Raw genomic sequence first — 144,179 nt, forward strand, 5'->3', positions numbered from 1 at the left:
CTGGACCATCATCATTTAAATACAGTGTAAATTCACTATTGTTGATCCTGGACCATCATCATTTAAATACAGTGTAAATTCACTATTGTTGATCCTGGACCATCTTTATCATTTAAATACAGTGTAAATTCACTGTTGTTGATCCTATACCATCATCATCATTTAAATACAGTGTAAATTCACTATTTTTGATCCTGGACCATCATCATTTAAATACAGTGTAAATTCACTATTGTTGATCCTGGACCATCATCATTTAAATACAGTGTAAATTCACTATTGTTGATTCTGGACCATCATCATTTAAATACAGTGTAAATTCAATAATGTTGATCCTGGACCATCATTTAAATACAGTGTAAATTCACTATTGTTGATCCTGGACCATCATAATTTAAATACAGTGTAAATTCACTATTGTTGATCCTGGACCATCATCATTTAAATACAGTGTAAATTCACTATTGTTGATCCTGGACCATCATAATTTAAATACAGTGTAAATTCACTATTGTTGATCCTGGACCATCATCATTTAAATACAGTGTAAATTCACTATTGTTGATCCTGGACCATCACCATCTTTTAAATTCAGTGTAAATGCACTATTGTTGATCCTGGACCATCATCAGCATATAAATACAGTGTAAATTCACTAATGTTGATCCTGGACCATCTTCATCATTTAAATACAGTGTAAATTCACTAATGTTGATCCTGGACCATCTTCATCATTTAAATACAGTGTAAATTCAGTATTGTTGATCCTGGACCATCATCATTTAAATACAGTGTAAATTCACTAATGTTGAGCCTGGACCATCTTCATTATTTAAATACAGTGTAAATTCAATAATGTTGATCCTGGACCATCTTCATTATTTAAATACAGTGTAAATTCACTAATGTTGAGCCTGGACCATCTTCATTATTTAAATACAGTGTAAATTCAATAATGTTGATCCTGGACCATCTTCATTATTTAAATACAGTGTACATTCACTATTGTTGATCCTGGACCATCATCATTTAAATACAGTGTAAATTCAGTATTGTTGATCCTGGACCATCATCATCTTTTAAATACAGTGTAAATTAACTATTGTTGATCCTGGACCATCATCATCATTTAAATACAGTGTAAATTCACTATTGTTGATCCTGGACCATCATCATCATTTAAATACAGTGTAAATTCAATAATGTTGATCCTGTACCATCATCATTTAAATACAGTGTAAATTCACTAATGTTGATCCTGGACCATCTTCTTCTATTAAATACAGTGTAAAATCAATAATGTTGATCCTGGACCATCTTCATCATTTAAATACAGTGTAAATTTAGTATTGTTAATCCTGGACCATCATCAGCATTTAAATAGTGTTAATTAACTATTTTTGATCCTGGACCATCATCATCATTTAAATACAGTGTAAATTCACTATTGTTGATCCTGGACCATCATTTAAATACAGTGTAAATTCAATAATGTTGATCCTGGACCATCTTCATCATTTAATTACAGTGTAAAATCAATAATGTTGATCCTGGACCATCATCATTTAAATACAGTGTAAATTCACTAATGTTGATCCTGGACCATCATCATCATTTAAATACAGTGTAAATTCACTATTGTTGATCCTGGACCATCATCATTTAAATATAGTGTAAATTCACTAATGTTGATCCTGGACCATCATCATCATTTAAATACAATGTAAATTCACTATTGTTGATCCTGGACCATCATCATTTAAATATAGTGTAAATTCAATAATGTTGATCCTGGACCATCATCATTTAAATACAGTGTAAATTCACTATTGTTGATTCTGGACCATCATCATTTAAATACAGTGTAAATTCACTAATGTTGATCCTGGACCATCTTCATCATTTAAATACAGTGTAAAATAATTAATGTTGATCCTGGACCATCATCATTTAAATACAGTGTAAATTCACTATTGTTGATTCTGGACCATCATCATTTAAATACAGTGTAAATTCACTAATGTTGATCCTGGACCATCTTCTTCATTTAAATACAGTGTAAAATCAATAATGTTGATCCTGGACCATCATCATTTAAAAACAGTGTAAATTCACTAATGTTGATCCTGGACCATCTTCATCATTTAAATACAGTGTAAATTCAATAATGTTGATCCTGGACCATCATCATTTAAATACAGTGTAAATTCATTAATGTTGATCCTGGACCATCATCATCATTTAAATACAGTGTAAATTCACTATTGTTGATCCTGGACCATCATCATCATTTAAATACAGTGTAAATTCACTATTGTTGATCCTGGACCATCATCATCATTTAAATACAGTGTAAATTCACTAATGTTGATCCTGGACCATCATCATCATTTAAATACAGTGTAAATTCAATAATGTTGATCCTGGACCATCATCATTTAAATACAGTGTAAATTCACTATTGTTGATCCTGGACCATCATCATTTAAATACAGTGTAAACTCAATAACGTTGATCCTGGACCATCATCATTTAAATACATTGTAAATTCAATAATGTTGATCCTGGACCATCATTTAAATACAGTGTAAATTCACTATTGTTGATCCTGGACCATCATCATTTAAATACAGTGTAAATTCACTGATGTTGATCCTGGACCATCATCATCATTTAAATACAGTGTAAAATCAATAATGTTGATCCTGGACCATCATCATTTAAATACAGTGTAAATTCAATAATGTTGATCCTGGACCATCATCATTTAAATACAGTGTAAATTCACTAATGTTGATCCTGGACCATCTTCTTCATTTAAATACAGTGTAAATTCAATAATGTTGATCCTGGACCATCTTCTTCATTTAAATACAGTGTAAATTCACTAATGTTGATCCTGGACCATCTTCTTCATTTAAATACAGTGTAAATTCAATAATGTTGATCCTGGACCATCATCATTTAAATACAGTGTAAATTCACTAATGTTGATCCTGAACCATCATCATTATTTAAATACAGTGTAAATTCACTATTGTTGATTCTGGACCATCATCATTTAAATACAGTGTAAATTCACTAATGTTGATCCTGGACCATCTTCTTCATTTAAATACAGTGTAAAATCAATAATGTTGATCCTGGACCATCATCATTTAAAAACAGTGTAAATTCACTAATGTTGATCCTGGACCATCATCATCATTTAAATACAGTGTAAATTCACTATTGTTGATCCTGGACCATCATCATCATTTAAATACAGTGTAAATTCACTATTGTTGATCCTGGACCATCATCATCATTTAAATACAGTGTAAATTCACTAATGTTGATCCTGGACCATCATCATCATTTAAATACAGTGTAAATTCAATAATGTTGATCCTGGACCATCAACATTTAAATACAGTGTAAATTCACTATTGTTGATCCTGGACCATCATCATTTAAATACAGTGTAAACTCAATAACGTTGATCCTGGACCATCATCATTTAAATACATTGTAAATTCAATAATGTTGATCCTGGACCATCATTTTAATACAGTGTAAATTCACTAATGTTGATCCTGGACCATCATCATCATTTAAATACAGTGTAAAATCAATAATGTTGATCCTGGACCATCATCATTTAAATACAGTGTAAATTCAATAATGTTGATCCTGGACCATCATCATTTAAATACAGTGTAAATTCACTAATGTTGATCCTGGATCATCTTCTTCATTTAAATACAGTGTAAATTCAATAATGTTGATCCTGGACCATCATCATTTAAATACAGTGTAAATTCACTAATGTTGATCCTGAACCATCATCATTATTTAAATACAGTGTAAATTCACTATTGTTGATCCTGGACCATCATCATTTAAATACAGTGTAAATTTACTAATGTTGATCCTGGACCATCTTCATCATTTAATTACAGTGTAAATTCAATAATGTTGATCCTCGACCATCTTCATCATTTAAATACAGTGTAAATTCACTATTGTTGATCCTGGACCATCATCATTTAAATACAGTGTAAATTCACTATTGTTGATCCTGGACCATCATCATTTAAATACAGTGTAAATTCACTATTGTTGATCCTGGACCATCATCAGCATTTAAATAGTGTTAAGTCACTATTTTTGATCCTGGACCATCATCATCATTTAAATACAGTGTAAATTCACTATTGTTGATCCTGGACCATCATCATTTAAATACAGTGTAAATTCAGTATTGTTGATCCTGGACCATCATCATCTTTTAAATACAGTGTAAATTAACTATTGTTGATCCTGGACCATCATCATTTAAATACAGTGTAAATTCACTATTGTTGATCCTGGACCATCATCATTTAAATACAGTGTAAATTCACTATTGTTGATCCTGGACCATCTTCATCATTTAAATACAGTGTAAATTCACTGTTGTTGATCCTATACCATCATCATAATTTAAATACAGTGTAAATTCACTATTGTTGATCCTGGACCATCATCATTTAAATACAGTGCAAATTCACTATTGTTGATCCTGGACCATCATCATTTAAATACAGTGTAAATTCACTATTGTTGATCCTGGACCATCATCATTTAAATACAGTGTAAATTCAATAATGTTGATCCTGGACCATCATTTAAATACAGTGTAAATTCACTATTGTTGATTCTGGACCATCATAATTTAAATACAGTGTAAATTCACTATTGTTGATCCTGGACCATCATCATTTAAATACAGTGTAAATTCACTATTGTTGATCCTGGACCATCATCATCTTTTAAATTCAGTGTAAATGCACTATTGTTGATCCTGGACCATCATCAGCATTTAAATACAGTGTAAATTCACTAATGTTGATCCTGGACCATCTTCATCATTTAAATACAGTGTAAATTCACTAATGTTGATCCTGGACCATCTTCATCATTTAAATACAGTGTAAATTCAGTATTGTTGATCCTGGACCATCATCATTTAAATACAGTGTAAATTCACTAATGTTGAGCCTGGACCATCTTCATTATTTAAATACAGTGTAAATTCAATAATGTTGATCCTGGACCATCTTCATTATTTAAATACAGTGTAAATTCACTATTGTTGATCCTGGACCATCATCATTTAAATACAGTGTAAATTCAGTATTGTTGATCCTGGACCATCATCATCTTTTAAATACAGTGTAAATTAACTATTGTTGATCCTGGACCATCATCATCATTTAAATACAGTGTAAATTCACTATTGTTGATCCTGGACCATCATCATTTAAATACAGTGTAAATTCACTATTGTTGATCCTGGACCATCATCATCATTTAAATACAGTGTAAATTCAATAATGTTAATCCTGGACCATCATAATTTAAATACAGTGTAAATTCACTATTGTTGATCCTGGACCATCATCATTTAAATACAGTGTAAATTCACTAATGTTGATCCTGGACCATCTTCATCATTTAAATACAGTGTAAATTCACTAATGTTGATCCTGGACCATCTTCATCATTTAAATACAGAGTAAATTTAGTATTGTTGATCCTGGACCATCATCATTTAAATACAGTGTAAATGCACTATTGTTGATCCTGGACCATCATCAGCATTTAAATACAGTGTAAATTCACTAATGTTGATCCTGGACCATCTTCATCATTTAAATACAGTGTAAATTCACTAATGTTGATCCTGGACCATCTTCATCATTTAAATACAGTGTAAATTCACTATTGTTGATCCTGGACCATCATCATTTAAATACAGTGTAAATTCAGTATTGTTGATCCTGGACCATCATCATCTTTTAAATACAGTGTAAATTAACTATTGTTGATCCTGGACCATCATCATCATTTAAATACAGTGTAAATTCACTATTGTTGATCCTGGACCATCATCATTTAAATACAGTGTAAATTCACTATTGTTGATCCTGGACCATCATCATCATTTAAATACAGTGTAAATTCAATAATGTTGATCCTGGACCATCATAATTTAAATACAGTGTAAATTCACTATTGTTGATCCTGGACCATCATCATTTAAATACAGTGTAAATTTACTAATGTTGATCCTGGACCATCTTCATCATTTAAATACAGTGTAAATTCACTAATGTTGATCCTGGACCATCTTCATCATTTAAATACAGTGTAAATTCACTATTGTTGATTCTGGACCATCATCATTTAAATACAGTGTAAATTCACTAATGTTGATCCTGGACCATCTTCTTCATTTAAATACAGTGTAAAATAATTAATGTTGATCCTGGACCATCTTCATCATTTAAATACAGTGTAAATTCACTATTGTTGATTCTGGACCATCATCATTTAAATACAGTGTAAATTCACTAATGTTGATCCTGGACCATCTTCTTCATTTAAATACAGTGTAAAATCAATAATGTTGATCCTGGACCATCATCATTTAAAAACAGTGTAAATTCACTAATGTTGATCCTGGACCATCTTCATCATTTAAATACAGTGTAAATTCAATAATGTTGATCCTGGACCATCATCATTTAAATACAGTGTAAATTCACTATTGTTGATCCTGGACCATCATCATCATTTAAATACAGTGTAAATTCACTATTGTTGATCCTGGACCATCATCATCATTTAAATACAGTGTAAATTCACTATTGTTGATCCTGGACCATCATCATTTAAATACAGTGTAAATTCACTATTGTTGATCCTGGACCATCATCATCATTTAAATACAGTGTAAATTCAATAATGTTGATCCTGGACCATCATAATTTAAATACAGTGTAAATTCACTATTGTTGATCCTGGACCATCATCATTTAAATACAGTGTAAATTCACTAATGTTGATCCTGGACCATCTTCATCATTTAAATACAGTGTAAATTCACTATTGTTGATCCTGGACCATCATCATTTAAATACAGTGTAAATTCAGTATTGTTGATCCTGGACCATCATCATCTTTTAAATACAGTGTAAATTAACTATTGTTGATCCTGGACCATCATCATCATTTAAATACAGTGTAAATTCACTATTGTTGATCCTGGACCATCATCATTTAAATACAGTGTAAATTCACTATTGTTGATCCTGGACCATCATCATCATTTAAATACAGTGTAAATTCACTAATGTTGATCCTGAACCATCATTTAAATACTGTGTAAATTCACTATTGTTGATCCTGGACCATCATAATTTAAATACAGTGTAAATTCACTATTGTTGATCCTGGACCATCATCATTTAAATACAGTGTAAATTCACTAATGTTGATCCTGGACCATCATCAGCATTTAAATAGTGTTAATTCACTATTTTTGATCCTGGACCATCATCATCTTTTAAATTCAGTGTAAATGCACTATTGTTGATCCTGGACCATCTTCATCATTTAAATACAGTGTAAATTCACTAATGTTGATCCTGGACCATCATCATTTAAATAAAGTGTAAATTCACTATTGTTGATTCTGGACCATCATCATTTAAATACAGTGTAAATTCACTAATGTTGATCCTGGACCATCTTCATCATTTAAATACAGTGTAAATTCAATAATGTTGATCCTGGACCATCATAATTTAAATACAGTGTAAATTCACTATTGTTGATCCTGGACCATCATCATTTAAATACAGTGTAAATTCACTAATGTTGATCCTGGACCATCTTCATCATTTAAATACAGTGTAAATTCACTAATGTTGATCCTGGTCCATCTTCATCATTTAAATACAGAGTAAATTTAGTATTGTTGATCCTGGACCATCATCAGCATTTAAATACAGTGTAAATTCACTAATGTTGATCCTGGACCATCATCATTTAAATACAGTGTAAATTCACTATTGTTGATCCTGGACCATCATCATCATTTAAATACAGTGTAAATTCACTAATGTTGATCCTGAACCATCATTTAAATACTGTGTAAATTCACTATTGTTGATCCTGGACCATCATAATTTAAATACAGTGTAAATTCACTATTGTTGATCCTGGACCATCATTATTTAAATACAGTGTAAATTCACTAATGTTGATCCTGGACCATCTTCATCATTTAAATACAGTGTAAATTCAATAATGTTGATCCTGGACCATCTTCATCATTTAAATACAGTGTAAATTCAGTATTGTTGATCCTGGACCATCATCATTTAAATACAGTGTAAATGCACTATTGTTGATCCTGGACCATCATCAGCATTTAAATACAGTGTAAATTCACTAATGTTGATCCTGGACCATCTTCATCATTTAAATACAGTGTAAATTCACTATTGTTGATCCTGGACCATCATCATTTAAATACAGTGTAAATTCAGTATTGTTGATCCTGGACCATCATCATCTTTTAAATACAGTGTAAATTAACTATTGTTGATCCTGGACCATCATCATCATTTAAATACAGTGTAAATTCACTATTGTTGATCCTGGACCATCATCATTTAAATACAGTGTAAATTCACTATTGTTGATCCTGGACCATCATCATCATTTAAATACAGTGTAAATTCACTAATGTTGATCCTGAACCATCATTTAAATACTGTGTAAATTCACTATTGTTGATCCTGGACCATCATAATTTAAATACAGTGTAAATTTACTATTGTTGATCCTGGACCATCATCATTTAAATACAGTGTAAATTCACTAATGTTGATCCTGGACCATCATCAGCATTTAAATAGTGTTAATTCACTATTTTTGATCCTGGACCATCATCATCTTTTAAATTCAGTGTAAATGCACTATTGTTGATCCTGGACCATCTTCATCATTTAAATACAGTGTAAATTCACTAATGTTGATCCTGGACCATCATCATTTAAATAAAGTGTAAATTCACTATTGTTGATTCTGGACCATCATCATTTAAATACAGTGTAAATTCACTAATGTTGATCCTGGACCATCTTCATCATTTAAATACAGTGTAAATTCACTAATGTTGATCCTGGACCATCTTCATCATTTAAATACAGAGTAAATTTAGTATTGTTGATCCTGGACCATCATCAGCATTTAAATACAGTGTAAATTCACTAATGTTGATCCTGGACCATCTTCATCATTTAAATACAGTGTAAATTCACTAATGTTGATCCTGGACCATCTTCATCATTTAAATACAGTGTAAATTCACTATTGTTGATCCTGGACCATCATCATTTAAATACAGTGTAAATTCAGTATTGTTGATCCTGGACCATCATCATCTTTTAAATACAGTGTAAATTAACTATTGTTGATCCTGGACCATCATCATCATTTAAATACAGTGTAAATTCACTATTGTTGATCCTGGACCATCATCATTTAAATACAGTGTAAATTCACTATTGTTGATCCTGGACCATCATCATCATTTAAATACAGTGTAAATTCACTAATGTTGATCCTGAACCATCATTTAAATACTGTGTAAATTCACTATTGTTGATCCTGGACCATCATAATTTAAATACAGTGTAAATTCACTATTGTTGATCCTGGACCATCATCATTTAAATACAGTGTAAATTCACTTATGTTGATCCTGGACCATCATCAGCATTTAAATAGTGTTAATTCACTATTTTTGATCCTGGACCATCATCATCTTTGAAATTCAGTGTAAATGCACTATTGTTGATCCTGGACATTCTTCATCATTTAAATACAGTGTAAATTCACTAATGTTGATCCTGGACCATCATCATTTAAATAAAGTGTAAATTCACTATTGTTGATTCTGGACCATCATCATTTAAATACAGTGTAAATTCACTATTGTTGATCCTGGACCATCATCATCATTTAAATACAGTGTAAATTCAATAATGTTGATCCTGTACCATCATCATTTAAATACAGTGTAAATTCACTAATGTTGATCCTGGACCATCTTCTTCTATTAAAAACAGTGTAAAATCAATAATGTTGATCCTGGACCATCTTCATCATTTAAATACAGTGTAAATTTAGTATTGTTAATCCTGGACCATCATCAGCATTTAAATAGTGTTAATTAACTATTTTTGATCCTGGACCATCATCATCATTTAAATACAGTGTAAATTCACTATTGTTGATCCTGGACCATCATTTAAATACAGTGTAAATTCAATAATGTTGATCCTGGACCATCTTCATCATTTAATTACAGTGTAAAATCAATAATGTTGATCCTGGACCATCATCATTTAAATACAGTGTAAATTCACTAATGTTGATCCTGGACCATCATCATCATTTAAATACAGTGTAAATTCACTATTGTTGATCCTGGACCATCATCATTTAAATATAGTGTAAATTCACTAATGTTGATCCTGGACCATCATCATCATTTAAATACAATGTAAATTCACTATTGTTGATCCTGGACCATCATCATTTAAATACAGTGTAAATTCACTATTGTTGATTCTGGACCATCATCATTTAAATACAGTGTAAATTCACTAATGTTGATCCTGGACCATCTTCATCATTTAAATACAGTGTAAAATAATTAATGTTGATCCTTGACCATCATCATTTAAATACAGTGTAAATTCACTATTGTTGATTCTGGACCATCATCATTTAAATACAGTGTAAAATCAATAATGTTGATCCTGGACCATCATCATTTAAAAACAGTGTAAATTCACTAATGTTGATCCTGGACCATCTTCATCATTTAAATACAGTGTAAATTCAATAATGTTGATCCTGGACCATCATCATTTAAATACAGTGTAAATTCATTAATGTTGATCCTGGACCATCATCATTTAAATACAGTGTAAATTTACTAATGTTGATCCTGGACCATCTTCATCATTTAAATACAGTGTAAATTCACTATTGTTGATCCTGGACCATCATCATCATTTAAATACAGTGTAAATTCACTATTGTTGATCCTGGACCATCATCATCATTTAAATACAGTGTAAATTCACTAATGTTGATCCTGGACCATCATCATCATTTAAATACAGTGTAAATTCAATAATGTTGATCCTGGACCATCATCATTTAAATACAGTGTAAATTCACTATTGTTGATCCTGGACCATCATCATTTAAATACAGTGTAAATTCACTATTGTTGATCCTGGACCATCATCATTTAAATACAGTGTAAATTCACTAATGTTGATCCTGGACCTTCATCATCATTTAAATACAGTGTAAAATCAATAATGTTGATCCTGGACCATCATCATTTAAATACAGTGTAAATTCACTAATGTTGATCCTGGACCATCTTCATCATTTAAATAGTGTTAATTCAATAATGTTGATCCTGGACCATCATCATTTAAATACAGTGTAAATTCACTAATGTTGATCCTGGACCATCTTCTTCATTTAAATACAGTGTAAATTCAATAATGTTGATCCTGGACCATCATCATTTAAATACAGTGTAAATTCACTAATGTTGATCCTGAACCATCATCATTATTTAAATACAGTGTAAATTCACTATTGTTGATCCTGGACCATCATCAGCATTTTAATAGTGTTAATTCACTATTGTTGATCCTGGAAAATCATCATCATTTAAATACAGTGTAAATTTACTAATGTTGATCCTGGACCATCTTCATCATTTAATTACAGTGTAAATTCAATAATGTTGATCCTCGACCATCTTCATCATTTAAATACAGTGTAAATTCACTATTGTTGATCCTGGACCATCATCATTTAAATACAGTGTAAATTCACTATTGTTGATCCTGGACCATCATCATTTAAATACAGTGTAAATTCACTATTGTTGATCCTGGACCATCATCAGCATTTAAATAGTGTTAAGTCACTATTTTTGATCCTGGACCATCATCATCATTTAAATACAGTGTAAATTCACTATTGTTGATCCTGGACCATCATCATTTAAATACAGTGTAAATTCAGTATTGTTGATCCTGGACCATCATCATCTTTTAAATACAGTGTAAATTAACTATTGTTGATCCTGGACCATCATCATTTAAATACAGTGTAAATTCACTATTGTTGATCCTGGACCATCATCATCATTTAAATACAGTGTAAATTCAATAATGTTGATCCTGTACCATCATCATTTAAATACAGTGTAAATTCACTAATGTTGATCCTGGACCATCTTCTTCTATTAAAAACAGTGTAAAATCAATAATGTTGATCCTGGACCATCTTCATCATTTAAATACAGTGTAAATTTAGTATTGTTAATCCTGGACCATCATCAGCATTTAAATAGTGTTAATTAACTATTTTTGATCCTGGACCATCATCATCATTTAAATACAGTGTAAATTCACTATTGTTGATCCTGGACCATCATTTAAATACAGTGTAAATTCAATAATGTTGATCCTGGACCATCTTCATCATTTAATTACAGTGTAAAATCAATAATGTTGATCCTGGACCATCATCATTTAAATACAGTGTAAATTCACTAATGTTGATCCTGGACCATCATCATCATTTAAATACAGTGTAAATTCACTATTGTTGATCCTGGACCATCATCATTTAAATATAGTGTAAATTCACTAATGTTGATCCTGGACCATCATCATCATTTAAATACAATGTAAATTCACTATTGTTGATCCTGGACCATCATCATTTAAATATAGTGTAAATTCAATAATGTTGATCCTGGACCATCATCATTTAAATACAGTGTAAATTCACTATTGTTGATTCTGGACCATCATCATTTAAATACAGTGTAAATTCACTAATGTTGATCCTGGACCATCTTCATCATTTAAATACAGTGTAAAATAATTAATGTTGATCCTTGACCATCATCATTTAAATACAGTGTAAATTCACTATTGTTGATTCTGGACCATCATCATTTAAATACAGTGTAAATTCACTAATGTTGATCCTGGACCATCTTCTTCATTTAAATACAGTGTAAAATCAATAATGTTGATCCTGGACCATCATCATTTAAAAACAGTGTAAATTCACTAATGTTGATCCTGGACCATCTTCATCATTTAAATACAGTGTAAATTCAATAATGTTGATCCTGGACCATCATCATTTAAATACAGTGTAAATTCATTAATGTTGATCCTGGACCATCATCATCATTTAAATACAGTGTAAATTCAATAATGTTGATCCTGGACCATCATCATTTAAATACAGTGTAAATTTACTAATGTTGATCCTGGACCATCTTCATCATTTAAATACAGTGTAAATTCACTATTGTTGATCCTGGACCATCATCATCATTTAAATACAGTGTAAATTCACTATTGTTGATCCTGGACCATCATCATCATTTAAATACAGTGTAAATTCACTAATGTTGATCCTGGACCATCATCATCATTTAAATACAGTGTAAATTCAATAATGTTGATCCTGGACCATCATCATTTAAATACAGTGTAAATTTACTATTGTTGATCCTGGACCATCATCATTTAAATACAGTGTAAATTCACTATTGTTGATCCTGGACCATCATCATTTAAATACAGTGTAAATTCACTAATGTTGATCCTGGACCATCATCATCATTTAAATACAGTGTAAAATCAATAATGTTGATCCTGGACCATCATCATTTAAATACAGTGTAAATTCACTAATGTTGATCCTGGACCATCTTCATCATTTAAATAGTGTTAATTCAATAATGTTGATCCTGGACCATCATCATTTAAATACAGTGTAAATTCACTAATGTTGATCCTGGACCATCATCATCATTTAAATACAGTGTAAATTCAATAATGTTGATCCTGGACCATCATCATTTAAATACAGTGTAAATTCACTAATGTTGATCCTGAACCATCATCATTATTTAAATACAGTGTAAATTCACTATTGTTGATCCTGGACCATCATCAGCATTTTAATAGTGTTAATTCACTATTGTTGATCCTGGAAAATCATCATCATTTAAATACAGTGTAAATTTACTAATGTTGATCCTGGACCATCTTCATCATTTAATTACAGTGTAAATTCAATAATGTTGATCCTCGACCATCTTCATCATTTAAATACAGTGTAAATTCACTATTGTTGATCCTGGACCATCATCATTTAAATACAGTGTAAATTCACTATTGTTGATCCTGGACCATCATCATTTAAATACAGTGTAAATTCACTATTGTTGATCCTGGACCATCATCAGCATTTAAATAGTGTTAAGTCACTATTTTTGATCCTGGACCATCATCATCATTTAAATACAGTGTAAATTCACTATTGTTGATCCTGGACCATCATCATTTAAATACAGTGTAAATTCAGTATTGTTGATCCTGGACCATCATCATCTTTTAAATACAGTGTAAATTAACTATTGTTGATCCTGGACCATCATCATTTAAATACAGTGTAAATTCACTATTGTTGATCCTGGACCATCATCATCATTTAAATACAGTGTAAATTCAATAATGTTGATCCTGTACCATCATCATTTAAATACAGTGTAAATTCACTAATGTTGATCCTGGACCATCTTCTTCTATTAAAAACAGTGTAAAATCAATAATGTTGATCCTGGACCATCTTCATCATTTAAATACAGTGTAAATTTAGTATTGTTAATCCTGGACCATCATCAGCATTTAAATAGTGTTAATTAACTATTTTTGATCCTGGACCATCATCATCATTTAAATACAGTGTAAATTCACTATTGTTGATCCTGGACCATCATTTAAATACAGTGTAAATTCAATAATGTTGATCCTGGACCATCTTCATCATTTAATTACAGTGTAAAATCAATAATGTTGATCCTGGACCATCATCATTTAAATACAGTGTAAATTCACTAATGTTGATCCTGGACCATCATCATCATTTAAATACAGTGTAAATTCACTATTGTTGATCCTGGACCATCATCATTTAAATATAGTGTAAATTCACTAATGTTGATCCTGGACCATCATCATCATTTAAATACAATGTAAATTCACTATTGTTGATCCTGGACCATCATCATTTAAATATAGTGTAAATTCAATAATGTTGATCCTGGACCATCATCATTTAAATACAGTGTAAATTCACTATTGTTGATTCTGGACCATCATCATTTAAATACAGTGTAAATTCACTAATGTTGATCCTGGACCATCTTCATCATTTAAATACAGTGTAAAATAATTAATGTTGATCCTTGACCATCATCATTTAAATACAGTGTAAATTCACTATTGTTGATTCTGGACCATCATCATCTTTTAAATTCAGTGTAAATGCACTATTGTTGATCCTGGACCATCTTCATCATTTAAATACAGTGTAAATTCACTGTTGTTGATCCTATACCATCATCATCATTTAAATACAGTGTAAATTCACTATTGTTGATCCTGGACCATCATCATTTAAATACAGTGTAAATTCACTATTGTTGATCCTGGACCATCATCATTTAAATACAGTGTAAATTTACTATTGTTGATCCTGGACCATCATCATTTAAATACAGTGTAAATTCAATAATGTTGATCCTGGACCATCATTTAAATACAGTGTAAATTCACTATTGTTGATCCTGGACCATCATAATTTAAATACAGTGTAAATTCACTAATGTTGATCCTGGACCATCATAATTTAAATACAGTGTAAATTCACTATTGTTGATCCTGGACCATCATCATTTAAATACAGTGTAAATTCACTATTGTTGATCGTGGACCATCATCATCTTTTAAATTCAGTGTAAATGCACTATTGTTGATCCTGGACCATCATCAGCATTTAAATACAGTGTAAATTCACTAATGTTGATCCTGGACCATCTTCATCATTTAAATACAGTGTAAATTCACTAATGTTGATCCTGGACCATCTTCATCATTTAAATACAGTGTAAATTCAGTATTGTTGATCCTGGACCATCATCATTTAAATACAGTGTAAATTCACTAATGTTGAGCCTGGACCATCTTCATTATTTAAATACAGTGTAAATTCAATAATGTTGATCCTGGACCATCTTCATTATTTAAATACAGTGTAAATTCACTATTGTTGATCCTGGACCATCATCATTTAAATACAGTGTAAATTCAGTATTGTTGATCCTGGACCATCATCATCTTTTAAATATAGTGTAAATTCAATAATGTTGATCCTGGACCATCATCATTTAAATACAGTGTAAATTCACTATTGTTGATTCTGGACCATCATCATTTAAATACAGTGTAAATTCACTAATGTTGATCCTGGACCATCATCATTTAAATACAGTGTAAATTTACTAATGTTGATCCTGGACCATCTTCATCATTTAATTACAGTGTAAATTCAATAATGTTGATCCTCGACCATCTTCATCATTTAAATACAGTGTAAATTCACTATTGTTGATCCTGGACCATCATCATTTAAATACAGTGTAAATTCACTATTGTTGATCCTGGACCATCATCATTTAAATACAGTGTAAATTCACTATTGTTGATCCTGGACCATCATCAGCATTTAAAAAGTGTTAAGTCACTATTTTTGATCCTGGACCATCATCATCATTTAAATACAGTGTAAATTCACTATTGTTGATCCTGGACCATCATCATTTAAATACAGTGTAAATTCAGTATTGTTGATCCTGGACCATCATCATTTAAATACAGTGTAAATTCACTATTGTTGATCCTGGACCATCATCATTTAAATACAGTGTAAATTCACTATTAATGATCCTGGACCATCTTCATCATTTAAATACAGTGTAAATTCACTGTTGTTGATCCTATACCATCATCATCATTTAAATACAGTGTAAATTCACTATTGTTGATCCTGGACCATCATCATTTAAATACAGTGCAAATTCACTATTGTTGATCCTGGACCATCATCATTTAAATACAGTGTAAATTCACTATTGTTGATCCTGGACCATCATCATTTAAATACAGTGTAAATTCAATAATGTTGATCCTGGACCATCATTTAAATACAGTGTAAATTCACTATTGTTGATCCTGGACCATCATAATTTAAATACAGTGTAAATTCACTATTGTTGATCCTGGACCATCATCATTTAAATACAGTGTAAATTCACTATTGTTGATCGTGGACCATCATCATCTTTTAAATTCAGTGTAAATGCACTATTGTTGATCCTGGACCATCATCAGCATTTAAATACAGTGTAAATTCACTAATGTTGATCCTGGACCATCTTCATCATTTAAATACAGTGTAAATTCACTAATGTTGATCCTGGACCATCTTCATCATTTAAATACAGTGTAAATTCAGTATTGTTGATCCTGGACCATCATCATTTAAATACAGTGTAAATTCACTAATGTTGAGCCTGGACCATCTTCATTATTTAAATACAGTGTAAATTCAATAATGTTGATCCTGGACCATCTTCATTATTTAAATACAGTGTAAATTCACTATTGTTGATCCTGGACCATCATCATTTAAATACAGTGTAAATTCAGTATTGTTGATCCTGGACCATCATCATCTTTTAAATATAGTGTAAATTCAATAATGTTGATCCTGGACCATCATCATTTAAATACAGTGTAAATTCACTATTGTTGATTCTGGACCATCCTCATTTAAATACAGTGTAAATTCAATAATGTTGATCCTGAACCATCATCATTTAAATACAGTGTAAATTCACTATTGTTGATCGTGGACCATCATCATCTTTTAAATTCAGTGTAAATGCACTATTGTTGATCCTGGACCATCATCAGCATTTAAATACAGTGTAAATTCACTAATGTTGATCCTGGACCATCTTCATCATTTAAATACAGTGTAAATTCACTAATGTTGATCCTGGACCATCTTCATCATTTAAATACAGTGTAAATTCAGTATTGTTGATCCTGGACCATCATCATTTAAATACAGTGTAAATTCACTAATGTTGAGCCTGGACCATCTTCATTATTTAAATACAGTGTAAATTCACTAATGTTGAGCCTGGACCATCTTCATTATTAAAATACAGTGTAAATTCAATAATGTTGATCCTGGACCATCTTCATTATTTAAATACAGTGTACATTCACTATTGTTGATCCTGGACCATCATCATTTAAATACAGTGTAAATTCAGTATTGTTGATCCTGGACCATCATCATCTTTTAAATACAGTGTAAATTAACTATTGTTGATCCTGGACCATCATCATCATTTAAATACAGTGTAAATTCACTATTGTTGATCCTGGACCATCATCATTAAAATACAGTGTAAATTCAGTATTGTTGATCCTGGACCATCATCATCTTTTAAATACAGTGTAAATTAACTATTGTTGATCCTGGACCATCATCATTTAAATACAGTGTAAATTCACTATTGTTGATCCTGGACCATCATCATTTAAATACAGTGTAAATTCACTATTGTTGATCCTGGACCATCTTTATCATTTAAATACAGTGTAAATTCACTGTTGTTGATCCTATACCATCATCATCATTTAAATACAGTGTAAATTCACTATTGTTGATCCTGGACCATCATCATTTAAATACAGTGTAAATTCACTATTGTTGATCCTGGACCATCATCATTTAAATACAGTGTAAATTCACTATTGTTGATCCTGGACCATCATCATTTAAATACAGTGTAAATTCAATAATGTTGATCCTGGACCATCATTTAAATACAGTGTAAATTCACTATTGTTGATCCTGGACCATCATAATTTAAATACAGTGTAAATTCACTATTGTTGATCCTGGACCATCATCATTTAAATACAGTGTAAATTCACTATTGTTGATCCTGGACCATCACCATCTTTTAAATTCAGTGTAAATGCACTATTGTTGATCCTGGACCATCATCAGCATATAAATACAGTGTAAATTCACTAATGTTGATCCTGGACCATCTTCATCATTTAAATACAGTGTAAATTCACTAATGTTGATCCTGGACCATCTTCATCATTTAAATACAGTGTAAATTCAGTATTGTTGATCCTGGACCATCATCATTTAAATACAGTGTAAATTCACTAATGTTGAGCCTGGACCATCTTCATTATTTAAATACAGTGTAAATTCAATAATGTTGATCCTGGACCATCTTCATTATTTAAATACAGTGTAAATTCACTAATGTTGAGCCTGGACCATCTTCATTATTTAAATACAGTGTAAATTCAATAATGTTGATCCTGGACCATCTTCATTATTTAAATACAGTGTACATTCACTATTGTTGATCCTGGACCATCATCATTTAAATACAGTGTAAATTCAGTATTGTTGATCCTGGACCATCATCATCTTTTAAATACAGTGTAAATTAACTATTGTTGATCCTGGACCATCATCATCATTTAAATACAGTGTAAATTCACTATTGTTGATCCTGGACCATTATCATTTAAATACAGTGTAAATTCACTATTGTTGATCCTGGACCATCATCATCATTTAAATACAGTGTAAATTCAATAATGTTGATCCTGTACCATCATCATTTAAATACAGTGTAAATTCACTAATGTTGATCCTGGACCATCTTCTTCTATTAAATACAGTGTAAAATCAATAATGTTGATCCTGGACCATCTTCATCATTTAAATACAGTGTAAATTTAGTATTGTTAATCCTGGACCATCATCAGCATTTAAATAGTGTTAATTAACTATTTTTGATCCTGGACCATCATCATCATTTAAATACAGTGTAAATTCACTATTGTTGATCCTGGACCATCATTTAAATACAGTGTAAATTCAATAGTGTTGATCCTGGACCATCTTCATCATTTAATTACAGTGTAAAATCAATAATGTTGATCCTGGACCATCATCATTTAAATACAGTGTAAATTCACTAATGTTGATCCTGGACCATCATCATCATTTAAATACAGTGTAAATTCACTATTGTTGATCCTGGACCATCATCATTTAAATATAGTGTAAATTCACTAATGTTGATCCTGGACCATCATCATCATTTAAATACAATGTAAATTCACTATTGTTGATCCTGGACCATCATCATTTAAATATAGTGTAAATTCACTATTGTTGATCCTGGACCATCATCATTTAAATACAGTGTAAATTCACTAATGTTGATCCTGGACCATCATCATTTAAATACAGTGTAAATTCACTAATGTTGATCCTGGACCATCATCATCATTTAAATACAATGTAAATTCAATAATGTTGATCCTGGACCATCATCATTTAAATACAGTGTAAATTCACTATTGTTGATTCTGGACCATCATCATTTAAATACAGTGTAAATTCACTAATGTTGATCCTGGACCATCTTCATCATTTAAATACAGTGTAAAATAATTAATGTTGATCCTGGACCATCATCATTTAAATACAGTGTAAATTCACTATTGTTGATTCTGGACCATCATCATTTAAATACAGTGTAAATTCACTAATGTTGATCCTGGACCATCTTCTTCATTTAAATACAGTGTAAAATCAATAATGTTGATCCTGGACCATCATCATTTAAAAACAGTGTAAATTCACTAATGTTGATCCTGGACCATCTTCATCATTTAAATACAGTGTAAATTCAATAATGTTGATCCTGGACCATCATCATTTAAATACAGTGTAAATTCATTAATGTTGATCCTGGACCATCATCATCATTTAAATACAGTGTAAATTCACTATTGTTGATCCTGGACCATCATCATCATTTAAATACAGTGTAAATTCACTATTGTTGATCCTGGACCATCATCATCATTTAAATACAGTGTAAATTCACTAATGTTGATCCTGGACCATCATCATCATTTAAATACAGTGTAAATTCAATAATGTTGATCCTGGACCATCATCATCATTTAAATACAGTGTAAATTCATTAATGTTGATCCTGGACCATCATCATCATTTAAATACAGTGTAAATTCACTATTGTTGATCCTGGACCATCATCATTTAAATACAGTGTAAACTCAATAACGTTGATCCTGGACCATCATCATTTAAATACATTGTAAATTCAATAATGTTGATCCTGGACCATCATTTAAATACAGTGTAAATTCACTATTGTTGATCCTGGACCATCATCATTTAAATACAGTGTAAATTCACTAATGTTGATCCTGGACCATCATCATCATTTAAATACAGTGTAAAATCAATAATGTTGATCCTGGACCATCATCATTTAAATACAGTGTAAATTCAATAATGTTGATCCTGGACCATCATCATTTAAATACAGTGTAAATTCACTAATGTTGATCCTGGACCATCATCATCATTTAAATACAGTGTAAATTCAATAATGTTGATCCTGGACCATCTTCTTCATTTAAATACAGTGTAAATTCACTAATGTTGATCCTGGACCATCTTCTTCATTTAAATACAGTGTAAATTCAATAATGTTGATCCTGGACCATCATCATTTAAATACAGTGTAAATTCACTAATGTTGATCCTGAACCATCATCATTATTTAAATACAGTGTAAATTCACTATTGTTGATTCTGGACCATCATCATTTAAATACAGTGTAAATTCACTAATGTTGATCCTGGACCATCTTCTTCATTTAAATACAGTGTAAAATCAATAATGTTGATCCTGGACCATCATCATTTAAAAACAGTGTAAATTCACTAATGTTGATCCTGGACCATCTTCATCATTTAAATACAGTGTAAATTCAATAATGTTGATCCTGGACCATCATCATTTAAATACAGTGTAAATTCATTAATGTTGATCCTGGACCATCATCATCATTTAAATACAGTGTAAATTCACTATTGTTGATCCTGGACCATCATCATCATTTAAATACAGTGTAAATTCACTATTGTTGATCCTGGACCATCATCATCATTTAAATACAGTGTAAATTCACTAATGTTGATCCTGGACCATCATCATCATTTAAAAACAGTGTAAATTCAATAATGTTGATCCTGGACCATCAACATTTAAATACAGTGTAAATTCACTATTGTTGATCCTGGACCATCATCATTTAAATACAGTGTAAACTCAATAACTTTGATCCTGGACCATCATCATTTAAATACATTGTAAATTCAATAATGTTGATCCTGGACCATCATTTAAATACAGTGTAAATTCACTATTGTTGATCCTGGACCATCATCATTTAAATACAGTGTAAATTCACTAATGTTGATCCTGGACCATCATCATCATTTAAATACAGTGTAAAATCAATAATGTTGATCCTGGACCATCATCATTTAAATACAGTGTAAATTCAATAATGTTGATCCTGGACCATCATCATTTAAATACAGTGTAAATTCACTAATGTTGATCCTGGACCATCTTCTTCATTTAAATACAGTGTAAATTCAATAATGTTGATCCTGGACCATCATCATTTAAATACAGTGTAAATTCACTAATGTTGATCCTGAACCATCATCATTATTTAAATACAGTGTAAATTCACTATTGTTGATCCTGGACCATCATCATTTAAATACAGTGTAAATTTACTAATGTTGATCCTGGACCATCTTCATCATTTAATTACAGTGTAAATTCAATAATGTTGATCCTCGACCATCTTCATCATTTAAATACAGTGTAAATTCACTATTGTTGATCCTGGACCATCATCATTTAAATACAGTGTAAATTCACTATTGTTGATCCTGGACCATCATCATTTAAATACAGTGTAAATTCACTATTGTTGATCCTGGACCATCATCAGCATTTAAATAGTGTTAAGTCACTATTTTTGATCCTGGACCATCATCATCATTTAAATACAGTGTAAATTCACTATTGTTGATCCTGGACCATCATCATTTAAATACAGTGTAAATTCAGTATTGTTGATCCTGGACCATCATCATCTTTTAAATACAGTGTAAATTAACTATTGTTGATCCTGGACCATCATCATTTAAATACAGTGTAAATTCACTATTGTTGATCCTGGACCATCATCATTTAAATACAGTGTAAATTCACTATTGTTGATCCTGGACCATCTTCATCATTTAAATACAGTGTAAATTCACTGTTGTTGATCCTATACCATCATCATCATTTAAATACAGTGTAAATTCACTATTGTTGATCCTGGACCATCATCATTTAAATACAGTGCAAATTCACTATTGTTGATCCTGGACCATCATCATTTAAATACAGTGTAAATTCACTATTGTTGATCCTGGACCATCATCATTTAAATACAGTGTAAATTCAATAATGTTGATCCTGGACCATCATTTAAATACAGTGTAAATTCACTATTGTTGATCCTGGACCATCATAATTTAAATACAGTGTAAATTCACTATTGTTGATCCTGGACCATCATCATCTTTTAAATTCAGTGTAAATGCACTATTGTTGATCCTGGACCATCATCAGCATTTAAATACAGTGTAAATTCACTAATGTTGATCCTGGACCATCTTCATCATTTAAATACAGTGTAAATTCACTAATGTTGATCCTGGACCATCTTCATCATTTAAATACAGTGTAAATTCAGTATTGTTGATCCTGGACCATCATCATTTAAATACAGTGTAAATTCACTAATGTTGAGCCTGGACCATCTTCATTATTTAAATACAGTGTAAATTCAATAATGTTGATCCTGGACCATCTTCATTATTTAAATACAGTGTAAATTCACTATTGTTGATCCTGGACCATCATCATTTAAATACAGTGTAAATTCAGTATTGTTGATCCTGGACCATCATCATCTTTTAAATACAGTGTAAATTAACTATTGTTGATCCTGGACCATCATCATCATTTAAATACAGTGTAAATTCACTATTGTTGATCCTGGACCATCATCATTTAAATACAGTGTAAATTCACTATTGTTGATCCTGGACCATCATCATCATTTAAATACAGTGTAAATTCAATAATGTTGATCCTGGACCATCATAATTTAAATACAGTGTAAATTCACTATTGTTGATCCTGGACCATCATCATTTAAATACAGTGTAAATTCACTAATGTTGATCCTGGACCATCTTCATCATTTAAATACAGTGTAAATTCACTAATGTTGATCCTGGACCATCTTCATCATTTAAATACAGAGTAAATTTAGTATTGTTGATCCTGGACCATCATCATTTAAATACAGTGTAAATGCACTATTGTTGATCCTGGACCATCATCAGCATTTAAATACAGTGTAAATTCACTAATGTTGATCCTGGACCATCTTCATCATTTAAATACAGTGTAAATTCACTAATGTTGATCCTGGACCATCTTCATCATTTAAATACAGTGTAAATTCACTATTGTTGATCCTGGACCATCATCATTTAAATACAGTGTAAATTCAGTATTGTTGATCCTGGACCATCATCATCTTTTAAATACAGTGTAAATTAACTATTGTTGATCCTGGACCATCATCATCATTTAAATACAGTGTAAATTCACTATTGTTGATCCTGGACCATCATCATTTAAATACAGTGTAAATTCAATAATGTTGATCCTGGACCATCATAATTTAAATACAGTGTAAATTCACTATTGTTGATCCTGGACCATCATCATTTAAATACAGTGTAAATTTACTAATTTTGATCCTGGACCATCTTCATCATTTAAATACAGTGTAAATTCACTAATGTTGATCCTGGACCATCTTCATCATTTAAATACAGTGTAAATTCACTATTGTTGATTCTGGACCATCATCATTTAAATACAGTGTAAATTCACTAATGTTGATCCTGGACCATCTTCATCATTTAAATACAGTGTAAAATAATTAATGTTGATCCTGGACCATCTTCATCATTTAAATACAGTGTAAATTCACTATTGTTGATTCTGGACCATCATCATTTAAATACAGTGTAAATTCACTAATGTTGATCCTGGACCATCTTCTTCATTTAAATACAGTGTAAAATCAATAATGTTGATCCTGGACCATCATCATTTAAAAACAGTGTAAATTCACTAATGTTGATCCTGGACCATCTTCATCATTTAAATACAGTGTAAATTCAATAATGTTGATCCTGGACCATCATCATTTAAATACAGTGTAAATTCATTAATGTTGATCCTGGACCATCATCATCATTTAAATACAGTGTAAATTCACTATTGTTGATCCTGGACCATCATCATCATTTAAATACAGTGTAAATTCACTATTGTTGATCCTGGACCATCATCATCATTTAAATACAGTGTAAATTCACTATTGTTGATCCTGGACCATCATCATTTAAATACAGTGTAAATTCACTATTGTTGATCCTGGACCATCATCATCATTTAAATACAGTGTAAATTCAATAATGTTGATCCTGGACCATCATAATTTAAATACAGTGTAAATTCACTATTGTTGATCCTGGACCATCATCATTTAAATACAGTGTAAATTCACTAATGTTGATCCTGGACCATCTTCATCATTTAAATACAGTGTAAATTCACTATTGTTGATCCTGGACCATCATCATTTAAATACAGTGTAAATTCAGTATTGTTGATCCTGGACCATCATCATCTTTTAAATACAGTGTAAATTAACTATTGTTGATCCTGGACCATCATCATCATTTAAATACAGTGTAAATTCACTATTGTTGATCCTGGACCATCATCATTTAAATACAGTGTAAATTCACTATTGTTGATCCTGGACCATCATCATCATTTAAATACAGTGTAAATTCACTAATGTTGATCCTGAACCATCATTTAAATACTGTGTAAATTCACTATTGTTGATCCTGGACCATCATAATTTAAATACAGTGTAAATTCACTATTGTTGATCCTGGACCATCATTATTTAAATACAGTGTAAATTCACTAATGTTGATCCTGGACCATCTTCATCATTTAAATACAGTGTAAATTCAATAATGTTGATCCTGGACCATCTTCATAATTTAAATACAGTGTAAATTCAGTATTGTTGATCCTGGACCATCATCATTTAAATACAGTGTAAATGCACTATTGTTGATCCTGGACCATCATCAGCATTTAAATACAGTGTAAATTCACTAATGTTGATCCTGGACCATCTTCATCATTTAAATACAGTGTAAATTCACTATTGTTGATCCTGGACCATCATCATTTAAATACAGTGTAAATTCAGTATTGTTGATCCTGGACCATCATCATCTTTTAAATACAGTGTAAATTAACTATTGTTGATCCTGGACCATCATCATCATTTAAATACAGTGTAAATTCACTATTGTTGATCCTGGACCATCATCATTTAAATACAGTGTAAATTCACTATTGTTGATCCTGGACCATCATCATCATTTAAATACAGTGTAAATTCACTAATGTTGATCCTGAACCATCATTTAAATACTGTGTAAATTCACTATTGTTGATCCTGGACCATCATAATTTAAATACAGTGTAAATTTACTATTGTTGATCCTGGACCATCATCATTTAAATACAGTGTAAATTCACTAATGTTGATCCTGGACCATCATCAGCATTTAAATAGTGTTAATTCACTATTTTTGATCCTGGACCATCATCATCTTTTAAATTCAGTGTAAATGCACTATTGTTGATCCTGGACCATCTTCATCATTTAAATACAGTGTAAATTCACTAATGTTGATCCTGGACCATCATCATTTAAATAAAGTGTAAATTCACTATTGTTGATTCTGGACCATCATCATTTAAATACAGTGTAAATTCACTAATGTTGATCCTGGACCATCTTCATCATTTAAATACAGTGTAAATTCAATAATGTTGATCCTGGACCATCATAATTTAAATACAGTGTAAATTCACTATTGTTGATCCTGGACCATCATCATTTAAATACAGTGTAAATTCACTATTGTTGATCCTGGACCATCATCATCATTTAAATACAGTGTAAATTCAATAATGTTGATCCTGTACCATCATCATTTAAATACAGTGTAAATTCACTAATGTTGATCCTGGACCATCATAATTTAAATACAGTGTAAATTCACTATTGTTGATCCTGGACCATCATCATTTAAATACAGTGTAAATTCACTTATGTTGATCCTGGACCATCATCAGCATTTAAATAGTGTTAATTCACTATTTTTGATCCTGGACCATCATCATCTTTGAAATTCAGTGTAAATGCACTATTGTTGATCCTGGACATTCTTCATCATTTAAATACAGTGTAAATTCACTAATGTTGATCCTGGACCATCATCATTTAAATAAAGTGTAAATTCACTATTGTTGATTCTGGACCATCATCATTTAAATACAGTGTAAATTCACTATTGTTGATCCTGGACCATCATCATCATTTAAATACAGTGTAAATTCAATAATGTTGATCCTGTACCATCATCATTTAAATACAGTGTAAATTCACTAATGTTGATCCTGGACCATCTTCTTCTATTAAAAACAGTGTAAAATCAATAATGTTGATCCTGGACCATCTTCATCATTTAAATACAGTGTAAATTTAGTATTGTTAATCCTGGACCATCATCAGCATTTAAATAGTGTTAATTAACTATTTTTGATCCTGGACCATCATCATCATTTAAATACAGTGTAAATTCACTATTGTTGATCCTGGACCATCATTTAAATACAGTGTAAATTCAATAATGTTGATCCTGGACCATCTTCATCATTTAATTACAGTGTAAAATCAATAATGTTGATCCTGGACCATCATCATTTAAATACAGTGTAAATTCACTAATGTTGATCCTGGACCATCATCATCATTTAAATACAGTGTAAATTCACTATTGTTGATCCTGGACCATCATCATTTAAATATAGTGTAAATTCACTAATGTTGATCCTGGACCATCATCATCATTTAAATACAATGTAAATTCACTATTGTTGATCCTGGACCATCATCATTTAAATATAGTGTAAATTCAATAATGTTGATCCTGGACCATCATCATTTAAATACAGTGTAAATTCACTATTGTTGATTCTGGACCATCATCATTTAAATACAGTGTAAATTCACTAATGTTGATCCTGGACCATCTTCATCATTTAAATACAGTGTAAAATAATTAATGTTGATCCTTGACCATCATCATTTAAATACAGTGTAAATTCACTATTGTTGATTCTGGACCATCATCATTTAAATACAGTGTAAAATCAATAATGTTGATCCTGGACCATCATCATTTAAAAACAGTGTAAATTCACTAATGTTGATCCTGGACCATCTTCATCATTTAAATACAGTGTAAATTCAATAATGTTGATCCTGGACCATCATCATTTAAATACAGTGTAAATTCATTAATGTTGATCCTGGACCATCATCATCATTTAAATACAGTGTAAATTCAATAATGTTGATCCTGGACCATCATCATTTAAATACAGTGTAAATTTACTAATGTTGATCCTGGACCATCTTCATCATTTAAATACAGTGTAAATTCACTATTGTTGATCCTGGACCATCATCATCATTTAAATACAGTGTAAATTCACTATTGTTGATCCTGGACCATCATCATCATTTAAATACAGTGTAAATTCACTAATGTTGATCCTGGACCATCATCATCATTTAAATACAGTGTAAATTCAATAATGTTGATCCTGGACCATCATCATTTAAATACAGTGTAAATTCACTATTGTTGATCCTGGACCATCATCATTTAAATACAGTGTAAATTCACTATTGTTGATCCTGGACCATCATCATTTAAATACAGTGTAAATTCACTAATGTTGATCCTGGACCTTCATCATCATTTAAATACAGTGTAAATTCACTAATGTTGATCCTGGACCATCTTCATCATTTAAATAGTGTTAATTCAATAATGTTGATCCTGGACCATCATCATTTAAATACAGTGTAAATTCATTAATGTTGATCCTGGACCATCATCATTTAAATACAGTGTAAATTCACTAATGTTGATCCTGAACCATCATCATTATTTAAATACAGTGTAAATTCACTATTGTTGATCCTGGACCATCATCAGCATTTTAATAGTGTTAATTCACTATTGTTGATCCTGGAAAATCATCATCATTTAAATACAGTGTAAATTTACTAATGTTGATCCTGGACCATCTTCATCATTTAATTACAGTGTAAATTCAATAATGTTGATCCTCGACCATCTTCATCATTTAAATACAGTGTAAATTCACTATTGTTGATCCTGGACCATCATCATTTAAATACAGTGTAAATTCACTATTGTTGATCCTGGACCATCATCATTTAAATACAGTGTAAATTCACTATTGTTGATCCTGGACCATCATCAGCATTTAAATAGTGTTAAGTCACTATTTTTGATCCTGGACCATCATCATCATTTAAATACAGTGTAAATTCACTATTGTTGATTCTGGACCATCATCATTTAAATACAGTGTAAATTCACTATTGTTGATCCTGGACCATCATCATCTTTTAAATACAGTGTAAATTAACTATTGTTGATCCTGGACCATCATCATTTAAATACAGTGTAAATTCACTATTGTTGATCCTGGACCATCATCATCATTTAAATACAGTGTAAATTCAATAATGTTGATCCTGTACCATCATCATTTAAATACAGTGTAAATTCACTAATGTTGATCCTGGACCATCTTCTTCTATTAAAAACAGTGTAAAATCAATAATGTTGATCCTGGACCATCTTCATCATTTAAATACAGTGTAAATTTAGTATTGTTAATCCTGGACCATCATCAGCATTTAAATAGTGTTAATTAACTATTTTTGATCCTGGACCATCATCATCATTTAAATACAGTGTAAATTCACTATTGTTGATCCTGGACCATCATCATTTAAATACAGTGTAAATTCACTAATGTTGATCCTGGACCATCATCATCATTTAAATACAGTGTAAATTCACTATTGTTGATCCTGGACCATCATCATTTAAATATAGTGTAAATTCACTAATGTTGATCCTGGACCATCATCATCATTTAAATACAATGTAAATTCACTATTGTTGATCCTGGACCATCATCATTTAAATATAGTGTAAATTCAATAATGTTGATCCTGGACCATCATCATTTAAATACAGTGTAAATTCACTATTGTTGATTCTGGACCATCATCATTTAAATACAGTGTAAATTCACTAATGTTGATCCTGGACCATCTTCATCATTTAAATACAGTGTAAAATAATTAATGTTGATCCTTGACCATCATCATTTAAATACAGTGTAAATTCACTATTGTTGATTCTGGACCATCATCATTTAAATACAGTGTAAATTCACTAATGTTGATCCTGGACCATCTTCTTCATTTAAATACAGTGTAAAATCAATAATGTTGATCCTGGACCATCATCATTTAAAAACAGTGTAAATTCACTAATGTTGATCCTGGACCATCTTCATCATTTAAATACAGTGTAAATTCAATAATGTTGATCCTGGACCATCATCATTTAAATACAGTGTAAATTCATTAATGTTGATCCTGGACCATCATCATCATTTAAATACAGTGTAAATTCAATAATGTTGATCCTGGACCATCATCATTTAAATACAGTGTAAATTTACTAATGTTGATCCTGGACCATCTTCATCATTTAAATACAGTGTAAATTCACTATTGTTGATCCTGGACCATCATCATCATTTAAATACAGTGTAAATTCACTATTGTTGATCCTGGACCATCATCATCATTTAAATACAGTGTAAATTCACTAATGTTGATCCTGGACCATCATCATCATTTAAATACAGTGTAAATTCAATAATGTTGATCCTGGACCATCATCATTTAAATACAGTGTAAATTCACTATTGTTGATCCTGGACCATCATCATTTAAATACAGTGTAAATTCACTATTGTTGATCCTGGACCATCATCATTTAAATACAGTGTAAATTCACTAATGTTGATCCTGGACCATCATCATCATTTAAATACAGTGTAAAATCAATAATGTTGATCCTGGACCATCATCATTTAAATACAGTGTAAATTCACTAATGTTGATCCTGGACCATCTTCATCATTTAAATAGTGTTAATTCAATAATGTTGATCCTGGACCATCATCATTTAAATACAGTGTAAATTCACTAATGTTGATCCTGGACCATCTTCTTCATTTAAATACAGTGTAAATTCAATAATGTTGATCCTGGACCATCATCATTTAAATACAGTGTAAATTCACTAATGTTGATCCTGAACCATCATCATTATTTAAATACAGTGTAAATTCACTATTGTTGATCCTGGACCATCATCAGCATTTTAATAGTGTTAATTCACTATTGTTGATCCTGGAAAATCATCATCATTTAAATACAGTGTAAATTTACTAATGTTGATCCTGGACCATCTTCATCATTTAATTACAGTGTAAATTCAATAATGTTGATCCTCGACCATCTTCATCATTTAAATACAGTGTAAATTCACTATTGTTGATCCTGGACCATCATCATTTAAATACAGTGTAAATTCACTATTGTTGATCCTGGACCATCATCATTTAAATACAGTGTAAATTCACTATTGTTGATCCTGGACCATCATCAGCATTTAAATAGTGTTAAGTCACTATTTTTGATCCTGGACCATCATCATCATTTAAATACAGTGTAAATTCACTATTGTTGATCCTGGACCATCATCATTTAAATACAGTGTAAATTCAGTATTGTTGATCCTGGACCATCATCATCTTTTAAATACAGTGTAAATTAACTATTGTTGATCCTGGACCATCATCATTTAAATACAGTGTAAATTCACTATTGTTGATCCTGGACCATCATCATCATTTAAATACAGTGTAAATTCAATAATGTTGATCCTGTACCATCATCATTTAAATACAGTGTAAATTCACTAATGTTGATCCTGGACCATCTTCTTCTATTAAAAACAGTGTAAAATCAATAATGTTGATCCTGGACCATCTTCATCATTTAAATACAGTGTAAATTTAGTATTGTTAATCCTGGACCATCATCAGCATTTAAATAGTGTTAATTAACTATTTTTGATCCTGGACCATCTTCATCATTTAATTACAGTGTAAAATCAATAATGTTGATCCTGGACCATCATCATTTAAATACAGTGTAAATTCACTAATGTTGATCCTGGACCATCATCATCATTTAAATACAGTGTAAATTCACTATTGTTGATCCTGGACCATCATCATTTAAATATAGTGTAAATTCACTAATGTTGATCCTGGACCATCATCATCATTTAAATACAATGTAAATTCACTATTGTTGATCCTGGACCATCATCATTTAAATATAGTGTAAATTCAATAATGTTGATCCTGGACCATCATCATTTAAATACAGTGTAAATTCACTATTGTTGATTCTGGACCATCATCATTTAAATACAGTGTAAATTCACTAATGTTGATCCTGGACCATCTTCATCATTTAAATACAGTGTAAAATAATTAATGTTGATCCTTGACCATCATCATTTAAATACAGTGTAAATTCACTATTGTTGATTCTGGACCATCATCATCTTTTAAATTCAGTGTAAATGCACTATTGTTGATCCTGGACCATCTTCATCATTTAAATACAGTGTAAATTCACTATTGTTGATCCTGGACCATCATCATTTAAATACAGTGTAAATTCACTATTGTTGATCCTGGACCATCATCATTTAAATACAGTGTAAATTCACTATTGTTGATCCTGGACCATCATCATTTAAATACAGTGTAAATTCAATAATGTTGATCCTGGACCATCATTTAAATACAGTGTAAATTCACTATTGTTGATCCTGGACCATCATAATTTAAATACAGTGTAAATTCACTATTGTTGATCCTGGACCATCATCATTTAAATACAGTGTAAATTCACTATTGTTGATCCTGGACCATCACCATCTTTTAAATTCAGTGTAAATGCACTATTGTTGATCCTGGACCATCATCAGCATTTAAATACAGTGTAAATTCACTAATGTTGATCCTGGACCATCTTCATCATTTAAATACAGTGTAAATTCACTAATGTTGATCCTGGACCATCTTCATCATTTAAATACAGTGTAAATTCAGTATTGTTGATCCTGGACCATCATCATTTAAATACAGTGTAAATTCACTAATGTTGAGCCTGGACCATCTTCATTATTTACATACAGTGTAAATTCAATAATGTTGATCCTGGACCATCTTCATTATTTAAATACAGTGTAAATTCACTAATGTTGAGCCTGGACCATCTTCATTATTTAAATACAGTGTAAATTCAATAATGTTGATCCTGGACCATCTTCATTATTTAAATACAGTGTACATTCACTATTGTTGATCCTGGACCATCATCATTTAAATACAGTGTAAATTCAGTATTGTTGATCCTGGACCATCATCATCTTTTAAATACAGTGTAAATTAACTATTGTTGATCCTGGACCATCATCATCATTTAAATACAGTGTAAATTCACTATTGTTGATCCTGGACCATCATCATTTAAATACAGTGTAAATTCAGTATTGTTGATCCTGGACCATCATCATCTTTTAAATACAGTGTAAATTAACTATTGTTGATCCTGGACCATCATCATTTAAATACAGTGTAAATTCACTATTGTTGATCCTGGACCATCATCATTTAAATACAGTGTAAATTCACTATTGTTGATCCTGGACCATCTTCATCATTTAAATACAGTGTAAATTCACTGTTGTTGATCCTATACCATCATCATCATTTAAATACAGTGTAAATTCACTATTGTTGATCCTGGACCATCATCATTTAAATACAGTGTAAATTCACTATTGTTGATCCTGGACCATCATCATTTAAATACAGTGTAAATTCACTATTGTTGATCCTGGACCATCATCATTTAAATACAGTGTAAATTCAATAATGTTGATCCTGGACCATCATTTAAATACAGTGTAAATTCACTATTGTTGATCCTGGACCATCATAATTTAAATACAGTGTAAATTCACTATTGTTGATCCTGGACCATCATCATTTAAATACAGTGTAAATTCACTATTGTTGATCCTGGACCATCACCATCTTTTAAATTCAGTGTAAATGCACTATTGTTGATCCTGGACCATCATCAGCATTTAAATACAGTGTAAATTCACTAATGTTGATCCTGGACCATCTTCATCATTTAAATACAGTGTAAATTCACTAATGTTGATCCTGGACCATCTTCATCATTTAAATACAGTGTAAATTCAGTATTGTTGATCCTGGACCATCATCATTTAAATACAGTGTAAATTCACTAATGTTGAGCCTGGACCATCTTCATTATTTAAATACAGTGTAAATTCAATAATGTTGATCCTGGACCATCTTCATTATTTAAATACAGTGTAAATTCACTATTGTTGATCCTGGACCATCATCATTTAAATACAGTGTAAATTCAGTATTGTTGATCCTGGACCATCATCATCTTTTAAATACAGTGTAAATTAACTATTGTTGATCCTGGACCATCATCATTTAAATACAGTGTAAATTCACTATTGTTGATCCTGGACCATCATCATTTAAATACAGTGTAAATTCACTATTAATGATCCTGGACCATCTTCATCATTTAAATACAGTGTAAATTCACTGTTGTTGATCCTATACCATCATCATCATTTAAATACAGTGTAAATTCACTATTGTTGATCCTGGACCATCATCATCTTTTAAATATAGTGTAAATTCAATAATGTTGATCCTGGACCATCATCATTTAAATACAGTGTAAATTCAGTATTGTTGATCCTGGACCATCATCATCTTTTAAATATAGTGTAAATTCAATAATGTTGATCCTGGACCATCATCATTTAAATACAGTGTAAATTCACTATTGTTGATTCTGGACCATCATCATTTAAATACAGTGTAAATTCACTAATGTTGATCCTGGACCATCATCATTTAAATACAGTGTAAATTCACTATTGTTGATCCTGGACCATCATCAGCATTTAAATACAGTGTAAATTCACTAATGTTGATCCTGGACCATCTTCATCATTTAAATACAGTGTAAATTCACTAATGTTGATCCTGGACCATCTTCATCATTTAAATACAGTGTAAATTCAGTATTGTTGATCCTGGACCATCATCATTTAAATACAGTGTAAATTCACTAATGTTGAGCCTGGACCATCTTCATTATTTAAATACAGTGTAAATTCACTAATGTTGATCCTGGACCATCATCATCATTTAAATACAGTGTAAAATCAATAATGTTGATCCTGGACCATCATCATTTAAATACAGTGTAAATTCAATAATGTTGATCCTGGACCATCATCATTTAAATACAGTGTAAATTCACTAATGTTGATCCTGGACCATCTTCTTCATTTAAATACAGTGTAAATTCAATAATGTTGATCCTGGACCATCATCATTTAAATACAGTGTAAATTCACTAATGTTGATCCTGAACCATCATCAATATTTAAATACAGTGTAAATTCACTATTGTTGATCCTGGACCATCATCATTTAAATACAGTGTAAATTTACTAATGTTGATCCTGGACCATCTTCATCATTTAATTACAGTGTAAATTCAATAATGTTGATCCTCGACCATCTTCATCATTTAAATACAGTGTAAATTCACTATTGTTGATCCTGGACCATCATCATTTAAATACAGTGTAAATTCACTATTGTTGATCCTGGACCATCATCATTTAAATACAGTGTAAATTCACTATTGTTGATCCTGGACCATCATCAGCATTTAAATAGTGTTAAGTCACTATTTTTGATCCTGGACCATCATCATCATTTAAATACAGTGTAAATTCACTATTGTTGATCCTGGACCATCATCAGCATTTAAATACAGTGTAAATTCACTAATGTTGATCCTGGACCATCTTCATCATTTAAATACAGTGTAAATTCACTAATGTTGATCCTGGACCATCTTCATCATTTAAATACAGTGTAAATTCAGTATTGTTGATCCTGGACCATCATCATTTAAATACAGTGTAAATTCACTAATGTTGAGCCTGGACCATCTTCATTATTTAAATACAGTGTAAATTCACTAATGTTGATCCTGGACCATCTTCTTCATTTAAATACAGTGTAAATTCAATAATGTTGATCCTGGACCATCTTCTTCATTTAAATACAGTGTAAATTCACTAATGTTGATCCTGGACCATCTTCTTCATTTAAATACAGTGTAAATTCAATAATGTTGATCCTGGACCATCATCATTTAAATACAGTGTAAATTCACTAATGTTGATCCTGAACCATCATCATTATTTAAATACAGTGTAAATTCACTATTGTTGATTCTGGACCATCATCATTTAAATACAGTGTAAATTCACTAATGTTGATCCTGGACCATCTTCTTCATTTAAATACAGTGTAAAATCAATAATGTTGATCCTGGACCATCATCATTTAAAAACAGTGTAAATTCACTAATGTTGATCCTGGACCATCTTCATCATTTAAATACAGTGTAAATTCAATAATGTTGATCCTGGACCATCATCATTTAAATACAGTGTAAATTCATTAATGTTGATCCTGGACCATCATCATCATTTAAATACAGTGTAAATTCACTATTGTTGATCCTGGACCATCATCATCATTTAAATACAGTGTAAATTCACTATTGTTGATCCTGGACCATCATCATCATTTAAATACAGTGTAAATTCACTAATGTTGATCCTGGACCATCATCATCATTTAAATACAGTGTAAATTCAATAATGTTGATCCTGGACCATCAACATTTAAATACAGTGTAAATTCACTATTGTTGATCCTGGACCATCATCATTTAAATACAGTGTAAACTCAATAACGTTGATCCTGGACCATCATCATTTAAATACATTGTAAATTCAATAATGTTGATCCTGGACCATCATTTAAATACAGTGTAAATTCACTATTGTTGATCCTGGACCATCATCATTTAAATACAGTGTAAATTCACTAATGTTGATCCTGGACCATCATCATCATTTAAATACAGTGTAAAATCAATAATGTTGATCCTGGACCATCATCATTTAAATACAGTGTAAATTCAATAATGTTGATCCTGGACCATCATCATTTAAATACAGTGTAAATTCACTAATGTTGATCCTGGACCATCTTCTTCATTTAAATACAGTGTAAATTCAATAATGTTGATCCTGGACCATCATCATTTAAATACAGTGTAAATTCACTAATGTTGATCCTGAACCATCATCATTATTTAAATACAGTGTAAATTCACTATTGTTGATCCTGGACCATCTTCATCATTTAATTACAGTGTAAATTCAATAATGTTGATCCTCGACCATCTTCATCATTTAAATACAGTGTAAATTCACTATTGTTGATCCTGGACCATCATCATTTAAATACAGTGTAAATTCACTATTGTTGATCCTGGACCATCATCATTTAAATACAGTGTAAATTCACTATTGTTGATCCTGGACCATCATCAGCATTTAAATAGTGTTAAGTCACTATTTTTGATCCTGGACCATCATCATCATTTAAATACAGTGTAAATTCACTATTGTTGATCCTGGACCATCATCATTTAAATACAGTGTAAATTCAGTATTGTTGATCCTGGACCATCATCATTTAAATACAGTGTAAATTCACTATTGTTGATCCTGGACCATCATCATTTAAATACAGTGTAAATTCACTATTAATGATCCTGGACCATCTTCATCATTTAAATACAGTGTAAATTCACTGTTGTTGATCCTATACCATCATCATCATTTAAATACAGTGTAAATTCACTATTGTTGATCCTGGACCATCATCATTTAAATACAGTGCAAATTCACTATTGTTGATCCTGGACCATCATCATTTAAATACAGTGTAAATTCACTATTGTTGATCCTGGACCATCATCATTTAAATACAGTGTAAATTCAATAATGTTGATCCTGGACCATCATTTAAATACAGTGTAAATTCACTATTGTTGATCCTGGACCATCATAATTTAAATACAGTGTAAATTCACTATTGTTGATCCTGGACCATCATCATTTAAATACAGTGTAAATTCACTATTGTTGATCGTGGACCATCATCATCTTTTAAATTCAGTGTAAATGCACTATTGTTGATCCTGGACCATCATCAGCATTTAAATACAGTGTAAATTCACTAATGTTGATCCTGGACCATCTTCATCATTTAAATACAGTGTAAATTCACTAATGTTGATCCTGGACCATCTTCATCATTTAAATACAGTGTAAATTCAGTATTGTTGATCCTGGACCATCATCATTTAAATACAGTGTAAATTCACTAATGTTGAGCCTGGACCATCTTCATTATTTAAATACAGTGTAAATTCAATAATGTTGATCCTGGACCATCTTCATTATTTAAATACAGTGTAAATTCACTATTGTTGATCCTGGACCATCATCATTTAAATACAGTGTAAATTCAGTATTTTTGATCCTGGACCATCATCATCTTTTAAATATAGTGTAAATTCAATAATGTTGATCCTGGACCATCATCATTTAAATACAGTGTAAATTCACTATTGTTGATTCTGGACCATCATCATTTAAATACAGTGTAAATTCACTAATGTTGATCCTGGACCATCATCATTTAAATACAGTGTAAATTCACTATTGTTGATCCTGGACCATCACCATCTTTTAAATTCAGTGTAAATGCACTATTGTTGATCCTGGACCATCATCAGCATTTAAATACAGTGTAAATTCACTAATGTTGATCCTGGACCATCTTCATCATTTAAATACAGTGTAAATTCACTAATGTTGATCCTGGACCATCTTCATCATTTAAATACAGTGTAAATTCAGTATTGTTGATCCTGGACCATCATCATTTAAATACAGTGTAAATTCACTAATGTTGAGCCTGGACCATCTTCATTATTTAAATACAGTGTAAATTCACTAATGTTGAGCCTGGACCATCTTCATTATTAAAATACAGTGTAAATTCACTAATGTTGATCCTGGACCATCTTCATCATTTAAATACAGTGTAAATTCACTAATGTTGATCCTGGACCATCTTCATCATTTAAATACAGTGTAAATTCAGTATTGTTGATCCTGGACCATCATCATTTAAATACAGTGTAAATTCACTAATGTTGAGCCTGGACCATCTTCATTATTTAAATACAGTGTAAATTCACTAATGTTGAGCCTGGACCATCTTCATTATTAAAATACAGTGTAAATTCAATAATGTTGATCCTGGACCATCTTCATTATTTAAATACAGTGTACATTCACTATTGTTGATCCTGGACCATCATCATTTAAATACAGTGTAAATTCAGTATTGTTGATCCTGGACCATCATCATCTTTTAAATACAGTGTAAATTAACTATTGTTGATCCTGGACCATCATCATCATTTAAATACAGTGTAAATTCACTATTGTTGATCCTGGACCATCATCATTTAAATACAGTGTAAATTCAGTATTGTTGATCCTGGACCATCATCATCTTTTAAATACAGTGTAAATTAACTATTGTTGATCCTGGACCATCATCATTTAAATACAGTGTAAATTCACTATTGTTGATCCTGGACCATCATCATTTAAATACAGTGTAAATTCACTATTGTTGATCCTGGACCATCTTTATCATTTAAATACAGTGTAAATTCACTATTGTTGATCCTGGACCATCATCATTTAAATACAGTGTAAATTCACTATTGTTGATCCTGGACCATCATCATTTAAATACAGTGTAAATTCACTATTGTTGATCCTGGACCATCATCATTTAAATACAGTGTAAATTCAATAATGTTGATCCTGGACCATCATTTAAATACAGTGTAAATTCACTATTGTTGATCCTGGACCATCATAATTTAAATACAGTGTAAATTCACTATTGTTGATCCTGGACCATCATCATTTAAATACAGTGTAAATTCACTATTGTTGATCCTGGACCATCACCATCTTTTAAATTCAGTGTAAATGCACTATTGTTGATCCTGGACCATCATCAGCATATAAATACAGTGTAAATTCACTAATGTTGATCCTGGACCATCTTCATCATTTAAATACAGTGTAAATTCACTAATGTTGATCCTGGACCATCTTCATCATTTAAATACAGTGTAAATTCAGTATTGTTGATCCTGGACCATCATCATTTAAATACAGTGTAAATTCACTAATGTTGAGCCTGGACCATCTTCATTATTTAAATACAGTGTAAATTCAATAATGTTGATCCTGGACCATCTTCATTATTTAAATACAGTGTAAATTCACTAATGTTGAGCCTGGACCATCTTCATTATTTAAATACAGTGTAAATTCAATAATGTTGATCCTGGACCATCTTCATTATTTAAATACAGTGTACATTCACTATTGTTGATCCTGGACCATCATCATTTAAATACAGTGTAAATTCAGTATTGTTGATCCTGGACCATCATCATCTTTTAAATACAGTGTAAATTAACTATTGTTGATCCTGGACCATCATCATCATTTAAATACAGTGTAAATTCACTATTGTTGATCCTGGACCATCATCATTTAAATACAGTGTAAATTCACTATTGTTGATCCTGGACCATCATCATCATTTAAATACAGTGTAAATTCAATAATGTTGATCCTGTACCATCATCATTTAAATACAGTGTAAATTCACTAATGTTGATCCTGGACCATCTTCTTCTATTAAATACAGTGTAAAATCAATAATGTTGATCCTGGACCATCTTCATCATTTAAATACAGTGTAAATTTAGTATTGTTAATCCTGGACCATCATCAGCATTTAAATAGTGTTAATTAACTATTTTTGATCCTGGACCATCATCATCATTTAAATACAGTGTAAATTCACTATTGTTGATCCTGGACCATCATTTAAATACAGTGTAAATTCAATAGTGTTGATCCTGGACCATCTTCATCATTTAATTACAGTGTAAAATCAATAATGTTGATCCTGGACCATCATCATTTAAATACAGTGTAAATTCACTAATGTTGATCCTGGACCATCATCATCATTTAAATACAGTGTAAATTCACTATTGTTGATCCTGGACCATCATCATTTAAATATAGTGTAAATTCACTAATGTTGATCCTGGACCATCATCATCATTTAAATACAATGTAAATTCACTATTGTTGATCCTGGACCATCATCATTTAAATATAGTGTAAATTCAATAATGTTGATCCTGGACCATCATCATTTAAATACAGTGTAAATTCACTATTGTTGATTCTGGACCATCATCATTTAAATACAGTGTAAATTCACTAATGTTGATCCTGGACCATCTTCATCATTTAAATACAGTGTAAAATAATTAATGTTGATCCTGGACCATCATCATTTAAATACAGTGTAAATTCACTATTGTTGATTCTGGACCATCATCATTTAAATACAGTGTAAATTCACTAATGTTGATCCTGGACCATCTTCTTCATTTAAATACAGTGTAAAATCAATAATGTTGATCCTGGACCATCATCATTTAAAAACAGTGTAAATTCACTAATGTTGATCCTGGACCATCTTCATCATTTAAATACAGTGTAAATTCAATAATGTTGATCCTGGACCATCATCATTTAAATACAGTGTAAATTCATTAATGTTGATCCTGGACCATCATCATCATTTAAATACAGTGTAAATTCACTATTGTTGATCCTGGACCATCATCATCATTTAAATACAGTGTAAATTCACTATTGTTGATCCTGGACCATCATCATCATTTAAATACAGTGTAAATTCACTAATGTTGATCCTGGACCATCATCATCATTTAAATACAGTGTAAATTCAATAATGTTGATCCTGGACCATCATCATCATTTAAATACAGTGTAAATTCATTAATGTTGATCCTGGACCATCATCATCATTTAAATACAGTGTAAATTCACTAATGTTGATCCTGGACCATCATCATCATTTAAATACAGTGTAAATTCACTATTGTTGATCCTGGACCATCATCATTTAAATACAGTGTAAACTCAATAACGTTGATCCTGGACCATCATCATTTAAATACATTGTAAATTCAATAATGTTGATCCTGGACCATCATTTAAATACAGTGTAAATTCACTATTGTTGATCCTGGACCATCATCATTTAAATACAGTGTAAATTCACTAATGTTGATCCTGGACCATCATCATCATTTAAATACAGTGTAAAATCAATAATGTTGATCCTGGACCATCATCATTTAAATACAGTGTAAATTCAATAATGTTGATCCTGGACCATCATCATTTAAATACAGTGTAAATTCACTAATGTTGATCCTGGACCATCATCATCATTTAAATACAGTGTAAATTCAATAATGTTGATCCTGGACCATCTTCTTCATTTAAATACAGTGTAAATTCACTAATGTTGATCCTGGACCATCTTCTTCATTTAAATACAGTGTAAATTCAATAATGTTGATCCTGGACCATCATCATTTAAATACAGTGTAAATTCACTAATGTTGATCCTGAACCATCATCATTATTTAAATACAGTGTAAATTCACTATTGTTGATTCTGGACCATCATCATTTAAATACAGTGTAAATTCACTAATGTTGATCCTGGACCATCTTCTTCATTTAAATACAGTGTAAAATCAATAATGTTGATCCTGGACCATCATCATTTAAAAACAGTGTAAATTCACTAATGTTGATCCTGGACCATCTTCATCATTTAAATACAGTGTAAATTCAATAATGTTGATCCTGGACCATCATCATTTAAATACAGTGTAAATTCATTAATGTTGATCCTGGACCATCATCATCATTTAAATACAGTGTAAATTCACTATTGTTGATCCTGGACCATCATCATCATTTAAATACAGTGTAAATTCACTATTGTTGATCCTGGACCATCATCATCATTTAAATACAGTGTAAATTCACTAATGTTGATCCTGGACCATCATCATCATTTAAATACAGTGTAAATTCAATAATGTTGATCCTGGACCATCAACATTTAAATACAGTGTAAATTCACTATTGTTGATCCTGGACCATCATCATTTAAATACAGTGTAAACTCAATAACTTTGATCCTGGACCATCATCATTTAAATACATTGTAAATTCAATAATGTTGATCCTGGACCATCATTTAAATACAGTGTAAATTCACTATTGTTGATCCTGGACCATCATCATTTAAATACAGTGTAAATTCACTAATGTTGATCCTGGACCATCATCATCATTTAAATACAGTGTAAAATCAATAATGTTGATCCTGGACCATCATCATTTAAATACAGTGTAAATTCAATAATGTTGATCCTGGACCATCATCATTTAAATACAGTGTAAATTCACTAATGTTGATCCTGGACCATCTTCTTCATTTAAATACAGTGTAAATTCAATAATGTTGATCCTGGACCATCATCATTTAAATACAGTGTAAATTCACTAATGTTGATCCTGAACCATCATCATTATTTAAATACAGTGTAAATTCACTATTGTTGATCCTGGACCATCATCATTTAAATACAGTGTAAATTTACTAATGTTGATCCTGGACCATCTTCATCATTTAATTACAGTGTAAATTCAATAATGTTGATCCTCGACCATCTTCATCATTTAAATACAGTGTAAATTCACTATTGTTGATCCTGGACCATCATCATTTAAATACAGTGTAAATTCACTATTGTTGATCCTGGACCATCATCATTTAAATACAGTGTAAATTCACTATTGTTGATCCTGGACCATCATCAGCATTTAAATAGTGTTAAGTCACTATTTTTGATCCTGGACCATCATCATCATTTAAATACAGTGTAAATTCACTATTGTTGATCCTGGACCATCATCATTTAAATACAGTGTAAATTCAGTATTGTTGATCCTGGACCATCATCATCTTTTAAATACAGTGTAAATTAACTATTGTTGATCCTGGACCATCATCATTTAAATACAGTGTAAATTCACTATTGTTGATCCTGGACCATCATCATTTAAATACAGTGTAAATTCACTATTGTTGATCCTGGACCATCTTCATCATTTAAATACAGTGTAAATTCACTGTTGTTGATCCTATACCATCATCATCATTTAAATACAGTGTAAATTCACTATTGTTGATCCTGGACCATCATCATTTAAATACAGTGCAAATTCACTATTGTTGATCCTGGACCATCATCATTTAAATACAGTGTAAATTCACTATTGTTGATCCTGGACCATCATCATTTAAATACAGTGTAAATTCAATAATGTTGATCCTGGACCATCATTTAAATACAGTGTAAATTCACTATTGTTGATCCTGGACCATCATAATTTAAATACAGTGTAAATTCACTATTGTTGATCCTGGACCATCATCATTTAAATACAGTGTAAATTCACTATTGTTGATCCTGGACCATCATCATCTTTTAAATTCAGTGTAAATGCACTATTGTTGATCCTGGACCATCATCAGCATTTAAATACAGTGTAAATTCACTAATGTTGATCCTGGACCATCTTCATCATTTAAATACAGTGTAAATTCACTAATGTTGATCCTGGACCATCTTCATCATTTAAATACAGTGTAAATTCAGTATTGTTGATCCTGGACCATCATCATTTAAATACAGTGTAAATTCACTAATGTTGAGCCTGGACCATCTTCATTATTTAAATACAGTGTAAATTCAATAATGTTGATCCTGGACCATCTTCATTATTTAAATACAGTGTAAATTCACTATTGTTGATCCTGGACCATCATCATTTAAATACAGTGTAAATTCAGTATTGTTGATCCTGGACCATCATCATCTTTTAAATACAGTGTAAATTAACTATTGTTGATCCTGGACCATCATCATCATTTAAATACAGTGTAAATTCACTATTGTTGATCCTGGACCATCATCATTTAAATACAGTGTAAATTCACTATTGTTGATCCTGGACCATCATCATCATTTAAATACAGTGTAAATTCAATAATGTTGATCCTGGACCATCATAATTTAAATACAGTGTAAATTCACTATTGTTGATCCTGGACCATCATCATTTAAATACAGTGTAAATTCACTAATGTTGATCCTGGACCATCTTCATCATTTAAATACAGTGTAAATTCACTAATGTTGATCCTGGACCATCTTCATCATTTAAATACAGAGTAAATTTAGTATTGTTGATCCTGGACCATCATCATTTAAATACAGTGTAAATGCACTATTGTTGATCCTGGACCATCATCAGCATTTAAATACAGTGTAAATTCACTAATGTTGATCCTGGACCATCTTCATCATTTAAATACAGTGTAAATTCACTAATGTTGATCCTGGACCATCTTCATCATTTAAATACAGTGTAAATTCACTATTGTTGATCCTGGACCATCATCATTTAAATACAGTGTAAATTCAGTATTGTTGATCCTGGACCATCATCATCTTTTAAATACAGTGTAAATTAACTATTGTTGATCCTGGACCATCATCATCATTTAAATACAGTGTAAATTCACTATTGTTGATCCTGGACCATCATCATTTAAATACAGTGTAAATTCAATAATGTTGATCCTGGACCATCATAATTTAAATACAGTGTAAATTCACTATTGTTGATCCTGGACCATCATCATTTAAATACAGTGTAAATTTACTAATTTTGATCCTGGACCATCTTCATCATTTAAATACAGTGTAAATTCACTAATGTTGATCCTGGACCATCTTCATCATTTAAATACAGTGTAAATTCACTATTGTTGATTCTGGACCATCATCATTTAAATACAGTGTAAATTCACTAATGTTGATCCTGGACCATCTTCATCATTTAAATACAGTGTAAAATAATTAATGTTGATCCTGGACCATCTTCATCATTTAAATACAGTGTAAATTCACTATTGTTGATTCTGGACCATCATCATTTAAATACAGTGTAAATTCACTAATGTTGATCCTGGACCATCTTCTTCATTTAAATACAGTGTAAAATCAATAATGTTGATCCTGGACCATCATCATTTAAAAACAGTGTAAATTCACTAATGTTGATCCTGGACCATCTTCATCATTTAAATACAGTGTAAATTCAATAATGTTGATCCTGGACCATCATCATTTAAATACAGTGTAAATTCATTAATGTTGATCCTGGACCATCATCATCATTTAAATACAGTGTAAATTCACTATTGTTGATCCTGGACCATCATCATCATTTAAATACAGTGTAAATTCACTATTGTTGATCCTGGACCATCATCATCATTTAAATACAGTGTAACTTCACTATTGTTGATCCTGGACCATCATCATTTAAATACAGTGTAAATTCACTATTGTTGATCCTGGACCATCATCATCATTTAAATACAGTGTAAATTCAATAATGTTGATCCTGGACCATCATAATTTAAATACAGTGTAAATTCACTATTGTTGATCCTGGACCATCATCATTTAAATACAGTGTAAATTCACTAATGTTGATCCTGGACCATCTTCATCATTTAAATACAGTGTAAATTCACTATTGTTGATCCTGGACCATCATCATTTAAATACAGTGTAAATTCAGTATTGTTGATCCTGGACCATCATCATCTTTTAAATACAGTGTAAATTAACTATTGTTGATCCTGGACCATCATCATCATTTAAATACAGTGTAAATTCACTATTGTTGATCCTGGACCATCATCATTTAAATACAGTGTAAATTCACTATTGTTGATCCTGGACCATCATCATCATTTAAATACAGTGTAAATTCACTAATGTTGATCCTGAACCATCATTTAAATACTGTGTAAATTCACTATTGTTGATCCTGGACCATCATAATTTAAATACAGTGTAAATTCACTATTGTTGATCCTGGACCATCATTATTTAAATACAGTGTAAATTCACTAATGTTGATCCTGGACCATCTTCATCATTTAAATACAGTGTAAATTCAGTATTGTTGATCCTGGACCATCATCATTTAAATACAGTGTAAATGCACTATTGTTGATCCTGGACCATCATCAGCATTTAAATACAGTGTAAATTCACTAATGTTGATCCTGGACCATCTTCATCATTTAAATACAGTGTAAATTCACTATTGTTGATCCTGGACCATCATCATTTAAATACAGTGTAAATTCAGTATTGTTGATCCTGGACCATCATCATCTTTTAAATACAGTGTAAATTAACTATTGTTGATCCTGGACCATCATCATCATTTAAATACAGTGTAAATTCACTATTGTTGATCCTGGACCATCATCATTTAAATACAGTGTAAATTCACTATTGTTGATCCTGGACCATCATCATCATTTAAATACAGTGTAAATTCACTAATGTTGATCCTGAACCATCATTTAAATACTGTGTAAATTCACTATTGTTGATCCTGGACCATCATAATTTAAATACAGTGTAAATTTACTATTGTTGATCCTGGACCATCATCATTTAAATACAGTGTAAATTCACTAATGTTGATCCTGGACCATCATCAGCATTTAAATAGTGTTAATTCACTATTTTTGATCCTGGACCATCATCATCTTTTAAATTCAGTGTAAATGCACTATTGTTGATCCTGGACCATCTTCATCATTTAAATACAGTGTAAATTCACTAATGTTGATCCTGGACCATCATCATTTAAATAAAGTGTAAATTCACTATTGTTGATTCTGGACCATCATCATTTAAATACAGTGTAAATTCACTAATGTTGATCCTGGACCATCTTCATCATTTAAATACAGTGTAAATTCAATAATGTTGATCCTGGACCATCATAATTTAAATACAGTGTAAATTCACTATTGTTGATCCTGGACCATCATCATTTAAATACAGTGTAAATTCACTAATGTTGATCCTGGACCATCTTCATCATTTAAATACAGTGTAAATTCACTAATGTTGATCCTGGACCATCTTCATCATTTAAATACAGAGTAAATTTAGTATTGTTGATCCTGGACCATCATCAGCATTTAAATACAGTGTAAATTCACTAATGTTGATCCTGGACCATCTTCATCATTTAAATACAGTGTAAATTCACTAATGTTGATCCTGGACCATCTTCATCATTTAAATACAGTGTAAATTCACTATTGTTGATCCTGGACCATCATCATTTAAATACAGTGTAAATTCAGTATTGTTGATCCTGGACCATCATCATCTTTTAAATACAGTGTAAATTAACTATTGTTGATCCTGGACCATCATCATCATTTAAATACAGTGTAAATTCACTATTGTTGATCCTGGACCATCATCATTTAAATACAGTGTAAATTCACTATTGTTGATCCTGGACCATCATCATCATTTAAATACAGTGTAAATTCACTAATGTTGATCCTGAACCATCATTTAAATACTGTGTAAATTCACTATTGTTGATCCTGGACCATCATAATTTAAATACAGTGTAAATTCATTATTGTTGATCCTGGACCATCATCATTTAAATACAGTGTAAATTCACTAATGTTGATCCTGGACCATCTTCATCATTTAAATACAGTGTAAATTCAATAATGTTGATCCTGGACCATCTTCATAATTTAAATACAATGTAAATTCAGTATTGTTGATCCTGGACCATCATCATTTAAATACAGTGTAAATGCACTATTGTTGATCCTGGACCATCATCAGCATTTAAATACAGTGTAAATTCACTATTGTTGATCCTGGACCATCATCATCATTTAAATACAGTGTAAATTCACTAATGTTGATCCTGAACCATCATTTAAATACTGTGTAAATTCACTATTGTTGATCCTGGACCATCATAATTTAAATACAGTGTAAATTCATTATTGTTGATCCTGGACCATCATAATTTAAATACAGTGTAAATTCACTAATGTTGATCCTGGACCATCTTCATCATTTAAATACAGTGTAAATTCAATAATGTTGATCCTGGACCATCTTCATAATTTAAATACAATGTAAATTCAGTATTGTTGATCCTGGACCATCATCATTTAAATACAGTGTAAATGCACTATTGTTGATCCTGGACCATCATCAGCATTTAAATACAGTGTAAATTCACTAATGTTGATCCTGGACCATCTTCATCATTTAAATACAGTGTAAATTCACTATTGTTGATCCTGGACCATCATCATTTAAATACAGTGTAAATTCAGTATTGTTGATCCTGGACCATCATCATCTTTTAAATACAGTGTAAATTAACTATTGTTGATCCTGGACCATCATCATCATTTAAATACAGTGTAAATTCACTATTGTTGATCCTGGACCATCATCATTTAAATACAGTGTAAATTCACGATTGTTGATCCTGGACCATCTTCATCATTTAAATACAGTGTAAATTTACTATTGTTGATCCTGGACCATCATCATTTAAATACAGTGTAAATTCACTAATGTTGATTCTGGACCATCATCAGCATTTAAATAGTGTTAATTCACTATTTTTGATCCTGGACCATCATCATCTTTTAAATTCAGTGTAAATGCACTATTGTTGATCCTGGACCATCTTCATCATTTAAATACAGTGTAAATTCACTAATGTTGATCCTGGACCATCATCATTTAAATAAAGTGTAAATTCACTATTGTTGATTCTGGACCATCATCATTTAAATACAATGTAAATTCACTAATGTTGATCCTGGACCATCTTCATCATTTAAATACAGTGTAAATTCAATAATGTTGATCCTGGACCATCATAATTTAAATACAGTGTAAATTCACTATTGTTGATCCTGGACCATCATCATTTAAATACAGTGTAAATTCACTAATGTTGATCCTGGACCATCTTCATCATTTAAATACAGTGTAAATTCACTAATGTTGATCCTGGACCATCTTCATCATTTAAATACAGAGTAAATTTAGTATTGTTGATCCTGGACCATCATCAGCATTTAAATACAGTGTAAATTCACTAATGTTGATCCTGGACCATCTTCATCATTTAAATACAGTGTAAATTCACTAATGTTGATCCTGGACCATCTTCATCATTTAAATACAGTGTAAATTCACTATTGTTGATCCTGGACCATCATCATTTAAATACAGTGTAAATTCAGTATTGTTGATCCTGGACCATCATCATCTTTTAAATACAGTGTAAATTAACTATTGTTGATCCTGGACCATCATCATCATTTAAATACAGTGTAAATTCACTATTGTTGATCCTGGACCATCATCATTTAAATACAGTGTAAATTCACTATTGTTGATCCTGGACCATCATCATCATTTAAATACAGTGTAAATTCACTAATGTTGATCCTGAACCATCATTTAAATACTGTGTAAATTCACTATTGTTGATCCTGGACCATCATAATTTAAATACAGTGTAAATTCACTATTGTTGATCCTGGACCATCATCATTTAAATACAGTGTAAATTCACTTATGTTGATCCTGGACCATCATCAGCATTTAAATAGTGTTAATTCACTATTTTTGATCCTGGACCATCATCATCTTTGAAATTCAGTGTAAATGCACTATTGTTGATCCTGGACATTCTTCATCATTTAAATACAGTGTAAATTCACTAATGTTGATCCTGGACCATCATCATTTAAATAAAGTGTAAATTCACTATTGTTGATTCTGGACCATCATCATTTAAATACAGTGTAAATTCACTATTGTTGATCCTGGACCATCATCATCATTTAAATACAGTGTAAATTCAATAATGTTGATCCTGGACCATCTTCATCATTTAAATACAGTGTAAATTTAGTATTGTTAATCCTGGACCATCATCAGCATTTAAATAGTGTTAATTAACTATTTTTGATCCTGGACCATCATCATCATTTAAATACAGTGTAAATTCACTATTGTTGATCCTGGACCATCATTTAAATACAGTGTAAATTCAATAATGTTGATCCTGGACCATCTTCATCATTTAATTACAGTGTAAAATCAATAATGTTGATCCTGGACCATCATCATTTAAATACAGTGTAAATTCACTAATGTTGATCCTGGACCATCATCATCATTTAAATACAGTGTAAATTCACTATTGTTGATCCTGGACCATCATCATTTAAATATAGTGTAAATTCACTAATGTTGATCCTGGACCATCTTCATCATTTAAATACAATGTAAATTCACTATTGTTGATCCTGGACCATCATCATTTAAATATAGTGTAAATTCAATAATGTTGATCCTGGACCATCATCATTTAAATACAGTGTAAATTCACTATTGTTGATTCTGGACCATCATCATTTAAATACAGTGTAAATTCACTAATGTTGATCCTGGACCATCTTCATCATTTAAATACAGTGTAAAATAATTAATGTTGATCCTTGACCATCATCATTTAAATACAGTGTAAATTCACTATTGTTGATTCTGGACCATCATCATTTAAATACAGTGTAAATTCACTAATGTTGATCCTGGACCATCTTCTTCATTTAAATACAGTGTAAAATCAATAATGTTGATCCTGGACCATCATCATTTAAATACAGTGTAAATTCATTAATGTTGATCCTGGACCATCATCATCATTTAAATACAGTGTAAATTCAATAATGTTGATCCTGGACCATCATCATTTAAATACAGTGTAAATTTACTAATGTTGATCCTGGACCATCTTCATCATTTAAATACAGTGTAAATTCACTATTTTTGATCCTGGACCATCATCATCATTTAAATACAGTGTAAATTCACTATTGTTGATCCTGGACCATCATCATCATTTAAATACAGTGTAAATTCACTAATGTTGATCCTGGACCATCATCATCATTTAAAAACAGTGTAAATTCAATAATGTTGATCCTGGACCATCATCATTTAAATACAGTGTAAATTCACTATTGTTGATCCTGGACCATCATCATTTAAATACAGTGTAAATTCACTAATGTTGATCCTGGACCATCATCATCATTTAAATACAGTGTAAAATCAATAATGTTGATCCTGGACCATCATCATTTAAATACAGTGTAAATTCACTAATGTTGATCCTGGACCATCTTCTTCATTTAAATACAGTGTAAATTCAATAATGTTGATCCTGGACCATCATCATTTAAATACAGTGTAAATTCACTAATGTTGATCCTGAACCATCATCATTATTTAAATACAGTGTAAATTCACTATTGTTGATCCTGGACCATCATCATCATTTAAATACAGTGTAAATTCAATAATGTTGATCCTGGACCATCTTCATCATTTAAATACAGTGTAAATTTAGTATTGTTAATCCTGGACCATCATCAGCATTTAAATAGTGTTAATTAACTATTTTTGATCCTGGACCATCATCATCATTTAAATACAGTGTAAATTCACTATTGTTGATCCTGGACCATCATTTAAATACAGTGTAAATTCAATAATGTTGATCCTGGACCATCTTCATCATTTAATTACAGTGTAAAATCAATAATGTTGATCCTGGACCATCATCATTTAAATACAGTGTAAATTCACTAATGTTGATCCTGGACCATCATCATCATTTAAATACAGTGTAAATTCACTATTGTTGATCCTGGACCATCATCATTTAAATATAGTGTAAATTCACTAATGTTGATCCTGGACCATCTTCATCATTTAAATACAATGTAAATTCACTATTGTTGATCCTGGACCATCATCATTTAAATATAGTGTAAATTCAATAATGTTGATCCTGGACCATCATCATTTAAATACAGTGTAAATTCACTATTGTTGATTCTGGACCATCATCATTTAAATACAGTGTAAATTCACTAATGTTGATCCTGGACCATCTTCATCATTTAAATACAGTGTAAAATAATTAATGTTGATCCTTGACCATCATCATTTAAATACAGTGTAAATTCACTATTGTTGATTCTGGACCATCATCATTTAAATACAGTGTAAATTCACTAATGTTGATCCTGGACCATCTTCTTCATTTAAATACAGTGTAAAATCAATAATGTTGATCCTGGACCATCATCATTTAAATACAGTGTAAATTCATTAATGTTGATCCTGGACCATCATCATCATTTAAATACAGTGTAAATTCAATAATGTTGATCCTGGACCATCATCATTTAAATACAGTGTAAATTTACTAATGTTGATCCTGGACCATCTTCATCATTTAAATACAGTGTAAATTCACTATTTTTGATCCTGGACCATCATCATCATTTAAATACAGTGTAAATTCACTATTGTTGATCCTGGACCATCATCATCATTTAAATACAGTGTAAATTCACTAATGTTGATCCTGGACCATCATCATCATTTAAAAACAGTGTAAATTCAATAATGTTGATCCTGGACCATCATCATTTAAATACAGTGTAAATTCACTATTGTTGATCCTGGACCATCATCATTTAAATACAGTGTAAATTCACTATTGTTGATCCTGGACCATCATCATTTAAATACAGTGTAAATTCACTAATGTTGATCCTGGACCATCATCATCATTTAAATACAGTGTAAAATCAATAATGTTGATCCTGGACCATCATCATTTAAATACAGTGTAAATTCACTAATGTTGATCCTGGACCATCTTCTTCATTTAAATACAGTGTAAATTCAATAATGTTGATCCTGGACCATCATCATTTAAATACAGTGTAAATTCACTAATGTTGATCCTGAACCATCATCATTATTTAAATACAGTGTAAATTCACTATTGTTGATCCTGGACCATCATCATTTAAATACAGTGTAAATTTACTAATGTTGATCCTGGACCATCTTCATCATTTAATTACAGTGTAAATTCAATAATGTTGATCCTCGACCATCTTCACCATTTAAATACAGTGTAAATTCACTATTGTTGATCCTGGACCATCATCATTTAAATACAGTGTAAATTCACTATTGTTGATCCTGGACCATCATCATTTAAATACAGTGTAAATTCACTATTGTTGATCCTGGACCATCATCAGCATTTAAATAGTGTTAAGTCACTATTTTTGATCCTGGACCATCATCATCATTTAAATACAGTGTAAATTCACTATTGTTGATCCTGGACCATCATCATTTAAATACAGTGTAAATTCAGTATTGTTGATCCTGGACCATCATCATCTTTTAAATACAGTGTAAATTAACTATTGTTGATCCTGGACCATCATCATTTAAATACAGTGTAAATTCACTATTGTTGATCCTGGACCATCATAATTTAAATACAGTGTAAATTCACTATTGTTGATCCTGGACCATCATCATTTAAATACAGTGTAAATTCACTAATGTTGATCCTGGACCATCATCAGCACTTAAATAGTGTTAATTCACTATTTTTGATCCTGGACCATCATCATCTTTTAAATTCAGTGTAAATGCACTATTGTTGATCCTGGACATTCTTCATCATTTAAATACAGTGTAAATTCACTAATGTTGATCCTGGACCATCTTCATCATTTAAATACAGTGTAAATTCACTATTGTTGATTCTGGACCATCATCATTTAAATACAGTGTAAATTCACTAATGTTGATCCTGGACCATCTTCATCATTTAAATACAGTGTAAATTCAATAATGTTGATCCTGTACCATCATCATTTAAATACAGTGTAAATTCACTAATGTTGATCCTGGACCATCTTCTTCATTTAAATACAGTGTAAAATCAATAATGTTGATCCTGGACCATCTTCATCATTTAAATACAGTGTAAATTTAGTATTGTTAATCCTGGACCATCATCAGCATTTAAATAGTGTTAATTAACTATTTTTGATCCTGGACCATCATCATCATTTAAATACAGTGTAAATTCACAATTGTTGATCCTGGACCATCATCATTTAAATACAGTGTAAATTCACTAATGTTGATCCTGGACCATCTTCATCATTTAAATACAGTGTAAATTCACTATTGTTGATCCTGGACCATCATTTAAATACAGTGTAAATTCAATAATGTTGATCCTGGACCATCTTCATCATTTAATTACAGTGTAAAATCAATAATGTTGATCCTGGACCATCATCATTTAAATACAGTGTAAATTCACTAATGTTGATCCTGGACCATCATCATCATTTAAATACAGTGTAAATTCAATAATGTTGATCCTGGACCATCTTCATAATTTAATTACAGTGTAAAATCAATAATGTTGATGCTGGACCATCATCATTTAAATACAGTGTAAATTCACTATTGTTGATTCTGGACCATCATCATTTAAATACAGTGTAAATTCACTAATGTTGATCCTGGACCATCTTCATCATTTAAATACAGTGTAAAATAATTAATGTTGATCCTGGACCATCATCATTTAAATACAGTGTAAATTCACTATTGTTGATTCTGGACCATCATCATTTAAATACAGTGTAAATTCACTAATGTTGATCCTCGACCATCTTCTTCAATTAAATACAGTGTAAAATCAATAATGTTGATCCTGGACCATCATCATTTAAAAACAGTGTAAATTCACTAATGTTGATCCTGGACCATCTTCATCATTTAAATACAGTGTAAAATCAATAATGTTGATCCTGGACCATCATCATTTAAATACAGTGTAAATTCATTAATGTTGATCCTGGACCATCATCATCATTTAAATACAGTGTAAATTCAATAATGTTGATCCTGGACCATCATCATTTAAATACAGTGTAAATTTACTAATGTTGATCCTGGACCATCTTCATCATTTAAATACAGTGTAAATTCACTATTGTTGATCCTGGACCATCATCATCATTTAAATACAGTGTAAATTCACTATTGTTGATCCTGGACCATCATCATCATTTAAATACAGTGTAAATTCACTAATGTTGATCCTGGACCATCATCATCATTTAAATACAGTGTAAATTCAATAATGTTGATCCTGGACCATCATCATTTAAATACAGTGTAAATTCACTATTGTTGATCCTGGACCATCATCATTTAAATACAGTGTAAACTCAATAACGTTGATCCTGGACCATCATCATTTAAATACATTGTAAATTCAATAATGTTGATCCTGTACCATCATTTAAATACAGTGTAAATTCACTATTGTTGATCCTGGACCATCATCATTTAAATACAGTGTAAATTCACTAATGTTGATCCTGGACCATCATCATCATTTAAATACAGTGTAAAATCAATAATGTTGATCCTGGACCATCATCATTTAAATACAGTGTAAATTCACTAATGTTGATCCTGGACCATCTTCTTCATTTAAATACAGTGTAAATTCAATAATGTTGATCCTGGACCATCATCATTTAAATACAGTGTAAATTCACTAATGTTGATCCTGAACCATCATCATTATTTAAATACAGTGTAAATTCACTATTGTTGATCCTGGACCATCATCATTTAAATACAGTGTAAATTTACTAATGTTGATCCTGGACCATCTTCATCATTTAATTACAGTGTAAATTCAATAATGTTGATCCTCGACCATCTTCATCATTTAAATACAGTGTAAATTCACTATTGTTGATCCTGGACCATCATCATTTAAATACAGTGTAAATTCACTATTGTTGATCCTGGACCATCATCATCATTTAAATACAGTGTAAATTCACTATTGTTGATCCTGGACCATCATCATTTAAATACAGTGTAAATTCAGTATTGTTGATCCTGGACCATCATCATCTTTTAAATACAGTGTAAATTAACTATTGTTGATCCTGGACCATCATCATTTAAATACAGTGTAAATTCACTATTGTCGATCCTGGACCATCATCATTTAAATACAGTGTAAATTCACTATTGTTGATCCTGGACCATCTTCATCATTTAAATACAGTGTAAATTCACTGTTGTTGATCCTGGACCATCATCATCATTTAAATACAGTGTAAATTCACTATTGTTGATCCTGGACCATCATCATTTAAATACAGTGTAAATTCACTATTGTTGATCCTGGAACATCATCATTTAAATACAGTGTAAATTCACTATTGTTGATCCTGGACCATCATCATTTAAATACAGTGTAAATTCAATAATGTTGATCCTGGACCATCATTTAAATACAGTGTAAATTCACTATTGTTGATCCTGGACCATCATAATTTAAATACAGTGTAAATTCACTATTGTTGATCCTGGACCATCATCATTTAAATACAGTGTAAATTTACTAATGTTGATCCTGGACCATCTTCATCATTTAATTACAGTGTAAATTCAATAATGTTGATCCTCGACCATCTTCATCATTTAAATACAGTGTAAATTCACTATTGTTGATCCTGGACCATCATCATTTAAATACAGTGTAAATTCACTATTGTTGATCCTGGACCATCATCAGCATTTAAATAGTGTTAAGTCACTATTTTTGATCCTGGACCATCATCATCATTTAAATACAGTGTAAATTCACTATTGTTGATCCTGGACCATCATCATTTAAATACAGTGTAAATTCAGTATTGTTGATCCTGGACCATCATCATCTTTTAAATACAGTGTAAATTAACTATTGTTGATCCTGGACCATCATCATTTAAATACAGTGTAAATTCACTGTTGTTGATCCTGGACCATCATCATCATTTAAATACAGTGTAAATTCACTATTGTTGATCCTGGACCATCATCATTTAAATACAGTGTAAATTCACTATTGTTGAACCTGGACCATCATCATTTAAATACAGTGTAAATTCACTATTGTTGATCCTGGACCATCATCATTTAAATACAGTGTAAATTCACTATTGTTGATCCTGGACCATCATCATCTTTTAAATTCAGTGTAAATGCACTATTGTTGATCCTGGACCATCATCAGCATTTAAATACAGTGTAAATTCACTAATGTTGATCCTGGACCATCATCATTTAAATACAGTGTAAATTCACTATTGTTGATCCTGGACCATCATCATCATTTAAATACAGTGTAAGTTCACTATTGTTGATCCTGGACCATCATCATTTAAATTCAGTGTAAATTCACTATTGTTGATCCTGGACCATCATCATTTAAATACAGTGTTAATTCACTATTGTTGATCCTGGACCATCATCATCATTTAAATACAGTGTAAATTCACTAATGTTGATCCTGGACCATCTTCATCATTTAAATAGTGTTAATTCACTATTGTTGATCCTGGACCATCTTCATCATTTAAATACAGTGTAAAATCAATAACGTTAATCCTGGACCATCATCATTTAAATACAGTGTAAATTCATTAATTTTGATCCTGGACCATCTTCATCATTTAAATACAGTGTAAAATAATTAATGTTGATCCAGGACCATCATCATTTAAATACAGTGTAAATTCACTAATGTTGATCCTGGACAATCATCATTTAAATACAGTGTAAATTCACTAATGTTGATCCTGGACCATCATCATCATTTAAATACAGTGTAAATTCACTATTGTTGATCCTGGACCATCATCATTTAAATACAGTGTAAATTCACTATTGTTGATCCTGGACCATCATCATTTAAATACAGTGTAAATTCACTATTGTTGATCCTGGACCATCATCATTTAAATACAGTGTAAACTCAATAATGTTGATCCTGGACCATCATTTAAATACAGTGTAAATTCACTATTGTTAATCCTGGACCATCTATACAGTGTAAAATCAATAATGTTGATCCTGGACCATCTTCATCATTTAAATAGTGTTAATTCACTATTGTTGATCCTGGACCATCATCATCATTTAAATACAGTGTAAATTCACTATTGTTGATCCTGGACCATCATCATTTAAATACAGTGTAAATTCAATAATGTTGATCCTGGACCATCTTCTTCATTTAAATACAGTGTAAATTCACTAATGTTGATCCTGGACCATCATCATCATTTAAATACAGTGTAAATTCACTAATGTTGATCCTGGACCATCATCATCATTTAAATACAGTGTAAATTCACTAATGTTGATCCTGGACCATCATCATCATTTAAATACAGTGTAAATTCACTAATGTTGATCCTGGACCATCATCATTTAAATACAGTGTAAATTCACTATTGTTGATCCTGGACCATCATCATTTAAATACAGTGTAAATTCACTATTGTTGATCCTGGACCATCATCATTTAAATACAGTGTAAATTCAATAATGTTGATCCTGGACCATCATTTAAATACAGTGTAAATTCACTATTGTTGATCCTGGACCATCATAATTTAAATACAGTGTAAATTCAATATTGTTGATCCTGGACCATCATCATTTAAATACAGTGTAAAATCAATAATGTTGATCCTGGACCATCTTCATCATTTAAATAGTGTTAATTCACTATTGTTGATCCTGGACCATCATCATTTAAATACAGTGTAAATTCAATAATGTTGATCCTGGACCATCTTCTTCATTTAAATACAGTGTAAATTCACTATAGTTGATCCTGGACCATCATCAGCATTTAAATACAGTGTAAATTCACTAATGTTGATCCTGGACCATCATCATTTAAATACAGTGTAAATTCACTATTGTTGATCCTGGACCATCATCATCATTTAAATACAGTGTAAGTTCACTATTGTTGATCCTGGACCATCATCAGCATTTTAATAGTGCTAATTCACTATTGTTGATCCTGGAAAATCATCATCATTTAAATACAGTGTAAATTCACTAATGTTGATCCTGGACCATCATCATCATTTAAATACAGTGTAAATTCACTAATTTTGATCTTGGACCATCATCATTTAAATAAACTGTAAATTCACTATTGTTGATCCTGGACCATCATCATTTAAATACAGTGTAAACTCAATAATGTTGATCCTGGACCATCATCATTTAAATACAGTGTAAATTCAATAATGTTGATCCTGGACTATCATCATTTAAATACAGTGTAAATTCACTATTGTTGATCCTGGACCATCATAATTTAAATATAGTGTAAATTCACTATTGTTGATCCTGAACCATCATCATTTAAATACAGTGTAAATTCAATAATGTTGATCCTGGACCATCATCAGCATTTAAATAGTGTTAATTCACTATTTTTGATCCTGGACCATCATCATCATTTAAATACAGTGTAAATTCAATAATGTTGATCCTGGACCATCATCATTTAAATACAGTGTAAATTCACTTATGTTGATCCTGGACCATCTTCATCATTTAAATACAGTGTAAATTCAATATTATTGATCCTGGACCATCATCATTTAAATACAGTGTAAATTCACTATTGTTGATTCTGGACCATCATCATTTAAATACAGTGTAAATTCAATAATGTTGATCCTGGACCATCTTCATCATTTAAATACAGTGTAAAATAATTAATGTTGATCCTGGACCATCATCATTTAAATACAGTGTAAATTCACTAATGTTGATCCTGGACCATCTTCATCATTTAAATACAGTGTAAATTCAATAATGTTGATCCTGGACCATCATCATTTAAATACAGTGTAAATTCACTAATGTTGATCCTGGACCATCGTCTTCATTTAAATACAGTGTAAAATCAATAATGTTGATCCTGGACCATCATCATTTAAATACAGTGTAAATTCACTAATGTTGATCCTGGACCATCTTCATCATTTAAATACAGTGTAAATTCACTAATGTTGATCCTGGACCATCATCATCATTTAAATACAGTGTAAATTCACTAATGTTGATCCTGGACCATCATCATCATTTAAATACAGTGTAAATTCACTAATTTTGATCCTGGACCATTATCATTTAAATAAAGTGTAAATTCACTATTGTTGATCCTGGACCATCATCATCTTTTAAATTCAGTGTAAATGCACTATTGTTGATCCTGGACCATCATCAGCATTTAAATACAGTGTAAATTCACTAATGTTGATCCTGGACCATCATCATTTAAATACAGTGTAAATTCACTATTGTTGATCCTGGACCATCATCATCATTTAAATACAGTGTAAGTTCACTATTGTTGATCCTGGACCATCATCATTTAAATTCAGTGTAAATTCACTATTGTTGATCCTGGACCATCATCATTTAAATACAGTGTTAATTCACTATTGTTGATCCTGGACCATCATCATCATTTAAATACAGTGTAAATTCACTAATGTTGATCCTGGACCATCTTCATCATTTAAATAGTGTTAATTCACTATTGTTGATCCTGGACCATCTTCATCATTTAAATACAGTGTAAAATCAATAACGTTAATCCTGGACCATCATCATTTAAATACAGTGTAAATTCATTAATTTTGATCCTGGACCATCTTCATCATTTAAATACAGTGTAAAATAATTAATGTTGATCCAGGACCATCATCATTTAAATACAGTGTAAATTCACTAATGTTGATCCTGGACAATCATCATTTAAATACAGTGTAAATTCACTAATGTTGATCCTGGACCATCATCATCATTTAAATACAGTGTAAATTCACTATTGTTGATCCTGGACCATCATCATTTAAATACAGTGTAAATTCACTATTGTTGATCCTGGACCATCATCATTTAAATACAGTGTAAATTCACTATTGTTGATCCTGGACCATCATCATTTAAATACAGTGTAAACTCAATAATGTTGATCCTGGACCATCATTTAAATACAGTGTAAATTCACTATTGTTAATCCTGGACCATCTATACAGTGTAAAATCAATAATGTTGATCCTGGACCATCTTCATCATTTAAATAGTGTTAATTCACTATTGTTGATCCTGGACCATCATCATCATTTAAATACAGTGTAAATTCACTATTGTTGATCCTGGACCATCATCATTTAAATACAGTGTAAATTCAATAATGTTGATCCTGGACCATCTTCTTCATTTAAATACAGTGTAAATTCACTAATGTTGATCCTGGACCATCATCATCATTTAAATACAGTGTAAATTCACTAATGTTGATCCTGGACCATCATCATCATTTAAATACAGTGTAAATTCACTAATGTTGATCCTGGACCATCATCATCATTTAAATACAGTGTAAATTCACTAATGTTGATCCTGGACCATCATCATTTAAATACAGTGTAAATTCACTATTGTTGATCCTGGACCATCATCATTTAAATACAGTGTAAATTCACTATTGTTGATCCTGGACCATCATCATTTAAATACAGTGTAAATTCAATAATGTTGATCCTGGACCATCATTTAAATACAGTGTAAATTCACTATTGTTGATCCTGGACCATCATAATTTAAATACAGTGTAAATTCAATATTGTTGATCCTGGACCATCATCATTTAAATACAGTGTAAAATCAATAATGTTGATCCTGGACCATCTTCATCATTTAAATAGTGTTAATTCACTATTGTTGATCCTGGACCATCATCATTTAAATACAGTGTAAATTCAATAATGTTGATCCTGGACCATCTTCTTCATTTAAATACAGTGTAAATTCACTATAGTTGATCCTGGACCATCATCAGCATTTAAATACAGTGTAAATTCACTAATGTTGATCCTGGACCATCATCATTTAAATACAGTGTAAATTCACTATTGTTGATCCTGGACCATCATCATCATTTAAATACAGTGTAAGTTCACTATTGTTGATCCTGGACCATCATCAGCATTTTAATAGTGCTAATTCACTATTGTTGATCCTGGAAAATCATCATCATTTAAATACAGTGTAAATTCACTAATGTTGATCCTGGACCATCATCATCATTTAAATACAGTGTAAATTCACTAATTTTGATCTTGGACCATCATCATTTAAATAAACTGTAAATTCACTATTGTTGATCCTGGACCATCATCATTTAAATACAGTGTAAACTCAATAATGTTGATCCTGGACCATCATCATTTAAATACAGTGTAAATTCAATAATGTTGATCCTGGACTATCATCATTTAAATACAGTGTAAATTCACCATTGTTGATCCTGGACCATCATAATTTAAATATAGTGTAAATTCACTATTGTTGATCCTGAACCATCATCATTTAAATACAGTGTAAATTCAATAATGTTGATCCTGGACCATCATCAGCATTTAAATAGTGTTAATTCACTATTTTTGATCCTGGACCATCATCATCATTTAAATACAGTGTAAATTCAATAATGTTGATCCTGGACCATCATCATTTAAATACAGTGTAAATTCACTTATGTTGATCCTGGACCATCTTCATCATTTAAATACAGTGTAAATTCAATATTATTGATCCTGGACCATCATCATTTAAATACAGTGTAAATTCACTATTGTTGATTCTGGACCATCATCATTTAAATACAGTGTAAATTCAATAATGTTGATCCTGGACCATCTTCATCATTTAAATACAGTGTAAAATAATTAATGTTGATCCTGGACCATCATCATTTAAATACAGTGTAAATTCACTAATGTTGATCCTGGACCATCTTCATCATTTAAATACAGTGTAAATTCAATAATGTTGATCCTGGACCATCATCATTTAAATACAGTGTAAATTCACTAATGTTGATCCTGGACCATCGTCTTCATTTAAATACAGTGTAAAATCAATAATGTTGATCCTGGACCATCATCATTTAAATACAGTGTAAATTCACTAATGTTGATCCTGGACCATCTTCATCATTTAAATACAGTGTAAATTCACTAATGTTGATCCTGGACCATCATCATCATTTAAATACAGTGTAAATTCACTAATGTTGATCCTGGACCATCATCATCATTTAAATACAGTGTAAATTCACTAATTTTGATCCTGGACCATTATCATTTAAATAAAGTGTAAATTCACTATTGTTGATCCTGGACCATCATCATTTAAATACAGTGTAAATTCACTATTGTTGATCCTGGACCATCATCATTTAAATACAGTGTAAATTCACTATTGTTGATCCTGGACCATCATCATTTAAATACAGTGTAAATTCACTAATGTTGATCCTGGACCATCTTCATCATTTAAATACAGTGTAAATTCACTATTGTTGATCCTGGACCATCATCATCATTTAAATACAGTGTAAATTCACTAATGTTGATCCTGGACCATCATCATCATTTAAATACAGTGTAAATTCACTAATTTTGATCCTGGACCATCATCATTTAAATAAAGTGTAAATTCACTATTGTTGATCCTGGACCATCATCATTTAAATACAGTGTAAACTCAATAATGTTGATCCTGGACCATCATCATTTAAATACAGTGTAAATTCAATAATGTTAATCCTGGACCATCATCATTTAAATACAGTGTAAATTCACTATTGTTGATCCTGGACCATCATCATTTAAATACAGTGTAAATTCACTATTGTTGATCCTGGACCATCATCATTTAAATACAGTGTAAACTCAATAATGTTGATCCTGGACCATCATCATTTAAATACAGTGTAAATTCAATAATGTTGATCCTGGACCATCATCATTTAAATACAGTGTAAATTCACTAATGTTGATTCTGGACCATCATCATTTAAATACAGTGTAAATTCAATAATGTTGATCCTGGACCATCTTCATCATTTAAATACAGTGTAAAATAATTAATGTTGATCCTGGACCATCATCATTTAAATACAGTGTAAATTTAGTATTGTTGATCCTGGACCATCATCATTTAAATAGTGTTAATTCACTATTGTTGATCCTGTACCATCTTCATCATTTAAATACAGTCTAAAATCAATAATGTTAATCCTGGACCATCATCATTTAAATACAGTGTAAATTCATTAATGTTGATCCTGGACCATCTTCATCATTTAAATACAGTGTAAATTCACTATTGTTGATTCTGGACCATCATCATTTAAATACAGTGTAAATTCACTTATGTTGATCCTGGACCATCTTCATCATTTAAATACAGTGTAAAATAATTAATGTTGATCCTGGACCATCATCATTTAAATACAGTGTAAATTCACTAATGTTGATCCTGGACAATCATCATTTAAATACAGTGTAAATTCACTAATGTTGATCCTGGACCATCATCATCATTTAAATACAGTGTAAATTCACTATTGTTGATCCTGGACCATCATCATTTAAATACAGTGTAAATTCACTATTGTTGATCCTGGACCATCATCATTTAAATACAGTGTAATTTCACTATTGTTGATCCTGGACCATCATCATTTAAATACAGTGTAAACTCAATAATGTTGATCCTGGACCATCATTTAAATACAGTGTAAATTCACTATTGTTAATCCTGGACCATCATCATCATTTAAATACAGTGTAAATTCACTATTGTTGATCCTGGACCATCATCATTTAAATACAGTGTAAATTCAATAATGTTGATCCTGGACCATCTATACAGTGTAAAATCAATAATGTTGATCCTGGACCACCTTCATCATTTAAATAGTGTTAATTCACTATTGTTGATCCTGGACCATCATCATCATTTAAATACAGTGTAAATTCACTATTGTTGATCCTGGACCATCATCATTTAAATACAGTGTAAATTCAATAATGTTGATCCTGGACCATCTTCTTCATTTAAATACAGTGTAAATTCACTAATGTTGATCCTGGACCATCATCATCATTTAAATGCAGTGTAAATTCACTAATGTTGATCCTGGACCATCATCATCATTTAAATACAGTGTAAATTCACTAATGTTGATCCTGGACCATCATCATCATTTAAATACTGTGTAAATTCACTAATGTTGATCCTGGACCATCATCATTTAAATACAATGTAAATTCACTATTGTTGATCCTGGACCATCATCATTTAAATACAGTGTAAATTCACTATTGTTGATCCTGGACCATCATCATTTAAATACAGTGTAAATTCAATAATGTTGATCCTGGACCATCATTTAAATACAGTGTAAATTCACTATTGTTGATCCTGGACCATCATAATTTAAATACAGTGTAAATTCAATATTGTTGATCCTGGACCATCATCATTTAATTACAGTGTAAAATCAATAATGTTGATCCTGGACCATCTTCATCATTTAAATAGTGTTAATTCACTATTGTTGATCCTGGACCATCATCATTTAAATACAGTGTAAATTCAATAATGTTGATCCTGGACCATCTTCTTCATTTAAATACAGTGTAAATTCACTAATGTTGATCCTGGACCATCATCAGCATTTAAATACAGTGTAAATTCACTAATGTTGATCCTGGACCATCATCATTTTAATACAGTGTAAATTCACTATTGTTGATCCTGGACCATCATCATCATTTAAATACAGTGTAAGTTCACTATTGTTGATCCTGGACCATCATCATTTAAATTCAGTGTAAATGCACTATTGTTGATCCTGGACTATCATCATTTAAATACAGTGTAAATTCACTAATGTTGATCCTGGACCATCTTCATCATTTAAATACAGTGTAAATTCACTATTGTTGATCCTGGACCATCATCATCATTTAAATACAGTGTAAATTCACTAATGTTGATCCTGGACCATCATCATCATTTAAATACAGTGTAAATTCACTAATTTTGATCCTGGACCATCATCATTTAAATAAACTGTAAATTCACTATTGTTGATCCTGGACCATCATCATTTAAATACAGTGTAAACTCAATAATGTTGATCCTGGACCATCATCATTTAAATACAGTGTAAATTCACTATTGTTGATACTGGACCATCATCATTTAAATACAGTGTAAACTCAATAATGTTGATCCTGGACCATCATCATTTAAATAAACTGTAAATTCAATAATGTTGATCCTGGACCATCATCATTTAAATACAGTGTAAATTCACTATTGTTGATCCTGGACCATCATAATTTAAATACAGTGTAAATTCACTATTGTTGATCCTGAACCATCATCATTTAAATACAGTGTAAATTCAATAATGTTGATCCTGGACCATCATCAGCATTTAAATAGTGTTAATTCACTATTTTTGATCCTGGACCATCATCATCATTTAAATACAGTGTAAATTCAATAATGTTGATCCTGGACCATCATCATTTAAATACAGTGTAAATTCACTTATGTTGATCCTGGACCATCTTCATCATTTAAATACAGTGTAAATTCAATAATATTGATCCTGGACCATCATCATTTAAATACAGTGTAAATTCACTATTGTTGATTCTGGACCATCATCATTTAAATACAGTGTAAATTCAATAATGTTGATCCTGGACCATCATCATTTAAATACAGTGTAAATTCACTATTGTTGATTCTGGACCATCATCATTTAAATACAGTGTAAATTCAATAATGTTGATCCTGGACCATCATCATTTAAATACAGTGTAAATTCACTAATGTTGATCCTGGACCATCTTCATCATTTAAATACAGTGTAAATTCACTAATGTTGATCCTGGACCATCATCATTTAAATACAGTGTAAATTCACTAATGTTGATCCTGGACCATCTTCATCATTTAAATACAGTGTAAATTCAATAATGTTGATCCTGGACCATCATCATTTAAATACAGTGTAAATTCACTAATGTTGATCCTGGACCATCGTCTTCATTTAAATACAGTGTAAAATCAATAATGTTGATCCTGGACCATCATCATTTAAATACAGTGTAAATTCACTAATGTTGATCCTGGACCATCTTCATCATTTAAATACAGTGTAAATTCACTATTGTTGATCCTGGACCATCATCATCATTTAAATACAGTGTAAATTCACTAATGTTGATCCTGGACCATCATCATCATTTAAATACAGTGTAAATTCACTAATTTTGATCCTGGACCATCATCATTTAAATAAAGTGTAAATTCACTATTGTTGATCCTGGACCATCATCATTTAAATACAGTGTAAATTCACTATTGTTGATCCTGGACCATCATCATTTAAATACAGTGTAAATTCACTATTGTTGATCCTGGACCATCATCATTTAAATACAGTGTAAATTCACTAATGTTGATCCTGGACCATCTTCATCATTTAAATACAGTGTAAATTCACTATTGTTGATCCTGGACCATCATCATCATTTAAATACAGTGTAAATTCACTAATGTTGATCCTGGACCATCATCATCATTTAAATACAGTGTAAATTCACTAATTTTGATCCTGGACCATCATCATTTAAATAAAGTGTAAATTCACTATTGTTGATCCTGGACCATCATCATTTAAATACAGTGTAAACTCAATAATGTTGATCCTGGACCATCATCATTTAAATACAGTGTAAATTCAATAATGTTAATCCTGGACCATCATCATTTAAATACAGTGTAAATTCACTATTGTTGATCCTGGACCATCATCATTTAAATACAGTGTAAATTCACTATTGTTGATCCTGGACCATCATCATTTAAATACAGTGTAAACTCAATAATGTTGATCCTGGACCATCATCATTTAAATACAGTGTAAATTCAATAATGTTGATCCTGGACCATCATAATTTAAATACAGTGTAAATTCACTATTGTTGATCCTGAACCATCATCATTTAAATACAGTGTAAATTCAATAATGTTGATCCTGGACCATCATCAGCATTTAAATAGTGTTAATATCACTATTTTTGATCCTGGACCATCATCATCATTTAAATACAGTTTAAATTCACTAATGTTGATCCTGGACCATCTTCATCATTTAAATACAGTGTAAATTTAATAATGTTGATCCTGGACCATCATCATTTAAATACAGTGTAAATTCACTAATGTTGATTCTGGACCATCGTCATTTAAATACAGTGTAAATTCAATAATGTTGATCCTGGACCATCTTCATCATTAAAATACAGTGTAAAATAATTAATGTTGATTCTGGACCATCATCATTTAAATACAGTGTAAATTTAGTATTGTTGATCCTGGACCATCATCAGCATTTAAATAGTGTTAATTGACTATTTTTGATCCTGGACCATCATCATCATTTAAATACAGTGTAAAATTACTATTGTTGATCCTGGACCATCATCATTTAAATACAGTGTATATTCACTAACGTTGATCCTGGACCATCTTCATCATTTAAATACAGTGTAAATTCACTATTGTTGATCCTGGACCATCATCATTTAAATACAGTGTATATTCACTAATGTTGATCCTGGACCATCATCATCATTTAAATACAGTGTAAATTCACTTTTGTTGATCCTGGACCATCATCATTTAAATACAGTGTAAACTCAATAATGTTGATTCTGGACCATCATTATTTAAATTCAGTGTAAATTCAATAATGTTGATCCTGGACCATCATTAGCATTTAAATAGTGTTAATTAACTAATTTTGATCCTGGACCATTATCATTTAAATACAGTGTAAATTCACTATTGTTGATCCTGAACCATCATCATTTAAATACAGTGTAAATTCAATAATGTTGATCCTGGACCATCATCAGCATTTAAATAGTGTTAATTCACTATTTTTGATCCTGGACCATCATCATCATTTAAATACAGTTTAAATTCACTAATGTTGATCCTGGACCATCTTCATCATTTAAATACAGTGTAAATTCAATAATGTTGATCCTGGACCATCATCATTTAAATACAGTGTAAATTCACTATTGTTGATTCTGGACCATCATCATTTAAATACAGTGTAAATTCAATAATGTTGATCCTGGACCATCTTCTTCATTTAAATACAGTGTAAAATCAATAATGTTGATCCTGGACCATCTTCTTCATTTAAATACAGTCTAAATTCACTAATGTTGATCCTGGACCATCTTCATCATTTAAATACAGTGTAAATTTAGTATTGTTGATCCTGGACCATCATCAGCATTTAAATACAGTGTAAATTCACTATTGTTGATCCTGGACCATGATCATTTAAATACAGTGTATATTCACTAATGTTGATCCTGGACCATCTTCATCATTTAAATACAGTGTAAATTCACTATTGTTGATCCTGGACCATCATAATTTAAATACAGTGCATATTCACTATTGTTGATCCTGGACCATCATCATCATTTAAATACAGTGTAAATTCACTTTTGTTGATCCTGGACCATCATCATCATTTAAATACAGTGTAAATTCACTATTGTTGATCCTGGACCATCATCCTTATTTAAATAGAGTGTAAATTCAGTATTGTTGATCCTGGACCATCATCATCATTTAAATACAATGTAAATTCACTTTTGTTGATCCTGGACCATCATCATCATTTAAATACAGTGTAAATTCACTATTGTTGATCCTGGACCATCATCATCATTTAAATAGAGTGTAAATTCAGTATTTTTGATCCTGGACCACCATCCTCTTTTAAATTCAGTGTAAATGCACTATTGTTGATCCTGGACCATCATCAGCATTTAAATAGTGTTAATTCACTATTGTTGATCCTGGACCATCATCATTTAAATACAGTGTAAATTCACTATTGTTGATCCTGGACCATCATAATTTAAATACAGTGTAAATTCAATATTGTTGATCCTGGACCATCATCATCATTTAAATACAGTGTAAATTCACTTTTGTTGATCCTGGACCATCATCATTTAAATACAGTGTAAATTCAATAATGTTGATCCTGGACCATCTTCAACATTTAAATACAGTGTAAAATCAATAATGTTGATCCTGGACCATTATCATTTAAATACAGTGTAAATTCACTAATGTTGATCCTGGACCATCTTCATCATTTAAATAGTGTTAATTCACTATTGTTGATCCTGGACCATCATCATCATTTAAATACAGTGTAAATTCACTAATGTTGATCCTGGACCATCTTCATCATTTAAATAGTGTTAATTCACTATTGTTGATCCTGGACCATCTTCATCATTTAAATACAGTGTAAAATCAATAATGTTAATCCTGGACCATCATCATTTAAATACAGTGTAAATTCATTAATGTTGATCCTGGACCATCTTCATCATTTAAATACAGTGTAAATTCACTATTGTTGATTCTGGACCATCATCATTTAAATACAGTGTAAATTCACTTATGTTGATCCTGGACCATCTTCATCATTTAAATACAGTGTAAAATAATTAATGTTGATCCTGGACCATCATCATTTAAATACAGTGTAAATTCACTAATGTTGATCCTGGACAATCATCATTTAAATACAGTGTAAATTCACTATTGTTGATCCTGGACCATCATCATTTAAATACAGTGTAAATTCACTATTGTTGATCCTGGACCATCATCATTTAAATACAGTGTAAACTCAATAATGTTGATCCTGGACCATCATTTAAATACAGTGTAAATTCACTATTGTTAATCCTGGACCATCATCATCATTTAAATACAGTGTAAATTCACTATTGTTGATCCTGGACCATCATCATTTAAATACAGTGTAAATTCAATAATGTTGATCCTGGACCATCTATACAGTGTAAAATCAATAATGTTGATCCTGGACCATCTTCATCATTTAAATAGTGTTAATTCACTATTGTTGATCCTGGACCATCATCATCATTTAAATACAGTGTAAATTCACTATTGTTGATCCTGGACCATCATCATTTAAATACAGTGTAAATTCAATAATGTTGATCCTGGACCATCATCATCATTTAAATACAGTGTAAATTCACTAATGTTGATCCTGGACCATCATCATCATTTAAATACAGTGTAAATTCACTAATGTTGATCCTGGACCATCATCATCATTTAAATACAGTGTAAATTCACTAATGTTGATCCTGGACCATCATCATTTAAATACAGTGTAAATTCACTATTGTTGATCCTGGACCATCATCATTTAAATACAGTGTAAATTCACTATTGTTGATCCTGGACCATCATCATTTAAATACAGTGTAAATTCAATAATGTTGATCCTGGACCATCATCATCATTTAAATACAGTGTAAATTCACTATTGTTGATCCTGGACCATCATAATTTAAATACAGTGTAAATTCAATATTGTTGATCCTGGACCATCTTCATCATTTAAATAGTGTTAATTCACTATTGTTGATCCTGGACCATCATCATCATTTAAATACAGTGTAAATTCACTAATGTTGATCCTGGACCATCTTCATCATTTAAATAGTGTTAATTCACTATTGTTGATCCTGGACCATCTTCATCATTTAAATACAGTGTAAAATCAATAATGTTAATCCTGGACCATCATCATTTAAATACAGTGTAAATTCATTAATGTTGATCCTGGACCATCTTCATCATTTAAATACAGTGTAAATTCACTATTGTTGATTCTGGACCATCATCATTTAAATACAGTGTAAATTCACTTATGTTGATCCTGGACCATCTTCATCATTTAAATACAGTGTAAAATAATTAATGTTGATCCTGGACCATCATCATTTAAATACAGTGTAAATTCACTAATGTTGATCCTGGACAATCATCATTTAAATACAGTGTAAATTCACTATTGTTGATCCTGGACCATCATCATTTAAATACAGTGTAAACTCAATAATGTTGATCCTGGACCATCATTTAAATACAGTGTAAATTCACTATTGTTAATCCTGGACGATCATCATCATCATTTAAATACAGTGTGAATTCACTATTGTTGATCCTGGACCATCATCATTTAAATACAGTGTAAATTCACTATTGTTGATCCTGGACCATCTATACAGTGTAAAATCAATAATGTTGATCCTGGACCATCTTCATCATTTAAATAGTGTTAATTCACTATTGTTGATCCTGGACCATCATCATCATTTAAATACAGTGTAAATTCACTATTGTTGATCCTGGACCATCATCATTTAAATACAGTGTAAATTCACTATTGTTGATCCTGGACCATCATCATTTAAATACAGTGTAAAATCAATAATGTTGATCCTGGACCATCTTCATCATTTAAATAGTGTTAATTCACTATTGTTGATCCTGGACCATAATCATTTAAATACAGTGTAAATTCAATAATGTTGATCCTGGACCATCTTCTTCATTTAAATACAGTGTAAATTCAATAATGTTGATCCTGGACCATCATCAGCATTTAAATACAGTGTAAATTCACTAATGTTGATCCTGGACCATCATCATTTAAATACAGTGTAAATTCACTATTGTTGATCCTGGACCATCATCATCATTTAAATACAGTGTAAGTTCACTGTTGTTGATCCTGGACCATCATCATTTAAATTCAGTGTAAATGCACTATTGTTGATCCTGGACCATCATCAGCATTTTAATAGTGTTAATTCACTATTGTTGATCCTGGAAAATCATCATCATTTAAATACAGTGTAAATTCACTATTGTTGATCCTGGACTATCATAATTTAAATACAGTGTAAATTCACTAATGTTGATCCTGGACCATCTTCATCATTTAAATAGTGTAAATTCACTATTGTTGATCCTGGACCATCATCATTTAAATACAATGTAAAATCAATAATGTTGATCCTGGACCATCTTCATCATTTAAATAGTGTTAATTCACTATTGTTGATCCTGGACCATCATCATTTAAATACAGTGTAAATTCAATAATGTTGATCCTGGACCATCTTCTTCATTTAAATACAGTGTAAATTCAATAATGTTGATCCTGGACCATCATCAGCATTTAAATACAGTGTAAATTCACTAATGTTGATCCTGGACCATCATCATTTAAATACAGTGTAAATTCACTATTGTTGATCCTGGACCATCATCATCATTTAAATACAGTGTAAGTTCACTATTGTTGATCCTGGACCATCATCATTTAAATTCAGTGTAAATGCACTATTGTTGATCCTGGACCATCATCAGCATTTTAATAGTGTTAATTCACTATTGTTGATCCTGGAAAATCATCATCATTTAAATACAGTGTAAATTCACTATTGTTGATCCTGGACTATCATCATTTAAATACAGTGTAAATTCACTAATGTTGATCCTGGACCATCTTCATCATTTAAATAGTGTTAATTCACTATTGTTGATCCTGGACCATCTTCATCATTTAAATACAGTGTAAAATCAATAATGTTAATCCTGGACCATCATCATTTAAATACAGTGTAAATTCATTAATGTTGATCCTGGACCATCTTCATCATTTAAATACAGTGTAAATTCACTATTGTTGATTCTGGACCATCATCATTTAAATACAGTGTAAATTCACTTATGTTGATCCTGGACCATCTTCATCATTTAAATACAGTGTAAAATAATTAATGTTGATCCTGGACCATCATCATTTAAATACAGTGTAAATTCACTAATGTTGATCCTGGACAATCATCATTTAAATACAGTGTAAATTCACTATTGTTGATCCTGGACCATCATCATTTAAATACAGTGTAAATTCACTATTGTTGATCCTGGACCATCATCATTTAAATACAGTGTAAACTCAATAATGTTGATCCTGGACCATCATTTAAATACAGTGTAAATTCACTATTGTTAATCCTGGACGATCATCATCATCATTTAAATACAGTGTAAATTCACTATTGTTGATCCTGGACCATCATCATTTAAATACAGTGTAAATTCAATAATGTTGATCCTGGACCATCTATACAGTGTAAAATCAATAATGTTGATCCTGGACCATCTTCATCATTTAAATAGTGTTAATTCACTATTGTTGATCCTGGACCATCATCATCATTTAAATACAGTGTAAATTCACTATTGTTGATCCTGGACCATCATCATTTAAATACAGTGTAAATTCACTATTGTTGATCCTGGACCATCATCATTTAAATACAGTGTAAAATCAATAATGTTGATCCTGGACCATCTTCATCATTTAAATAGTGTTAATTCACTATTGTTGATCCTGGACCATCATCATTTAAATACAGTGTAAATTCAATAATGTTGATCCTGGACCATCTTCTTCATTTAAATACAGTGTAAATTCAATAATGTTGATCCTGGACCATCATCAGCATTTAAATACAGTGTAAATTCACTAATGTTGATCCTGGACCATCATCATTTAAATACAGTGTAAATTCACTATTGTTGATCCTGGACCATCATCATCATTTAAATACAGTGTAAGTTCACTATTGTTGATCCTGGACCATCATCATTTAAATTCAGTGTAAATGCACTATTGTTGATCCTGGACCATCATCAGCATTGTAATAGTGTTAATTCACTATTGTTGATCCTGGAAAATCATCATCATTTAAATACAGTGTAAATTCACTATTGTTGATCCTGGACTATCATCATTTAAATACAGTGTAAATTCACTATTGTTGATCCTGGACCATCATCATCATTTAAATACAGTGTAAATTCACTAATGTTGATCCTGGACCATCATCATCATTTAAATACAGTGTAAATTCACTAATTTTGATCCTGGACCATCATCATTTAAATAAACTGTAAATTCACTATTGTTGATCCTGGACCATCATCATTTAAATACAGTGTAAACTCAATAATGTTGATCCTGGACCATCATCATTTAAATACAGTGTAAATTCAATAATGTTGATCCTGGACCATCATCATTTAAATACAGTGTAAATTCACTATTGTTGATCCTGGACCATCATCATTTAAATACAGTGTAAACTCAATAATGTTGATCCTGGACCATCATTATTTAAATACAGTGTAAATTCAATAATGTTGATCCTGGACCATCATCATTTAAATACAGTGTAAATTCACTATTGTTGATCCTGGACCATCATAATTTAAATACAGTGTAAATTCACTATTGTTGATCCTGAACCATCATCATTTAAATACAGTGTAAATTCAATAATGTTGATCCTGGACCATCATCAGCATTTAAATAGTGTTAATTCACTATTTTTGATCCTGGACCATCATCATCATTTAAATACAGTGTAAATTCAATAATGTTGATGCTGGACCATCATCATTTAAATACAGTGTAAATTCACTTATGTTGATCCTGGACCATCTTCATCATTTAAATACAGTGTAAATTCAATAATATTGATCCTGGACCATCATCATTTAAATACAGTGTAAATTCACTATTGTTGATTCTGGACCATCATAATTTAAATACAGTGTAAATTCACTATTGTTGATTCTGGACCATCATCATTTAAATACAGTGTAAATTCAATAATGTTGATCCTGGACCATCATCATTTAAATACAGTGTAAATTCACTAATGTTGATCCTGGACCATCTTCATCTTTTAAATACAGTGTAAATTCACTAATGTTGATCCTGGACCATCATCATTTAAATACAGTGTAAATTCACTAATGTTGATCCTGGACCATCTTCATCATTTAAATACAGTGTAAATTCAATAATGTTGATCCTGGACCATCATCATTTAAATACAGTGTAAAATCAATAATGTTGATCCTGGAACATCATCATTTAAATACAGTGTAAATTCACTAATGTTGATCCTGGACCATCTTCATCATTTAAATACAGTGTAAATTCACTATTGTTGATCCTGGACCATCATCATCATGTAAATACAGTTTAAATTCACTAATGTTGATCCTGGACCATCATCATCATTTAAATACAGTGTAAATTCACTAATTTTGATCCTGGACCATCATCATTTAAATAAAGTGTAAATTCACTATTGTTGATCCTGGACCATCATCATTTAAATACAGTGTAAATTCACTATTGTTGATCCTGGACCATCATCATTTAAATACAGTGTAAATTCACTATTGTTGATCCTGGACCATCATCATTTAAATACAGTGTAAATTCACTAATGTTGATCCTGGACCATCTTCATCATTTAAATACAGTGTAAATTCACTATTGTTGATCCTGGACCATCATCATCATTTAAATACAGTGTAAATTCACTAATGTTGATCCTGGACCATCATCATCATTTAAATACAGTGTAAATTCACTAATTTTGATCCTGGACCATCATCATTTAAATAAAGTGTAAATTCACTATTGTTGATCCTGGACCATCATCATTTAAATACAGTGTAAACTCAATAATGTTGATCCTGGACCATCATCATTTAAATACAGTGTAAATTCAATAATGTTAATCCTGGACCATCATCATTTAAATACAGTGTAAATTCACTATTGTTGATCCTGGACCATCATCATTTAAATACAGTGTAAATTCACTATTGTTGATCCTGGACCATCATCATTTAAATACAGTGTAAACTCAATAATGTTGATCCTGGACCATCATCATTTAAATACAGTGTAAATTCAATAATGTTGATCCTGGACCATCATAATTTAAATACAGTGTAAATTCACTATTGTTGATCCTGAACTATCATCATTTAAATACTGTGTAAATTCAATAATGTTGATCCTGGACCATCATCAGCATTTAAATAGTGTTAATATCACTATTTTTGATCCTGGACCATCTTCATCATTTAAATACAGTGTAAATTCAATAATGTTGATCCTGGACCATCATCATTTAAATACAGTGTAAATTCACTAATGTTGATTCTGGACCATCATCATTTAAATACAGTGTAAATTCAATAATGTTGATCCTGGACCATCTTCATCATTTAAATACAGTGTAAAATAATTAATGTTGATCCTGGACCATCATCATTTAAATACAGTGTAAATTTAGTATTGTTGATCCTGGACCATCATCAGCATTTAAATAGTGTTAATTGACTATTTTTGATCCTGGACCATCATCATCATTTAAATACAGTGTAAAATTACTATTGTTGATCCTGGACCATCATCATTTAAATACAGTGTATATTCACTAACGTTGATCCTGGACCATCTTCATCATTTAAATACAGTGTAAATTCACTTTTGTTGATCCTGGACCATCATCATTTAAATACAGTGTAAACTCAATAATGTTGATTCTGGACCATCATTATTTAAATTCAGTGTAAATTCAATAATGTTGATCCTGGACCATCATTAGCATTTAAATAGTGTTAATTAACTAATTTTGATCCTGGACCATTATCATTTAAATACAGTGTAAATTCAATATTGTTGATCCTGGACCATCATCATCATTTAAATACAGTGTAAATTCAATAATGTTGATCCTGGACCATCTTCAACATTTAAATACAGTGTAAAATCAATAATGTTGATCCTGGACCATTATCATTTAAATACAGTGTAAATTCACTAATGTTGATCCTGGACCATCTTCATCATTTAAATAGTGTTAATTCACTATTGTTGATCCTGGACCATCATCATCATTTAAATACAGTGTAAATTCACTAATGTTGATCCTGGACCATCTTCATCATTTAAATAGTGTTAATTCACTATTGTTGATCCTGGACCATCTTCATCATTTAAATACAGTGTAAAATCAATAATGTTAATCCTGGACCATCATCATTTAAATACAGTGTAAATTCATTAATGTTGATCCTGGACCATCTTCATCATTTAAATACAGTGTAAATTCACTATTGTTGATTCTGGACCATCATCATTTAAATACAGTGTAAATTCACTTATGTTGATCCTGGACCATCTTCATCATTTAAATACAGTGTAAAATAATTAATGTTGATCCTGGACCATCATCATTTAAATACAGTGTAAATTCACTAATGTTGATCCTGGACAATCATCATTTAAATACAGTGTAAATTCACTATTGTTGATCCTGGACCATCATCATTTAAATACAGTGTAAATTCACTATTGTTGATCCTGGACCATCATCATTTAAATACAGTGTAAACTCAATAATGTTGATCCTGGACCATCATTTAAATACAGTGTAAATTCACTATTGTTAATCCTGGACCATCATCATCATTTAAATACAGTGTAAATTCACTATTGTTGATCCTGGACCATCATCATTTAAATACAGTGTAAATTCAATAATGTTGATCCTGGACCATCTATACAGTGTAAAATCAATAATGTTGATCCTGGACCATCTTCATCATTTAAATAGTGTTAATTCACTATTGTTGATCCTGGACCATCATCATCATTTAAATACAGTGTAAATTCACTATTGTTGATCCTGGACCATCATCATTTAAATACAGTGTAAATTCAATAATGTTGATCCTGGACCATCATCATCATTTAAATACAGTGTAAATTCACTAATGTTGATCCTGGACCATCATCATCATTTAAATACAGTGTAAATTCACTAATGTTGATCCTGGACCATCATCATCATTTAAATACAGTGTAAATTCACTAATGTTGATCCTGGACCATCATCATTTAAATACAGTGTAAATTCACTATTGTTGATCCTGGACCATCATCATTTAAATACAGTGTAAATTCACTATTGTTGATCCTGGACCATCATCATTTAAATACAGTGTAAATTCAATAATGTTGATCCTGGACCATCATCATCATTTAAATACAGTGTAAATTCACTATTGTTGATCCTGGACCATCATAATTTAAATACAGTGTAAATTCAATATTGTTGATCCTGGACCATCTTCATCATTTAAATAGTGTTAATTCACTATTGTTGATCCTGGACCATCTTCATCATTTAAATACAGTGTAAAATCAATAATGTTAATCCTGGACCATCATCATTTAAATACAGTGTAAATTCATTAATGTTGATCCTGGACCATCTTCATCATTTAAATACAGTGTAAATTCACTATTGTTGATTCTGGACCATCATCATTTAAATACAGTGTAAATTCACTTATGTTGATCCTGGACCATCTTCATCATTTAAATACAGTGTAAAATAATTAATGTTGATCCTGGACCATCATCATTTAAATACAGTGTAAATTCACTAATGTTGATCCTGGACAATCATCATTTAAATACAGTGTAAATTCACTATTGTTGATCCTGGACCATCATCATTTAAATACAGTGTAAACTCAATAATGTTGATCCTGGACCATCATTTAAATACAGTGTAAATTCACTATTGTTAATCCTGGACGATCATCATCATCATTTAAATACAGTGTGAATTCACTATTGTTGATCCTGGACCATCATCATTTAAATACAGTGTAAATTCACTATTGTTGATCCTGGACCATCTATACAGTGTAAAATCAATAATGTTGATCCTGGACCATCTTCATCATTTAAATAGTGTTAATTCACTATTGTTGATCCTGGACCATCATCATCATTTAAATACAGTGTAAATTCACTATTGTTGATCCTGGACCATCATCATTTAAATACAGTGTAAATTCACTATTGTTGATCCTGGACCATCATCATTTAAATACAGTGTAAAATCAATAATGTTGATCCTGGACCATCTTCATCATTTAAATAGTGTTAATTCACTATTGTTGATCCTGGACCATAATCATTTAAATACAGTGTAAATTCAATAATGTTGATCCTGGACCATCTTCTTCATTTAAATACAGTGTAAATTCAATAATGTTGATCCTGGACCATCATCAGCATTTAAATACAGTGTAAATTCACTAATGTTGATCCTGGACCATCATCATTTAAATACAGTGTAAATTCACTATTGTTGATCCTGGACCATCATCATCATTTAAATACAGTGTAAGTTCACTGTTGTTGATCCTGGACCATCATCATTTAAATTCAGTGTAAATGCACTATTGTTGATCCTGGACCATCATCAGCATTTTAATAGTGTTAATTCACTATTGTTGATCCTGGAAAATCATCATCATTTAAATACAGTGTAAATTCACTATTGTTGATCCTGGACTATCATAATTTAAATACAGTGTAAATTCACTAATGTTGATCCTGGACCATCTTCATCATTTAAATAGTGTAAATTCACTATTGTTGATCCTGGACCATCATCATTTAAATACAATGTAAAATCAATAATGTTGATCCTGGACCATCTTCATCATTTAAATAGTGTTAATTCACTATTGTTGATCCTGGACCATCATCATTTAAATACAGTGTAAATTCAATAATGTTGATCCTGGACCATCTTCTTCATTTAAATACAGTGTAAATTCAATAATGTTGATCCTGGACCATCATCAGCATTTAAATACAGTGTAAATTCACTAATGTTGATCCTGGACCATCATCATTTAAATACAGTGTAAATTCACTATTGTTGATCCTGGACCATCATCATCATTTAAATACAGTGTAAGTTCACTATTGTTGATCCTGGACCATCATCATTTAAATACAGTGTAAATTCAATAATGTTGATCCTGGACCATCTTCATCATTTAAATACAGTGTAAATTCACTATTGTTGATCCTGGACCATCATCATCATGTAAATACAGTGTAAATTCACTAATGTTGATCCTGGACCATCATCATCATTTAAATACAGTGTAAATTCACTAATTTTGATCCTGGACCATCATCATTTAAATAAAGTGTAAATTCACTATTGTTGATCCTGGACCATCATCATTTAAATACAGTGTAAATTCACTATTGTTGATCCTGGACCATCATCATTTAAATACAGTGTAAATTCACTATTGTTGATCCTGGACCATCATCATTTAAATACAGTGTAAATTCACTAATGTTGATCCTGGACCATCTTCATCATTTAAATACAGTGTAAATTCACTATTGTTGATCCTGGACCATCATCATCATTTAAATACAGTGTAAATTCACTAATGTTGATCCTGGACCATCATCATCATTTAAATACAGTGTAAATTCACTAATTTTGATCCTGGACCATCATCATTTAAATAAAGTGTAAATTCACTATTGTTGATCCTGGACCATCATCATTTAAATACAGTGTAAACTCAATAATGTTGATCCTGGACCATCATCATTTAAATACAGTGTAAATTCAATAATGTTAATCCTGGACCATCATCATTTAAATACAGTGTAAATTCACTATTGTTGATCCTGGACCATCATCATTTAAATACAGTGTAAATTCACTATTGTTGATCCTGGACCATCATCATTTAAATACAGTGTAAACTCAATAATGTTGATCCTGGACCATCATCATTTAAATACAGTGTAAATTCAATAATGTTGATCCTGGACCATCATAATTTAAATACAGTGTAAATTCACTATTGTTGATCCTGAACTATCATCATTTAAATACTGTGTAAATTCAATAATGTTGATCCTGGACCATCATCAGCATTTAAATAGTGTTAATATCACTATTTTTGATCCTGGACCATCTTCATCATTTAAATACAGTGTAAATTCAATAATGTTGATCCTGGACCATCATCATTTAAATACAGTGTAAATTCACTAATGTTGATTCTGGACCATCATCATTTAAATACAGTGTAAATTCAATAATGTTGATCCTGGACCATCTTCATCATTTAAATACAGTGTAAAATAATTAATGTTGATCCTGGACCATCATCATTTAAATACAGTGTAAATTTAGTATTGTTGATCCTGGACCATCATCAGCATTTAAATAGTGTTAATTGACTATTTTTGATCCTGGACCATCATCATCATTTAAATACAGTGTAAAATTACTATTGTTGATCCTGGACCATCATCATTTAAATACAGTGTAAATTCACTATTGTTGATCCTGGACCATCATCATTTAAATACAGTGTAAATTCACTAATGTTGATCCTGGACCATCTTCATCATTTAAATACAGTGTAAATTCACTATTGTTGATCCTGGACCATCATCATCATTTAAATACAGTGTAAATTCACTAATGTTGATCCTGGACCATCATCATCATTTAAATACAGTGTAAATTCACTAATTTTGATCCTGGACCATCATCATTTAAATAAAGTGTAAATTCACTATTGTTGATCCTGGACCATCATCATTTAAATACAGTGTAAACTCAATAATGTTGATCCTGGACCATCATCATTTAAATACAGTGTAAATTCAATAATGTTAATCCTGGACCATCATCATTTAAATACAGTGTAAATTCACTATTGTTGATCCTGGACCATCATCATTTAAATACAGTGTAAATTCACTATTGTTGATCCTGGACCATCATCATTTAAATACAGTGTAAACTTAATAATGTTGATCCTGGACCATCATCATTTAAATACAGTGTAAATTCAATAATGTTGATCCTGGACCATCATAATTTAAATACAGTGTAAATTCACTATTGTTGATCCTGAACTATCATCATTTAAATACTGTGTAAATTCAATAATGTTGATCCTGGACCATCATCAGCATTTAAATAGTGTTAATATCACTATTTTTGATCCTGGACCATCTTCATCATTTAAATACAGTGTAAATTCAATAATGTTGATCCTGGACCATCATCATTTAAATACAGTGTAAATTCACTAATGTTGATTCTGGACCATCATCATTTAAATACAGTGTAAATTCAATAATGTTGATCCTGGACCATCTTCATCATTTAAATACAGTGTAAAATAATTAATGTTGATCCTGGACCATCATCATTTAAATACAGTGTAAATTTAGTATTGTTGATCCTGGACCATCATCAGCATTTAAATAGTGTTAATTGACTATTTTTGATCCTGGACCATCATCATCATTTAAATACAGTGTAAAATTACTATTGTTGATCCTGGACCATCATCATTTAAATACAGTGTATATTCACTAACGTTGATCCTGGACCATCTTCATCATTTAAATACAGTGTAAATTCACTATTGTTGATCCTGGACCATCATCATTTAAATACAGTGTATATTCACTAATGTTGATCCTGGACCATCATCATTATTTAAATACAGTGTAAATTCACTGTTGTTGATCCTGGACCATCATCATCATTTAAATACAGTGTAAATTCACTATTGTTGATCCTGAACCATCATCATTTAAATACAGTGTAAATTCAATAATGTTGATCCTGGACCATCATCAGCATTTAAATAGTGTTAATTCACTATTTTTGATCCTGGACCATCATCATCATTTAAATACAGTTTAAATTCACTAATGTTGATCCTGGACCATCTTCATCATTTAAATACAGTGTAAATTCAATAATGTTGATCCTGGACCATCATCATTTAAATACAGTGTAAATTCACTATTGTTGATTCTGGACCATCATCATTTAAATACAGTGTAAATTCAATAATGTTGATCCTGGACCATCTTCTTCATTTAAATACAGTGTAAAATCAATAATGTTGATCCTGGACCATCTTCTTCATTTAAATACAGTCTAAATTCACTAATGTTGATCCTGGACCATCTTCATCTTTTAAATACAGTGTAAATTCACTATTGTTGATCCTGGACCATGATCATTTAAATACAGTGTATATTCACTAATGTTGATCCTGGACCATCTTCATCATTTAAATACAGTGTAAATTCACTATTGTTGATCCTGGACCATCATAATTTAAATACAGTGCATATTCACTATTGTTGATCCTGGACCATCATCATCATTTAAATACAGTGTAAATTCACTTTTGTTGATCCTGGACCATCATCATCATTTAAATACAATGTAAATTCACTATTGTTGATCCTGGACCATCATCATCATTTAAATAGAGTGTAAATTCAGTATTGTTGATCCTGGACCATCATCATCATTTAAATACAATGTAAATTCACTATTTTTGATCCTGGACCACCATCCTCTTTTAAATTCAGTGTAAATGCACTATTGTTGATCCTGGACCATCATCAGCATTTAAATAGTGTTAATTCACTATTGTTGATCCTGGACCATCATCATTTAAATACAGTGTAAATTCACTATTGTTGATCCTGGACCATCATAATTTAAATACAGTGTAAATTCAATATTGTTGATCCTGGACCATCATCATCATTTAAATACAGTGTAAATTCACTTTTGTTGATCCTGGACCATCATCATTTAAATACAGTGTAAATTCACTAATGTTGATCCTGGACCATCTTCATCATTTAAATAGTGTTAATTCACTATTGTTGATCCTGGACCATCTTCATCATTTAAATACAGTGTAAAATCAATAATGTTAATCCTGGACCATCATCATTTAAATACAGTGTAAATTCATTAATGTTGATCCTGGACCATCTTCATCATTTAAATACAGTGTAAATTCACTATTGTTGATTCTGGACCATCATCATTTAAATACAGTGTAAATTCACTTATGTTGATCCTGGACCATCTTCATCATTTAAATACAGTGTAAAATAATTAATGTTGATCCTGGACCATCATCATTTAAATACAGTGTAAATTCACTAATGTTGATCCTGGACAATCATCATTTAAATACAGTGTAAATTCACTATTGTTGATCCTGGACCATCATCATTTAAATACAGTGTAAATTCACTATTGTTGATCCTGGACCATCATCATTTAAATACAGTGTAAACTCAATAATGTTGATCCTGGACCATCATTTAAATACAGTGTAAATTCACTATTGTTAATCCTGGACCATCATCATCATTTAAATACAGTGTAAATTCACTATTGTTGATCCTGGACCATCATCATTTAAATACAGTGTAAATTCAATAATGTTGATCCTGGACCATCTATACAGTGTAAAATCAATAATGTTGATCCTGGACCATCTTCATCATTTAAATAGTGTTAATTCACTATTGTTGATTCTGGACCATCATCATCATTTAAATACAGTGTAAATTCACTATTGTTGATCCTGGACCATCATCATTTAAATACAGTGTAAATTCAATAATGTTGATCCTGGACCATCATCATCATTTAAATACAGTGTAAATTCACTAATGTTGATCCTGGACCATCATCATCATTTAAATACAGTGTAAATTCACTAATGTTGATCCTGGACCATCATCATCATTTAAATACAGTGTAAATTCACTAATGTTGATCCTGGACCATCATCATTTAAATACAGTGTAAATTCACTATTGTTGATCCTGGACCATCATCATTTAAATACAGTGTAAATTCACTATTGTTGATCCTGGACCATCATCATTTAAATACAGTGTAAATTCAATAATGTTGATCCTGGACCATCATCATCATTTAAATACAGTGTAAATTCACTATTGTTGATCCTGGACCATCATAATTTAAATACAGTGTAAATTCAATATTGTTGATCCTGGACCATCTTCATCATTTAAATAGTGTTAATTTACTATTGTTGATCCTGGACCATCATCATCATTTAAATACAGTGTAAATTCACTAATGTTGATCCTGGACCATCTTCATCATTTAAATAGTGTTAATTCACTATTGTTGATCCTGGACCATCTTCATCATTTAAATACAGTGTAAAATCAATAATGTTAATCCTGGACCATCATCATTTAAATACAGTGTAAATTCACTATTGTTGATCCTGGACCATCATCATTTAAATACAGTGTAAATTCAATAATGTTGATCCTGGACCATCATTTAAATACAGTGTAAATTCACTATTGTTGATCCTGGACCATCATCATTTAAATACAGTGTAAAATCAATAATGTTGATCCTGGACCATCTTCATCATTTAAATACAGTGTAAATTCACTATTGTTGATTCTGGACCATCATCATTTAAATACAGTGTAAATTCATTAATGTTGATCCTGGACCATCTTCATCATTTAAATACAGTGTAAATTCACTATTGTTGATTCTGGACCATCATCATTTAAATACAGTGTAAATTCACTTATGTTGATCCTGGACCATCTTCATCATTTAAATACAGTGTAAAATAATTAATGTTGATCCTGGACCATCATCATTTAAATACAGTGTAAATTCACTAATGTTGATCCTGGACAATCATCATTTAAATACAGTGTAAATTCACTATTGTTGATCCTGGACCATCATCATTTAAATACAGTGTAAATTCACTATTGTTGATCCTGGACCATCATCATTTAAATACAGTGTAAACTCAATAATGTTGATCCTGGACCATCATTTAAATACAGTGTAAATTCACTATTGTTAATCCTGGACCATCATCATCATCATTTAAATACAGTGTAAATTCACTATTGTTGATCCTGGACCATCATCATTTAAATACAGTGTAAATTCAATAATGTTGATCCTGGACCATCTATACAGTGTAAAATCAATAATGTTGATCCTGGACCATCTTCATCATTTAAATAGTGTTAATTCACTATTGTTGATCCTGGACCATCATCATCATTTAAATACAGTGTAAATTCACTATTGTTGATCCTGGACCATCATCATTTAAATACAGTGTAAATTCAATAATGTTGATCCTGGACCATCTTCTTCATTTAAATACAGTGTAAATTCACTAATGTTGATCCTGGACAATCATCATCATTTAAATACAGTGTAAATTCACTAATGTTGATCCTGGACCATCATCATCATTTAAATACAGTGTAAATTCACTAATGTTGATCCTGGACCATCATCATCATTTAAATACAGTGTAAATTCACTAATGTTGATCCTGGACCATCATCATTTAAATACAGTGTAAATTCACTATTGTTGATCCTGGACCATCATCATTTAAATACAGTGTAAATTCACTATTGTTGATCCTGGACCATCATCATTTAAATACAGTGTAAATTCAATAATGTTGATCCTGGACCATCATTTAAATACAGTGTAAATTCACTATTGTTGATCCTGGACCATCATAATTTAAATACAGTGTAAATTCAATATTGTTGATCCTGGACCATCATCATTTAAATACAGTGTAAAATCAATAATGTTGATCCTGGACCATCTTCATCATTTAAATAGTGTTAATTCACTATTGTTGATCCTGGACCATCATCATTTAAATACAGTGTAAATTCAATAATGTTGATCCTGGACCATCTTCTTCATTTAAATACAGTGTAAATTCAATAATGTTGATCCTGGACCATCATCAGCATTTAAATACAGTGTAAATTCACTAATGTTGATCCTGGACCATCATCATTTAAATACAGTGTAAATTCACTATTGTTGATCCTGGACCATCATCATCATTTAAATACAGTGTAAGTTCACTATTGTTGATCCTGGACCATCATCATTTAAATTCAGTGTAAATGCACTATTGTTGATCCTGGACCATCATCAGCATTTTAATAGTGTTAATTCACTATTGTTGATCCTGGAAAATCATCATCATTTAAATACAGTGTAAATTCACTAATGTTGATCCTGGACTATCATCATTTAAATACAGTGTAAATTCACTAATGTTGATCCTGGACCATCTTCATCATTTAAATACAGTGTAAATTCACTATTGTTGATCCTGGACCATCATCATCATTTAAATACAGTGTAAATTCACTAATGTTGATCCTGGACCATCATCATCATTTAAATACAGTGTAAATTCACTAATTTTGATCCTGGACCATCATCATTTAAATAAACTGTAAATTCACTATTGTTGATCCTGGACCATCATCATTTAAATACAGTGTAAACTCAATAATGTTGATCCTGGACCATCATCATTTAAATACAGTGTAAATTCAATAATGTTGATCCTGGACCATCATCATTTAAATACAGTGTAAATTCACTATTGTTGATCCTGGACCATCATCATTTAAATACAGTGTAAACTCAATAATGTTGATCCTGGACCATCATTATTTAAATACAGTGTAAATTCAATAATGTTGATCCTGGACCATCATCATTTAAATACAGTGTAAATTCACTATTGTTGATCCTGAACCATCATCATTTAAATACAGTGTAAATTCAATAATGTTGATCCTGAACCATCATCATTTAAATACAGTGTAAATTCACTATTGTTGATCCTGAACCATCATCATTTAAATACAGTGTAAATTCAATAATGTTGATCCTGGACCATCATCAGCATTTAAATAGTGTTAATTCACTATTTTTGATCCTGGACCATCATCATCATTTAAATACAGTGTAAATTCAATAATGTTGATCCTGGACCATCATCATTTAAATACAGTGTAAATTCACTTATGTTGATCCTGGACCATCTTCATCATTTAAATACAGTGTAAATTCAATAATATTGATCCTGGACCATCATCATTTAAATACAGTGTAAATTCACTATTGTTGATTCTGGACCATCATAATTTAAATACAGTGTAAATTCACTATTGTTGATTCTGGACCATCATCATTTAAATACAGTGTAAATTCAATAATGTTGATCCTGGACCATCTTCATCATTTAAATACAGTGTAAAATAATTAATGTTGATCCTGGACCATCATCATTTAAATACAGTGTAAATTCACTAATGTTGATCCTGGACCATCTTCATCATTTAAATACAGTGTAAATTCAATAATGTTGATCCTGGACCATCATCATTTAAATACAGTGTAAATTCACTAATTTTGATCCTGGACCATCATCATTTAAATACAGTGTAAATTCACTATTGTTGATCCTGGACCATCATCATTTAAATACAGTGTAAATTCACTAATGTTGATCCTGGACCATCTTCATCATTTAAATACAGTGTAAATTCACTATTGTTGATCCTGGACCATCATCATCATTTAAATACAGTGTAAATTCACTAATGTTGATCCTGGACCATCTTCATCATTTAAATACAGTGTAAATTCACTATTGTTGATCCTGGACCATCATCATCATTTAAATACAGTGTAAATTCACTAATTTTGATCCTGGACCATCATCATTTAAATAAAGTGTAAATTCACTATTGTTGATCCTGGACCATCATCAGACTGGGATATGTTTAAACAGGCTGCCACTTACAACAACACCACTGACCTCCAGGAGTATGCTGAGACTGTTACAGCCTACATAAACAAATGCACTGAGGATGTAACAGTCACCAAAACCATCACAGTCCGTCCCAATCAGAAGCCATGGCTAACAGGAGAGGTCTTCAACCTCCTGAAGGCTAGGAACACTGCCTTTAGAGCTGGAGATGAGGCGAGCCTAAAGTCAGCTAGAGCCAACCTTTCCCGTGGCATCAGAGAAGCTAAGAGACAGTACTCCAGAGGTATAGCCCATCGCTTTAATGACAGCAGGGACACACGGAGTCTGTGGAGAGGAATACAGTCCATCACAGACTACAAACCCCAACCACAGACATGTGACAGCACCACCCCCCTGCTGAACGAGCTAAACAAATTCTTCGCTCGTTTTGAGGTACAAAACAGCACCATTGCACAGAAGATGCCACCTCCCCCTGGTGACCAGGTGATGACTCTGTCTCCGGACAGTGTGAGGAGGTCTCTCAGCAGGATTAACGCACGCAAAGCTCCGGGCCCTGACAACATCCCAGGTCGTGTACTGAGAGACTGTGCATCAGAACTCACTAATGTCTTCACAGACATTTTTAACATCTCTCTAACCCAGGCTGTTGTCCCCACCTGTTTTAAAGCCACTACCATCATTCCGGTCCCAAAAAACTCATCTCCCTCCTGCTTTAATGACTACCGTCCAATTGCACTGACTCCTATCATCATGAAGTGCTTTGAACGGCTTGTTATGCAGCACATCAAGTCTGTCCTCCCCCCCTCCCTGGACCCGTTTCAATTTGCTTATCGGCCCAACCGCTCGGCTGATGATGCCATCTCCACTGCACTTCACACAGCACTCACACATCTGGACAAAAAAGACTCCTGCATCCGTATGCTGTTCATAGACTTCAGTTCAGCATTCAACACTATCATCCCCCAACAGCTCTCTCAAAAACTGCTCCAGCTGGGGCTGAACACCTCTCTGTGTAACTGGCTGCTGGATTTTCTCACTGGAAGACCACAAGCAGTACGGGCCGGCAGTAACACATTGAGCACCATCACTTTAAACACTGGGGCCCCTCAGGGATGTGTTCTGAGCCCTATCCTCTTCACCCTGCTCACTCATGACTGTGCACCATCACACAACTCCAATCTGTTCATCAAGTTTGCGGATGACACAACTGTGGTGGGTCTCATCAACAAAAACGATGAGGAAAACTACAGAAGTGAGGTGAGCCGTCTGGCCGAGTGGTGCAGAGACAACAATCTCTTTTTGAATGTGGAGAAGACGAAAGAGATTGTTGTTGACTTCAGGAAAGAGCACACTCTCCATGCTCCCCTGACCATCAACGGTGCGACTGTGGAGCGTGTGAGCAGCACCAAGTTCCTGGGTGTACACATCACTGAGGATCTCTCCTGGACCAAAAACTCCACTGCACTGGCCAAAAAATCACAGCAGCGTCTCTACTTCCTCCGCAAACTCAAAAGAGCAAGAGCACCAGCCCCAATCATGTACACCTTCTACAGAGGCACTATTGAGAGCATCCTGACCAGCTGCATCACTGTGTGGTTTGGAACCTGCAATGCATCCTGCAGGAAAACACTTCAACGCATAGTGAGAACAGCTGAGAAGATCATTGGTGTCTCTCTCCCCTCCCTTCAGGACATTTACAGCACACGTCTTACCCGTAAAGCCCTCTGTATAACAGCAGATGCCACCCACCCAATGCACAGCTTCTTCAGTCTGCTGCCATCAGGGAGGAGACTGCGCAGTCTCCAGGCCAGGACCAACAGACTAAAAGACAGCTTCATCCATCAGGCTGTCAGGAAGCTGAACTCTCTCCCAGCTCTGCTCCCCGCTCCCTCCCCACGCACCTCCTCCCCTCGCACCTCTGGACTCTGACACACACACACACACACACACACACACACACACACACACACACACACACACACACACACACACACACACACACACACACACTCATCTGCACTGGTCACTTTATGCAGACACATATACTACCTCCCAATATGTCACTGTCACTTTATCACAATTATCATGTTTACAAGTTCTTTTTGCACTATACTGTTTTTTATCTGCACAACTCTGGTTTACTTTGCACTCATTGCTATATGCCCTTAATGTCACTGTATTGTTTACAATTTTTTTATTACATATGTATATTTCTTAGACCACATTTATGTGCAATGTATATACTGTAAATTTTCTAAATTTTCTTTTTTTCTTAAACCCTACTATTTTTTATATATATATTTTATATTAATGTTAAGCACCTTGGGTCTGAGAGTAACGCAATTTCGATTCTCTGTATGTCTTGTACATGTGGCTGAATTGACAATAAAGCTGACTTTGACTTTGACTTTGATCATCATTTAAATACAGTGTAAACTCAATAATGTTGATCCTGGACCATCATCATTTAAATACAGTGTAAATTCAATAATGTTGATCCTGGACCATCATAATTTAAATACAGTGTAAATTCACTATTGTTGATCCTGAACCATCATCATTTAAATACAGTGTAAATTCAATAATGTTGATCCTGGACCATCATCAGCATTTAAATAGTGTTAATTCACTATTTTTGATCCTGGACCATCATCATCATTTAAATACAGTGTAAATTCACTAATGTTGATCCTGGACCATCTTCATCATTTAAATACAGTGTAAATTCAATAATGTTGATCCTGGACCATCATCATTTAAATACAGTGTAAATTCACTAATGTTGATCCTAGACCATCTTCATCATTTAAATACAGTGTAAAATAATTAATGTTGATCCTGGACCATCATCATTTAAATACAGTGTAAATTTAGTATTGTTGATCCTGGACCATCATCAGCATTTAAATAGTGTTAATTGACTTTTTTTGATCCTGGACCATCATCATCATTTAAATACAGTGTAAAATTACTATTGTTGATCCTGGACCATCATCATTTAAATACAGTGTATATTCACTAATGTTGATCCTGGACCATCTTCATCATTTAAATACAGTGTAAATTCACTATTGTTGATCCTGGACCATCATCATTTAAATACAGTGTATATTCACTAATGTTGATCCTTGACCATCATCATTTAAATACAGTGTAAACTCAATAATGTTGATTCTGGACCATCATTATTTAAATACAGTGTAAATTCAATAATGTTGATCCTGGACCATCATCAGCATTTAAATAGTGTTAATTCACTATTTTTGATCCTGGACCATCATCATCATTTAAATACAGTTTAAATTCACTAATGTTGATCCTGGACCATCTTCATCATTTAAATACAGTGTAAATTCAATAATGTTGATCCTGGACCATCATCATTTAAATACAGTGTAAATTCACTATTGTTGATTCTGGACCATCATCATTTAAATACAGTGTAAATTCATTAATGTTGATCCTGGACCATCTTCTTCATTTAAATACAGTGTAATATCAATAATGTTGATCCTGGACCATCTTCTTCATTTAAATACAGTGTAAATTCACTAATGTTGATCCTGGACCATCTTCATCATTTAAATACAGTGTAAATTTAGTATTGTTGATCCTGGACCATCATCAGCATTTAAATAGTGTTAATTGACTATTTTTGATCCTGGACCATCATCATCTTTTAAATTCAGTGTAAATGCACTATTGTTGATCCTGGACCATCATCATCATTTAAATACAGTGTAAATTCACTATTGTTGATCCTGGACCATCATCAGCATTTAAATAGTGTAAATTCACTATTTTTGATCCTGGACCATCATCATCTTTTAAATTCAGTGTAAATGCACTATTGTTGATCCTGGACCATCATCAGCATTTAAATACAGTGTAAATTCACTATTGTTGATTCTGGACCATCATCATTTAAATACAGTGTAAATTCAATAATGTTGATCCTGGACCATCATCATCTTTTAAATTCAGTGTAAATGCACTATTGTTGATCCTGGACCATCATCAGCATTTAAATAGTGTTAATTCACTATTGTTGATCCTGGACCATCATCATCATTTAAATACAGTGTAAATTCACTAATGTTGATCCTGGACCATCTTCATCATTTAAATACAGTGTAAATTCAGTAATGTTGATCCTGGACCATCATCAGCATTTAAATAGTGTTAATTCACTATTTTTGATCCTGGACCATCATCATCATTTAAATACAGTGTAAATTCACTATTGTTGATCCTGGACCATCATCATCATTTAAATACAGTGTAAATTCACTATTGTTGATCCTGGACCATCATCATTTAAATACAGTGTAAATTCACTAATGTTGATCCTAGACCATCTTCATCATTTAAATACAGTGTAAATTCACTATTGTTGATCCTGGACCATCATTTAAATTCAGAGTAAATGCACTATTGTTTATACTGGACCATCATCAGCATTTAAATAGTGTAAATTCACTATTGTTGATCCTGGACCATCATCAGCATTTAAATAGTGTTAGTTCACTAATGTTGATCCTGGACCATCATCATCTTTTAAATTCAGTGTAAATGCACTATTGTTGATCCTGGACCATCATCAGCATTTAAATACAGTGTAAATTCACTAATGTTGACCCTGGACCATCATTTAAATACAGTGTAAATTCACTAATGTTGATCCTGGACCATCATTTAAATACAGTGTAAATTCACTAATGTTGATCCTGGACCATCATTTAAATACCGTGTAAATGCACTATTGTTGATCCTGGACCACCATCAGCATTTAAATAGTGTAAATTCACTATTGTTGATCCTGGACCATCATCAGCATTTAAATAGTGTTAGTTCACTAATGTTGATCCTGGACCATCATCATCTTTTAAATTCAGTGTAAATGCACTATTGTTGATCCTGGACCATCATCAGCATTTAAATACAGTGTAAATTCACTAATGTTGATCCTGGACCATCATTTAAATACAGTGTAAATTCACTATTGTTGATTCTGGACCATCATCATTTAAATACAGTGTAAATTCAATAATGTTGATCCTGGACCATCATCATATAAATACAGTGTAAATTCACTATTTTTGATCCTGGACCATCATCATCTTTTAAATTCAGTGTAAATGCACTATTGTTGATCCCTGACCATCATCAGCATTTTAATAGTGTTAATTCACTATTGTTGATCCTGGAAAATCATCATCATTTAAATACAGTGTAAATTCACTAATGTTGATCCTGGACCATCTTCTTCATTTAAATACAGTGTAAAATCAATAATGTTGATCCTGGACCATCATCATTTAAATACAGTGTAAATTCATTAATGTTGATCCTGGACCATCTTCATAGTTTAAATACAGTGTAAATTTAGTATTGTTGATCCTGGACCATCATCATCATAAAAATACAGTGTAAATTCCCTATTGTTGATCCTGGACCATCATCATTTAAATACAGTGTAAATTTACTAATGTTGATCCTGGACCATCTTCATCATTTAAATACAGTGTAAATTCACTATTGTTGATCCTGGACCATCATCATCATTTAAATACAGTGTAAATTCACTATTGTTGATCCTGGACCATCACCATCATATAAATACAGTGTAAATTCACTAATGTTGATCCTGGGCCATCATCATCATTTAAATACAGTGTAAATTCACTAATGTTGATCCTGGACCATCATCATCATAAAAATACAGTGTAAATTCCCTATTGTTGATCCTGGACCATCATCATTTAAATACAGTGTAAATTTACTAATGTTGATCCTGGACCATCTTCATCATTTAAATACAGTGTAAATTCACTATTGTTGATCCTGGACCATCATCATCATTTAAATACAGTGTAAATTTACTATTGTTGATCCTGGACCATCATCATTTAAATACAGCGTAAACTCAATAATGTTGATCCTGGACCATCATCATTTAAATACAGTGTAAATTCAATAATGTTGATCCTGGACCATCGTTTAAATACAGTGTAAATTCACTATTGTTGATCCTGGACCATCATAATTTAAATACAGTGTAAATTCACTATTGTTGATCCTGGACCATCATAATTTAAATACAGTGTAAATTCAATATTGTTGATCCTGGAGCATCATCATTTAAATACAGTGTAAATTCACTAATGTTGATCCTGGACCATCTTCATCATTTAAATAGTGTAAATTCACTATTGTTGATCCTGGACCATCATCATTTAAATACAGTGTAAATTCACTATTGTTGATCCTGGACCATCATCATTTAAATACAGTGTAAATTCAATAATGTTGATCCTGGACCATCTTCATCATTTAAATACAGTGTAAATTCACTATTGTTGATTCTGGACCATCATCATTTAAATACAGTGTAAATTCACTAATGTTGATCCTGGACCATCTTCATCATTTAAATACAGTGTAAAATAATTAATTTTGATCCTGGACCATCATCATTTTAATACAGTGTAAATTCATTATTGTTGATTCTGGACCATCATCATTTAAATACAGTGTAAATTCACTAATGTTGATCCTGGACCATCTTCATCATTTAAATACAGTGTAAAATCAATAATGTTGATCCTGGACCATCATCATTTAAATACAGTGTAAATTCATTAATGTTGATCCTGGACCATCTTCATCATTTAAATACAGTGTAAATTTAGTATTGTTGATCCTGGACCATCATCATTTAAATACAGTGTAAATTTACTAATGTTGATCCTGGACCATCTTCATCATTTAAATACAGTGTAAATTCACTATTGTTGATCCTGGACCATCATCATCATTTAAATACAGTGTAAATTCACTAATGTTGATCCTGGACCATCATCATTTAAATACAGTGTAAACTCAATAACGTTGATCCTGGACTATCATCATTTAAATACAGTGTAAATTCAAAAATGTTGATCCTGGACCATCATTTAAATACAGTGTAAATTCACTATTGTTGATCCTGGACCATCATCATTTAAATACAGTGTAAATTCACTAATGTTGATCCTGGACCATCATCATCATTTAAATACAGTGTAAATTCACTATTGTTGATCCTGGACCATCATCATCATTTAAATACAGTGTAAAATCACTAATGTTGATCCTGGACCATCATCATTTAAATACAGTGTAAACTCAATAACGTTGATCCTGGACCATCATCATTTAAATACACTGTAAATTCAATAATGTTGATCCTGGACCATCATTTAAATACAGTGTAAATTCACTATTGTTGATCCTGGACCATCATAATTTAAATACAGTGTAAATTCAATATTGTTGATCCTGGACCATCATCATCATTTAAATACAGTGTAAATTCACTTTTGTTGATCCTGGACCATCATCATTTAAATACAGTGTAAATTCAATAATGTTGATCCTGGACCATCTTCAACATTTAAATACAGTGTAAAATCAATAATGTTGATCCTGGACCATTATCATTTAAATACAGTGTAAACTCACTAATGTTGATCCTGGACCATCTTCATCATTTAAATACAGTGTAAAATAATTAATTTTGATCCTGGACCATCATCATTTAAATACAGTGTAAATTCACTATTGTTGATTCTAGACCATCATCATTTAAATACAGTGTAAATTCACTAATGTTGATCCTGGACCATCTTCATCATTTAAATACAGTGTAAAATCAATAATGTTGATCCTGGACCATCATCATTTAAATACAGTGTAAATTCATTAATGTTGATCCTGGACCATCTTCATCATTTAAATACAGTGTAAATTTAGTATTGTTGATCCTGGACCATCATCATTTAAATACAGTGTAACTTTACTAATGTTGATCCTGGACCATCTTCATCATTTAAATACAGTGTAAATTCACTATTGTTGATCCTGGACCATCATCATCATTTAAATACAGTGTAAATTCACTAATGTTGATCCTGGACCATCATCATTTAAATACAGTGTAAACTCAATAACGTTGATCCTGGACTATCATCATTTAAATACAGTGTAAATTCAAAAATGTTGATCCTGGACCATCATTTAAATACAGTGTAAATTCACTATTGTTGATCCTGGACCATCATCATTTAAATACAGTGTAAATTCACTAATGTTGATCCTGGACCATCATCATCATTTAAATACAGTGTAAATTCACTATTGTTGATCCTGGACCATCATCATCATTTAAATACAGTGTAAAATCAATAACGTTGATCCTGGACCATCATCATTTAAATACACTGTAAATTCAATAATGTTGATCCTGGACCATCATTTAAATACAGTGTAAATTCACTATTGTTGATCCTGGACCATCATCATTTAAATACAGTGTAAATTCACTATTGTTGATCCTGGACCATCATCATTTAAATACAGTGTAAACTCAATAACGTTGATCCTGGACCATCATCATTTAAATACACTGTAAATTCAATAATGTTGATCCTGGACCATCATTTAAATACAGTGTAAATTCACTATTGTTGATCCTGGACCATCATAATTTAAATACAGTGTAAATTCAATATTGTTGATCCTGGACCATCATCATCATTTAAATACAGTGTAAATTCACTTTTGTTGATCCTGGACCATCATCATTTAAATACAGTGTAAATTCAATAATGTTGATCCTGGACCATCTTCAACATTTAAATACAGTGTAAAATCAATAATGTTGATCCTGGACCATTATCATTTAAATACAGTGTAAACTCACTAATGTTGATCCTGGACCATCTTCATCATTTAAATAGTGTTAATTCACTATTGTTGATCCTGGACCATCATCATCATTTAAATACAGTGTAAATTCACTAATGTTGATCCTGGACCATCTTCATCATTTAAATAGTGTTAATTCACTATTGTTGATCCTGGACCATCTTCATCATTTAAATACAGTGTAAAATCAATAATGTTAATCCTGGACCATCATCATTTAAATACAGTGTAAATTCATTAATGTTGATCCTTGACCATCTTCATCATTTAAATACAGTGTAAATTCACTATTGTTGATTCTGGACCATCATCATTTAAATACAGTGTAAATTCACTTATGTTGATCCTGGACCCTCTTCATCATTTAAATACAGTGTAAAATAATTAATGTTGATCCTGGACCATCATCATTTAAATACAGTGTAAATTCACTAATGTTGATCCCGGACAATCATCATTTAAATACAGTGTAAATTCACTAATGTTGATCCTGGACCATCATCATCATTTAAATACAGTGTAAATTCACTATTGTTGATCCTGGACCATCATCATTTAAATACAGTGTAAATTCACTATTGTTGATCCTGGACCATCATCATTTAAATACAGTGTAAATTCACTAATGTAGATCCTGGACCATCATTTAAATACAGTGTAAATTCACTAATGTTGATCCTGGACCATCATTTAAATACCGTGTAAATGCACTATTGTTGATCCTGGACCACCATCAGCATTTAAATAGTGTAAATTCACTATTGTTGATCCTGGACCATCATCAGCATTTAAATAGTGTTAGTTCACTAATGTTGATCCTGGACCATCATTATCTTTTAAATTCAGTGTAAATGCACTATTGTTGATCCTGGACCATCATCAGCATTTAAATACAGTGTAAATTCACTAATGTTGATCCTGGACCACCATTTAAATACAGTGTAAATTCACTATTGTTGATTCTGGACCATCATCATTGAAATACAGTGTAAATTCAATAATGTTGATCCTGGACCATCATCATATAAATACAGTGTAAATTCACTATTTTTGATCCTGGACCATCATCATCTTTTAAATTCAGTGTAAATGCACTATTGTTGATCCCTGACCATCATCAGCATTTTAATAGTGTTAATTCACTATTGTTGATCCTGGAAAATCATCATCATTTAAATACAGTGTAAATTCACTAATGTTGATCCTGGACCATCTTCTTCATTTAAATACAGTGTAAAATCAATAATGTTGATCCTGGACCATCATCATTTAAATACAGTGTAAATTCATTAATGTTGATCCTGGACCATCTTCATAGTTTAAATACAGTGTAAATTTAGTATTGTTGATCCTGGACCATCATCATCATAAAAATACAGTGTAAATTCCCTATTGTTGATCCTGGACCATCATCATTTAAATACAGTGTAAATTTACTAATGTTGATCCTGGACCATCTTCATCATTTAAATACAGTGTAAATTCACTATTGTTGATCCTGGACCATCATCATCATTTAAATACAGTGTAAATTCACTATTGTTGATCCTGGACCATCACCATCATATAAATACAGTGTAAATTCACTAATGTTGATCCTGGGCCATCATCATCATTTAAATACAGTGTAAATTCACTAATGTTGATCCTGGACCATTATCATTTAAATACAGTGTAAATTCACTAATGTTGATCCTGGACCATCATCATTTAAATACAGCGTAAACTCAATAATGTTGATCCTGGACCATCATCATTTAAATACAGTGTAAATTCAATAATGTTGATCCTGGACCATCGTTTAAATACAGTGTAAATTCACTATTGTTGATCCTGGACCATCATAATTTAAATACAGTGTAAATTCACTATTGTTGATCCTGGACCATCATAATTTAAATACAGTGTAAATTCAATATTGTTGATCCTGGAGCATCATCATTTAAATACAGTGTAAATTCACTAATGTTGATCCTGGACCATCTTCATCATTTAAATAGTGTAAATTCACTATTGTTGATCCTGGACCATCATCATTTAAATACAGTGTAAATTCACTATTGTTGATCCTGGACCATCATCATTTAAATACAGTGTAAATTCAATAATGTTGATCCTGGACCATCTTCATCATTTAAATACAGTGTAAATTCACTATTGTTGATTCTGGACCATCATCATTTAAATACAGTGTAAATTCACTAATGTTGATCCTGGACCATCTTCATCATTTAAATACAGTGTAAAATAATTAATTTTGATCCTGGACCATCATCATTTAAATACAGTGTAAATTCACTATTGTTGATTCTGGACCATCATCATTTAAATACAGTGTAAATTCACTAATGTTGATCCTGGACCATCTTCATCATTTAAATACAGTGTAAAATCAATAATGTTGATCCTGGACCATCATCATTTAAATACAGTGTAAATTCATTAATGTTGATCCTGGACCATCTTCATCATTTAAATACAGTGTAAATTTAGTATTGTTGATCCTGGACCATCATCATTTAAATACAGTGTAAATTTACTAATGTTGATCCTGGACCATCTTCATCATTTAAATACAGTGTAAATTCACTATTGTTGATCCTGGACCATCATCATCATTTAAATACAGTGTAAATTCACTAATGTTGATCCTGGACCATCATCATTTAAATACAGTGTAAACTCAATAACGTTGATCCTGGACTATCATCATTTAAATACAGTGTAAATTCAAAAATGTTGATCCTGGACCATCATTTAAATACAGTGTAAATTCACTATTGTTGATCCTGGACCATCATCATTTAAATACAGTGTAAATTCACTAATGTTGATCCTGGACCATCATCATCATTTAAATACAGTGTAAATTCACTATTGTTGATCCTGGACCATCATCATCATTTAAATACAGTGTAAATTCACTAATGTTGATCCTGGACCATCATCATTTAAATACAGTGTAAACTCAATAACGTTGATCCTGGACCATCATCATTTAAATACACTGTAAATTCAATAATGTTGATCCTGGACCATCATAATTTAAATACAGTGTAAATTCACTATTGTTGATCCTGGACCATCATAATTTAAATACAGTGTAAATTCAATATTGTTGATCCTGGACCATCATCATCATTTAAATACAGTGTAAATTCACTTTTGTTGATCCTGGACCATCATCATTTAAATACAGTGTAAATTCAATAATGTTGATCCTGGACCATCTTCAACATTTAAATACAGTGTAAAATCAATAATGTTGATCCTGGACCATTATCATTTAAATACAGTGTAAACTCACTAATGTTGATCCTGGACCATCTTCATCATTTAAATAGTGTTAATTCACTATTGTTGATCCTGGACCATCATCATCATTTAAATACAGTGTAAATTCACTTATGTTGATCCTGGACCATCTTCATCATTTAAATAGTGTTAATTCACTATTGTTGATCCTGGACCATCTTCATCATTTAAATACAGTGTAAAATCAATAATGTTAATCCTGGACCATCATCATTTAAATACAGTGTAAATTCATTAATGTTGATCCTTGACCATCTTCATCATTTAAATACAGTGTAAATTCACTATTGTTGATTCTGGACCATCATCATTTAAATACAGTGTAAATTCACTTATGTTGATCCTGGACCCTCTTCATCATTTAAATACAGTGTAAAATAATTAATGTTGATCCTGGACCATCATCATTTAAATACAGTGTAAATTCACTAATGTTGATCCCGGACAATCATCATTTAAATACAGTGTAAATTCACTAATGTTGATCCTGGACCATCATCATCATTTAAATACAGTGTAAATTCACTATTGTTGATCCTGGACCATCATCATTTAAATACAGTGTAAATTCACTATTGTTGATCCTGGACCATCATCATTTAAATACAGTGTAAATTCACTATTGTTGATCCTGGACCATCATCATTTAAATACAGTGTAAACTCAATAATGTTGATCCTGGACCATCATTTAAATACAGTGTAAATTCACTATTGTTAATCCTGGACCATTATCATCATTTAAATACAATGTAAATTCACTATTGTTGATCCTGGACCATCATCATTTAAATACAGTGTAAATTCACTATTGTTGATCCTGGACCATCATCATTTAAATACAGTGTAAATTCACTATTGTTGATCCTGGACCATCATCATTTAAATACAGTGTAAATTCACTAATGTTGATCCTGGACCATCATCATCATTTAAATACAGTGTAAATTCACTATTGTTGATCCTGGACCATCATCATTTAAATACAGTGTAAATTCACTATTGTTGATCCTGGACCATCATCATTTAAATACAGTGTAAATTCACTATTGTTGATCCTGGACCATCATCATTTAAAGACAGTGTAAATTCAATAATGTTGATCCTGGACCATCTATATAGTGTAAAATCAATAATGTTGATCCTGGACCATCTTCATCATTTAAATAGTGTTAATTCACTATTGTTGATCCTGGACCATCATCATCATTTAAATACAGTGTAAATTCACTATTGTTGATCCTGGACCATCATCATTTAAATACAGTGTAAATTCAATATTGTTGATCCTGGACCATCTTCTTCATTTAAATACAGTGTAAATTCACTAATGTTGATCCTGGACCATCATCATCATTTAAATACAGTGTAAATTCACTAATGTTGATCCTGGACCATCATCATCATTTAAATACAGTGTAAATTCACTAATGTTGATCCTGGACCATCATCATCATTTAAATACAGTGTAAATTCACTAATGTTGATCCTGGACCATCATCATTTAACTACAGTGTAAATTCACTATTGTTGATCCTGGACCATCATCATTTAAATACAGTGTAAATTCACTATTGTTGATCCTGGACCATCATCATTTAAATACAGTGTAAAATCAATAATGTTGATCCTGGACCATCTTCATCATTTAAATAGTGTTAATTCACTATTGTTGATCCTGGACCATCATCATTTAAATACAGTGTAAATTCAATAATGTTGATCCTGGACCATCATTTAAATACAGTGTAAATTCACTATTGTTGATCCTGGACCATCATAATTTAAATACAGTGTAAATTCAATATTGTTGATCCTGGACCATCATCATTTAAATACAGTGTAAAATCAATAATGTTGATCCTGGACCATCTTCATCATTTAAATAGTGTTAATTCACTATTGTTGATCCTGGACCATCATCATTTAAATACAGTGTAAATTCAATAATGTTAATCCTGGACCATCTTCTTCATTTAAATACAGTGTAAATTCACTAATGTTGATCCTGGACCATCATCAGCATTTAAATACAGTGTAAATTCACTAATGTTGATCCTGGACCATCATCATTTAAATACAGTGTAAATTCACTATTGTTGATCCTGGACCATCATCATCATTTAAATACAGTGTAAGTTCACTATTGTTGATCCTGGACCATCATCATTTAAATTCAGTGTAAATGCACTATTGTTGATCCTGGACCATCATCAGCATTTTAATAGTGTTATTTCACTATTGTTGATCCGGGAAAATCATCATCATTTAAATACAGTGTAAATTCACTATTGTTGATCCTGGACTATCATCATTTAAATACAGTGTAAATTCACTAATGTTGATCCTGGACCATTTTCATCATTTAAATACAGTGTAAATTCACTATTGTTGATCCTGGACTATCATCATCATTTAAATACAGTGTAAATTCACTAATGTTGATCCTGGACCATCATCATCATTTAAATACAGTGTAAATTCACTAATTTTGATCCTGGACCATCATCATTTAAATAAACTGTAAATTCACTATTGTTGATCCTGGACCATCATCATTTAAATACAGTGTAAATTCAATAATGTTGATCCTGGACCATCATCATTTAAATACAGTGTAAACTCAATAACGTTGATCCTGGACCATCATCATTTAAATACACTGTAAATTCAATAATGTTGATCCTGGACCATCATTTAAATACAGTGTAAATTCACTATTGTTGATCCTGGACCATCATAATTTAAATACAGTGTAAATTCAATATTGTTGATCCTGGACCATCATCATCATTTAAATACAGTGTAAATTCACTTTTGTTGATCCTGGACCATCATCATTTAAATACAGTGTAAATTCAATAATGTTGATCCTGGACCATCTTCAACATTTAAATACAGTGTAAAATCAATAATGTTGATCCTGGACCATTATCATTTAAATACAGTGTAAACTCACTAATGTTGATCCTGGACCATCTTCATCATTTAAATAGTGTTAATTCACTATTGTTGATCCTGGACCATCACCATCATTTAAATACAGTGTAAATTCACTAATGTTGATCCTGGACCATCTTCATCATTTAAATAGTGTTAATTCACTATTGTTGATCCTGGACCATCTTCATCATTTAAATACAGTGTAAAATCAATAATGTTAATCCTGGACCATCATCATTTAAATACAGTGTAAATTCATTAATGTTGATCCTTGACCATCTTCATCATTTAAATACAGTGTAAATTCACTATTGTTGATTCTGGACCATCATCATTTAAATACAGTGTAAATTCACTTATGTTGATCCTGGACCCTCTTCATCATTTAAATACAGTGTAAAATAATTAATGTTGATCCTGGACCATCATCATTTAAATACAGTGTAAATTCACTAATGTTGATCCCGGACAATCATCATTTAAATACAGTGTAAATTCACTAATGTTGATCCTGGACCATCATCATCATTTAAATACAGTGTAAATTCACTATTGTTGATCCTGGACCATCATCATTTAAATACAGTGTAAATTCACTATTGTTGATCCTGGACCATCATCATTTAAATACAGTGTAAATTCACTATTGTTGATCCTGAACCATCATCATTTAAATACAGTGTAAACTCAATAATGTTGATCCTGGACCATCATTTAAATACAGTGTAAATTCACTATTGTTAATCCTGGACCATCATCATCATTTAAATACAGTGTAAATTCACTATTGTTGATCCTGGACCATCATCATTTAAAGACAGTGTAAATTCAATAATGTTGATCCTGGACCATCTATACAGTGTAAAATCAATAATGTTGATCCTGGACCATCTTCATCATTTAAATAGTGTTAATTCACTATTGTTGATCCTGGACCATCATCATCATTTAAATACAGTGTAAATTCACTATTGTTGATCCTGGACCATCATCATTTAAATACAGTGTAAATTCAATATTGTTGATCCTGGACCATCTTCTTCATTTAAATACAGTGTAAATTCACTAATGTTGATCCTGGACCATCATCATCATTTAAATACAGTGTAAATTCACTAATGTTGATCCTGGACCATCATCATCATTTAAATACAGTGTAAATTCACTAATGTTGATCCTGGACCATCATCATCATTTAAATACAGTGTAAATTCACTAATGTTGATCCTGGACCATCATCATTTAACTACAGTGTAAATTCACTATTGTTGATCCTGGACCATCATCATTTAAATACAGTGTAAATTCACTATTGTTGATCCTGGACCATCATCATTTAAATACAGTGTAAAATCAATAATGTTGATCCTGGACCATCTTCATCATTTAAATAGTGTTAATTCACTATTGTTGATCCTGGACCATCATCATTTAAATACAGTGTAAATTCAATAATGTTGATCCTGGACCATCATTTAAATACAGTGTAAATTCACTATTGTTGATCCTGGACCATCATAATTTAAATACAGTGTAAATTCAATATTGTTGATCCTGGACCATCATCATTTAAATACAGTGTAAAATCAATAATGTTGATCCTGGACCATCTTCATCATTTAAATAGTGTTAATTCACTATTGTTGATCCTGGACCATCATCATTTAAATACAGTGTAAATTCACTAATGTTGATCCTGGACCATCATCAGCATTTAAATACAGTGTAAATTCACTAATGTTGATCCTGGACCATCATCATTTAAATACAGTGTAAATTCACTATTGTTGATCCTGGACCATCATCATCATTTAAATACAGTGTAAGTTCACTATTGTTGATCCTGGACCATCATCATTTAAATTCAGTGTAAATGCACTATTGTTGATCCTGGACCATCATCAGCATTTTAATAGTGTTATTTCACTATTGTTGATCCTGGAAAATCATCATCATTTAAATACAGTGTAAATTCACTATTGTTGATCCTGGACTATCATCATTTAAATACAGTGTAAATTCACTAATGTTGATCCTGGACCATTTTCATCATTTAAATACAGTGTAAATTCACTATTGTTGATCCTGGACCATCATCATCATTTAAATACAGTGTAAATTCACTAATGTTGATCCTGGACCATCATCATCATTTAAATACAGTGTAAATTCACTAATTTTGATCCTGGACCATCATCATTTAAATAAACTGTAAATTCACTATTGTTGATCCTGGACCATCATCATTTAAATACAGTGTAAACTCAATAATGTTGATCCTGGACCATCATCATTTAAATACAGTGTAAATTCAATAATGTTGATCCTGGACCATCATCATTTAAATACAGTGTAAATTCACTATTGTTGATCCTGGACCATCATCATTTAAATACAGTGTAAACTCAATAATGTTGATCCTGGACCATCATCATTTAAATACAGTGTAAATTCAATAATGTTGATCCTGGACCATCATCATTTAAATACAGTGCAAATTCACTATTGTTGATCCTGGACCATCATAATTTAAATACAGTGTAAATTCACTATTGTTGATCCTGAACCATCATCATTTAAATACAGTGTAAATTCAATAATGTTGATCCTGGACCATCATCAGCATTTAAATAGTGTTAATTCACTATTTTTGATCCTGGACCATCATCATCATTTAAATACAGTGTAAATTCAATAATGTTGATCCTGGACCATCATCATTTAAATACAGTGTAAATTCACTTATGTTGATCCTGGACCATCTTCATCATTTAAATACAGTGTAAATTCAATAATATTGATCCTGGACCATCATCATTTAAATACAGTGTAAATTCAATAATGTTGATCCTGGACCATCTTCATCATTTAAATACAGTGTAAAATAATTAATGTTGATCCTGGACCATCATCATTTAAATACAGTGTAAATTCACTAATGTTGATCCTGGACCATCTTCATCATTTAAATACAGTGTAAATTCAATAATGTTGATCCTGGACCATCATCATTTAAACACAGTGTAAATTCAATAATGTTGATCCTGGACCATCGTCTTCATTTAAATGCAGTGTAAAATCAATAATGTTGATCCTGGACCATCATCATTTAAATACAGTGTAAATTCACTAATGTTGATCCTGGACCATCTTCATCATTTAAATACAGTGTAAATTCACTATTGTTGATCCTGGACCATCATCATCATTTAAATACAGTGTAAATTCACTAATGTTGATCCTGGACCATCATCATCATTTAAATACAGTGTAAATTCACTAATTTTGATCCTGGACCATCATCATTTAAATAAAGTGTAAACTCACTTTTGTTGATCCTGGACCATCATCATTTAAATACAGTGTAAATTCACTATTGTTGATCCTGGACCATCATCATTTAAATACAGTGTAAATTCACTATTGTTGATCCTGGACCATCATCATTTAAATACAGTGTAAATTCACTAATGTTGATCCTGGACCATCTTCATCATTTAAATACAGTGTAAATTCACTATTGTTAATCCTGGACCATCATCATCATTTAAATACAGTGTAAATTCACTAATTTTGATCCTGGACCATCATCATTTAAATAAAGTGTAAATTCACTATTGTTGATCCTGGACCATCATCATTTAAATACAGTGTAAACTCAATAATGTTGATCCTGGACCATCATCATTTAAATACAGTGTAAATTCAATAATGTTAATCCTGGACCATCATCATTTAAATACAGTGTAAATTCACTATTGTTGATCCTGGACCATCATCATCATTTAAATACAGTGTAAATTCACTAATGTTGATCCTGGACCATCATCATCATTTAAATACAGTGTAAATTCACTAATTTTGATCCTGGACCATCATCATTTAAATAAACTGTAAACTCACTATTGTTGATCCTGGACCATCATCATTTAAATACAGTGTAAACTCAATAATGTTGATCCTGGACCATCATCATTTAAATACAGTGTAAATTCAATAATGTTGATCCTGGACCATCATCATTTAAATACAGTGTAAATTCACTATTGTTGATCCTGGACCATCATCATTTAAATACAGTGTAAACTCAATAATGTTGATCCTGGACCATCATCATTTAAATACAGTGTAAATTCAATAATGTTGATCCTGGACCATCATCAGCATTTAAATAGTGTTAATTCACTATTTTTGATCCTGGACCATCATCATCATTTAAATACAGTGTAAATTCAATAATGTTGATCCTGGACCATCATCATTTAAATACAGTGTAAATTCACTTATGTTGATCCTGGACCATCTTCATCATTTAAATACAGTGTAAATTCAATAATATTGATCCTGGACCATCATCATTTAAATACAGTGTAAATTCAATAATGTTGATCCTGGACCATCTTCATCATTTAAATACAGTGTAAAATAATTAATGTTGATCCTGGACCATCATCATTTAAATACAGTGTAAATTCACTAATGTTGATCCTGGACCATCTTCATCATTTAAATACAGTGTAAATTCAATAATGTTGATCCTGGACCATCATCATTTAAACACAGTGTAAATTCAATAATGTTGATCCTGGACCATCGTCTTCATTTAAATGCAGTGTAAAATCAATAATGTTGATCCTGGACCATCATCATTTAAATACAGTGTAAATTCACTAATGTTGATCCTGGACCATCTTCATCATTAAAATACAGTGTAAATTCACTATTGTTGATCCTGGACCATCATCATCATTTAAATACAGTGTAAATTCACTAATGTTGATCCTGGACCATCATCATCATTTAAATACAGTGTAAATTCACTAATTTTGATCCTGGACCATCATCATTCAAATAAAGTGTAAATTCACTTTTGTTGATCCTGGACCATCATCATTTAAATACAGTGTAAATTCACTATTGTTGATCCTGGACCATCATCATTTAAATACAGTGTAAATTCACTATTGTTGATCCTGGACCATCATCATTTAAATACAGTGTAAATTCACTAATGTTGATCCTGGACCATCTTCATCATTTAAATACAGTGTAAATTCACTATTGTTGATCCTGGACCATCATCATCATTTAAATACAGTGTAAATTCACTAATTTTGATCCTGGACCATCATCATTTAAATAAAGTGTAAATTCACTATTGTTGATCCTGGACCATCATCATTTAAATACAGTGTAAATTCAATAATGTTAATCCTGGACCATCCTCATTTAAATACAGTGTAAATTCAATAATGTTGATCCTGGACCATCATCATTTAAATACAGTGTAAATTCAATAATGTTGATCCTGGACCATCATCAGCATTTAAATAGTGTTAATTCACTATTTTTGATCCTGGACCATCATCATCATTTAAATACAGTGTAAATTCAATAATGTTGATCCTGGACCATCATCATTTAAATACAGTGTAAATTCACTTATGTTGATCCTGGACCATCTTCATCATTTAAATACAGTGTAAATTCAATAATATTGATCCTGGACCATCATCATTTAAATACAGTGTAAATTCAATAATGTTGATCCTGGACCATCTTCATCATTTAAATACAGTGTAAAATAATTAATGTTGATCCTGGACCATCATCATTTAAATACAGTGTAAATTCACTAATGTTGATCCTGGACCATCTTCATCATTTAAATACAGTGTAAATTCAATAATGTTGATCCTGGACCATCATCATTTAAACACAGTGTAAATTCAATAATGTTGATCCTGGACCATCGTCTTCATTTAAATGCAGTGTAAAATCAATAATGTTGATCCTGGACCATCATCATTTAAATACAGTGTAAATTCACTAATGTTGATCCTGGACCATCTTCATCATTTAAATACAGTGTAAATTCACTATTGTTGATCCTGGACCATCATCATCATTTAAATACAGTGTAAATTCACTAATGTTGATCCTGGACCATCATCATCATTTAAATACAGTGTAAATTCACTAATTTTGATCCTGGACCATCATCATTTAAATAAAGTGTAAATTCACTTTTGTTGATCCTGGACCATCATCATTTAAATACAGTGTAAATTCACTATTGTTGATCCTGGACCATCATCATTTAAATACAGTGTAAATTCACTATTGTTGATCCTGGACCATCATCATTTAAATACAGTGTAAATTCACTAATGTTGATCCTGGACCATCTTCATCATTTAAATACAGTGTAAATTCACTATTGTTAATCCTGGACCATCATCATCATTTAAATACAGTGTAAATTCACTAATTTTGATCCTGGACCATCATCATTTAAATAAAGTGTAAATTCACTATTGTTGATCCTGGACCATCATCATTTAAATACAGTGTAAACTCAATAATGTTGATCCTGGACCATCATCATTTAAATACAGTGTAAATTCAATAATGTTAATCCTGGACCATCATCATTTAAATACAGTGTAAATTCACTATTGTTGATCCTGGACCATCATCATCATTTAAATACAGTGTAAATTCACTAATGTTGATCCTGGACCATCATCATCATTTAAATACAGTGTAAATTCACTAATTTTGATCCTGGACCATCATCATTTAAATAAACTGTAAATTCACTATTGTTGATCCTGGACCATCATCATTTAAATACAGTGTAAACTCAATAATGTTGATCCTGGACCATCATCATTTAAATACAGTGTAAATTCAATAATGTTGATCCTGGACCATCATCATTTAAATACAGTGTAAATTCACTATTGTTGATCCTGGACCATCATCATTTAAATACAGTGTAAACTCAATAATGTTGATCCTGGACCATCATCATTTAAATACAGTGTAAATTCAATAATGTTGATCCTGGACCATCATCAGCATTTAAATAGTGTTAATTCACTATTTTTGATCCTGGACCATCATCATCATTTAAATACAGTGTAAATTCAATAATGTTGATCCTGGACCATCATCATTTAAATACAGTGTAAATTCACTTATGTTGATCCTGGACCATCTTCATCATTTAAATACAGTGTAAATTCAATAATATTGATCCTGGACCATCATCATTTAAATACAGTGTAAATTCAATAATGTTGATCCTGGACCATCTTCATCATTTAAATACAGTGTAAAATAATTAATGTTGATCCTGGACCATCATCATTTAAATACAGTGTAAATTCACTAATGTTGATCCTGGACCATCTTCATCATTTAAATACAGTGTAAATTCAATAATGTTGATCCTGGACCATCATCATTTAAACACAGTGTAAATTCAATAATGTTGATCCTGGACCATCGTCTTCATTTAAATGCAGTGTAAAATCAATAATGTTGATCCTGGACCATCATCATTTAAATACAGTGTAAATTCACTAATGTTGATCCTGGACCATCTTCATCATTTAAATACAGTGTAAATTCACTATTGTTGATCCTGGACCATCATCATCATTTAAATACAGTGTAAATTCACTAATGTTGATCCTGGACCATCATCATCATTTAAATACAGTGTAAATTCACTAATTTTGATCCTGGACCATCATCATTTAAATAAAGTGTAAATTCACTTTTGTTGATCCTGGACCATCATCATTTAAATACAGTGTAAATTCACTATTGTTGATCCTGGACCATCATCATTTAAATACAGTGTAAATTCACTATTGTTGATCCTGGACCATCATCATTTAAATACAGTGTAAATTCACTAATGTTGATCCTGGACCATCTTCATCATTTAAATACAGTGTAAATTCACTATTGTTGATCCTGGACCATCATCATCATTTAAATACAGTGTAAATTCACTAATTTTGATCCTGGACCATCATCATTTAAATAAAGTGTAAATTCACTATTGTTGATCCTGGACCATCATCATTTAAATACAGTGTAAACTCAATAATGTTGATCCTGGACCATCATCATTTAAATACAGTGTAAATTCAATAATGTTAATCCTGGACCATCCTCATTTAAATACAGTGTAAATTCAATAATGTTGATCCTGGACCATCATCAGCATTTAAATAGTGTTAATTCACTATTTTTGATCCTGGACCATCATCATCATTTAAATACAGTTTAAATTCACTAATGTTGATCCTGGACCATCATCATTTAAATACAGTGTAAATTCAATAATGTTGATCCTGGACCATCATCATTTAAATACAGTGTAAATTCAATAATGTTGATCCTGGACCATCATCAGCATTTAAATAGTGTTAATTCACTATTTTTGATCCTGGACCATCATCATCATTTAAATACAGTTTAAATTCACTAATGTTGATCCTGGACCATCATCATTTAAATACAGTGTAAATTCACTAATGTTGATTCTGGACCATCATCATTTAAATACAGTGTAAATTCAATAATGTTGATCCTGGACCATCTTCATCATTTAAATACAGTGTAAAATAATTAATGTTGATCCTGGACCATCATCATTTAAATACAGTGTAAATTTAGTATTGTTGATCCTGGACCATCATCAGCATTTAAATAGTGTAAATTCACTATTTTTGATCCTGGACCATCATCATTTAAATACAGTGTATATTCACTAATGTTGATCCTGGACCATCTTCATCATTTAAATACAGTGTAAATTCACTATTGTTGATCCTGGACCATCATCATTTAAATACAGTGTATATTCACTAATGTTGATCCTGGACCATCATCATCATTTAAATACAGTGTAAATTCACTTTTGTTGATACTGGACCATCATCATTTAAATACAGTGTAAACTCAATAATGTTGATTCTGGACCATCATTATTTAAATTCAGTGTAAATTCAATAATGTTGATCCTGGACCATCATTAGCATTTAAATAGTGTTAATTAACTAATTTTGATCCTGGACCATTATCATTTAAATACAGTGTAAATTCACTATTGTTGATCCTGAACCATCATCATTTAAATACAGTGTAAATTCAATAATGTTGATCCTGGACCATCATCAGCATTTAAATAGTGTAAATTCACTATTTTTGATCCTGGACCATCATCATCATCATTTAAATACAGTTTAAATTCACTAATGTTGATCCTGGACCATCTTCATCATTTAAATACAGTGTAAATTCAATAATGTTGATCCTGGACCATCATCATTTAAATATAGTGTAAATTCACTATTGTTGATTCTGGACCATCATCATTTAAATACAGTGTAAATTCAATAATGTTGATCCTGGACCATCTTCTTCATTTAAATACAGTGTAAAATCAATAATGTTGATCCTGGACCATCTTCTTCATTTAAATACAGTGTAAATTCACTAATGTTGATCCTGGACCATCTTCATCATTTAAATACAGTGTAAATTTAGTATTGTTGATCCTGGACCATCATCAGCATTTAAATAGTGTTAATTGACTATTTTTGATCCTGGACCATCATCATCATTTAAATACAGTGTAAATTCACTATTGTTGATCCTGGACCATCATCAGCATTTAAATAGTGTAAATTCACTATTTTTGATCCTGGACCATCATCATCTTTTAAATTCAGTGTAAATGCACTATTGTTGATCCTGGACCATCATCAGCATTTAAATACAGTGTAAATTCACTATTGTTGATTCTGGACCATCATCATTTAAATACAGTGTAAATTCAATAATGTTGATCCTGGACCATCATCATATAAATACAGTGTAAATTCACTATTTTTGATCCTGGACCATCATCATCTTTTAAATTCAGTGTAAATGCACTATTGTTGATCCTGGACCATCATCAGCATTTAAATACAGTGTAAATTCACTATTGTTGATCCTGGACCATCATCATCATTTAAATACAGTGTAAATTCACTAATGTTGATCCTGGACCATCTTCATCATTTAAATACAGTGTAAATTCAGTAATGTTGATCCTGGACCATCATCAGCATTTAAATAGTGTTAATTCACTATTTTTGATCCTGGACCATCATCATCATTTAAATACAGTGTAAATTCACTATTGTTGATCCTGGACCATCATCATCATTTAAATACAGTGTAAATTCACTATTGTTGATCCTGGACCATCATCATTTAAATACAGTGTAAATTCACTAATGTTGATCCTAGACCATCTTCATCATTTAAATACAGTGTAAATTCACTATTGTTGATCCTGGACCATCATCATCTTTTAAATTCAGAGTAAATGCACTATTGTTTATCCTGGACCATCATCAGCATTTAAATAGTGTAAATTCACTATTGTTGATCCTGGACCATCATCAGCATTTAAATAGTGTTATTTCACTAATGTTGATCCTGGACCATCATCATCTTTTAAATTCAGTGTAAATGCACTATTGTTGATCCTGGACCATCATCAGCATTTAAATACAGTGTAAATTCACTAATGTTGATCCTGGACCATCATTTAAATACAGTGTAAATTCACTAATGTTGATCCTGGACCATCATTTAAATACAGTGTAAATTCACTAATGTTGATCCTGGACCATCATTTAAATATCGTGTAAATGCACTATTGTTGATCCTGGACCACCATCAGCATTTAAATAGTGTAAATTCACTATTGTTGATCCTGGACCATCATCAGCATTTAAATACAGTGTAAATTCACTAATGTTGATCCTGGACCATCATTTAAATACAGTGTAAATTCACTATTGTTGATTCTGGACCATCATCATTTAAATACAGTGTAAATTCAATAATGTTGATCCTGGACCATCATCATATAAATACAGTGTAAATTCACTATTTTTGATCCTGGACCATCATCATCTTTTAAATTCAGTGTAAATGCACTATTGTTGATCCTGGACCATCATCAGCATTTAAATAGTGTTATTTCACTATTGTTGATCCTGGACCATCATCATTTAAATACAGTGTAAATTCACTAATGTTGATCCTGGACCATCTTCATCATTTAAATACAGTGTAAATTCACTAATGTTGATCCTGGACCATCTTCATCATTTAAATACAGTGTAAAATAATTAATGTTGATCCTGGACCATCATCATTTAAATACAATGTAAATTCACTATTGTTGATTCTGGACCATCATCATTTAAATACAGTGTAAATTCAATAATGTTGATCCTGGACCATCATCATTTAAATACAGTGTAAATTCACTAATGTTGATCCTGGACCATCTTCATCATTTAAATACAGTGTAAAATCAATAATGTTGATCCTGGACCATCATCATTTAAATACAGTGTAAATTCACTAATGTTTATCCTGGACCATCTTCATCATTTAAATACAGTGTAATTTCACTATTGTTGATCCTGGACCATCATCATTTAAATACAGTGTAAATTTACTAATGTTGATCCTGGACCATCTTCATCATTTAAATACAGTGTAAATTCACTATTGTTGATCCTGGACCATCATCATCTTTTAAATTCAGAGTAAATGCACTATTGTTTATCCTGGACCATCATCAGCATTTAAATAGTGTAAATTCACTATTGTTGATCCTGGACCATCATCAGCATTTAAATAGTGTTATTTCACTAATGTTGATCCTGGACCATCATCATCTTTTAAATTCAGTGTAAATGCACTATTGTTGATCCTGGACCATCATCAGCATTTAAATACAGTGTAAATTCACTAATGTTGATCCTGGACCATCATTTAAATACAGTGTAAATTCACTAATGTTGATCCTGGACCATCATTTAAATACAGTGTAAATTCACTAATGTTGATCCTGGACCATCATTTAAATATCGTGTAAATGCACTATTGTTGATCCTGGACCACCATCAGCATTTAAATAGTGTAAATTCACTATTGTTGATCCTGGACCATCATCAGCATTTAAATACAGTGTAAATTCACTAATGTTGATCCTGGACCATCATTTAAATACAGTGTAAATTCACTATTGTTGATTCTGGACCATCATCATTTAAATACAGTGTAAATTCAATAATGTTGATCCTGGACCATCATCATATAAATACAGTGTAAATTCACTATTTTTGATCCTGGACCATCATCATCTTTTAAATTCAGTGTAAATGCACTATTGTTGATCCTGGACCATCATCAGCATTTAAATAGTGTTATTTCACTATTGTTGATCCTGGACCATCATCATTTAAATACAGTGTAAATTCACTAATGTTGATCCTGGACCATCTTCATCATTTAAATACAGTGTAAATTCACTAATGTTGATCCTGGACCATCTTCATCATTTAAATACAGTGTAAAATAATTAATGTTGATCCTGGACCATCATCATTTAAATACAATGTAAATTCACTATTGTTGATTCTGGACCATCATCATTTAAATACAGTGTAAATTCAATAATGTTGATCCTGGACCATCATCATTTAAATACAGTGTAAATTCACTAATGTTGATCCTGGACCATCTTCATCATTTAAATACAGTGTAAAATCAATAATGTTGATCCTGGACCATCATCATTTAAATACAGTGTAAATTCACTAATGTTTATCCTGGACCATCTTCATCATTTAAATACAGTGTAATTTCACTATTGTTGATCCTGGACCATCATCATTTAAATACAGTGTAAATTTACTAATGTTGATCCTGGACCATCTTCATCATTTAAATACAGTGTAAATTCACTATTGTTGATCCTGGACCATCATCATCATTTAAATACAGTGTAAATTCACTAATGTTGATCCTGGACCATCATTTAAATACAGTGTAAATTCACTATTGTTGATCCTGGACCATCATCATTTAAATACAGTGTAAATTCACTATTGTTGATCCTGGACCATCATCATTTAAATACAGTGTAAATTCACTAATGTTGATCCTGGACCATCATCATCATTTAAATACAGTGTAAATTCACTATTGTTGATCCTGGACCATCATCATTTAAATATAGTTTAAATTCACTAATGTTGATCCTGGACCATCATCATCATTTAAATACAGTGTAAATTCACTATTGTTGATCCTGGACCATCATCATTTAAATATAGTGTAAATTCAATAATGTTGATCCAAGACCATCATCATTTAAATACAGTGTAAATTCACTATTGTTGATTCTGGACCATCATCATTTAAATACAGTGTAAATTCACTAATGTTGATCCTGGACCATCTTCATCATTTAAATACAGTGTAAAATAATTAATGTTGATCCTGGACCATCATCATTTAAATACAGTGTAAATTCACTATTGTTGATTCTGGACCATCATCATTTAAATACAGTGTAAATTCATTAATGTTGATCCTGGACCATCATCATCATTTAAATACAGTGTAAATTCAATAATGTTGATCCTGGACCATCATCATTTAAATACAGTGTAAATTTACTAATGTTGATCCTGGACCATCTTCATCATTTAAATACAGTGTAAATTCACTATTGTTGATCCTGGACCATCATCATCATTTAAATACAGTGTAAATTCACTATTGTTGATCCTGGACCATCATCATCATTTAAATACAGTGTAAATTCAATATTGTTGATCCTGGACCATCATTTAAATACAGTGTAAATTCACTATTGTGTTTTCCTGGACCATCATAATTTAAATACAGTGTAAATTCAATATTGTTCATCCTGGACCATCATCATCATTTAAATACAGTGTAAATTCACTATTGTTGATCCTGGACCATCATCATTTAAATACAGTGTAAATTCAATAATGTTGATCCTGGACCATCTTCATCATTTAAATAGTGTTAATTCACTATTGTTGATCCTGGACCATCATCATTTAAATACAGTGTAAATTCACTATTGTTGATCCTGGACCATCATCATCATTTAAATACAGTGTAAGTTCACTATTGTTGATCCTGGACCATCATCATTTAAATACAGTGTAAATTCACTATTGTTGATCCTGGACCATCATCATTTAAATACAGTGTAAATTCAATAATGTTGATCCTGGACCATCATAATTTAAATACAGTGTAAATTCACTATTGTTGATCCTGAACCATTATCATTTAAATACAGTGTAAATTCAATAATGTTGATCCTGGACCATAATCATTTAAATACAGTGTAAATTCACTATTGTTGATTCTGGACCATCATCATTTAAATACAGTGTAAATTCACTATTGTTGATCCCTGACCATCATCAGCATTTTAATAGTGTTAATTCACTATTGTTGATCCTGGAAAATCATCATCATTTAAATACAGTGTAAATTCACTAATGTTGATCCTGGACCATCTTCTTCATTTAAATACAGTGTAAAATCAATAATGTTGATCCTGGACCATCATCATTTAAATACAGTGTAAATTCATTAATGTTGATCCTGGACCATCTTCATAGTTTAAATACAGTGTAAATTTAGTATTGTTGATCCTGGACCATCATCATCATAAAAATACAGTGTAAATTCACTATTGTTGATCCTGGACCATCATCATTTAAATACAGTGTAAATTTACTAATGTTGATCCTGGACCATCATCATCATTTAAATACAGTGTAAATTCACTATTGTTGATCCTGGACCATCATCATCATATAAATACAGTGTAAATTCACTAATGTTGATCCTGGACCATCATCATCATTTAAATACAGTGTAAATTCACTAATGTTGATCCTGGACCATTATCATTTAAATACAGTGTAAACTCAATAATGTTGATCCTGGACCATCATCATTTAAATACAGTGTAAATTCAATAATGTTGATCCTGGACCATCGTTTAAATACAGTGTAAATTCACTATTGTTGATCCTGGACCATCATCATTTAAATACAGTGTAAATTCACTAATGTTGATCCTGGACCATCTTCATCATTTAAATAGTGTTAATTCACTATTGTTGATCCTGGACCATCATCATCATTTAAATACAGTGTAAATTCACTATTGTTGATCCTGGACCATCATCATTTAAATACAGTGTAAATTCAATAATGTTGATCCTGGACCATCTTCATCATTTAAATACAGTGTAATTCACTATTGTTGATTCTGGACCATCATCATTTAAATACAGTGTAAATTCACTAATGTTGATCCTGGACCATCTTCATCATTTAAATACAGTGTAAAATAATTAATTTTGATCCTGGACCATCATCATTTAAATACAGTGTAAATTCACTATTGTTGATTCTGGACCATCATCATTTAAATACAGTGTAAATTCACTAATGTTGATCCTGGACCATCTTCTTCATTTAAATACAGTGTAAAATCAATAATGTTGATCCTGGACCATCATCATTTAAATACAGTGTAAATTCACTAATGTTGATCCTGGACCATCTTCATCATTTAAATACAGTGTAAAATCAATAATGTTGATCCTGGACCATCATCATTTAAATACAGTGTAAATTCATTAATGTTGATCCTGGACCATCTTCATCATTTAAATACAGTGTAAATTTAGTATTGTTGATCCTGGACCATCATCAGCATTTAAATAGTGTAAACTCACTATTGTTGATCCTGGACCATCATCATTTAAATACAGTGTAAATTTACTAATGTTGATCCTGGACCATCTTCATCATTTAAATACAGTGTAAATTCACTATTGTTGATCCTGGACCATCATCATCATTTAAATACAGTGTAAAATCACTATTGTTGATCCTGGACCATCATCATCATTTAAATACAGTGTAAATTCACTAATGTTGATCCTGGACCATCATCATTTAAATACAGTGTACACTCAATAACGTTGATCCTGGACTATCATCATTTAAATACAGTGTAAATTCAATAATGTTGATCCTGGACCATCATTTAAATACAGTGTAAATTCACTATTGTTGATCCTGGACCATCATCATTTAAATACAGTGTAAATTCACTAATGTTGATCCTGGACCATCATCATCATTTAAATACAGTGTAAATTCACTATTGTTGATCCTGGACCATCATCATTTAAATACAGTGTAAATTCACTATTGTTGACCCTGGACCATCATCATTTAAATACAGTGTAAACTCAATAATGTTGATCCTGGACCATCATTTAAATACAGTGTAAATTCACTATTGTTAATCCTGGACCATCATCATCATTTAAATACAGTGTAAATTCACTATTGTTGATCCTGGACCATCATCATTTAAATACAGTGTAAATTCAATAATGTTGATCCTGGACCATCTATACAGTGTAAAATCAATAATGTTGATCCTGGACCATCTTCATCATTTAAATAGTGTTAATTCACTATTGTTGATCCTGGACCATCATCATCATTTAAATACAGTGTAAATTCACTATTGTTGATCCTGGACCATCATCATTTAAATACAGTGTAAATTCAATAATGTTGATCCTGGACCATCTTCTTTATTTAAATACAGTGTAAATTCACTAATGTTGATCCTGGACCATCATCATCATTTAAATACAGTGTAAATTCACTAATGTTGATCCTGGACCATCATCATCATTTAAATACAGTGTAAATTCACTAATGTTGATCCTGGACCATCATCATCATTTAAATACAGTGTAAATTCACTAATGTTGATCCTGGACCATCATCATTTAAATACAGTGTAAATTCACTATTGTTGATCCTGGACCATCATCATTTAAATACAGTGTAAATTCACTATTGTTGATCCTGGACCATCATCATTTAAATACAGTGTAAATTCAATAATGTTGATCCTGGACCATCATTTAAATACAGTGTAAATTCACTATTGTTGATCCTGGACCATCATAATTTAAATACAGTGTAAATTCAATATTGTTGATCCTGGACCATCATCATCATTTAAATAGTGTTAATTCACTATTGTTGATCCTGGACCATCATCATTTAAATACAGTGTAAATTCAATAATGTTGATCCTGGACCATCTTCTTCATTTAAATACAGTGTAAATTCACTAATGTTGATCCTGGACCATCATCAGCATTTAAATACAGTGTAAATTCACTAATGTTGATCCTGGACCATCATCATTTAAATACAGTGTAAATTCACTATTGTTGATCCTGGACATTCTTCATCATTTAAATACAGTGTAAATTCACTAATGTTGATCCTGGACCATCTTCATCATTTAAATACAGTGTAAATTCACTATTGTTGATCCTGGACCATCATCATCTTTTAAATACAGTGTAAATTCACTAATGTTGATCCTGGACCATCATCATCATTTAAATACAGTGTAAATTCACTAATTTTGATCCTGGACCATCATCATTTAAATAAACTGTAAATTCACTATTGTTGATCCTGGACCATCATCATTTAAATACAGTGTAAATTCAATAATGTTGATCCTGGACCATCATCATTTCAATACAGTGTAAATTCACTATTGTTGATCCTGGACCATCATCATTTAAATACAGTGTAAACTCAATAATGTTGATCCTGGACCATCATCATTTAAATACAGTGTAAATTCAATAATGTTGATCCTGGACCATCATCATTTAAATACAGTGTAAATTCACTATTGTTTGTCCTGGACCATCATAATTTAAATACAGTGTAAATTCACTATTGTTGATCCTGAACCATCATCATTTAAATACAGTGTAAATTCAATAATGTTGATCCTGGACCATCATCAGCATTTAAATAGTGTTAATTCACTATTTTTGATCCTGGACCATCATCATCATTTAAATACAGTGTAAATTCAATAATGTTGATCCTGGACCATCATCATTTAAATACAGTGTAAATTCACTTATGTTGATCCTGGACCATCTTCATCATTTAAATACAGTGTAAATTCAATAATATTGATCCTGGACCATCATCATTTAAATACAGTGTAAATTCACTATTGTTGATTCTGGACCATCATCATTTAAATACAGTGTAAATTCAATAATGTTGATCCTGGACCATCTTCATCATTTAAATACAGTGTAAAATAATTAATGTTGATCCTGGACCATCATCATTTAAATACAGTGTAAATTCACTAATGTTGATCCTGGACCATCTTCATCATTTAAATACAGTGTAAATTCAATAATGTTGATCCTGGACCATCATCATTTAAATACAGTGTAAATTCACTAATGTTGATCCTGGACCATCGTCTTCATTTAAATACAGTGTAAAATCAATAATGTTGATCCTGGACCATCATCATTTAAATACAGTGTAAATTCACTAATGTTGATCCTGGACCATCTTCATCATTTAAATACAGTGTAAATTCACTATTGTTGATCCTGGACCATCATCATCATTTAAATACAGTGTAAATTCACTAATGTTGATCCTGGACCATCATCATCATTTAAATACAGTGTAAATTCACTAATTTTGATCCTGGACCATCATCATTTAAATAAAGTGTAAATTCACTATTGTTGATCCTGGACCATCATCATTTAAATACAGTGTAAATTCAATAATGTTGATCCTGGACCATCTTCTTCATTTAAATACAGTGTAAATTCACTAATGTTGATCCTGGACCATCATCATCATTTAAATACAGTGTAAATTCACTAATGTTGATCCTGGACCATCATCATCATTTAAATACAGTGTAAATTCACTAATGTTGATCCTGGACCATCATCATCATTTAAATACAGTGTAAATTCACTAATGTTGATCCTGGACCATCATCATTTAAATACAGTGTAAATTCACTATTGTTGATCCTGGACCATCATCATTTAAATACAGTGTAAATTCACTATTGTTGATCCTGGACCATCATCATCATTTAAATACAGTGTAAATTCACTAATGTTGATCCTGGACCATCATCATAAATACAGTGTAAGTTCACTATTGTTGATCCTGGACCATCATCATTTAAATTCAGTGTAAATGCACTATTGTTGATCCTGGACCATCATCAGCATTTTAATAGTGTTAATTCACTATTGTTGATCCTGGAAAATCATCATCATTTAAATACAGTGTAAATTCACTATTGTTGATCCTGGACTATCATCATTTAAATACAGTGTAAATTCACTAATGTTGATCCTGGACCATCTTCATCATTTAAATACAGTGTAAATTCACTATTGTTGATCCTGGACCATCATCATCATTTAAATACAGTGTAAACTCAATAATGTTGATATTGGACCATCATCATTTAAATACAGTGTAAATTCAATAATGTTGATCCTGGACCATCATCATTTAAATACAGTGTAAATTCACTATTGTTGATCCTGGACCATCATCATTTAAATACAGTGTAAACTCAATAATGTTGATCCTGGACCATCATCATTTAAATACAGTGTAAATTCACTATTGTTGATCCTGGACCATCATAATTTAAATACAGTGTAAATTCACTATTGTTGATCCTGAACCATCATCATTTAAATACAGTGTAAATTCAATAATGTTGATCCTGGACCATCATCAGCATATAAATAGTGTTAATTCACTATTTTTGATCCTGGACCATCATCATCATTTAAATACAGTGTAAATTCAATAATGTTGATCCTGGACCATCATCATTTAAATACAGTGTAAATTCACTTATGTTGATCCTGGACCATCTTCATCATTTAAATACAGTGTAAATTCAATAATATTGATCCTGGACCATCATCATTTAAATACAGTGTAAATTCACTATTGTTGATTCTGGACCATCATCATTTAAATACAGTGTAAATTCAATAATGTTGATCCTGGACCATCTTCATCATTTAAATACAGTGTAAAATAATTAATGTTGATCCTGGACCATCATCATTTAAATACAGTGTAAATTCACTAATGTTGATCCTGGACCATCTTCATCATTTAAATACAGTGTAAATTCAATAATGTGGATCCTGGACCATCATCATTTAAATACAGTGTAAATTCACTAATGTTGATCCTGGACCATCGTCTTCATTTAAATACAGTGTAAAATCAATAATGTTGATCCTGGACCATCATCATTTAAATAAAGTGTAAATTCACTAATGTTGATCCTGGACCATCTTCATCATTTAAATACAGTGTAAATTCACTATTGTTGATCCTGGACCATCATCATCATTTAAATACAGTGTAAATTAACTAATGTTGATCCTGGACCATCATCATCATTTAAATACAGTGTAAATTCACTAATTTTGATCCTGGACCATCATCATTTAAATAAAGTGTAAATTCACTATTGTTGATCCTGGACCATCATCATATAAATACAGTGTAAACTCAATAATGTTGATCCTGGACCATCATCATTTAAATACAGTGTAAATTCAATAATGTTAATCCTGGACCATCATCATTTAAATACAGTGTAAATTCACTATTGTTGATCCTGGACCATCATCATTTTCATACAGTGTAAATTCACTATTGTTGATCCTGGACCATCATCATTTAAATACAGTGTAAACTCAATAATGTTGATCCTGGACCATCATCATTTAAATACAGTGTAAATTCAATAATGTTGATCCTGGACCATCATCATTTAAATACAGTGTAAATTCACTAATGTTGATTCTGGACCATAATCATTTAAATACAGTGTAAATTCAATAATGTTGATCCTGGACCATCTTCATCATTTAAATACAGTGTAAAATAATTAATGTTGATCCTGGACCATCATCATTTAAATACAGTGTAAATTTAGTATTGTTGATCCTTGACCATCATCATCATTTAAATAGTGTTAATTCACTATTGTTGATCCTGGACCATCTTCATCATTTAAATACAGTGTAAAGTCAATAATGTTAATCCTGGACCATCATCATTTAAATACAGTGTAAATTCACTAATGTTGATCCTGGACCATCTTCATCATTTAAATACAGTGTAAATTCAATAATGTTGATCCTGGACCATCATCATTTAAATACAGTGTAAATTCACTAATGTTGATCCTGGACCATCTTCTTTATTTAAATACAGTGTAAAATCAATAATGTTGATCCTGGACCATCATCATTTAAATACAGTGTAAATTCACTAATGTTGATCCTGGACCATCTTCATCATTTAAATACAGTGTAAATTCACTATTGTTGATCCTGGACCATCATCATCATTTAAATACAGTGTAAATTAACGAATGTTGATCCTGGACCATCATCATCATTTAAATACAGTGTAAATTCACTAATTTTGATCCTGGACCATCATCATTTAAATAAAGTGTAAATTCACTATTGTTGATCCTGGACCATCATCATTTAAATACAGTGTAAACTCAATAATGTTGATCCTGGACCATCATCATTTAAATACAGTGTAAATTCAATAATGTTAATCCTGGACCATCATCATTTAAATACAGTGTAAATTCACTATTGTTGATCCTGGACCATCATCATTTTCATACAGTGTAAATTCACTATTGTTGATCCTGGACCATCATCATTTAAATACAGTGTAAACTCAATAATGTTGATCCTGGACCATCATCATTTAAATACAGTGTAAATTCAATAATGTTGATCCTGGACCATCATCATTTAAATACAGTGTAAATTCACTAATGTTGATTCTGGACCATAATCATTTAAATACAGTGTAAATTCAATAATGTTGATCCTGGACCATCTTCATCATTTAAATACAGTGTAAAATAATTAATGTTGATCCTGGACCATCATCATTTAAATACAGTGTAAATTTAGTATTGTTGATCCTTGACCATCATCATCATTTAAATAGTGTTAATTCACTATTGTTGATCCTGGACCATCTTCATCATTTAAATACAGTGTAAAATCAATAATGTTAATCCTGGACCATCATCATTTAAATACAGTGTAAATTCATTAATGTTGATCCTGGACCATCTTCATCATTTAAATACAGTGTAAATTCACTATTGTTGATTCTGGACCATCATCATTTAAATACAGTGTAAATTCACTTATGTTGATCCTGGACCATCTTCATCATTTAAATACAGTGTAAAATAATTAATGTTGATCCTGGACCATCATCATTTAAATACAGTGTAAATTCACTAATGTTGATCCTGGACAATCATCATTTAAATACAGTGTAAATTCACTAATGTTGATCCTGGACCATCATCATCATTTAAATACAGTGTAAATTCACTATTGTTGATCCTGGACCATCATCATTTAAATACAGTGTAAATTCACTATTGTTGATTCTGGACCATCATCATTTAAATACAGTGTAAATTCACTATTGTTGATCCTGGACCATCATCATTTAAATACAGTGTAAATTCCCTATTGTTGATCCTGGACCATCATCATTTAAATACAGTGTAAATTCACTATTGTTGATCCTGGACCATCATCATTTAAATACAGTGTAAACTCAATAATGTTGATCCTGGACCATCATTTAAATACAGTGTAAATTCACTATTGTTAATCCTGGACCATCATCATCATTTAAATACAGTGTAAATTCACTATTGTTGATCCTGGACCATCATCATTTAAATACAGTGTAAATTCAATAATGTTGATCCTGGACCATCTTCTTCATTTAAATACAGTGTAAATTCACTAATGTTGATCCTGGACCATCATCATCATTTAAATACAGTGTAAATTCACTAATGTTGATCCTGGACCATCATCATCATTTAAATACAGTGTAAATTCACTAATGTTGATCCTGGACCATCATCATCATTTAAATACAGTGTAAATTCACTAATGTTGATCCTGGACCATCATCATTTAAATACAGTGTAAATTCACTATTGTTGATCCTGGACCATCATCATTTAAATACAGTGTAAATTCACTATTGTTGATCCTGGACCATCATCATTTAAATACAGTGTAAATTCAATAATGTTGATCCTGGACCATCATTTAAATACAGTGTAAATTCACTATTGTTGATCCTGGACCATCATAATTTAAATACAGTGTAAATTCAATATTGTTGATCCTGGACCATCATCATTTAAATACAGTGTAAAATCAATAATGTTTATCCTGGACCATCTTCATCATTTAAATAGTGTTAATTCACTATTGTTGATCCTGGACCATCATCATTTAAATACAGTGTAAATTCAATAATGTTGATCCTGGACCATCTTCTTCATTTAAATACAGTGTAAATTCACTAATGTTGATCCTGGACCATCATCAGCATTTAAATACAGTGTAAATTCACTAATGTTGATCCTGGACCATCATCATTTAAATACAGTGTAAATTCACTATTGTTGATCCTGGACCATCATCATCATTTAAATACAGTGTAAGTTCACTATTGTTGATCCTGGACCATCATCATTTAAATTCAGTGTAAATTCACTATTGTTGATCCTGGACCATCATCATCATTTAAATACAGTGTAAATTCACTAATGTTGATCCTGGACTATCATCATTTAAATACAGTGTAAATTCACTAATGTTGATCCTGGACCATCTTCATTATTTAAATACAGTGTAAATTCACTATTGTTGATCCTGGACCATCATCATCATTTAAATACAGTGTAAATTCACTAATGTTGATCCTGGACCATCATCATCATTTAAATACAGTGTAAATTCACTAATTTTGATCTTGGACCATCATCATTTAAATAAACTGTAAATTCACTATTGTTGATCCTGGACCATCATCATTTAAATACAGTGTAAATTCACTATTGTTGATCCTGGACCATCATAATTTAAATACAGTGTAAATTCACTATTGTTGATCCTGAACCATCATCATTTAAATACAGTGTAAATTCAATAATGTTGATCCTGGACCATCATCAGCATTTAAATAGTGTTAATTCATTATTTTTTGATCCTGGACCATCATCATCATTTAAATACAGTGTAAATTCAATAATGTTGATCCTGGACCATCTTCATCATTTAAATACAGTGTAATATCAATAATATTGATCCTGGACCATCATCATTTAAATACAGTGTAAATTCACTATTGTTGATTCTGGACCATCATCATTTAAATACAGTGTAAATTCACTAATGTTGATCCTGGACCATCTTCATCATTTAAATACAGTGTAAATTCAATAATGTTGATCCTGGACCATCATCATTTAAATACAGTGTAAATTCACTATTGTTGATCCTGGACCATCATCATTTAAATACAGTGTAAATTCACTAATGTTGATCCTGGACCATCTTCATCATTTAAATACAGTATAAATTCACTATTGTTGATCCTGGACCATCATCATCATTTAAATACAGTGTAAATTCACTAATGTTGATCCTGGACCATCATCATCATTTAAAAACAGTGTAAATTCACTAATTTTGATCCTGGACCATCATCATTTAAATACAGTGTAAATTCACTATTGTTGATCCTGGACCATCATCATTTAAATACAGTGTAAATTCACTATTGTTGATCCTGGACCATCATCATTTAAATACAGTGTAAATTCACTAATGTTGATCCTGGACCATCTTCATCATTTAAATACAGTGTAAATTCACTATTGTTGATCCTGGACCATCATCATCATTTAAATACAGTGTAAATTCACTAATGTTGATCCTGGACCATCATCATTTAAATACAGTGTAAATTCACTATTGTTGATCCTGGACCATCATCATCATTTAAATACAGTGTAAGTTCACTATTGTTGATCCTGGACCATCATCATTTAAATTCAGTGTAAATTCACTATTGTTGATCCTGGACCATCATCATCATTTAAATACAGTGTAAATTCACTATTGTTGATCCTGGACTATCATCATTTAAATACAGTGTAAATTCACTAATGTTGATCCTGGACCATCTTCATTATTTAAATACAGTGTAAATTCACTATTGTTGATCCTGGACCATCATCATCATTTAAATACAGTGTAAATTCACTAATGTTGATCCTGGACCATCATCATCATTTAAATACAGTGTAAACTCAATAATGTTGATCCTGGACCATCATCATTTAAATACAGTGTAAATTCACTATTGTTGATCCTGGACCATCATCATTTAAATACAGTGTAAATTCACTATTGTTGATCCTGGACCATCATCATTTAAATACAGTGTAAATTCACTATTGTTGATCCTGAACCATCATCATTTAAATACAGTGTAAATTCAATAATGTTGATCCTGGACCATCATCAGCATTTAAATAGTGTTAATTCATTATTTTTTGATCCTGGACCATCATCATCATTTAAATACAGTGTAAATTCAATAATGTTGATCCTGGACCATCTTCATCATTTAAATACAGTGTAATATCAATAATATTGATCCTGGACCATCATCATTTAAATACAGTGTAAATTCACTATTGTTGATTCTGGACCATCATCATTTAAATACAGTGTAAATTCACTAATGTTGATCCTGGACCATCTTCATCATTTAAATACAGTGTAAATTCAATAATGTTGATCCTGGACCATCATCATTTAAATACAGTGTAAATTCACTATTGTTGATCCTGGACCATCATCATTTAAATACAGTGTAAATTCACTAATGTTGATCCTGGACCATCTTCATCATTTAAATACAGTGTAAATTCACTATTGTTGATCCTGGACCATCATCATCATTTAAATACAGTGTAAATTCACTAATGTTGATCCTGGACCATCATCATCATTTAAAAACAGTGTAAATTCACTAATTTTGATCCTGGACCATCATCATTTAAATACAGTGTAAATTCACTATTGTTGATCCGGGACCATCATCATTTAAATACAGTGTAAATTCACTATTGTTGATCCTGGACCATCATCATTTAAATACAGTGTAAATTCACTAATGTTGATCCTGGACCATCTTCATCATTTAAATACAGTGTAAATTCACTATTGTTGATCCTGGACCATCATCATCATTTAAATACAGTGTAAATTCACTAATGTTGATCCTGGACCATCATAATCATTTAAATACAGTGTAAATTCACTAATTTTGATCCTGGACCATCATCATTTAAATAAAGTGTAAATTCACTATTGTTGATCCTGGACCATCATCATTTAAATACAGTGTAAATTCACTATTGTTGATCCTGGACCATCATCATTTAAATACAGTGTAAACTCAATAATGTTGATCCTGGACCATCATCATTTAAATACAGTGTAAATTCAATAATGTTGATCCTGGACCATCATAATTTAAATACAGTGTAAATTCACTATTGTTGATCCTGAACCATCATCATTTAAATACAGTTTAAATTCACTAATGTTGATCCTGGACCATCTTCATCATTTAAATACAGTGTAAATTCAATAATGTTGATCCTGGACCATCATCATTTAAATACAGTGTAAATTCACTAATGTTGATTCTGGACCATCATCATTTAAATACAGTGTAAATTCAATAATGTTGATCCTGGACCATCTTCATCATTTAAATACAGTGTAAAATAATTAATGTTGATCCTGGACCATCATCATTTAAATACAGTGTAAATTTAGTATTGTTGATCCTGGACCATCATCAGCATTTAAATAGTGTTAATTGACTATTTTTGATCCTGGACCATCATCATCATTTAAATACAGTGTAAAATTACTATTGTTGATCCTGGACCATCATCATTTAAATACAGTGTATATTCACTAATGTTGATCCTGGACCATCTTCATCATTTAAATACAGTGTAAATTCACTATTGTTGATCCTGGACCATCATCATTTAAAAACAGTGTATATTCACTAATGTTGATCCTGGACCATCATCATCATTTAAATACAGTGTAAATTCACTTTTGTTGATCCTGGACCATCATCATTTAAATACAGTGTAAACTCAATAATGTTGATTCTGGACCATCATTATTTAAATTCAGTGTAAATTCAATAATGTTGATCCTGGACCATCATTAGCATTTAAATAGTGTTAATTAACTAATTTTGATCCTGGACCATTATCATTTAAATACAGTGTAAATTCACTATTGTTGATCCTGAACCATCATCATTTAAATACAGTGTAAATTCAATAATGTTGATCCTGGACCATCATCAGCATTTAAATAGTGTTAATTCACTATTTTTGATCCTGGACCATCATCATCATTTAAATACAGTTTAAATTCACTAATGTTGATCCTGGACCATCTTCATCATTTAAATACAGTGTAAATTCAATAATGTTGATCCTGGACCATCATCATTTAAATACAGTGTATATTCACTAATGTTGATTCTGGACCATCATCATTTAAATACAGTGTAAATTCAATAATGTTGATCCTGGACCATCTTCTTCATTTAAATACAGTGTAAAATCAATAATGTTGATCCTGGACCATCTTCTTCATTTAAATACAGTGTAAATTCACTAATGTTGATCCTGGACCATCTTCATCATTTAAATACAGTGTAAATTTAGTATTGTTGATCCTGGACCATCATCAGCATTTAATTAGTGTTAATTGACTATTTTTGATCCTGGACCATCATCATCATTTAAATACAGTGTAAATTCACTATTGTTGATCCTGGACCATCATCATTTAAATACAGTGTATATTCACTAATGTTGATCCTGGACCATCTTCATCATTTAAATACAGTGTAAATTCACTATTGTTGATCCTGGACCATCATTATTTAAATACAGTGCATATTCACTATTGTTGATCCTGGACCATCATCATCATTTAAATACAGTGTCAATTCACTTTTGTTGATCCTGGACCATCATCATCATTTAAATACAGTGTAAATTCACTATTGTTGATCCTGGACCATCATCATCATTTAAATAGAGTGTAAATTCAGTATTGTTGATCCTGGACCATCATCATCATTTAAATACAATGTAAATTCACTATTTTTGATCCTGGACCATCATCCTCTTTTAAATTCAGTGTAAATGCACTATTGTTGATCCTGGACCATCATCAGCATTTAAATAGTGTTAATTCACTATTGTTAATCCTGAACCATCATCATCATATAAATACAGTGTAAATTCACTATTGTTGATCCTGGACCATCATCATCATTTAAATACAGTGTAAATTCACTTTTGTTAATCCTGGACCATCATCATCATTTAAATACAGTGTAAATTCACTAATGTTGATCCTGGACCATCATCATCATTTAAATACAGTGTAAATTCACTAATGTTGATCCTGGACCATCTTCATCATTTAAATACAGTGTAAATTCAGTATTGTTGATCCTGGACCATCATCATCATTTAAATACAGTGTAAATTCAATAATGTTGATCCTGGACCATCATCATTTAAATACAGTGTAAATTCACTAATGTTGATTCTGGACCATCATCATTTAAATACAGTGTAAATTCACTATTGTTGATCCTGGACCATCATCATCATTTAAATACAGTGTAAATTCAGTATTGTTGATCCTGGACCATCATCATCATTTAAATACAGTGTAAATTCACTAATGTTGATCCTGGACCATCATCATCATTTAAATACAGTGTAAATTCACTAATGTTGATCCTGGACCATCTTCATCATTTAAATACAGTGTAAATTCAGTATTGTTGATCCTGGACCATCATCATCATTTAAATACAGTGTAAATTCACTAATGTTGATCCTGGACCATCTTCATCATTTAAATACAGTGTAAATTCACTAATGTTGATCATGGACCATCTTCATCATTTAATTACAGTGTAAATTCAGTATTGTTGATCCTGGACCATCATCAGCATTTAAATAGTGTTAATTCACTATTTTTGATCCTGGACCATCATCATCATTTAAATACAGTGTAAATTCACTAATGTTGATCCTGGACCATCTTCATCATTTAAATACAGTGTAAATTCACTATTGTTGATCCTGGACCATCATCATGATTTAAATACAGTGTAAATTCACTATTCTTGATCCTGGACCATCATCATCATTTAAATACAGTGTAAATTCACAAATGTTGATCCTGGACCATCATCATCATTTAAGTACAGTGTAAATTCACTAATGTTGATCCTGGACCATCTTCATCATTTAAATACAGTGTAAATTCACTATTGTTGATCCTGGACCATCATCATGATTTAAATACAGTGTAAATTCACTATTCTTGATCCTGGACCATCATCATCATTTAAATACAGTGTAAATTCATTAATGTTGATCCTGGACCATTATTTAAATACAGTGTAAATTCACTATTGTTGATCCTGGACCATCATAATTTAAATACAGTGTAAATTCACTATTGTTGATCCTGGACCATCATCATTTAAATACAGTGTAAATTCACTAATGTTGATCCTGGACCATCATCAGCATTTAAATAGTGTAAATTCACTATTTTTGATCCTGGACCATCATCATCTTTTAAATTCAGTGTAAATGCACTATTGTTGATCCTTGAACATCATCAGCATTTAAATAGTGTAAATTCACTATTGTTGATCCTGGACCATCATCATCTTTTAAATTCAGTGTAAATGCACTATTGTTGATCCTGGACCATCATCAGCATTTAAATACAGTGTAAATTGACTATTGTTGATTCTGGACCATCATCATTTAAATACAGTGTAATATCAATAATGTTGATCCTGGACCATCTTCATCATTTAAATACAGTGTAAATTCAGTAATGTTGATCCTGGACCATCATCAGCATTTAAATAGTGTTAATTCACTATTTTTGATCCTGGACCATCATCATCATTTAAATACAGTGTAAATTCACTATTGTTGATCCTGGACCATCATCATCATTTAAATACAGTGTAAATTCACTATTGTTGATCCTGGACCATCATCATTTAAATACAGTGTAAATTCACTAATGTTGATCCTGGACCATCATCAGCATTTAAATAGTGTTAATTTACTATTGTTGATCCTGGACCATCATCATCTTTTAAATTCAGTGTAAATGCACTATTGTTGATCCTGGACCATCATCAGCATTTAAATAGTGTAAATTCACTATTGTTGATCCTGGACCATCATCAGCATTTAAATAGTGTTAGTTCACTAATGTTGATCCTGGACCATCATCATCTTTTAAATTCAGTGTAAATGCACTATTGTTGATCCTGGACCATCATTTAAATACAGTGTAAATTCACTATTGTTGATTCTGGACCATCATCATTTAAATACAGTGTAAATTCAATAATGTTGATCCTGGACCATCATCATATAAATACAGTGTAAATTCACTATTTTTGATCCTGGACCATCATCATCTTTTAAATTCAGTGTAAATTCACTAATGTTGATCCTGGACCATCATCAGCATTTAAATAGTGTTAATTAACTATTGTTGATCCTGGACCATCATCATCATATAAATACAGTGTAAATTCACTAATGTTGATCCTGGACCATCATCAGCATTTAAATAGTGTTAATTCACTATTTTTGATCCTGGACCATCATCATCATTTAAATACAGTGTAAATTCACTATTGTTGATCCTGGACCATCATCATCATTTAAATACAGTGTAAATTCACTATTGTTGATCCTGGACCATCATCATTTAAATACAGTGTAAATTCACTAATGTTGATCCTGGACCATCTTCATCATTTAAATACAGTGTAAATTCACAATTGTTGATCCTGGACCATCATCATCTTTTAAATTCAGAGTAAATGCACTATTGTTGATCCTGGACCATCATCAGCATTTAAATAGTGTTAATTCACTATTGTTGATCCTGGACCATCATCATCTTTTAAATTCAGTGTAAATGCACTATTGTTGATCCTGGACCATCATCAGCATTTAAATACAGTGTAAATTCACTAATGTTGATCCTGGACCATCATTTAAATACAGTGTAAATTCACTATTGTTGATTCTGGACCATCATCATTTAAATACAGTGTAAATTCAATAATGTTGATCCTGGACCATCATCATCTTTTAAATTCAGTGTAAATGCACTATTGTTGTTCCTGGACCATCATCAGCATTTAAATACAGTGTAAATTCACTAATGTTGATCCTGGACCATCATTTAAATACAGTGTAAATACAATAATGTTGATCCTGGACCATCATCATATAAATACAGTGTAAATTCACTATTTTTGATCCTGGACCATCATCATCTTTTAAATTCAGTGTAAATGCACTATTGTTGATCCTGGACCATCATCAGCATTTAAATAGTGTTAATTCACTATTGTTGATCCTGGACCATCATCATCATTTAAATACAGTGTAAATTCACTAATGTTGATCCTGGACCATCATCAGAATTTAAATAGTGTTAATTCACTATTGTTGATCCTGGACCATCATCATTTAAATACAGTGTAAATTCACTATTGTTGATCCTGGACCATCATCAGCATTTAAATAGTGTAAATTCACTATTTTTGATCCTGGACCATCATCATCTTTTAAATTCAGTGTAAATGCACTATTGTTGATCCTGGACCATCATCAGCATTTAAATACAGTGTAAATTCACTATTGTTGATTCTGGACCATCATCATTTAAATACAGTGTAAATTCAATAATGTTGATCCTGGACCATCATCATATAAATACAGTGTAAATTCACTATTTTTGATCCTGGACCATCATCATCTTTTAAATTCAGTGTAAATGCACTATTGTTGATCCTGGACCATCATCAGCAATTAAATAGTGTTAATTCACTATTGTTGATCCTGGACCATCATCATCATTTAAATACAGTGTAAATTCACTAATGTTGATCCTGGACCATCTTCATCATTTAAATACAGTGTAAATTCAGTAATGTTGATCCTGGACCATCATCAGCATTTAAATAGTGTTAATTCACTATTTTTGATCCTGGACCATCATCATCATTTAAATACAGTGTAAATTAACTAATGTTGATCCTGGACCATCATCATCATTTAAATACAGTGTAAATTCACTAATTTTGATCCTGGACCATCATCATTTAAATAAAGTGTAAATTCACTATTGTTGATCCTGGACCATCATCATTTAAATACAGTGTAAACTCAATAATGTTGATCCTGGACCATCATCATTTAAATACAGTGTAAATTCAATAATGTTAATCCTGGACCATCATCATTTAAATACAGTGTAAATTCACTATTGTTGATCCTGGACCATCATCATTTTCATACAGTGTAAATTCACTATTGTTGATCCTGGACCATCATCATTTAAATACAGTGTAAACTCAATAATGTTGATCCTGGACCATCATCATTTAAATACAGTGTAAATTCAATAATGTTGATCCTGGACCATCATCAATTAAATACAGTGTAAATTCACTAATGTTGATTCTGGACCATAATCATTTAAATACAGTGTAAATTCAATAATGTTGATCCTGGACCATCTTCATCATTTAAATACAGTGTAAATTCACTAATGTTGATCCTGGACCATCATCATCATTTAAATACAGTGTAAATTCACTAATGTTGATCCTGGACCATCTTCATCATTTAAATACAGTGTAAATTCAGTATTGTTGATCCTGGACCATCATCATCATTTAAATACAGTGTAAATTCAATAATGTTGATCCTGGACCATCATCATTTAAATACAGTGTAAATTCACTAATGTTGATTCTGGACCATCATCATTTAAATACAGTGTAAATTCACTATTGTTGATCCTGGACCATCATCATCATTTAAATACAGTGTAAATTCAGTATTGTTGATCCTGGACCATCATCATCATTTAAATACAGTGTAAATTCACTAATGTTGATCCTGGACCATCATCATCATTTAAATACAGTGTAAATTCACTAATGTTGATCCTGGACCATCTTCATCATTTAAATACAGTGTAAATTCAGTATTGTTGATCCTGGACCATCATCATCATTTAAATACAGTGTAAATTCACTAATGTTGATCCTGGACCATCTTCATCATTTAAATACAGTGTAAATTCACTAATGTTGATCATGGACCATCTTCATCATTTAATTACAGTGTAAATTCAGTATTGTTGATCCTGGACCATCATCAGCATTTAAATAGTGTTAATTCACTATTTTTGATCCTGGACCATCATCATCATTTAAATACAGTGTAAATTCACTAATGTTGATCCTGGACCATCTTCATCATTTAAATACAGTGTAAATTCACTATTGTTGATCCTGGACCATCATCATGATTTAAATACAGTGTAAATTCACTATTCTTGATCCTGGACCATCATCATCATTTAAATACAGTGTAAATTCACAAATGTTGATCCTGGACCATCATCATCATTTAAGTACAGTGTAAATTCACTAATGTTGATCCTGGACCATCTTCATCATTTAAATACAGTGTAAATTCACTATTGTTGATCCTGGACCATCATCATGATTTAAATACAGTGTAAATTCACTATTCTTGATCCTGGACCATCATCATCATTTAAATACAGTGTAAATTCATTAATGTTGATCCTGGACCATTATTTAAATACAGTGTAAATTCACTATTGTTGATCCTGGACCATCATAATTTAAATACAGTGTAAATTCACTATTGTTGATCCTGGACCATCATCATTTAAATACAGTGTAAATTCACTAATGTTGATCCTGGACCATCATCAGCATTTAAATAGTGTAAATTCACTATTTTTGATCCTGGACCATCATCATCTTTTAAATTCAGTGTAAATGCACTATTGTTGATCCTTGAACATCATCAGCATTTAAATAGTGTAAATTCACTATTGTTGATCCTGGACCATCATCATCTTTTAAATTCAGTGTAAATGCACTATTGTTGATCCTGGACCATCATCAGCATTTAAATACAGTGTAAATTGACTATTGTTGATTCTGGACCATCATCATTTAAATACAGTGTAATATCAATAATGTTGATCCTGGACCATCTTCATCATTTAAATACAGTGTAAATTCAGTAATGTTGATCCTGGACCATCATCAGCATTTAAATAGTGTTAATTCACTATTTTTGATCCTGGACCATCATCATCATTTAAATACAGTGTAAATTCACTATTGTTGATCCTGGACCATCATCATCATTTAAATACAGTGTAAATTCACTATTGTTGATCCTGGACCATCATCATTTAAATACAGTGTAAATTCACTAATGTTGATCCTGGACCATCATCAGCATTTAAATAGTGTTAATTTACTATTGTTGATCCTGGACCATCATCATCTTTTAAATTCAGTGTAAATGCACTATTGTTGATCCTGGACCATCATCAGCATTTAAATAGTGTAAATTCACTATTGTTGATCCTGGACCATCATCAGCATTTAAATAGTGTTAGTTCACTAATGTTGATCCTGGACCATCATCATCTTTTAAATTCAGTGTAAATGCACTATTGTTGATCCTGGACCATCATTTAAATACAGTGTAAATTCACTATTGTTGATTCTGGACCATCATCATTTAAATACAGTGTAAATTCAATAATGTTGATCCTGGACCATCATCATATAAATACAGTGTAAATTCACTATTTTTGATCCTGGACCATCATCATCTTTTAAATTCAGTGTAAATTCACTAATGTTGATCCTGGACCATCATCAGCATTTAAATAGTGTTAATTAACTATTGTTGATCCTGGACCATCATCATCATATAAATACAGTGTAAATTCACTAATGTTGATCCTGGACCATCATCAGCATTTAAATAGTGTTAATTCACTATTTTTGATCCTGGACCATCATCATCATTTAAATACAGTGTAAATTCACTATTGTTGATCCTGGACCATCATCATCATTTAAATACAGTGTAAATTCACTATTGTTGATCCTGGACCATCATCATTTAAATACAGTGTAAATTCACTAATGTTGATCCTGGACCATCATCAGCATTTAAATAGTGTTAATTTACTATTGTTGATCCTGGACCATCATCATCTTTTAAATTCAGTGTAAATGCACTATTGTTGATCCTGGACCATCATCAGCATTTAAATAGTGTAAATTCACTATTGTTGATCCTGGACCATCATCAGCATTTAAATAGTGTTAGTTCACTAATGTTGATCCTGGACCATCATCATCTTTTAAATTCAGTGTAAATGCACTATTGTTGATCCTGGACCATCATCAGCATTTAAATACAGTGTAAATTCACTAATGTTGATCCTGGACCATCATTTAAATACAGTGTAAATTCACTATTGTTGATTCTGGACCATCATCATTTAAATACAGTGTAAATTCATTAATGTTGATCCTGGACCATTATTTAAATACAGTGTAAATTCACTATTGTTGATCCTGGACCATCATAATTTAAATACAGTGTAAATTCACTATTGTTGATCCTGGACCATCATCATTTAAATACAGTGTAAATTCACTAATGTTGATCCTGGACCATCATCATATAAATACAGTGTAAATTCACTATTTTTGATCCTGGACCATCATCATCTTTTAAATTCAGTGTAAATTCACTAATGTTGATCCTGGACCATCATCAGCATTTAAATAGTGTTAATTAACTATTGTTGATCCTGGACCATCATCATCATTTAAATACAGTGTAAATTCACTAATGTTGATCCTGGACCATCATCAGCATTTAAATAGTGTTAATTCACTATTTTTGATCCTGGACCATCATCATCATTTAAATACAGTGTAAATTCACTATTGTTGATCCTGGATCATCATCATCATTTAAATACAGTGTAAATTCACTATTGTTGATCCTGGACCATCATCATTTAAATACAGTGTAAATTCACTAATGTTGATCCTGGACCATCTTCATCATTTAAATACAGTGTAAATTCACAATTGTTGATCCTGGACCATCATCATCTTTTAAATTCAGAGTAAATGCACTATTGTTGATCCTGGACCATCATCATCATTTAAATACAGTGTAAATTCACTAATGTTGATCCTGGACCATCGTCTTCATTTAAATACAGTGTAAAATCAATAATGTTGATCCTGGACCATCATCATCTTTTAAATTCAGTGTAAATGCACTATTGTTGATCCTGGACCATCATCAGCATTTAAATACAGTGTAAATTCACTAATGTTGATACTGGACCATCATTTAAATACAGTGTAAATTCACTATTGTTGATCCTGGACCATCATTTAAATACAGTGTAAATTCACTAATGTTGATCCTGGACCATCATTTAAATACCGTGTAAATGCACTATTGTTGATCCTGGACCACCATCAGCATTTAAATAGTGTAAATTCACTATTGTTGATCCTGGACCATCATTTAAATACAGTGTAAATTCACTATTGTTGATCCTGGACCATCTTTTAAATTCAGTGTAAATGCACTATTGTTGATCCTGGACCATCATCAGCATTTAAATACAGTGTAAATTCACTAATGTTGATCCTGGACCATCATTTAAATACAGTGTAAATTCACTATTGTTGATTCTGGACCATCATCATTTAAATACAGTGTAAATTCAATTATGTTGATCCTGGACCATCATCATATAAATACAGTGTAAATTCACTATTTTTGATCCTGGACCATCATCATCTTTTAAATTCAGTGTAAATGCACTATTGTTGATCCTGGACCATCATCAGCATTTAAATACAGTGTAAATTCACTAATGTTGATCCTGGACCATCATTTAAATACAGTGTAAATGCACTATTGTTGATCCTGGACCATCTTCATCATTTAAATACAGTGTAAATTCAATAATGTTGATCCTGGACCATCATCATATAAATACAGTGTAAATTCACTATTGTTGATCCTGGACCATCATCAGCATTTAAATAGTGTTAATTCACTATTGTTGATCCTGGACCATCATCATTTAAATACAGTGTAAATTCACTAATGTTGATCCTGGACCATCTTCATCATTTAAATACAGTGTAAATTCACTATTGTTGATCCTGGACCATCATCATCATTTAAATACAGTGTAAATTCACTACTGTTGATCCTGGACCATCATCATCATTTAAATACAGTGTAAATTCAATAATTTTGATCCTGGACCATCATCATTTAAATAAAGTGTAAATTCACTATTGTTGATCCTGGACCATCATCATTTAAATACAGTGTAAACTCAATAATGTTGATCCTGGACCATCATCATTTAAATACAGTGTAAATTCACTAATGTTGATCCTGGACCATCATCATCATTTAAATACAGTGTAAATTCACTAATTTTGATCCTGGACCATCATCATTTAAATACAGTGTAAATTCAATAATGTTGATCCTGGACCATCATAATTTAAATACAGTGTAAATTCACTATTGTTGATCCTGAACCATCATCATTTAAATACAGTGCAAATTCAATAATGTTGATCCTGGACCATCATCAGCATTTAAATAGTGTTAATTCACTATTTTTGATCCTGGACCATCATCATCATTTAAATACAGTTTAAATTCACTAATGTTGATCCTGGACCATCTTCATCATTTAAATACGGTGTAAATTCCATAATGTTGATCCTGGACCATCATCATTTAAATACAGTGTAAATTCACTAATGTTGATTCTGGACCATCATCATTTAAATACAGTGTAAATTCAATAATGTTGATCCTGGACCATCTTCATCATTTAAATACAGTGTAAAATAATTAATGTTGATCCTGGACCATCATCATTTAAATACAGTGTAAATTTAGTATTGTTGATCCTGGACCATCATCAGCATTTAAATAGTGTTAATTGACTATTTTAATCCTGGACCATCATCATCATTTAAATACAGTGTAAAATTACTATTGTTGATCCTGGACCATCATCATTTAAATACAGTGTAAATTCACTATTGTTGATCCTGGACCATCATCATTTAAATACAGTGTATTTTCACTAATGTTGATCCTGGACCATCATCATCATTTAAATACAGTGTAAATTCACTATTCTTGATCCTGGACCATCATCATCATTTAAATACAGTGTAAATTCACAAATGTTGATCCTGGACCATCATCATTTAAATACAGTGTAAATTCAATAATGTTGATTCTGGACCATCATCATTTAAATACAGTGTAAAATAATTAAGGTTGATCCTGGACCATCATCATTTAAATACAGTGTAAACTCAATAATGTTGATTCTGGACCATCATTATTTAAATACAGTGTAAATTCAATAATGTTGATCCTGGACCATCATCAGCATTTAAATAGTGTTAATTCACTATTTTTGATCCTGGACCATCATCATCATTTAAATACAGTTTAAATTCACTAATGTTGATCCTGGACCATCTTCATCATTTAAATACAGTGTAAATTAAATAATGTTGATCCTGGACCATCATCATTTAAATACAGTGTAAAATAATTAAGGTTGATCCTGGACCATCATCATTTAAATACAGTGTAAATTCACTATTGTTGATCCTGGACCATCATCATTTAAATACAGTGTAAATTCACTAATGTTGATCCTGGACCATCATCATCATTTAAATACAGTGTAAATTCACTAATTTTGATCCTGGACCATCATCATTTAAATACAGTGTAAATTCACTATTGTTGATCCTGGACCATCATCATTTAAATACAGTGTAAATTCACTATTGTTGATCCTGGACCATCATCATTTAAATACAGTGTAAACTCAATAATGTTGATCCTGGACCATCATCATTTAAATACAGTGTAAATTCACTAATGTTGATTCTGGACCATCATCATTTAAATACAGTGTAAATTCAATAATGTTGATCCTGGACCATCTTCATCATTTAAATACAGTGTAAAATAATTAATGTTGATCCTGGACCATCATCATTTAAATACAGTGTAAATTTAGTATTGTTGATCCTGGACCATCATCAGCATTTAAATAGTGTTAATTGACTATTTTTGATCCTGGACCATCATCATCATTTAAATACAGTGTAAAATTACTATTGTTGATCCTGGACCATCATCATTTAAATACAGTGTAAATTCACTATTGTTGATCCTGGACCATCATCATTTAAATACAGTGTATTTTCACTAATGTTGATCCTGGACCATCATCATCATTTAAATACAGTGTAAATTCACTATTCTTGATCCTGGACCATCATCATCATTTAAATACAGTGTAAATTCACAAATGTTGATCCTGGACCATCATCATTTAAATACAGTGTAAATTCATTAATGTTGATCCTGGACCTATATTTAAATACAGTGTAAATTCACTATTGTTGATCCTGGACCATCATAATTTAAATACAGTGTAAATTCACTATTGTTGATCCTGGACCATCATCATTTAAATACAGTGTAAATTCACTAATGTTGATCCTGGACCATCATCAGCATTTAAATAGTGTAAATTCACTATTGTTGATCCTGGACCATCATCATCTTTTAAATTCAGTGTAAATGCACTATTGTTGATCC

Source organism: Danio rerio, chromosome 7 (assembly GCF_052040795.2).
Source record: "Danio rerio strain M-AB ecotype USA chromosome 7, GRCz13ab, whole genome shotgun sequence".
Taxonomy (NCBI): Eukaryota; Metazoa; Chordata; class Actinopteri; order Cypriniformes; family Danionidae; genus Danio; species Danio rerio.